Source organism: Hermetia illucens, chromosome 1, assembly GCF_905115235.1.
Source record: "Hermetia illucens chromosome 1, iHerIll2.2.curated.20191125, whole genome shotgun sequence".
NCBI classification, from domain to species: Eukaryota; Metazoa; Arthropoda; class Insecta; order Diptera; family Stratiomyidae; genus Hermetia; species Hermetia illucens.
In genome coordinates this window covers 42,320,827-42,428,170 of record NC_051849.1, presented here as the reverse complement: position 1 = coordinate 42,428,170, position 107,344 = coordinate 42,320,827, and the positions used below count along the sequence as shown (strand labels likewise).

At 39.9% G+C, this 107,344-nt stretch overlaps 1 protein-coding gene across 2 annotated transcripts; it reads right to left on the bottom strand.

Annotated features, from left to right (window-relative positions):
* Positions 1–11,721: 11,721 nt before the first annotated feature.
* LOC119647267 lies at positions 11,722–105,823 on the bottom strand. Of its 2 annotated transcripts, XM_038048156.1 has the most exons (8): positions 104,746–105,823; positions 72,185–72,229; positions 29,707–30,706; positions 28,751–29,644; positions 28,468–28,630; positions 28,157–28,338; positions 27,886–28,092; positions 11,722–13,797 (listed from the first exon to the last, which is right to left on the bottom strand). In XM_038048156.1, exons 3-8 carry the CDS (start codon positions 30,619–30,621, stop codon positions 13,537–13,539), a joined length of 2,622 nt encoding a protein of 873 aa, XP_037904084.1. In that variant the 5' UTR covers positions 30,622–30,706; positions 72,185–72,229; positions 104,746–105,823; the 3' UTR covers positions 11,722–13,536. The 2 variants fall into 2 exon arrangements, with proteins under 2 accessions (XP_037904084.1, XP_037904085.1); XM_038048157.1 differs by lacking the exons at positions 72,185–72,229; positions 104,746–105,823 and adding an exon at positions 30,762–30,838.
* Positions 105,824–107,344: the final 1,521 nt, after the last annotated feature.

Below are 107,344 nucleotides of genomic sequence, written 5' to 3'. Positions count from 1 at the left end.
TGTTATTCTACATCGCGTTAGTTATGTCCCCATAACAACCATTAAAATCCTACATTTACATACAATCTATATTTTCACCTTAAGTAAACATAAATTTATTCCAAATTGCACTTTTCACAAATTTGTAATAAAATACATTTTTCCGGCAAGTTCATTGTATCAGATATCTTTCTAGCACATGCCGGATGTGCATTTTCGAAGTAAGCATATCATATTAAGCAAATCAAATGTATAAAAGTCAGAAATAGAAATTAACAAATCGAGTTGTAATCGCGATTTTGGCAGGAACGCTGCCCGAATAAATTATTAAAATTTAAAACTTTTGTTTTTTTTAAGAAGGGTTAGTGTATAACCCATAACTGGCGCAGTCGATTCTAACGGCGGGGCGGAAAGTGTGATTCATTCGTTCGTTCGTTCGTGACAAAATTATTTTAGTTTGAAAAACTTTAATTCCGACGGTTTATCGGGATTCGCGAGTGAATATCGCAATTTTTGGACTAAATAGTTCGGTGTTTGTGTGCAGCCTACCTGCAGCTACGTGAGGACAACGTAGTAAAGTGCAACACCTGTCCAGCACAACGAATAGAAGAGCACCAGAGAGGAGAGATGTATGCAAAGCTGTACATCTTAACGTAAGTCGACAATTTTGGATATATCCTTTAATGTCACCTCCCAAAAACAAAATCCCCAGCCGTAAACCGTACCCTACAACCCCTCGTAGATTTTTAGATAGCGTTAGAAATAGATTAAGAAGTGAAAATAGAAATTTAAACCGGTCAAGTGATAGTATTAGAACGGAAAATATAAGTGAAAGTGCCGATAATATTAATATAATTTGTGATTTTTTCAACGAAAATAATTCAGATAACACTAATTTTGTAAATTTTATACCGCGTAATAATCCTAATTCTAATAATATGTCGCACGAAGAAAATACGGTCACAACAGTTGACATCTTCAACTCCCTTAGAGTACCAGACGCCATAAAGGATCTTCCAAAATTCGATGGAAATCCGCGTCTTCTTTTCGATTTCCTCGACAATGTCGAAGAAATCTTGTCATTAATAGCACCCACTAGCGGAACGCCATACGGGCAATTGCTTTTAAGAGCGATTCGTAATAAATTGTGGGGCCCGCTAATGAGGTCTTAAATATGTACGGTACTCCATTGATTTGGGACTCAATAAAAGAAAACCTTACTCTGCATTACGCAGATAAAAGGAATGAAACCTCCCTCATAAGAGACCTACATGAGACCCGACAAAACAACAATTCAGTGGAAAAGTTCTATGGAGAAATTGTAGAATTACTCTCCAGTATGAACAACCACATAAACATACACGAAATTGACAATAATGTACGCAGTGCGAAAAAATCATTATATGCAGAAATGTGCCTTAACACCTTCCTTTCCGGCTTGAGAGAACCACTTGGTTCTACGGTTCGTGCCATGAAACCCGAATCTCTAGCAGCAGCATACGCCTGTTGTGTAAAAGAACAAAACATCTTTTACTCTAAATCCAGTGCCGGAAGACTACAATTCAAAACTAGTGAGCCTCCGAAACAATTGTCGCAGTTTCCTAGTGTCCAAAACACGTTCAAATTTCCTCAACATGTATCCCACCTTAGAAACCCAATACCCGTGCAAAATCCTCCTTATAGGCCAATGCAACCACTAAGGTTTCCTCAAACAAACCCTTTCCAATCAAGACCTCAATTTCCACCGTTCGCAGGGATAAATAATAATCCCAATTTCATAAGACCCGTCCAATTCCAAAATCATTCCACAAGACCTATCCAATCACAAAACTACTTTCCAAATCCTCAACAAAGACCAACGCATTTCAACAACCAATTTAATAGACCGACTCCAAGACCCGAGCCAATGGAAATTGGTTCTGGTAATGTGCACAGAGGTCAACCACAGAACATACAACCGCAAAACAGTTATTTCCGATCAAGTGGACCACCGAAATTCACGAGTAAGGAACTGTTTAATGTCGCTGAAAACTTTCCAACAGATTCGACTGAGGATGGAAACATTACCAATAATGATCAGAGTAGCTACCCCTTTGAAGTCAATGAATATTACCCAAATCAGGATAATGTTTACTGTTATGACCCTGTTCTTGATCATGAAAATAATAACCCAATAGAGGAAGTAATTGACGATGAAAATTTTCCGTACAGTGCCTCGAAAAACCAATTGGGTACTTAGATGTAAATAAACATGGCCATCTCCTACCATATATTCAAATTTCCTCACCATTTGGACGCTCATTAAAATTCCTTATAGACACCGGCTCATCCTCATCTTTCATTAACCCAGAATACGTTCACCCTGAAGACGTTCGAAAAATACCACCAGTTTCTATAACAACTGTTCTCTCGGAACATGAACTGAATAAGGAGATAACACTTCCAAATTTTGCAGAATTCAAACAAGAGGGTTCTACTCGCTTCCTCATTTTCCGATTCCACGGATACTTTGATGGATTATTGGGAATAGATGCTCTCAGTAATCTATGTGCCAAGGTTGACATTGCCAACAAAACCCTTATAACCCAAAACACTACCCTTCCAATCTATTTTAAACCCTGTTTCATGTCAAAAAAATATACAATACCTCCAGAGTCGAAAAGAGTTGTTCAATTACCCGTCGATATAGAAAACGGAGATATTTACATTAGGACTATTGAAGTAACCCCAGACCTTATGATTTCAGAAGGGATTTATACCGCTCATAATTGGTATGCTCTAATCGAAGTAACGAATTCGGCAAGAGATGAAAAAACTCTTTTCCTTGAGCACCCACTGAAAGCCGAAAATATTTCTAGCAACTATATCCAAATTAACAACTTCAATATCAGTTATGATGAATCCCATCCACATGGTGAACATTTACCATACGGGGAGAACCAAACTCTTCGAACCTCACATCTTAATGACGAGGAAAGAAAAGAATTGTTCAAAATCTATCACGAATTCAGTGATATTTTCTTCAAAGAAGGCCAAGATTTGAGCTTTACTAATCAAATAAAGCATCAGATTAAAACCACTGATAATCTACCTATATATACCAAGTCCTACAGATACCCTTTTGTGCACAAAGAGGAAGTCCGAAAACAAATCACTGATATGTTAAAACAAGGAGTGATTCGTCCTAGCTACTCTCCTTGGAGTGCTCCTGTGTGGATTGTCCCGAAAAAGTTGGACGCCAGCGGGAAAAGGAAATGGAGGTTGGTGATTGATTATAGAAAGCTTAATGAGAAGACAATCACGGACAGATATCCAATACCGAACATTAACGACATTCTAGACAAACTTGGGAAATCAATGTACTTTTCAACCCTAGATTTGGCTAGTGGTTTCCATCAAATTGAAATGGATCCCCGGGATGTACAAAAAACGGCATTCACTGTAGAAGGCGGTCATTATGAGTACTTGCGAATGCCTTTCGGACTTAAGAACGCCCCTTCGACCTTCCAGAGGGTCATGGACAACGTACTTAAGGACCTGCAAGGAACGATCTGCCTAGTCTATTTGGATGATATTATCATCTACTCAACTTCCCTACAGGAACATATAGAGAATCTGAAGAAGGTATTCCAGAGGTTGCGCGAGGCCAATCTAAAGGTGCAACCAGATAAATCGGAATTTCTCAAGAAAGAAATTGCTTTCCTTGGACACATTATAACAACTGAAGGGATAAAACCTAATCCAGATAAGGTCCAAGCAATTAAAGAATTCCCTTTACCGAAAACTTCTAAAGAGATAAAATCTTTCCTGGGTCTCCTTGGTTATTATCGGAAGTTTATAAGAGGGTTCGCTAATCTTACCAAACCATTGACTGAGTGCCTTAAGAAAGGACGAACCATCGAATTCAACGACCGTTATATTAAATCTTTCAACACATGTAAAGACATACTCATAAACGAGCCAATCCTCCAACACCCGGACTTTGAAAAACCGTTTGTTCTAACAACGGATGCGAGTAATTTCGCAATTGGTGCGATTCTATCACAAGGTCCTATAGGTAACGATTTTCCTGTCTGCTACGCAAGCAGAACACTCTCCGATTCGGAAGTTAATTACTCCACTATTGAAAAGGAGCTTTTGGCCATCGTATGGGCCACCAAATACTTCCGTCCTTATTTGTTCGGGCGACGATTCAAAATCGTCACAGACCACAAACCTCTAACTTGGATGCTAAATCTTAAAGATCCCAACTCCAGACTTGTTCGTTGGAGACTAAAATTAGAGGAATTCGACTATGAAGTGGTATATAAAAAAGGTAGTCAAAACAGTAACGCCGACGCCTTGAGTAGAATTAAAATCGGTGAGAATAGGGGTAAGAAAACTAAGATCAGAGCCGATGTTAATGTCAGCGAAAATAGTCCAATAGACCCAAATCCTTCCACACACACTACAAGAGGTTCAACAGTACATTCAGCCGATGAGGATATGAATACAGGTATTCCCATTTCCGAACGACCCTTGAATGAATTTTCACTCCAAATTATCTTAGAGAAATCTGCAAATAGACCACAAACATCCCTTGAAATGCCTTTTAAGAACAAGCAAAGACGAATTATCAAAATGCAAGATTATTCAGAAACGAACTTAATAGAAATCTTCAAAAAATTTGTTCCTCCTAACCGTCTTACAGCTGTCTTCACTACAGACGATATATTCAAAATTTTACAGGAAGTGTATACAAAACACTTCTCCCAATCGGGCACCTTCAAGTTGATTAGATGCACAGAAATCTTAAAGGAAATTAAAGAGTCGGATGAACAAGATGCTTTGATCAATAAGTACCACATAAACAATAACCATCGGGGCATAAACGAGACTGTGGCACACCTCAAAAGAGATTACTATTTCCCATTTCTAAAAACTAAAATTACCCAAATTATTAATAATTGTGAAACATGCCAAACACTAAAGTACGACCGAAACCCCCAGAAACCAAAGTTTCAGACTCCTATAATACCAGATAAACCTCTCGACGTCATACACATAGATATATACACAATAAATAAACAGTACGTACTTTCGATCATTGATAAATTCTCTAAATTTGCTGCAGCGTACCGTCTCATGGCTCGAAATAGTTTATCGATAATAAAGGCATTAAAACACTTCATTAGCCTTCACGGCATTCCAAAAAATATAGTAACAGTAGTTACCGATCAGGGTACTGAGTTTACATCTACCCTATTCAAGGATTTCTGCAGGCAATACGACATCCACCACCATATAACTTCATACCAACAAACGAGCAGCAACGCTCCAGTTGAAAGGCTCAATTCTACAATCACAGAAACCTACCGGATAATATATAATAAAAATAAAGAGAAAGATCCAGAAGATATCCTGAACGAAATTATCATAACGTATAACAACTCAATACATTCGGCTACCAAACTCACACCGTTCGAACTCTTCTACGGAAGGACATATAAGTTTAATAACACTATCGAGCACACAAATAACCACGAATATTTAGAAAAACTGAAAGATTTCCAATCCAAATTATACCCAGAGATAAAAACACTACTCGAAAGAAATTCAAACAAAAGAATAGAAAAGCTAAACCAAAATAGAGAAAATCCAGAAACATATAATGAAAATTCGACAGTATATAGAAAAGAGTGCAGGAGAAATAAGTTAAATCGTAGATTTAGTAAACATAAAGTAAAACAAAATAACCTAGTAACAATAATTACAGATAAAAACCAAAAAATACATAAAGCTAAACTAAAAAAGAAACGTAAATTCCAGACAAATAATACTAACATACGGGCAGAGAATGAACGTTCAGGACCTCTCGAATAAGAACGGGTTATTACCTATACGAGTTGGAGACGCTAGACTTATAACATCTTATAACGAATTGGTACATATCGTGCAACTTGACAAATACGCTGACAATATCCAGAAAATACAAAAGACACTTGACACACTCGGGACAAATGAAGAAATTAGTAGTACTTTGGAAATAACGAAAACCAAACTTAAAGAAACAAACAATAAACTAATATCGTTAATGCCTAAGACTAGAAATAGGAGAGGGCTTATAAACGGATTAGGCACCATAATAAAAACAATAACCGGAAACTTAGATGCAAATGATGCAATTAGAATTAATTCCAAAATTAATCAAATACTAAATAACGAAAACGTAATAAACAAACAAATAAATCAACAAACACAACTAAATCAACAAATGATAAAACGGTTTGAAAATATCACAAATCATATTAATCATCAACAGACAACCATTACCAGCTACCTTAAATACATTCAAGAAACGGCACAAAACAAAATTAAACAAGACAATACCAATTGGAAATATAGCCAATTTCTAAACCAAATTAACTTCAATATTGACCTTCTTAACGATCATTTGACCGGAATATCGGAAGCAATTATTTTGGCTAAACTGAACATAATATCTAAAATGATATTAGATCCTAACGAGCTATCCGAAATACAACTAATGTTCGAAAACCAATCCCTAAATATAACATCTAATGAGCACATGTACGAATTATTGAAGCTCCAGGCTTATGCAAATGGAACAAATATAATCTTTAATATCCAAATCCCGGTCCTTCACAATGAGTCCTTCACAATCTTCCACATTATCCCTTTACCGCTTAAAAACAGTAAGATCATCTCCGCCAAACCCTACCTCCTATTGAACCCCAAACATATCCAAAACGTCAACAGCGGGTGCGAAAACATCGAGGGTACATACTATTGTCCCCAAACAGCTGATCTCCAGGACTCGACCGATTCGAGATGCATCGGAAACCTGTTGAACAATAAACCAGCCCATTGCGAATTCTATAATTGGGAGAACGAAATGGAAATTTTCGAGCCAGAACCAAACCACATAGTTCTGATTAACACCCCAGCAACAACGATTAACACCACTTGTGGACCTGATAGCATGGTGCTAAATGGAACTTTACTCATCCAATTCAAGGATTGCGAAATCACAATCAACAATGTGATCTACAGCTCCAAGAAATTATTTCATTGGAACGAAATAAATATATATCCCACAACTCTAAATAAAATAAATATAACTTCACTCAAAGGACCCGATATTAAATTCAAAGAGCTTCAAAAATACCAGTTCGTGAAGAGACAACCCAACGAAACCCTGCCAATACCGATAGAACAAAAGGACATCTACACACTACTTACCATCATCTCCATCCTTATCATCGTTAACATCATATTTTATACATCAACACTTCGGAGATTCAGCGCAAAGCTTATCAATCGACGAGATGTTAAACCCATAGCTCCTGCCAGCTCAACCACTAGGACGCGGTTTATCTGGCCATCGCTAGAATCCAAGGGGGGAGAAGTTATGTCCCCATAACAACCATTAAAATCCTACATTTACATACAATCTATATTTTCACCTTAAGTAAACATAAATTTATTCCAAATTGCACTTTTCACAAATTTGTAATAAAATACATTTTTCCGGCAAGTTCATTGTATCAGATATCTTTCTAGCACATGCCGGATGTGCATTTTCGAAGTAAGCATATCATATTAAGCAAATCAAATGTATAAAAGTCAGAAATAGAAATTAACAAATCGAGTTGTAATCGCGATTTTGGCAGGAACGCTGCCCGAATAAATTATTAAAATTTAAAACTTTTGTTTTTTTTAAGAAGGGTTAGTGTATAACCCATAACTCGTTCCTCGTCGTATCGTGGCTAATGAGGAGTGGTCACGTGTGACGGGCTTGGGCGAAGTGATTCCTACCGTAAATCAGGCGAGCTTAAGTACTGGGGAAGAGAATAAGTAGCTCTCGAAATACGTATTTACTAACTATTAAAATCTATTGTAGTAGGAGCAAGCTACCTAGTTTTATTTTTATTTGTCTAATATTCAGGATGAACTTGAAGCTGTCGAGGGTATGGCTGAACATGTATTTTAGCTTTCAGAAATCCAAATTTGAATTCAGACATAAATAATGACGAAATAGAAGCGGATGAAACTACCAATTTCCACCCACCTCTTTACAAGGATGCATTTTCAGCGTTTCAAACGATTCAACATTTTTTACATTTAATGAAGGTTTGAAAGAAGATAAAACAGATGTTGCTTTATTACATTTGGAAAAAGTAATTGAAAGACACTTTAGAAAACAAAAAATCACGAAACAAAGTAAAATGACGGATTGTTTTTATCAAAATGAAGCTAAAATCATCTGAGTCATTTTGTTGAGTAAATTACACAGAATGTGTAATTTTCGTTGCACTCATTTACCTTACTCTTTTCTATCATTAATAAAAAGTATTTTTGGAGTATTCATCATGTATGCATATAGCGACCTACGGTTATAACGACCGAATTTCAGGCCCTTTCGAGGTCGGTATAAAAAATATTTACTGTATATTCAAAAAAATAACTGATTAATAAATAAAAAGGGTCTTATCTCGGCCTAAAAATCACAAAACTCAATTAAAATCAGCCTAAATAATTTTAAAATTCGTATACGTATGAAAAAACTATTATATCATAAATTGCAATGCTCACTATAAACTACGTTCAAAAAAGGTTTGTCACCAGAACATTGAAAAAAAATATAACAAAGTATAGTAGAAACACACATCTTCCAAAAACAATAACAGTAGCAACTAAATAATACATAGTTAATATGAAAAAACTATCATGTTCTTCAAATTAGACGAAAAATGGGAGTGGCCACACATTTCTCGAAACACTATTTTTGGGAGGTATGGGGGCGTGTTCAAATGTGATTAAAAAATGGACTTTTGGCTCACGACTCCGTTAAAAATGCAAATTTTAATTAATTTTTTTTCTTTGTTCAAGCACGAGCTTTAAGCATCTACTAACAGAACATTTTTGGTTTTTTTATAATAATTTTACATGAATCTGTCTTAAATTATCATAACTACGCCGAGAGATTGAAATAATAAAAACTTGTTGTTTCTTTTTCGTTGGTGTGGGTATTTATTCTTGCAAATACCGATATTTCGGGAACCACTTGTTCCCTTCATCAGTGCAACGAAAAAGAAACAACAAGTTTTTATTATTTCAATTAATTAATCGTTGGAAACACCGCATAATTTCACTCTGATACGCCGAGAGAACTTTTTTTGAAGGGTCACAGAAGATGAGGTCCCAATGGCTGAATTTTCGATTTTTTTTTAATAAAAATTTCACAAAGCCCTCATCAAATATGTATCTTTTATATGATAAACTGTTTGAATAAAATATTTCATTTGATATATAAACAAGTCGGGATGTCGGAAGCTCGTATTCCGTATAAAGGTTTTGTATTCATCTTGCAATATGTGAGAAACTTCTACGCAGTTACAAATCCAATATATTTCTTCATATTTTTCCAAACTACAAGGTATGCGTACATATTACAGACATAGATATTATTCTCACCTTAAACAAACAAACTGACAATCTAAGTCAAATAGGCACCGTTTTGTTCGCAAACTTGTTGCCATTTAGAAGACAACTTCATTATCCCTCCCTTGTAAAACCCCCCTCCTTATTTGCAAAAACTCAGCTAGTTTTCGCAAGCCTCTTTTGAGGCCAACTTAGTACCGCCAAGAACGTTTTGCATGGACCGGAAGAGATGGTAATCACTTGATGCCAGGTCCGGACTATACGGTGGGTGCGATAGGACATCCCATCCGAGCCCCCGTAGTTTCTGGCGGGTCATCAAAAATGTGTGAGGCCGAGCGTTGTCCTGGTTGAACACAACACCATTCCTATTGACCAATTCTGGCTGCTTCTGTTTAATCCCCTGCTTTAAACGGTCGAGATGCTCACAGTAGAGGACCGAATTAAGGGTTTGGCTACAGTTAAGCAGCTCATTGTGGATGATTCCCTTCCAATTCCACCAAACAGCAAAACCTTCCTGGCCGTCAATTCGGGCTTGGCGATGGTTTGGGCCGGCTCGCCGCGCTTCGATCATGATCTTTTTCGCTTGAGGTTATCGTACGTGATCCCCTTTTCTTCACCAGTCACCATCTGCTTCAAAAATGGGTGGAATTCGTTCCGTTTCAGCAGTGCATCGCAGGTGTTGATTCGGTCCAAGAGATTTTTTTGCGTCAACTCGTGTGACACCCAAACATTCAGTTTGTTTTTGGAATTCAATCTTCTGCAAATGATTCCAAACGGTTTTATGATCTATACCCAATTCCTGGTTAATCGAACGAATGTTCACATGCCGGTCTACTTGGATGATTTCGACGATTTCATCGGTTTCTACGACGATTGGCCTACCAGTACGGGGTGTATCTTCGACATCCACTACACCAGAACAAAATCGATCGAACCAATGCTGTGCGAATCGTTACAGTTTCGGGCCCATAAATTTCACAATTTTTCTCGGCCGCATTTTTACCTCTCAGGTAGTAAAAACGTAAAATATGACGAATTTCTTGCTTGCTGGACTCCATCTTTGATGCGTTATAACTTGAGGCTACGTACGTACGATCACAACACTGTCAAAGAGACATTTATAGCACAGATTATCGTGTTCAAATCGCCGTATAGTATGTCCCAATGCGATAAATACAACACACGATATGTTTACGTGTCGCCATCTATTGACAAAATTCCACATTTCTTTTCCCCAACCCAATACGAATGACCCAAAAACTTAAAATAAAATGTTTCTTTGTGCCCCCCCCAACCATTCATATCAGCTGACTTTGTTGTAGTATTGACGAATTGATGTGGATGATGACGTCATACACGTTGTAGAATGTACGAAACTCGCAGCAAATAGCAAAGTTTCACCTTCTACAACTTTGTTAATAATAATTCGATTTTCTTCAAACTTCCTAAATTGTGCCCTATGTCGTCCTTTACGCAAATGCCGTTCTAGCATGAACTGGGGGTTTCCGGTTGAATTTCTAAAGTATGCTAGTATACTATTATTAACTTTATTTATGCAGATATTGGAACCGGATGTATTTTGAGACCTAGATTTCATAGAGATGCACCACTGTGATTTTTCAGGTTGTTCGAAAAGTACTAATTGAGTCCTTTCATTTGATACCCCACATAGCCACATTTTATGAAAAAAATGTTGGTGCAAATGATGGTGCAATCCACATGTATGGGGAGCCCCCCTTAAACTTAACACAAAATGGCGCCACTTGCTGCATCTAACGGGAACAGCATCAATCGGTCCAGCCGTTTCCGAATAATTCGGGTGTGACAGACAGACAGACATCGACTCGATTCCAATAAGGGTTTGTGTTTACACGAAACCTTAAAAAAGCGTAAATGTACCCACTTTAAGTCTTTGAAACTCACTTAACCCCTTAATAAAGAACAAATTGCAATTTATTCCGAAGATTTTTTATTCGATGAAAAAATTTAAGTTCGCCCAAGCAGTCATAGAGAAAATTTTTAGATTATCTCCTACTTACCTGTTACTGGCGGTCAAATCGCAAAGTTTTCAGGTTTGTGGCTCAGAAATTTCCGTCCTTTTAAGGGCCTCTTATGACAAATCGGGATAGTATGAAGGAATGAAGGCCCCAACTCACAGACGATTGCCAAGATAAGAATAAAGTGAATAATAAATTATATAAAGTTAAATCAACTCGTCAGTTTAGGGACGTGCGGTAAAGTAAAGTAAAGGCAGAATAGTCCGAGGAGTGCCGTTAAGCTCAACAAAAACGTCTTCAGTTTCTCAAAGCTTCAAATAAACTCACTCTGTAACATCTTTATTGAATAAAACGAACGGAAGAATTCCACAAACAATTAAATATTTGATTATTAAATTGTATGCATATATTATTTTATAGATACTGTATTACATTATTAATTATTTAAATCGACTAACAACATTTCATATGAACATTGTTACCATTATCTATATGTGAAATTGATTGAGAACACTTCAAACGAGTAAACAAACCAAGTTAAACAATCTTTAACGCAAATCATTCAGGTCTAATTTCAAAGATGTTTGCACGTTTAGGTGACAAATTATATTCAAAGTCAATCAGGTGGAAATTATATTTGTATTTGCATTGTATTTTCATTCACTTTAATCTATATTCTGAAATCGAATCACTGTAAATATCACAATTCAGTTAACACATAACGTATATAAATGTGTCGTGTCCTATCATAATATACATATATGGAGAAAAATAGTATTTGGATAAGAATCGTTAGAAAATAACCTTAGAACTGTACTTCTACTTCGAACTTTATACATTGCAGTAATATAGTCCTTACACATACTCTCCTCAGTATGATTCTCGCTTACACGCTAGATCCTACAATTTAACTTACAACCGACCTCTCCTCCGCTTATGTACATTCTCCAGTCATATTCTAGGATATTAAATTTATGACGCTTGTGTGTCTGTGCATACCATTATCAACCACTTAAGAATTCGTGTGAGGAGCGCTCTCAACACTTTCCACTCAAATTTGCGTCACTGCTTCAGATAAAGGAATGACTTTTACGTTCTTTGTTCGTTTGCAGTCCCCATTTCATGCACACAGTTGGCCTAACCTTTCATTTGGGTTTAATTGTACTCATTTGTCAGCAGAAAGTGATTAGAAATCAAGAATAGCGGTCGACTATGTCACTCTAAAATACTAATCGAGAGTTTATGATCATCTCCAACAGAAAATATCATTTTTATTGCAAAATCCTTGCGTTGGTGGTGTTTTCATTTAAAGCGATGATATGTACGATTTTATATCTATTTTGCACATAATATGATAATAAAACGTTTCTCCATTGAAACAAAATTAAACTTTTTGTACACTAATTGGCCATATCTTTGTATCTTTGTTACCATTTGATATTTTTTCAATAAAAATAGCGAATTCGTAAATAATCCCAACCAACTCGCCGGAAATGCCTTTCAAACAAACCTAGATATAGGTTAATTGCCATTCTCTCTTCTACCGATAAATATGTATTCAATAACAAAGAAATTGTATCGAGCGCATTGTGATACTGATGGTGCAAGGCATTGTGCAATAGTGGTTACACGTTAATCTGTTCCCAGATTTCAAGCTAACGAACTTCCACGTCAAACGACTACGCGATATATTGACAAACTGTGAAAAACTGTATATGTGAACTTGGAAATTTTGGAAGAAGAATATAAGTACATGTAGCATAAAATTTGTATAACTTATGCTTATCGTTAAATGCTCGCTAGGCTATATAATATCTAAATACGTGCAATTAGCTGCGATATTTTTCGTTGATTAGAATTACATAATACAGATTAAATTTTCAATCTCCGATATCATAAAATCAACTTATTTACGAAGCATTTTTGTAGGCCAGAACTTCAACATTTCAACTTGAAAGAAAATAATCTACTAATAATGTTAAAAGGAAATCATTTTCCTGGCACTTAGTTTTGCTTGGTACTCAGTACGTATGTGTCTATTCGAAACTGCTGCTAAGAAGCCAACTTGTATCTTGTAACAATCCGCCTAGAAGGAGCATAGTAACTAAATTCTTCTCTACCTTGGCCGAGCAGCGACAGTCTCCTCAAAATCCGTGCCTCCGTCGTCTAGTTTGGTTGCACCGCTGCATATTCGACATTTGCAGCAGATTATGCACGGGGCGGCTAGGAGGAGCAGGGGAGAGGCAACCAACAGCAGAATACCGAAACCAGCAAATATTCCGATTACTTGGGCTCGATGCCACACTACCGAAGCGCGTGAATGTCCTAATTTATTCTTGCAAGGTCCCTTGTCGTAGTGGCGAAGAAGAAAATCGTCCTGCAATAGAAATTCATATTTGAGTAAAATTATCATTTTGAAATATTTTAATACAAAAGTAGGACTACAGCACTGTTAGTGAGTTTAACTGACTCTGGTAGACTCTGGTAGACGCTTGATTTGATTTGGAAGTGGATTAAAGATTTATCACATGTTTAAATAAGTGACATCCATCAGCGATCTGTATATCATGAAATACTTATTATTCTTCAAATGAAACCAAACTCAGAGCGAACCCTAGAGAGGAGACTGCAGAGCCGGAAAAGGATACTTTCTACGAGGCAGTTGAGCGGATCCTCGAAGCCTGTGCCAAGTATGACATCGAAATCATACTTGGAGATAAATCAGTAGGGGCGTAAGTCATATTTAGGCGTTACGTCAGCTTCCTGGTTTGCAAGGAAAGCGGTTCACAAGCATACGTGGACCTCTCCAGACGGGACCACTTTCAACCAAATTGACCATGTGCTTTTTGAATGCCCCCACCTCTCAGCCTTGATATAGGGGGGCATAAAGCTTTCGGCTCGAATTACAACATCGCCTAAAATCCCCTGTGACCATCAGATGAGAGTGAATATTGAAGACATGCACAACACAGCCGCCCGTAACACCTATAAGGGGGAAATAGATGTCGCAATAACCACAGCTAACGGATGTCCTGGAGATGAAGCATAAACAAGTGATCTTCACAACCACCTGAAGGGCGTTATCATTGATACGGCCACAAACATACTTGGCCCCAGCCGCCAGAAAAATCGGAACGGCTGGTTCACATGCCGCTTGCCGAGTAATGTTACATTCTCAAAGAACACGGGAACGCACGCGGTACTGTTTTATACTAAGTGCAGATTTAGCACTCACACCAGCGGATACGAAGCCTATCTTACATCCCAGTGCACACTCGAGTCTGATCGCCCTTCGTGAGTACATGGCGACGGCATTTCCCAGCGGGTTGACTGGAAAGACAAGTCTGTGATCAGGTCCAGAACCCCAGTATTATGTCAATGCTCGTATACAAACTGATTTGGAAGTTTGATTCGTCGGACTAAAAAACATTCCTCCAATCTTCCTCGGTACAATATTTATGTAGTCGAGCCCATTCCAAGCTTTTCTGTCTTATTGGATGAAAAAAGGCTTCTTTTTGCGGTACGAGCACTACCTTTCGACCGTCGACGTTTTTTTTCCTAACAGACTCGTTCTGCCTTGGCATGTCATAGGCACGGGTTGCTTCCCCAGTTTAGATCGATTAGCGCGGTCTATTAAACCTTTTAATAGCAGACTGGACTACTTATCGCGAACACTTAACTAACGTTGATATTTCGACTTGCTACCTTCGGACAGGTCGTCTAGGCAGTCAGCGTTCTGTTTTAAATGCTCACATACAAAAGTATCGCAACTTTACGTCTCGACGTCGTGCATGCCTACAGTTGAGCTGATAGTGCCGTCCGGCTTGCCGATACTTGTTTTCAGTCCAGCATACGGCCGGATGGGCTGTGGACTGTTCAGACATAAATGACAGGCATGCGATATTGGGGGGTTATCGTCTTTACACTTTATCAGCTAAATCACAGAACGAGGCGTTTTTACACTAAGGATAGCAAATAGAGATTGATAACACTTTTTCAAGGAGAAATTCAAAACCACTTGTTTTGAGCTTTGGGTACTGTATGTCGTACCAATCATCTTAAACAGCTCTACGTTATATTATTTTACATCTAAAGATGTCGGCCTAGTCTGTGTTCAAAACATTTGTAAAAATACTTTGCAGTTTCCAAGTTATCAATACTTTATGGGGACTGCTACCCAATGCTGTGAATGAGTCCTTGAATGAAATCTGGGTAATAATTCCGCGCGAGCACAATATTGACCACATTACCTAGTGTACGATAACGATCTAGACGCCTAAGAATGTCCTAACCCCCTGAAGGGAAGAGTACTTATATTCCGAATACGAGTTAAAGGTGGAGACCCTCACTAATTGCATTGCACCTGAGGTAGTGTAAGCTGGTGAGTTTAGAATTCGCTCAAAGTATTCCCTGTTCCTCGTAAAAGATGGGATTGAGATTTGTGAGCTGGCATCCTTCAATTTTCGAATCTCTCTATGGTTTAGAAATAGCTATCATGCGTCGGAATCAGATTGATCTTGCGGCTACGGCTCGTCTATGATTGAAGTTTGAAATGTGCAAACGCTTCTCGACAGTGGGACAAATGGCTACAAATGTGCCGATGAGAAGCTATTGGTAAAAGCAACTTTGTTTCCAATTGTGTGAATAATTTGCATAAATTAAAGGCAGTTTTTGAAAACACATTTTGCACTATTACCGACATTATTAAAACCACTGTCAAACTAATCTCTTTTTTGAATTTAGACTTAACTTTTAACTGCTTTTCAGATCTCTGCTTTATGCTCTATTTTAGGGTTCTATGTAAAACCAAACATTGTTGGAATCCGCACGTCCATCTATCTCTCGCATGCACTTTTCCCGAAAACCACTAACTACCCGCGGTAAAATTTGCTAAAATTATATAAAATGTGTAATTCCACGCACACAGTGAAAGGGATTATTCTGCGTGATGTTTACGCGGGGTCCCTATACAAACGAAGAGCGGGTACAAAATTTATTTTCCCCGAATATAATCGTGTGGAGCATCAAATTAAAGGTTTCGGTTAGTACTTTACGAAACAGGTCTCAGATATGAAATAAGAGTTTATGTTGCAAAAAAATATATATATAAGGCCTACATATAAGTTCTGTCGGTTTTTTCTTTAAATTTGAAGCTTTATTGTGAAAAATTGGTTATACATTCATTGTTCAAAGTATTGCCCATCGCTACGTCTTTCAGACAATTCATAGATACCATCGCGCCAAAAATTGGCCTGCTTGGCCGCTATCCACTCATCGAGCCATTTTTTGAGTTCGTCGTAATTGGAGAAGTGCTGGTCAGCCAAGCCATGCTGCATCGACCGAAACAAATGGTAATCAGAAGGAGCAATGTCTGGAGAGTACAGCGGGTGGGGTAGGACTTCCCATTTCAACGTTTCTAGATATGTTTTAACGGGCTGTGCAACATGTGGACGAGCATTTTCATGTTACAAAATAACTTTATCATGCCTTTGCTGGTATTGCGGCCGTTTTTTCTTGAATTCGCGGCTCAAACGCATCATTTGACGTCGGTAGAGTTTGCCCGTGACCGTTTCGTTCGGTTTTAGCAGCTCATAGTATACCACACCCAGCTAGTCCCACCACATACACAGCATGATCTTCTCACCATAAATATTCGCTTTGGCCGTCAATGATGAGGCATGGCCGGGGTATCCCCACGTTGTCCGACGCTTGGGATTATCGTAATGGACCCACTTTTCATCGCCAGTAACTATTCGATACAGAAAACCCTTACTTTCTTATCGTTGGAGCAGATGTTCGCACGTGAAAAAACGGCGTTCGACGTCTCTTGGCTTCAGTTCATACGGAACCCAATTTCCGACCTTTCGGATCATTCCCGTTGCTTTTAAACGGTTGGAAATGGCTTGCTGAGTGACTCCAAGTGTTTTTCCAAGTTCTTCTTCCGTTTGCGATGGATCTTGGTCGAGCAATGCTTCTAATTCTTCATCTTCAAAAATGGTTGGCCGTCCGGCGCGCTCTTCGTCTTCCAAGTCGAAATTGCCACTTTTAAACCGTCCAAACCACCTCTGACACGTTCGTTCAGATAGAGCATGGTCACCATAAACTTCCACCAAAATGCGATGATTTTCGGTTGCTTTTTTCTTCATATTGAAATAATGAAGTAGAACTTCTCGCAAAAACACATTATTTGGTACAAAATTGGCCATTTTCGTTGATGAAAAAAGTATTGTTGTTTACACTTCAATTAAATAATTTATACTGACGTTTGTGCCTATTGACAGTAGCTTTCCGATGAATGTTTATATATAATTTTTTTTCAAATAGGGGAAAAAGATATTTTTTTTCTATTTACTTATGGACAAACGGAGATTCGGAATCGAGTTTGATTTATAGCCATAAGTTCTGCCAGTCGATGCGTCTAGCGAGAAATGTTAGGCCGCCGAAACTGGTAACACTGCGCATGGAGAGTACAACACTTCCGTCAGACTTTCAGGATCCGAAGGTCAGTAGCGCGTGAACGCCAGCACGATGAAGTTCGATAACTACGAAAAAAGAATCGCGATTATTGCGTTGCACCAATGTGGGAATACGCCGAAAAAGATTCATAGTTTGTTAAAAAAGCTGCCGGTAAATGAACGATCCGTTTTTAGGACATTAGTTCGATACCGCGAAGCAGCTGATGTGGTTGACAGGCCGCGGGAGGGGCGCCTGCACCCCGAATGTCGTGCATGCTGTGCGTGAGCGTGTTCGTCGCAATCCTCTCCGCAAGCAGAAACGAATGTCGGCGGAAATGCGCGTTTCAACTCGTAGTATGAGCCGTATTGTACGAGAAGATCTCGGTCTCGGTGCGATAGTAATATTTTAACGCCAAAACTGAAGGAAATACCGTGAACTCGGTATGCTGCTCTTCTGCAACGATATCCCGGTAAAAAATATCGCGAAATTCTATTTTCTGATGAAAAAATGTTTACTATCGTCACCATCCGACTTCTGTCATGGTATGGTGGGGCGTCTCATATCACGGAGTAACTGATATTCATTTCTGCAAGACCGGCGTCAAAACCAATGCGAGCGTGTACGAAAAGGTGTTAGAGGATGTAGTCGAGCCAGGAGCCAGGATTCGGCCCCCGCTCACAAAGCCAAGATAATTTAGTAGTGGTTAGCAGCGCATGTTCCTGACTTCATAGACGTGGATGAATGGGCCTCAGGCGGCCAGATTTGAATCCTCTGGACTAAGTTAGAGGAGACTATCTGCGACCGAACTTACACCGATTTGGAGAGTTTGTAGGCCAGCATCGTGCGGGCAGCTCGAGAAATGCCGCTTAATACCGTGCGTGAAGCGATCAATGCATGGCCTCACAGACTTCGCGCCTGTATAGCTGCTGAAAGCTCTATGTTTCCCTTTTCTAATGGTGTACTTTTCGATTGACTTGGTTTATTACTTCCTGAGAAATAAAGTTTTGTTTGACTGACAGAACTTATGGCTATACCATGTAGCTTGTAATGCAATGATCGCTTAATTGTTACTCAAAAGAAGTTGAAGTTTAGAACTTATAAACACCTTGATATACTTGTAAGTCAAGGCCTTACTGCCTGTCACATTACTCTAAAATACAGAGCAAATTATAGTACCCTTTTCTTATATTGCATGTTCATCATAAATAGCAAAAGAAAAAAGCTCACCAAATTAAAAAGTTTTATGACAAAAACTTAAATTTATAAACATTAGTCAATTAAGATTATTAAAATAAATGACAGCAGTTGCTATTATTTGTCACCTGTTTCTAATTTCATTAATCACCTATGTTGAAACGAACTGATAAAAAAGGAAATCATTACGTTAGTTGTTTGATAATGATTCAACACATTTAGGCCAAATATTGTCGTCAAGAGTTTTAATTTATAGGTGAAAGAAAAATATAAGATTAGGAAGACTACAGTAATTGATTAGGTGATATGACGTTCATGAAAGGAGTGATGGTTGAAAAAATAACGGGGAGATACCTGATTGATTTCAAGAGTCTTTACACTCCACTTAGAAATGAGTGGGCGGCACTCACATCACTGTTTTTCCTCTATAAGTAGATAGGAATTATCGTAATAATTTGATTTTTAAGTCAATGACGAAAAATTCTCCGGAAATGACTACTGTCCACTGAACAAATTTGCAATGTCGATAAAAGCAACTTTTTCTAAGGAAAATTCCACTAATAAATCTTTAATTCTTAGAATGAACATGCCAAGACCGTGGCTCGGAATGATGATGTATGTAACTTTAATGCTCGACAATAGACTGCGAAGTCGAGACTTCTACAAGTACTTAGGAATTGTGCAAGGAACCCATGCTCGGGTTGCTGATTTGAAGGATGCTCTGCTGTCTGAATTCCTGCAACGTGTATAACTGGTGTTGAAATTACATCTCGCGAGGAAGAACTAAATGAGCGCACCAAACGAGTTCACTATCCATTTACTGGCATATGCATTCGGAAGAGCGGCGTGGACGAAAATCTATCGGGAAAACGTCTAGCGGTGAATACGCACTACATTATCTAAATTCACAATGCACCATCCTCGTGACATCAGAGGCGAGCGCCACCAAGTTGGCTCCCAAGACGGGTTATTGGTTGAGTTCACTTAATTTGAAGCATTGATCTTTTGATCCTCTGAGAGGAGTAAAGTCAAATTCGGGACTGATAATTAATAGAAGTTGAAGGCAATGCACGGTGAATACATGAATTATCTCTGACATTCGTTTATCGGCAGAGGGACTTATGTTCGCAATGCAGAATGGCATGGTCGCTGCCTTATAGAAAGCGTAAGAAGAACAATCAGCGCAGAATATATGGTTCGGCGTTGGTGCAATACACAAACAGACATAATTCTGTATGTAATGTGATTCATAAGAACCTTGTACAACAAGCATGGGCTGATCGCGGCAGCATGTCTGGCTTACCAATATGAACTTCGAGCAGTAATCGACTGTTCTACTTACGGATGTATTGGGTCCGGTATGTTTTAATTGATCGCTGCACCATTCTACCAACTTTCTCGATATTGCGGGGGTGCGGGGTGAATAACCTATACTAATAACCTGCAATAGCAACCCTAAAGACGTCCAAAAGACATGGATGCCGTATTTTCAGGAGCCTTTGATTCCCAATTCGGTGATTATATTCGCAGCAGCATATATTCTTAGACACAACCTTAAGTTGGTGAGGTCGAAGCAGTCAGATGTTAACACTACAAAACAACGGAATTACGGAAACTGTTTAGACAAAATCTCACTTATATTCCACACAGATTCGTCTCTCTGATATGAATGGGGAAGCAATTACCTCAGAGCTAATGAAAAAGTGCAAACTGCCTGATATGCAAAAAGTGAAACAAGTTCCGCTGTGATAATTACAAATGGATCTTATTATTAAGTACATCCTAGGAAATTTTGATAAACAGTACGGAAAGGAGGTTAAAACCTTTCATGAGGAAAATAATTGACGATTATCAAGAAAAAATTAAATTCGGACACTTCAGTTAAACACATGTCTGAAAAAGTTTACTTTAGGTAAGCATACGATAGAATGAATCGGATTTTTCTATATAAAGTGATACTTGAGTGGCGAATATCAAAAATACACGATTGAAAACGTCGTTAGGAGGATCTATGTGCCGACCATCAGCACGCCATTCGTCAAGTCCTGCGTGGATCATAAATTAAAAGATGAATAACATCATGGCGCGCACAATACCTGATGCGGAAAAAACATTTTTCTACCTGGAGCCAACAGTCAAAGAGATAGTTTTCAAGATTAATGAGGATAAAGTGAAATTTATAATTCAAACACGATGTGGTACACTAATGACATCAAATCGGAGTATAGGAAACTACAATATTGAATGCTTGGATATGTTCACCTACCATTTCATGCAACTTAGAAAAGAGACAGTAAAGAAGACGGAATACAGCGCAAAAAGACATAACAAATGAGAAGATTTGAAATCTTATACAAAACTTATAATAAGGCCTGCGTTACTGTACGGATGTGCAACAAAGTTATTTGAAAACAAAACCAATACTTTTGAGCTACTTTTGAGCTACTTTTCCACATACTTGGATCAATGTGATACGGACCAGAGAGAAGAATCCGGGGTAACCACGATTTGTACTCTAAAAGTAAACAAATTCCAACTTCCTCATAGTCACCGAAATGCCGCTGAACAAGGCAACAAGTGACGGCTACGGTTACAAATAAAGATTAATTGACTAAAAGGAAGTTGGAATTTCTTTATTTTCAGATTATCAATTCAGTTGGTGCAAACCACGTGAACACAACACACAATACTAATGGTTTGTACGTTTATGACGACTCAGTTGCATATATTATAAGGCTCCTTAAACTGCAAAGGGTTAATAACGCGAAACTCAAAAATGACGTGAGAATTCCCAAGTGTGCATTGAAATAAAAAGCCCATAGAAAACAAACACTGCGGAAATCACTAATAAATTGGAGGAGCTAATGCCCGATTTCGTCTAGACCGCTACTGAAGAAGAAGATAATGAGTGGTTTGTACCCTCCAAAAATACGATGTAAAACTGCAATTTCCAAGGATGGAAGCGTGGAGTTTTTTCGTGGTTAATAGGGAACAATAGAACCGCGCAAATTGGGAAGTGGACGCAACGTGACAAGACCCGCATCAAGTACGACACGAGTCGCATTGAGACACAGTTTTTCGTACCCGTCGTATACGTATTGTACGACTTTCACAGAATTATTTCCTCATTTTTCCCTTGTACCTTTTTCAGTGTTTATCACGTTACTGTTTTTTAAACCTAACTATGGCAGAAGAAAGGCTAATAGAGGCACATATCCCGTGTGTTTCCATTTTGCTATAGTATATAGTTTATTGCTAAGACACATCCAACAAGCAGAAGATTATACAAAATCTATTCAATAAATCAATACAGGTTGTTATATTAGAGATAATTTTCAACCGTAACTTTTTGACAAAAGAAAAGCTAAACAAAGGATGTTGGGACAGAAATCGTATGTATTCCTCCAGGAGATGGAATCGGCTCGCCCACACGCGTTGCACGCGTCTCAATTTCCACTTATTTTAATAGATTGTAAAATCAAGCTTCAGTTTGAAACACACAAAAGGACGTGAACATATTTTCTCAATCAATGCGTGTTCGCGGTGTTTCTAGCAAAAAGATTGTAGGAATTAAAACTCAACGCCGTCTCCGTCGCTAGTAGCGATTTTTTATTCGACATATATCGACGGATACGATGTTGACATTTTTTTTTATTTAAAACGACAAATAGTTATAGGAAGGCGTTTAGGTTCGAATATAATTTACTAAAGATTCAGCATTTGTATAGGGTTTCTTTCGGTCTTGCCCACACAAACTGACTTGATTTGAACCCGGTTAACATTATTTATCGTTTACTTTTATTACATCGCTTCAAATTTTCTCATATTTTCAAATATCCAAGGTCCACTGAATTAATTAAAAAAATAAAACGAAATATTTCAATCGTTTTCTAGAATCTAATGGCATTCAAATCTACACATCACAAACAAAAGTCAGTTACTTTTCACATTAATAAATTTAAAAAATTCATATCATTTCCTACGACACCCTTTTAGACATGTTGAAACCCAACTTTAATTGCACCTAATTAACTACCAATTCAATAATTACCATGAAGTCGTTCACAAAGTCACAATGGTAATGGTCATTTTTCTAGTAGCAAGGATAAATGATCGAGGATTGGTTAAGGTCTAGGTCAATTCATCTAAATGAAATTTCACCAAAGAACTTGTTGCGACTTCCCATATTGCATTAAGCAATTGAGCTCTACAACCAACTGGTATGATGAACTCGAAATTTGCGGTTAGTAGCATGTGCCCCAACCAATAAGGGGAGAATTGAATAATTGATTGAAATTTGGGAGCGAGTTAATTAGAACAAATTTTCTGTAATAGCCGATGATTACCGCCGCGAGATATTTCCACGCATTAAATATATTCTGTTTAGTTTGAGCAATTAGCGATGGGTGACAATAAAATGTGATTAATTCTCGACTACGTAAACACAGGTCAGTATTTAGGTGGAATATGTTGGTGCGATGAGCAAAGGCACTGTTTTCTGCAGGTATAATTCAGAGCTATCAACTTATTGATGTTAGAAAGAAGTAGAAAAATGTTTTTGTTGGAAAAATCTACAGGAAAAGTACCAGCGTAAAATAATTAATGATGGATCTGCGTCATCTCTTTGTTGTGTTCATTAAATAACTCAACAATATAAGCCCCCATTTTACCAGTAAAGAGCTGATGAACTGTTCCCTGATGGCATCTAACCTCGAGAAATAAATTCTTGGATGGGGTTTGAAGAAACGCAGCATAGTTTAGAATTTTACTTGTGAAGAAATATAGGCAATATAGGAATGAAATGCGATTTTTTCGGCGCAACATATGAGGGATGATAGGAATTCATAAATTTGCACTTTGTTGCTAACACAAAAATGCTGTCATTTGTTGCCCACGAAATAATTAATTATGTACTGCGGATCTGGAAATTAGTTCAAGAGTTTCTAACCTCAAGTGACATTAAGATTGTGATGAGAAAAATAGTAACATCGTTTTCTTTGCCAGTAAAATTTAATTTTTGTGCAAATATCGATATGCATAATTTCACTCTAATTTTTCTTAATGTCAAAATGAGTAGGAGGAAATTCACAGAGTAAAGCAAACAGCAAAACCCCCATGAAACTGGAAATTAAAATGGACAATTATTTTTTGACTTTACAGCTAGCAAAAATCTTAACATTGGTTGGATGAGCTTTCAAAAAATATAAAAAACCATGCATGGCAGATAAAACGGCTACTATTCCGGCTTTAGCCACACCAAAATTGATTTAGTAAAGTAAGTAAAGTTTGATTAAGATAAAGTAACGCAGTCGCAGTGTGAGCAATCAACGGAAAAATGGAAAGAAGGAAGCAACAGCGACAGAAAAACTTGGGACAAAATTGACGGCAGTCCATATTGGTTTTCTAACTGATACAAAGAGTAACAGACACAAATTTGATTTAGAACGATAGTAGAGGAAAAAAATAGAATTGACACTTTCCTCACTTCGCTTGCACATTATTGAAGTAGATTCACAGCAGCAACTTGAAGTTCTTGTAGTCCTGCTCCCGCAGTATATGAATTCGTCGGGGGCAATTAGCTCTGAAGACCGCTTGCGTAAACAACTAACAGAGCGATTCTGTGGCAGTCAAAAGAAAGAAGCGAGATAATATAAGGAAAGTACTTCTATTAATCACAAGAAAACCTCCCAGTTTTACCGCCGCCTGCAGAGTCTCGGTGTCACCGCAGTTCCAGAGCCGCTGTTACGCAGTCTCTGGCGAAATGCCTACAATTTATTCTTCAGGCAATTATGGCAACATTAGATGGTCACTTAGCTAAAAAGATCTACACCGTACTTCCTTCGACACCAAGCAGTGCGGAAGCTTCAAAAACGAAACCATAAAAAATAGACGATTCGGGCCAGCTTTGTAGAACCAACACTAGCAACCATGACCAATAAGGCCCAAACACAACAGCGGAGTGACTGTCTCCGTCTGCAGTGAGATAGCTGTCAAATGAAGTTCATTACACGGACTTGTATGAGACAATATACAATAACTCCGGTGCGCAATGCGGCACGCAGAGAAGTTCGAAAAATCGAACCTTTGCGATGCGTGAGAGAGTTTGGTGCGTCATTTGCAACATGGCGGCACTTTTCGTTTTCGACTGTTACATTTGAATGGAATTAATTAGCATGAATTTGTTTAGGAAACTGTCGTAGACACTAATTCAATTGCAAGTGCCAATTAGGAATGTCACTAGCATTGTTTCCGAATCTTCCATTCATAAAAATTGAATTTAAGCCGGAGGTAAGTGGCGGCATAAATTGCATAATTTAATTAACATAAAAAATGCATGTAGGTGGATTTTCCGCCTTAAATTCGCGGCATTGCGAATAATATTCACGTTTATGCAATTACCGAATGCATCTTGCTAGTGGTTTGTCTGGTTTGTGCGTGCAGGCCGCAGCTTCTCTCCTCCGCGTTCCGACCGCAACGGAATTGTGTTTCGGCCTATAGATGCAAGTAATGGTGCCGATATCACGGCAACCGGTTCATTAGCGCACGTTGCAAAATAAATCCGCAAGCAATTTGAATTTGATAAAAAGTGTTACCGTGGCAATATCCAGCACGCATACTTGTATTAAATCCAGCACGACAACAAGCCATGTTCTTATCCGTAATGGCGGTCAGAAGAAACCACCCAAACAACCGTACAATGGGCCATATCGGATGATCAACAGAATGGGCGAGTTTTTCGAAGTGGAAGTTCTCGGACGCAACATCGTTCGACTCAAAACTGCTGACGGGATAGTTGTCGACATCGAAGAGAACCCGATCTCCGATCAACGCCAGAATGTGGTAATGCCCGAAAATAGGTCAAGCCACCGTTCAACAACGCAGAGGCAAAACCAACGACATCCGAATGGGTTCGATTTCCAGATAGCTACCAGGCAGGATTCAGTAATTTTGCAATGCACCAATAGTTCAACAGTACAGTACACCTGGCGTCACCACGCGGTCAACTGAATCATCGTGATTTGATTGCTCTCAATCACTAGCAGAAGAGTGTTGTGGGTAATTCTCAAAATACTGATGAATTACGGCTGAGTTTCATTAAAACTAGGCGATTCAATAGTTGAATTGAGATAGATTATGTACCCTGGAGATCAAAGTACAATTCTGTTGAAGCACAAAGTATTTGGTTGAAAATGAATCCAAATATACGTGGCAGAGTCTAGAAAGCGTAAATTTTGCAGTAGCCGCGAGGAGTACGAGGAAAAGTTTAGCGGGATATTGGGCAGCTGATCGCGAACGATCGAGTAATCAGCTGCCTGGCCGATGAAGACAGTTTTGGGAGAGAAATCAAAAGCGAGTCAAAAGTAGAGATTTGGTTTTTGCTTCGTCGCCCGTTTGAATTATTGTGATTTGTGGTGCATTTAAAATTTTCTTCTTGAATTCCGAGAAAAGTAAAAATAGTACCATTGGTGGCTACCATTGGTCAATAGAATTCAGCGACAACCAGAAACCATTGGGCAAGGTGTTGAGAACTCCAGGTAACGGATCAGGTGCCGTCTTTGGAGCAGAAAGTGCAAGAACTCTCCGCCGAGTATGCAACCACACGTTGTCAAAAATTGTCGGTAACACTCCACTTTTCGTTGTCGTTAGTTTCAATTTATTGAACTATAATATGAAACAAAGATGAACCTTTAATTTGAGGACTCTCCATTACCTTTCCCCTCCCTAACTCCAGCCAACTAACACTAATCAAAGGCATCCTCCATTTATATCGGCTGAAGATGCAAGGAAGGGTGGGAACTTCAAAAGCCACGTTTCATGGATATCTGAGGCAGGAGAAGCATCGAGTGAAGACGTGTTTTTCAGTTCCCGATGGGACACATTCCCGAACTTAGCTAGCACGGAGGCATGAAAACGCGTGTTGACGGGACATTCCAGTGGAGTTTCAGTATTGGCGGGCGAACATCATCGTCAATTTCTAAGTTTTTAGAATAACTCTTCCTTCTATAGAAACTCCGACCATCCAGGACTGTCTTTTGACCATCGCGCAATCCATTAAGTCATTACAGCTTCGAAATACATTTTAATAACCATTTTAGCAGAAACATTGAAACAATGAAGCGGAACAGAGTTTTTGCACATTAAAATCAGAAAGAATGTACAGATAAGTTGCTTTTTGAGTTTATAAAATTATTATTTGACTTGTGCTTTGATAGTTAAGATTTCGACATTTGAACTTTCACGCGGACTTTCAAGTGATTGTATGTATTTATCTCTCGATCGTATTATGTATTGAGAATGCAAAAACAAAAAAATGTAGCGTCTAACTCGTTGAGGCAAGAGTTGCATAATACATACTGTAGGTATCATCAAAATCAACTACAGTGAATCGATTTCGAAGGATGTATGGAAGTCTCGAAACACTAAAGTCATCAAAGTCCTTATGCAATTATAACATCTAGCATAGCTTGAAACGAGATCTGACTTAGATAAAGAAGCAAATCCATGTTAAGGTTCATTAATTTGAAAAAGTAATTGACGATGAATTACAAATCTGCATTCAATAATTCCCACTTCTAGATCACATACATCCAATTATTAATAATCTAGTTCATATATGCCAATCGAAAAGCAGATAAGATGGTGAGAAGAGGCTTTTGATATGAGTAACCAATTACAAGAATTGGAGAATTAAGTTATCTAGATTCTAGAACAAGCTCTCAAAATTCGTTACAGAATTATGGAAAAAATGATTATCGATGTACAGAATCAGGCAGTAAGTAAAGAGATGGAAAATTCATTAAATATATCTACTTACATCCAAACTGGCGAGACAATACCAACAAAATACATGTTTACATCTCTTGCACATCATTTGAGCACAGCCTTCATCCTTTTCAATGGGCACTGCACACATTGGACAACTCTTTATCAGATCATTATCAAATGGAATGCCAATTCCATCATCCAATCCCTCGGCGGCCAGTCGACGTGCATTCTCTTCGCACGTGGCACTGGGATGGAACTAAAACAAATGAGATAGCATTATTCAATAACCTGTTAGAACGCCTTCCAGCTACTGTACTCACAGGTTTTTTACAGCCTGAACAAAACTCCTCATTACATGTTGGACATCGAACAGCGCACAAAACCTCAGTAATTGTATTCACAGCATCGGATGAGGATGGTGTCTGAGGTGCGTTCCCCACCACGCAAATTGTTTCACAACCAGCACGTGGACACCATGTACGTGTTTTATCCAATTCAATTTCTGAAAAGGGAAAGGCAATAAAGTAAATAATGCATAGGAGCATGCTTCAGATAACGTACTGGACCATGCATAGAAAATGTGGTCATACGATTGCTTTCGTTATATAAGTGCGTTCTAAACTCTACTCACCATGATTCAATCGATATCTCTCAAATTTCAACAAGGAACTTGCTGTTGCCAATGATTTAATCTCTTCTAATGAAATAATCCCCTGTGATGTGCATTGCGCATCCGGGCAGGATATTTCGTAGGCACCTTCCGATATTTCAAATTCAACGTATGCCTTCATGCACTGCAATTGTAGAAAATCATTTTAAAAACCACAGATTTTATCTTTCATGTGAAGCAATCTCTAAATGCAATGCCGCACGGGTATGCATCAAAATAAAAATGTCAATGCAATTCCAATTACCTCAGTGCAAAAGATACAACCGCATTGTTCAATTTTTGTTGCTGCACTCACTAAAACTTCAGCAAGGCACAATTTACATAAAAATAATGCATCAGCTACCGCGTTCGGTATAGATGCATTTTCATTGGCACTTAGGTTTGCTACGGTTACGGTAATGAAGCTATTATTGCTGGGATTTAAAGAATATCGTGATCCAGATGCCGCCAAAGATAGAAAACTGGAACATCGGGAGCATGTAGCATTCGAGTTGGGTGTATTGTTTCTTAAACGATTGAGTGGTTTAATAGGTTCTAGACAGCTAAATTGGGAGAGCGCCACAACTGTCTCACACTTTCTTAGGCCCGAGTATTGCACTATTGAATCAACTTTTTCCTGCTTTAAACTTGATGAGCTACCTTCGCGTTTCAACAGTGGTACTACATTCCAAAGCTTTTGTTGTACTACATTTAGTGAAGAGTTACTGGTACCGATTCGATCGATAGCAGATTTGTCATTATTGCTTAATAAACTGCTTTCCGAGGGGCTTGGTATTATTTTTATTTCCGGCGAGGGTAGTAGAGGTGCCGGATTTGATTCTTTTGATGATTTTCGCCCCACCAGAGATTTTAAAAAATTCTCAAACCGTTTTCTTTTTGGTACCGATCCGGAAAGCGATGATATTGAATGGTTGCTGTTCGTACTATTCTGATGCTGGTAGTCATGCTCATTGGTTCCGATACCTCGTAGGAGGTTTGGATGTTGGTGTTGACCATCTGAAGGTGTTCTTGCTATTCGTTTTTGGTGAACATTTGGCTGTAAAGTATTTTCAGAGGTTGGCGATGTTAAAAGCGGAAGTTTTTCATTCATCGATGTATTTTCGGCTGCATTGGCTAGAGTATGTATTGGCGATGAATCCTAAAGAAATAAAAACAAAAATCAGAGTAAAAACTTTTTCTTGAAGAATTCAATTTACTTACCCGTGAATCAGCTTCAAATTCCTCCTCTAAAGCTGTATATACGGGCGCATACCAAGAATACGAATGCTGTTTTCTATTATCACTTGATAGCTGTCCTGAACCACTGAAATTTCCAGTGTTTCGAATGTCCTTACTAGAACTAATTGGATAGTTCAACTGAAGACTTCGCCTATGTTGAAGAACTGTCCTACCACTGTTACTATATCGTGCCGACTCTAATAAGCGACGATTTTGACCCAGATTCGCGCTATTCCATCGCCGGGGCCCATTACTTGAGTGCTGTCTAGAACTTGTACTGTCACCATTATTACTATCAAATCCCGCACTAACACCCACTTGATTAGGATCTTTCTTTGTAAAAACTAACGAGGCACTGTTTTTGTTCAGGCATATAGAACGCTTCGGATCAGCCACCGTCGCTTCGATATTTGTTAAAAGGGGTTCAGTTTCCGATAGTGGTAAGACATTTGTTGTCCTATCGAAATTTTTGTTGATAAAAAGATTTTTGGAAGCTTCGCTTCCAGTGTTCCTTGCAACTTCAGAGTCAGTGATTCGCATGGCTGCCGAGTTGGTGTTTTTGCCCTGGTGGAAATTTGGGGCACCAACATCATTCAAGGTTGGAGTTATTCGAGAGGAAATTTCAAATTTATCACCAATCGTTTGTTGTTCATGACGCAAACTGCAATCCTTCAGTGTCAACCCATTACTCGGTTGCTGATTCGATAGTACACCGAAATCAAAATTGATATAATCCGTAGAATTTGGAGTCACAACGTGATGTAAATGTGATGTATCTTGCGATTTTGACGATCGAGATCTAGGATGTTCTGCAAGTACTTCTTTTTGGTTGCACTGGATTTTCCGGTGTGACGGCTGGGCGCCATCATTTTTGGTTGTTGTAATCGGCGGACGCATCTCTCTTGTGGCATCGAACACAGAAGAATGTGAAGAAAGCAGGTCTTAAATTATCCACATACGTTTTGGGATTTGAAGTCGTTCCCTGTAACCGAAAAAAAATTTAATTATATTTAAGTTTAATTCAAAACATTTGTTACGTTAAAGTATAATGTTCGCTGAATTAGTGTATCGTAAAGCAGACACCTTAGCTTCAAGGAGGTAGAACTACACCGAGAGAATAAGCATTTATATTTCAGTAAACATTTTAAATGGAAGATAAGATAGTAACATTTAATCACAGATGCTATTTATAAGCGCTCTTATTCATTTTTTATATTTTCATGCACATCGAGATTATCTAAATGATGGATAGCAATATTTGTTTATATGAGACAGTGAGCTTTTGATTTGCTTTTGTACATATAAGCACGATTATTGACTTTCCACGTGCGTGTTTAAAGCAATATTACAACATACCAATTTAATGAAAACTATTTATGGCTTAGTTATTAGAATTTAAAATATTACAGGAGCTTATATTTTTTATCTACTGTTCTTTTCTCGCAAATTAAATTAACATGTGTCGCTCGTTGGATAACATTGCCGTAATAAAGTGTTTGGTGTCTCACTGAAATTTATGACGATTTTTAAATTTATTAAATTTTAGTGAATTCAGTTAAATGACAGCAAAGAATTAAGCGAAGCATTTGCCTTTCCTCTTCTTAGGTACTTTAGTTTAGGAGTTTCCTGAGAAGCGATCTATGAAAGCTGAGTAATTTTGTGAGTGTGTTTTTTGAGGTTGAAATGTGCACTTCGCAAGGGAATTTTCTCAGACTTCTCTGAAGATGCGTCCAGGCACTGTCTGACCTTCCTTTGTGTTGTTTTTAAGCCTTTAGATCTGCAAGGGAACCTTGCTTATATCTCCGAAATGTGGACCTTCTCAATTAGAGGTCACTTTTTTCATTGCTTTCGGCGCTCGGTTACACTTCCTTTCTCTGTTGCGTGTGGCGAGGAAAAAGCTACTAGGCTACAAGTTTTTGGTTGGAGAAGATGGACTGTAGTGAGGTGTTGAAGAATACAATTTTTTAGGTTTTGTGTAAAACAAAACCTTATTAAAATCGGTTCACTGTCTATCTGCCCATCCGTCACACGCATTTTTCTCGGAAACGGTTGTAACGATTCACACCAAATTTGGTGGAAAGGTGGGTAGGCTCATGCACACTGTGAGTTACATAATTCTACGTCGAATTTAAGGGGGCTTCCATACAAGCAAAACGGGGGTGTAATTTTTTTTCATCAAATATAGTCATGTGGGGTATCAAATGAAAGGTATCGGTTAAAACTTTCCGAAGTCATTGACATTTGTTGGAAAGGTGGCGAGTGTGGGGGCTTAATATTGATCATTTCTTTAATGGGCCCATGAGAAACTAACCAACCGAAAAAAATGAAAAAAATCAAGAGATTCCCACTATATGGTTCTTAGGATCCGAAATACGCTCGATATCGATACCTTTTTAAAGTATGGTGGAAATCGCACTATTACTAACAAAGTTATACTAGGTTAACGTTGTCCTTTCTTTGTAAATTTAAGACTTTGAATGTCAATATAACCTGAATGTGGATATTCTCACATAGTATATGCATATATTACGTGCTACGTACTAATGGGACAAATGCATACTCAAATGCCTTCATAAAAGAAACACAGAAAATCTCTCATATCTGACGCGTCCAGCTGCCGGTTTTCTGACTTGTTATTTCTGTGCTGGGTTGAAGAAACGAGGAGAGCACATATTAATTTGGAAATAGAGGAATATAGGGAGATGCTATTCCTGGCCGTCCCAATATTTTACTCTTTCTCACTCCTGATGTCATACATGGAAGTCGAGATGTCCGTGCTTTAATCCTTATGAAATGGATACTTTCCCTTCATTGTCAGGACATTGATTGGTGGCGAGTATTCAGTTAGCGTACGTATTACGAGTATTCAGTGGCGTAAAAAGCAAGGAGAGCGCATATTAATTTGGAAATAGAGGCCTGAAGCGAGACGCCATGCCTGGCCATCCTGATGTCATACATGGAAGTCGAGATGTTCGCGCATTGATCCTTATGGAATGGATATCTTTCCTTCATTGCCATTCCGACTTCAAACAGGAAAGACTAGATTACCGTAAATTTCATAGTGATTTCGTTTCCATCTTGTCTTCTTTATGGGGAAGAAGGAACGGATCGGTGTGCAGCATTTAGTCAGGAACGGAGTTACAATTAGATACTGGATCCGACCATCCCAAATGGTGCATCACCTTCATTATCGGACTCCAGATAGAGAACAGTCGATTCTCCCGCTTTTGCCTTTCAATTTTTGCTTATTTTACTCTCGTAACCTACAACGTTTCTTCCATTAGTGTGCACATGTGTAAATTGTAGGGTTGTGATGGAACTTTGCCATCAGTGAGTTTTAAGGGAGAAAAAGGTCCTCAGACTGTTTTCTTTGCGGAGTATCATGTTCCACTTAATTCACACTTTTGATTCTTACCTTTTGTGCTGTTCGCTTCGAGATCTCGTAGTGAACGGACGTGTTGCGGAGCAATTCAAGTGTTCTAGGAACGGAAAATTAAAAAGTGACAAAAGTGACGGAAGTGTTAAGTGGAGTGCTCTGTAGAGCAATTAAACAAAGGAAGTATCGTTCTGTTAACAATATACAGTGGATCTCAATATTATTGAGACACCGTATATTAAAGTATAATTTACATGCGATTGTTTTTTTCTGTTTTCTTTTAGTGAATCGAATTCCTGACATCCACGCAGGACGGGCTTGGGGACAAAATGTCCGCCAAGAGGGCGAAGACAGGGGGCCCCTCTGACGAAGAGGGGGGCCCGAGCCCCGGAGACGAAAATCGAGCAAATCTGCTCGAGATAATAAAAATGCTGAAGGAGGAAATCGCGGAGCTCCGGGCAGAGCTCAGAGCAGAACGTGAAAAACGGCAGGAGAAGGAAAACCTGCAAGCCGGACAGCCCATTGAAGTGGACGACATCGTGGGATGTGCGTCTGCTTTCGCCGGAGATGTCTCGGGAGAGCCGACCAACTTAGAAGCCAGCAACATCGTAGCCGGCAACATTGAAGCCAACAACGTTGGAGCCAACAAAACCGTAACGAGCAACATCACCGTTGCAACATCGGAGGACGAAGACCCATTCAACTTCGTCACAAGACGTAAGTCAAAAAGGAGTAAGGTTAGTGCCAAAAGTGTTAAGATTAGTGAAAGCACTTTTAAGGCAAATATTATCCCAACCCCCGCTCAGAAACCAAAGAAGCAGAAGATACCGGTGATTACCGGATATTCATTAAATGTTCCTGTTCTGCTAAAGTCCCTTAAGGCAAAAGGGATAAAGGCAACGTTCAAGAACACGAGGGCGGATAAGACCCTAATTTTCGCCGAATCCATCGAGGATCACGGCAAAATCTTCGCTCTCATCAAAGAGCAAGGCTTAAACGCCACAACTAGCACCCCTCAATCCCTGAGGACGCAGTCCCTCATTATTCGAGGATTACATCGGGAAACCGATGCTGTAGAAATTCTGGCGGAGCTCAAACTGAGCATCCGCAGCTTAAAATCCGGTCTGTAGCCAACTTCCTGACAAATCAGGACAAAGCTCTACATAAGGAGAATCCTTCTCTCCCAATGAAGTCTCAATCGGGACTTTTTATAGCGACCTTCGAGCCCTCTCAAGAGCTCAACGACGCCTTCAAGGTGAAATACATTCTACACCAGAAGGTTACCTTAGAAAAAATAAGACCGTTGGGACAGATTCAATGTTTCAATTGTCAAAATGTTGGGCACGTTGCTCAAAATTGTACAATTGTACATCGGTGCGTTAAATGCACCACAAAACATCCGCGTGGCGACTGCCCACGCCCCTCAACGGAGGTGCCGCAATGCTGCAACTGCGGCAAAGCCGGACATCCCGCCAGCTTCCGCGGTTGCCCAGCATATAAAGATATGCTGGCCCGAAAAGAAGCTGCCAAAGTCCGCAAATCTAAAGAAGCACAGCAGACCAAACAGGCAGTAGCACAACTGTCGCAAAGTTTGGCCAAACCAGGCATATCTTACGCTGAAGCCATGAAACAACCACTGCCCCGCGTGGCCCCTGCACCACCACCTCCAACAAAGTCTCTCCCAAACCAGCCGGCTGCATTCCGTGAATTTGTTGGAGCCCTCACCTCAGCCAGCACCAATGAACAACGGCAATTCACTGCCATTAAACTTACTCTTAATTTATGGAGTTAAGTATCGTTACTTTTAACTCCGCGTCCCTTGTATCTCACGCCAAACGTGCCACTGCCCAGGTGTTGATCGACTCTCTGAAAGCAGACATTTATTGCGTTTCGGAGACCCATCTTAAAAGCAGGCATAACGTGAACTTCACCGGATATAATACCATCCGGGACGATAACAACACCGGCTCTGCCCTATTAATCAAAAAAGATTATGAATTCGAGGAAGTCGCCATAGACAACCTGCTAACCTGTTCCGCCGCGGCGGCTTTCATTAAAACGGCTGGCAATAAACGGATTCTCATTGTCTCCGTTTATATTAGGTGCCAATCTAGAAATGAGGAACTGGGCCATGACTTAAAAGTTTTGAGCGATCTCCAGTTGAAATCTAATTACCTTGTCTTTGGAGGCGACTTCAACTCCAGGCACACTCACTGGGGCGACACGGCCATTAACTGCAATGGGAAAACCCTGCTCAAATGGATCCACGACCCTTTCTCGCCTACCAATCTCGTGATGATCTTGCCGAATTCTCCGTCAAGGCCCAGTAGTCAATCTATATTAGACTACTTCCTTCTGTCTATGGAAATGAAGCAAAGCTTTCAGGTAATATCATGTGATACCTTACCAGGCATGTCCGACCATTTCGCGGTCAATCTCAAACTGTCCTCACCTTTTTCTCTGAAAAAGAGAGTAATGACCACAATTAGGTCTTTCGCCCACACTGACTGGGATAAATTCAGGGCTGAGTTAGCACCAAAACTCAATTTGAAAAAGCTCTCAAATAATCGCAATCTGTCGGACAAAGAAATCGACGAGGCTATTAACTTGGCGTCTGACGTTATTGACACTGCTACACGCAGAAACTCTAAGCTGATAAAAGTCGATGAGTTTGAATTCAATTCTCTTCCACATGAGATAATGCTTCACTTGAAAGTTAGGCAGATTTGGAGGCGTAATCTTAAGCGCAAATTTCACGAGTACGGGAATAAAATAAATGCGGAATATAAAGCATTACTCTCCCGGATTAACTGTCTCAGTACGCTAATCCGTGATATGGTGGCGACCTTCCGTAGCAAGGAATTGACCCGCAAACTTGCAGACATTAAGCCTAGAGCTAATATGTTCCAAAATATCAACACGCTAACCGGGAAATACAAAGCCCGCAACTTTGTTCTAACCCAAAACAAAGTGCGAGTCTGCAGTGATGCTGAGAAAGCAAAAACACTTGGGGAATTCTTCGAGCGACAGCTCAACGCAACACCTCCGAGCAACAGAACGGCTCTCACTAAGACTGTTGATTCAACAGTCAGAGATTTCACTTCTAGGAACTGCTACAGAATCACGTCTTTTTCTGCCCAGAACCCTTCCAACAAGCCTACTGATTCGAACAAATTTCTGAGTTTATCACAACTCACTGCTATTACCCATAACCTTAACGGTAAAAAGTCAGCAGGCCCAGATGGAATTACGAATTTCGTCTTAAAAAATCTTCCAGTAGCCTCCATTAAGTTCCTGCTTGCGGTTTTTAATAACTGCATTAATAATGGCTACTTCCCATCCACCTGGAAAATAGCCAAAATTATAGCCATTCGCAAAGGAGGTGTCTCTTGTGAACCTGGTAATTTCAGACCCGTTTCACTTCTATCTAACCTGGGGAAGCTTTTTGAGAGAGCATGGACCGTAGGGCTGGTCCAACACTGCAATCTTAACAACATTATTCCAGACCATCAGTTCGGTTTCCGTGCTAAACACGGAACACAGCACGCCTTGAGCTACCTCCACGATACTGTGGCCAGCAGACTTAACGTCAATAACAAACCCACGGTAGCTTGCGCTCTGGATTTAGAAAAGGCCTTTGATTCCGTCTGGATAAACGGGCTAATCTATAAACTGATCAAATACGAATTCCCAATCCCGACTATCAGACTTGCCATCAGTTTCTTCGAGGATAGACATTTTTACGTCAGTGTCGGAAATGAGATTTCCGATCTCTTGCCGGTTACTTCTGGGGTGCCGCAGGGATCCATTTCTGGTCCTACTTTATACAATATTTTCACTGCTGCCCTCCCCTGAGGTCGGTACAGAGCTTATTCAGTATGCCAACGACACACTCGTCTACTCCTCTAATTTTCGCCCAGACAAGGCAGTTAGCGATATAGAGGATTACTTGGTTGACCTCTGCTACTACTACCAGAGCTGGGGTATTAAAATTAACTCAACCAAGACACAAGTCTGTATCTTCAGGAGGAAAAATCTACATACTCGGGATCTAGATCTATCCACAGGAAGGCTAAACGCCTGAAACTGGAAATCGGGAATACAATAGTAAGAGGGTCGAAATCGATCAAATATCTAGGAATCAATTTCAACGAATTCCTAAGATTTAACGACCATGTTAAACTCGCCATTGGAAAAGCAAATGGTGCATTGCGCAAGATCTACTTTCTTCTTCGCAAAAAAGTGGGTCTAAGCACCAAAACTAAGCTGATCCTATATAAGACTCTCATCAGGCCCATCATATGCTACGGAGCCCCTTCGTGGATCACTTGCTCTTCGAAAGCCATGGATAAATGCATGTCTTTCGAACGCCGTGTATTAAGACATTGCACTGGATTGTCTTACAATTGGAAGACTAAGAAGTGCGGCAGGAACGCCATAGTATACCGGCGAGCAAATACAGACCCCATTAGAGAATATATTCTCAACATTACGGAGCGGTTTTTCAATAAACTTGAAAACCATCCAAACCCAAAAATTAGAAGACTGCATGAGCAGGGCAAAACAATCCCACTAGCGACTTTCCTTAGGCCGTGCCAGATACTGAACCCTGACCTAAAATCAATAATCCTGTCCCTCTTCGATACACCTTGCCTGGTAGGAGTGCAAAGAGGCTAAGCACTATATGAATATTAAGTGCTATTGTATATAGTAGAATTAAGTATTTATGTAAGTAAATGTAAATAGTAATAAGGTAGATGTAAGTAAGTAAAACAAAACCTTCTCGCGTCATTAGTGCGGACGCAGTTTTGAAAATAGGTTAAGTAATGTTTTAATTAAATACAAAGCCAAGGAACGTTGTAAATTACAGTTTGTTTTTACACAATAAAGTTAATTACAGAGAAGGTCGGGTAGGCCAAACAATGTATAGCCACCCATTGTAATAATTCTAAGCTAGCTAAGCTAATTCTAAGCTACTTTTAAGCAAAATGTATCAGATGTAAGACACTAATTAGAAATAAATAAAATGAAAATGAAAAAAAAAACCTTTTGTGCTTAAATTTGCTTCTTTTTTCATTTTGAACATAGGTTCCTTTGCTTCTTTTTTTTGAACATAGATCCGTTTCTTTTAATTTACTTTTGTTTTTGTTTTGGACGCAATTTTTATAATCATTGGCGCGATAATACACACAAATCTCACTGGTGGCAGTGGAATTTGTCTCGTGATTTGACGTCGGATACTAGTCGACTCAGCAGTACCTGTCAAATCAGGGTAATAATCTCGGGCGAGCACAATGCTGACCACATTGCCTCCTACGGGGTACTATAATCCTGTAGGGTACCGTTACGGTCTTGAATGAAGTGCTCTAACACACTTCAAGGCCCTGATTCAATATGGATTGTTGCGCCAACGATTATTATTATTTGGTTTGTGGCAACACTAGGCACATGAGCCGCAGCCACACTTCTACAACCCTGGCTGGAACCTAAAACTGGCCACCTCGAAATCCTGACATTGTTTTGGTCTTCAGTTGTCTTCCTTCGAGCAGAACTCGGAAATGCAACTCCCGTAGTATCCGTGGTTTCGAAGCATGCAGAAAATTTCATTCATTCATTTATAAGTTATCATTAATTAATTAATTTCTTTGTGAAATTTTTATCACAAAACCTTCCAATTTTTTTTGTAGTTTCCTCTAAAAACTACATGGCCCGACTATACAGCGCCCGATAAAAAAAATGTTCGCACTCAACACTTTTATAATTCCACCTTTTTAATTGCGTCTAGACAACACTTAGTATCGCCTAACGATGTCTGTTTTGGGATTTAAAGTTAAATATTGGTGTTATAAGAGGATTGTTATATTCAGATTTAGTTCAGTATCAATTTGCTTGGAGATTTGGGGAAATAGGGAAAAAAATCAATTGTTCTGAGGCAAGTATTAGAAATTTTTTTAAAAAGTCTGCCAGAGATAGCTTTCTGGGCGAAAACAAGGGGACACGGGGAAGCAGGTGATTACTTCCCGCGCCAGGCGGTCATTAGAGCGATCATCCTTGCCAGATACATTTACAACTGCTCCTCAAGTATGTACTGAATTGCTGGAAGGGAAAAATGTGTCAGTTAATGTGAGAACGGTGCAGCGACGGTTGATAGAATTAGGACTTAGAGCTCAACGACCAGCAAAAAAGCCGATTTTAACGAAGACTATGCTCGAAAATGATGAATCGAAATTCAATTTGCTGGGCTCTGGCAGTCCATCCCCAGTGCGAAAAAGGAAGGAAGAAAAGGAGAGAGATTTGACCCCCAGTGTGTTGTACGAACTGCACGCCGTTCTCCCTCAGTAATGATGTAGGGATGCATAACATCCAAACGAATTGGTTTTTCGTTTTAAAGCGGTGCTGTTAACACAAAAAAGTACAAAAAATTGTCGAAGATTGCGTTGTTCAGACGGTAGAAGCACTGTATGAGCACTCTGATGAAGTAATGTTTCAGGGCGGTTCGGCACTGTGTCATAGAGCGCGTATTGTAAGTAAAGGAAATTTTTCTCGTGTCAAATTTTTTATCTGTTTTATCCTCAATACGGTTCTTATTCACAGGTAACATCTTGAAAAGAGGAGCTTGGCATACTGTCGCTGCCATGTCCGGGAAAAAGTTCAGATTTGAACCCCATACAGAATTTATGGGCGTTCATGAAACGGCAACTGCATCAAAGATCGATAACGAACAAAGAAAATCTAGAAAAAACTTTAGAAAAGATATGGCTTAATGAAATTCCGAACGATTTTATTTAAAAATTTATACCAATCGATGCCCGCACGAGTTGCCGAGGTGATTAGGGTGAAAGATGGTCATATGAAATATTTTAGAACGAAAATTAAAAAAAGTGAAAATTAATTTCGTCTAATTTGACATTTATAGATACCTTCATTTATCTACTATCATTAAAAAAAATCATTTAACAAATTGTTTGTGTATATCTTTATTTTCGACCTTTTTTTTTTACTCTACTATTAACACACAAATCTCCGCCGAACGTACCTCCTTCCTCAAAAATTCAACTTTCCTTTCTACCATATTTTTTCAATAGAAAGTTGGTGTAAATAATAAAAACTTCACATGCAATCACATGAAGCACAACTTTCTTCTCCAGCTCCATAATAAACCCGAAAAACCTCTTTTGAACTCTGATTTCCTTTCACACTTGCAGTGCGAACATTTTTTTATCGGGCACTGTATATATGCCCATGCTGTCTGCTACCAAAAGCATTTTGCCTAGCGGGCCATCTTGAGGAATCGAGAAGCATTTATGTATGTACCTATTACTGCCAAACAGCCAGCTTCGGATTATTATGCATGAAATGATTTACCTAAGAAAGTACCGCTGAGAGTTTCTTTTGGTTCGTTGGAGATCGCCTGAGAAGTGGGTTTTGAGCAGCTGCGGTAATGAAAAACAACATTATCGCATATTCGTTTGGGATGCATTTTGGTCACATCTTTTATAAAAAAGCATTGTGTGCTTTAACGGTGTTAAGATAGTGTTGTTATTAATTGATAATATAAGTTTAAAGAACGAGTTAGTGATTAATATCCATGGATAGAGGCTTTCATAAATTGAGTTATGTAAATTTTGAGTTAATTCTTTCTCCAATGCTCCGATGTACGCTTGAGAACCCCATAGTGCCCAAGAAGTGGACTACATTTGCAATATATTAGTATTAGTAATCAAAACTAAAAATATGACTAGAATAAAATAATTGCGTATATGTTCGAACACACATGAGAACAAAGGTTTACCTCCGAAGTAGGAAAGAGACCATGTAAACCTGTCAGCCGACAAGTGCAAAAATGAATAGCCACTACAATAATATATAACAGACAAGAATTGATAAGGGCATTTAAAATTTTAAATGGGAATAGCGATCATAAATATTGTTGTCAAGGTTACTTTACTTATAATGTGTCGAGGGTCAAGTTGAATATCCTAGGAGCCTTTTGTCCACCTGCCTAAGATCAAGAATCATGCTGAAAATGCATCTGTCAGACTGATTTGAATCCGACGTTTCAATGATGAAATATCAATAATAACGTTGATTTTCTAACGTTAATGAACTGCCGTACGAATGGTAACTTTTTTGAAGTATATAGCCCTCAATATTACCATTTCTCTTCCTATGTCGATGACAATAGATTTATTTTTTTGCTTTCACTGCTGACTAGGCACAATGCATTATCCGAACTAGCATTCAGTTAATTCATGCTAATGCACCTTATTCTCATAAAATCATTTTCCAATGAAAATCCTGATATAAAACACGTAGGCAATTTAAAAATGGAGATAAAAATATGATAAAGACATGAAATTATCGCATATAATCGAATTGAAGTAGCATTTTTCGAGGTGAGATTGTCGTTATCACGATGTTTTATTATTCAAATAATTCAGATAACCATTCCTCAAATCTCAAATGTGCATAGTCGGGAGGAATTCCTCAGTGATACCTCAGTGATTTATCCAAGAAACTTTTCAATATTCTGTTAGGAATTGTTTTTTGCTCTATGATTGTTGTTTATTCGGAATATTTTTAAAACGAAACCTATCTTAAGACCAAGGGACTGTCTATCCTAACAGTTGTACTTGTTTGCAATTGGTAAGGGAATATCTTACCTTCCGGCTCCATTTTCTGAGTGACTGTTCTTCAGTTTCATTATCATCATATATATTTAATGCTATGGCTGCAACTAGGACTCGAACTTGGGGCATAAGGTAAGGAAAAAGCTGCAAAACCTGCTCAGCTTATCTTTGGAAGAGATATATGTAGGGCACCGCTAATAATATATATTCCAACAATCTTTTTACTTTTAATTTGGTAATACTATATTAATTATTGTGTCAAATTAAGCGTATTTTTTCAACCGGTTTATTTATAGAAGGTGATTGAACTCGCCCACTTCAGGAGTGCATTGCGATTTTTATAATGAAGGAAGTTATTGAATAAAAAGTTTATCTTCAATTTTGTGTTGCTAATGAAATTTTCTGTATTGACTTGATAAAAAAAGTTGGACAGCATATTAGTAAACCAGTTCTATTGATAATACCGTTTTGCAAGTAGTCCAAAGCGTTCAAGGAGATAATATGCTTTGTTTTGGACACGTTCAACTTTTTCAATCAATGAAAACATCGAAAAAGTGGAATGAATAGAAGTCGATTACCGTCACTACAATGTGGTGTACAAGTCAGTTCGCATCACTTTGGCGAGTGTTTGATATGATAAGCGTCACCGTCCGAATTGTCTCATGGGTGCGATTTTTCAAAGCGTGCTCTATCGTTGTAAATACTGACGAGGCATAAGGCATGGTAATATGCATTTGAAATGTAAAAAATTTAACGGTTATCAGAGTGTAGGACTACCAGTCAGCGATAGACGATCGAGAGGGAAGATCCACGACCGGACACCATCCTCAATGGATGCTCCTACTATGGGGCGCGGCCTTTGTGGTTCCCTCCCTACCTTGGCATCTTCCAAATGTATGGCCTAGTCAAAGCCGTTTGTCCAAGATTGACAACTCGATGAGAGAGTAAGTAGGCGCCATCAACGTAATCAATGTTTTTGAGTAAAGATGACAGAATCCATTGGACCCTTCACATCCTCCACCCTAGGCAGCATGGGAAACTGATAACGAGAAGAAAGTGGCTTGATGACAAAATGCAACCGCGGTTTTTTCGACATCAAATTCCTTCGATATTTTGCCACGATGCAATGCACAATATTTTTCATCATCATATGTCGCCCTGTTCTCTGTCGATCAAACTTTCGAGGTGTTATTTAATGCGATTTTAGCTAGAAGTAGTATTAAGTACGAAATACATCTCCAGTTGCGGTACTCATAAAATAAAAGTGGAAATTTACCAGTATACATTTGTTGTATTAACTGAGAACTACTTTGAAGACGATGGCACATCAAGAGAAATTTGCATAAATTTCGAATCAAAAGAAGAATGAGGAAAGGAAAAGTACTAGCTTAAAAGGTGACCAGCGAATAATCAATATGACTTTCTCACATAAATTAAGATTTTTAAATAATAAAGACGACTTCCTTTATTTTACAGTTGAATTAAGGAACTTTAAAAATCATTTAAAAAAAATTCAATATTTTCCACCTCTAGGAAACAAAACGATAGAGCCAAATGGCGAAACCGATCACGACGACTCGACCCCGCTTGTGAACGAGACAAAGGCTGAAGAAAAAGCAGAAAGAAGAGGAAAAAAAAAAAAAAACTGAAAAATTTGGTGCACATTTGGGTATTATTAATGGAGTTACTATACGTAAAAACCATCTTTAAACTCTATAGGATAGCACACAATGTATATGATGGGAATATTACGTACTTTTTCGAATTTCTTCTTTCCCCGATTTTTTAAATTAAAGGGCAAATACATTTGTCCATGATAAAGTTGCTACAAATAATGAACGCAGCGTTGAGATTGAAAAATGTTCCTCGACAATGGAAAGTGGCCGAAGTTAAAATAGTCTATAAACCAAAACGAAGTTATTTGAAAGGTTACTACTTAAAAAAATTGAAGCAAACCTTTTTGATTCGAAATCTTATACCAGGTTGCCAATTTGGTTTCCGTGAAAATTATTTCACAATTCCTCATGTGCACAGAATCACGAATCGAAGCCATTTTGATTTCTTGATATCCCTTTAGGCCTTACCGGTGTGGCATCAAGATATGGGTGAAAATTACATAGGAATCTCCTGGAAGAATTCTTTGAAATCCTAAAATGAATGTATCTGAGCGACCATTTAATGTGAGAGGGGAAGGAGAATACTCTAGATTGAAAAAGAAATCAGTCCAATAGTGCTTCTTTTGTGTACGGATTATTAACTTCCTAGGGCCGAAGCAGAAATAGTGACATTTGCTGATGACATTACTATCCCTACCGCGTTGGGTTAACGCACTCACGAAATTACAGAAAGCTATTGATTACGTTCTAGAATTGACCAGTGAGTGAAAAATCAAACTAAATGAAACCAAGTGGACTTACATTAACTACAAGTTGAAAACCAGAAACTCGGCGCTTCAGGTGTGAAAGGTTTTGTGTATGTCTTATATAAGAATATTTAAGTAGACATTTGTCCTATTTACACTTAGTTCGTAATGTGCGTGTATCTATATATTATGTCAGGCTATTCATTCACTTTAGTGTGATACCAGCATTCAAAGATAGATTGCAGTAAATTTGAACAAAAGCGGCAAATTTAACCTATTGTAGCTATGTTACTAATCATCATCATCATCAACGGCGCAACAATCGGTATCCGGTCTAGGCCTGCCTTAATAAGGAACTCCAGACATCCAGGTTTTGTGCCGAGGTCCACCAATTCGATATCCCTAAAAGCTGTCTGGCGTCCTGACCTACGCCATCGCTCCATCTTAGGCAGGGTCTGCTTCGTCTTCTTTTTCTACCATAGATATTGCCCTTATAGACTTTCCGGGTGGGATCATCCTCATCCATACGGATTAAGTGGCCCGCCCACCGTAACCTATTGAGCCGGATTTTATCCACAACCGGACGGTCATGGTATCGCTCATAGATTTCGTCATTGTGTAGGCTACGGAATCGTCCATCCTCATGTAGGGGGCCAAAAATTCTTCGGAGGATTCTTCTCTAGAACGCGGCCAAGAGTTCGCAATTTTTCTTGCTAAGAACCCAAGTCTCCGAGGAGTACATGAGGACTGGCAAGATCATTGTCTTGTACAGTAAGAGCTTTGACCCTATGGTTTGAGAACGGAACAGTTTTTGTAAGCTGAAATAGGCTCTGTTGGTTGCCAACAACTGTGCGCGAATTTCATCATCGTAGCTGTTATCGGTTGTAATTTTCGATCCTAGATAGGAGAAATTATCAACGGTCTTAAAGTTGTAGTCTCCTATCTTTATTCTTCCCGTTTGACCAGTGCGGTTCGATGTTGTTGGATCGTTGGTTTTCGGTGCTGACGTTGCCACCATATATTTTGTTTTGTCTTCATTGATGTGCAGGCCAAGATCTCGCGCCAACCGCCACCTGCTCGATCTGGATAAAGGCAGTTTGTACGTCTCGGGTGGTTCTTCCCATGATGTGAATATCGTCAGCATAGGCCAGTAATTAGGTGGACTTAAAGAGGATCGTACCCATCGCATTGCATGATAGGGCATCCTATTGTCGTAGACCGTTTGTTGATGTCGAATGGTCTTGAGAGTGATCTTGTTGCTTCTATCTGACCTCGCACATTGGTCAGGGTCTACCTAGTCAGTCTTATCAATTTCGCCGGGATACCAAATTCTCTACTGGCCGTGTACCCTGGCTATGCTATCATAGGCGGCTTTAAAGTCGATGAAAAGATGGTGCAACTGATGTCCATATTCCAAAAAATTTTTCCATCTCTTACCGCAGAGAGAAAATCTGATCGGTCGCTGATTTGCCTGGAGGTCCAATGGTGTTCTGGGCGTATGGAGCTATCCCAACTAGCAAGATAGCGGAAAATATATAATTCCTGCACTGCGTGATATCTCTTGTTGCTAATAGTGCAATTTCCTACTTCCTACTTCCGCCGTAGTCTGATTGCAGGCAGTCTTACATGAAGAAGTGCATATTACAAAAAACGCAGAACTCGAAACGACTGTTTGCGCTCTGTATGCGCTGGCTCTCAATCATAGCTTAGAGACAGGGAGTGTCGTTGGGTGAAAATTCCAAACTCTCCGGGCACATAGACCCTAGCGTTAGTCATTTGAAGATTTAAATATCTCTAAAAAAATCTAAAACCGGCATTTGAACACAAAAAATTATGCTTACAAAGCTGGTGTAGCAAAACTACGAAACCCTTCATACTTATAGTTTAGGCTTAGAATTTCCAAGTTGTGATGCTACTATATTTATGTTCAAACTTCATTGAGCACGCTATCGCTATAAAATTTAACCTAGTTATTGCCTCTTGATTCTTCTAGCACAGACTTATGAGATCATAAGGTGTTTTTAAGAATGCTAAAATTAGATGTAATATTAATTTCATGAGGAAAGGATCAGTATATATTATACTCAAGGTCCAAAAAGTCACCGGTCTCCCACTTACATGGGGACTCTAGTAGGATATGGATATTATTATGATGCTAACTTGGGATCTTGCATTATCGACAACCTCGCCTTCAACAACAGTAAAGAGATAAGTAGCGTTTATCGACCACATGCTGTGGTACAAGTAAAATTAAGTCTGATCAATTTGCATACTAATCTTTTATCCAATTATCAATGATAAACTGACCGGAACACCTAACAATAGGAAGTAACCCCCATCTCTGGTTGCAACTTATTCAGAGAAGTCCGGCATCGTTAATGAGATTGACACGTTTCTGCAGCCCAAACATTACATGTCTAAAATACCTCTATGAAACTCATTTCAAATTTATGTACTTAATTGAATGAAACTCGTATTCAATTACTTTACTAATTGTTCTTTAGTCATTTCGGGACGTTCACATTTATCATTTATCAAAGCTTATTAAATCATTGTCGAAGTATTCTCACTAAATTATATACTAAATACATACTAGCGAATGGTGTGAAAACCCATATAGCAGTTAATTGTCAGTCATTTCAATTGCCTTTTCTCCATGTGCTTCACTTTCCATAAATTAAGTGTTCACATGTTTCCTATTACTTTGAAATGCAGTATAACACGGGAAAAACGCGTTTGCCTTACAGAACAATTAATTGGAAATTGAATCAAAACTGATGATTTAGTGCTAAATTTGAAGGGACACCATTTAAGTTGTTAACCCCACCAAACCAGCGGTAAAGTACCTCGGATTGACTCTTGACTCAAAGATGAGCTTTTTTGAGTAAATCAAAACAGCAGCGAACAAGGCTGCAGCTGGAGTTTCGGTGGTAAGTATTCTAATGGCAAACATTGGGGGTCGTACGTCTAGCAGGCGACGTCTCCTAATGAGTGTTCAACGCCTGTCTGTTCTGCTCTACGACACAGAGGTATGGCCTGGCGCTCTTAGCAAGGAGGTATATCGTAATCGTCTCACGCAAGTACAGAGACGGGGAGCTTTGCGGGTGGCGTCTGCGTGCCGCACTGTCTCCGAACCGGCCGTGATGGTGATCGCGGGAGCCGCCCGTTGCCTTTCTTGCTAAGGAGCGTCAAGCCATATACAAGCGCGAGGGAGGCTGATGAACTGGGCGGCTCATCGGCCACTTAGGTGCGTGGCTGAATCGGAAGCATGGTGAGACTGACTATTTCCTTAATAATTATAATCGTTGGCGCAACAATCCATATTGGATCAGGGCCTTGAAGTGTGTTAGAGGACTTCATTCAAGACCGTAACGATACACTACAGTATATTGTAGGAGACAATGTGGTCAGCATTGCGCTCGCCCGAAGTTTTTACCCTGATTTTACTCAGGTACTCAGTCACAGCTGAGTCGACTGGTATCCGACGTCAAATCACAATACAAATCCCACTGCCGCCAGCGAGATTTGAACCGCGACCTTCCGTACGACAGCCTTGTGTTCTAACCACACAGCTATCCGGACACTATTTCCTTACCCAATTTTTAAGTGGGCATGGAAGTTTTCAGTTTTGCCTGCACAAGATTGGAAAGGCGCGATCTCCAGATTGTAGGTTTTGCAATGGAGTTGTGGACGACGCCCACCACACTTTTTTTTTCTTGTGGAAGGTTGCATGGGGTCAGCAGCTCTATTTAAACACAGGGGATCTCTCTCCACACAACATTGTCGAAGAGATGCTGAGGAGTGATTTCAGGTGGAGCCGTGTTGCCCATTATGTTCGGATCCTTCTCGTTGCTACGAAGATAGAACTTGACCGGTGGAGGAGCCGGATGGCAGGGGGTTCCTTGAACTGACAGTTCTCTTCCTCCTCTCCCCTCCCGTTGGTGAAAGGAATTCCCTGATTTGAAGGCTCCGCAAGGCGGGAGAGTTCGGGGACTAGCCTGAAGTAATGTGACAAACGGTTCCAGGCTAGCTCTCTGACGATGGGGAGGTGTTTAGTTGGTAGTCTGACGACGTACTGAACCGGGAGTCCAACACTGTGTGCGTAAATGCATTCACCTACGCTATCGAGAAATAAAACGATTAAGTACTACATTCTGATGTATTGAATAGGCCTGCCAAGTGTAAAAAAGATCGGTTCAGTTGTTTTCGAGTAATTTTGGTCGTCGGTTTGGAAAATTTTCGTGATGATAGAAGAAGACCGTGTAAGTCGAACGCGAACGCTCGTTGCGAGTGACAGAAAAAAAAACAACAAATTGATGACATTCACCATCCGTTTAGAAAAGATAGAAAAAAGATTGGTTATGTCGACTACATTGTACAAAACGTCAGCCCGAATCATCGTCATCAAGTGGGCAACTTAAAATTTATGGGCATAGGCAACCGGCTGCATCTATATTCAGAGAAAAAAATCTAGCACTACAGGCGTAAAATTCAGTATCTAAGATGAGAATGGAAAATTTAACTTGGTACGAACGATGTGGTGGTAATGAAGCGAGAAAATGAAGGAAAAATGCCAGCATGGAGCTTCAACTGAAATTATGATGATATTAAATATACGTTCATTTTCCTTCCCTTCCAACTAAAGATAGATGACATTCCCCAATTAAAGGGTTTGCGTACAAATTCATTTTCTTCTTCATACAAGTTGTTTTCTAAACAAATGGAAAATTATTTTGAACTCATAACTGTATACCGATAATTATTATGTATTGAATGGCGATGAGAAGAAAATCTGAATAAAGTTTATACATTTACTCCAAGAATTATGGGATATGTTTACTGTGATAAAAGAATAATAATCATACATTGAATAGAAGCTGATTTTGCTCTAGCTCACCCTAGGAAAGCGTTAATCCTCCCGAGTATTAAGATTCCCCCCCCCCCCCCACTATATTTGAAGCAGCAGGGAGCAAACAGTTAGTTTAGGGTGCGTTGCCACAGAGCCACCATGTCATTTAGTCCTCTATGAAGAGGAAAGGAAGACAGAGGCCATTTGTTGCGTAGGTGCCAGAATCGGTTCAGGACTAGTCCTTCGCAGTAAATCCCGCGCGCGTTAGTTTTTCTGATTTTCTCTCTCTTCCCTTATTATGTCCTGACAGAGAGATGATATTTGTGAGCCACGATCCCCCTCATCTCGACGAACTGTTAGCATTCGAGTTAGTTCCAGTACGTGCCGACCGGTTCCACATATTATCTCCCGCAGTCGGTTTTCATGACTGGCAAATCTGTTAGGGGAGTTTGGTTTTTTGACAGTCTCGGGCACCGTGTGGGTGCCACGGTGATGCGACGCCGCACTTTCATCGTAACAAACCTCTGCTTGGAAAAAAATTCTACCGAAGAAAAATAAACCCATTTGGTAACAGCAGTAGAGACAGTTAGACAATCATAAACACCTATGACCATGGCCGAAACTCCATTTCCTCATGCTTACGCTGTTTTACCGGAATAACTTGCCTGATCGAGGATCGCTCACTGAATAATGCAACTGACACGGAACTTGGTATTTGGCAGATTAAAAACAGCGACCTTATCCGGCGCCATCCCCTCCATTCCGTGTAATTTTTGGCTCCCCTCTCGTACCATACTTACACACTAGTGCGAAGAGTTTCAGCTGTATAGTACACGAATAGAAGGTAAATAATGCGAATGTCAGCCATCCACGTGCCACACAGATAACGTGAAAAAACCAAGACCTGAATGTAGCTGACCGATTTGATTTTATTCAAGGGTATAATATTTATTAGAATTTTAGTGGTTCTAGGAGGATTCTGTGTAACATTTGTAAGGTATATTTTTTCTTTTGGGTAAGTAGATAAACGCTGAATTTATATAGTTTACTTTCGTAAAAATGACAACAAAATAATAGTAAAAATATTTGTTATTCAAACTTGATTAGATTAGACAGAGAGATAACAACTGTGTTATAGAACAGTGGAATATTTCACTTCCATTTATTCTTCCAATTCTCAGGTGCTGGTAGTAGAGATTAGCATTACTGATTGGCAGACATGGAACAACCTTCCATTATCCCAAGAACAAAGCATTACCCCCTTGTTGGTAAATCTTGGGTTGGGGCGTAATATATTCCTTCACTTTTAATATTTGCTTCAATAATTGCCCGCTTTGGAATTACTTGGGCAATTAACTGTATATGTAAGGTTGGGTCAAAAACAATGTTTGCATTTAGATAATATGGAACGGACTTTTTGAGTTTCTTAGCGACTCCAAGCAGAAGCAACCAAGACCAACCAACTTTGTGATTAACTTTATTTGAACAGATATGGGTGTTGAGGATATTCTGGAGCCTAACCACAATATAGTGGCAGTTTCGTGACTTTCCGACTTTTTAGTTGAGTATCAAATTCCAGTCCCCGCCTTCTCCCCTCTTGCATCAAATGTCAAAAACGAGTCCAGCTTTGGAAGGTACTAATCGAAACCCTTCATTTGATACCTCCATTACTATATTCGCTGGAAAATATTACATCCCCCTTTTGGATATATGGGGATCTGCCCTTAAACTGAACGTACAGTTACTCACTGATGCAAAGGGTTGAAAGTTCCCACCTTTTTACCAAATTTCGTATCGATAGTAGTAATCGTTTCTGAGAAAATGAGAGAACACCTCTTCCCCCCGAACACTAACATTTTAAGATGCTTTACGGTGCAGTAAATTTACACAAAAAATATACCTTTGACCTAATATACCTTAGTTAATAATAATCGGATTTCTACCAAACTCTCCAATGCCATACGTTATGCGACGGTCTATGTTACTGCTACATTTACTAGGTATATCAAAAAGTTCGTGGGATGAAAGCAAAAACAATGAATGCAAAAAAAGCATTTGAATAGAAGGAAATTGTCTTTGGAAGCAGATGACGCAATGGTTTAATTCATAAAATGTGCACTACGAGACCTTCATTCAAAAAAGTAGAAAATTTGAAGTGTATGTATCATTGTTTACTTTAGTGCAAATAAAAAGTAAACAAAGATAGCACAACAAAACGTGAGTTTTGAGTGGTGGTCGAAGTGGGAATTTTATTTGAAATCTTTTAAGTAATGAGTAATGAGTTTGTCTCAAATTAATTGCATTTTCATTGAAAATTGAGTGCAAATGGGTTGGTTTTATATAAAAAACTCTTGTTGTGGTAAAATGGGGATCTAATGGCTGGAATTGTGCTAGATAAACATAATTTATAAACGTTCGCAATGTAAACTTCCCTGTTTATTTGAAAGTGGTGACAATAATGGTAAAAAGAACCTTCGAGAGTTTTTAAAAAAAACCTTTTCGTGAAAAGACAATAGTGACAGTATTAAATATCCGTAATTATTATTTGTTTATGCAATCATTTTTATTTCATACAAATAAAAAAAAAATAACAAAAGTTCAAAATCTATGATTGTTAGTTTACTCTGCTGTTATCAATAATGATGGCCTGTAATTTCAGACGATATTCCTTTACGCATTCTAGCCGAAATAATGTTTCGCAAAATAATGTAAAGTACTATTTCGTGTGGCTGTTGTTGTATTTGAATTGGTTAGCAGTGGAACGGGAAATTCCTAAAAATTATGCAACTTACTGATTTAAAAGTACTTGGGCTTCTAAATCCTTTTGTAAAGCAGGTTCCTCCGCTGCAATTTTCCACGAAGCTTTTGCTATTGTGGTACTACTGCCGTGTCCTCCCATATAACCAAAAGTAGTTTCGAAAGCGGTCACGTACTCACTAATCTATAGGCAAAAAGGTGCCGATGACACCAACACGTTGACAAGTCCTTGGGACTTATTTTTTTCAGGGGCAAGGGGGAGTGTAGTAACTGTAGAGTATCTACCTGTGACTTGAGTGCTAAGCCCAAAAGGAGGGGTCCATGGACCAAAGAAAGCGAAGGTACGTTGCTCTTCATTTGGTCCAAATAAGGAACTTATTATTTTTTTGCGTAAAGTAAATTTCAGCAAAATATAAGTGTTTTCCAGAAAGGTAGAACTGTAACTTATTGTTGGTTTAAGCCATCTCCCATTCATTAACTGGTCAATGCTATTATAACAAGAATCGAAGTGCCATTCATGTGTTCAAAGAACCAGATGTATTGGGTTGGGCAAAAAGAAATGTATTTGTGATCGAAATTTGACGCTTTATTTAACATACTTAGCATTTAAGTCAAATATGCGCCGTTTTGTTCGCAAACTTGTTGAAGGCAACTTCATTATTCCCCCTCCTTATTTGCAAAAAACTCAGACAGCCAGTTTTCGTAAGCCTCTTTTGAGGCCAGCTAAGTAGCGCCAAGAGCGTTTTGCATGGACCGGAAGAGATGGTAATCATTTGGTGCCAGGTCCGGACAATACAGTGGGTGCGATCGTAGTTTGTGGCGGGTAATCAAAGATGTGTGAGGCCGAGCGTTGTCCTGGTGGAACACAACACCATTCCTTTCCTATTGACCAATTCTGGTCGTTTCTGGTCAATCTCCTGCTTCAAACGGTCGAGTTGCTCACAGTAGAGGACCGTACTCATAGTAGATGATTCCCTTCCAAACCCACCAAACACGCAGCAAAACCTTCCTGGCCGTCAATCCGGAATTGGCGATGGTTTGGGTCGGCTCGCCGCGCTTCGACCACGATCTTTTTCGCTTGAGGTTGTCATACGTGATCTACTTTTTATCACCAGTCACCATCCGTTTCGAAAATGGGTGGAATTCGTTCCGTTTCAGGAATGCAACGCAGGCGTTGATTCGGTCCAAGAGCTTTTTTGCGTCAACTCGTGTGGCACCCAAACGTGCAGCTTTTTTTGGAATCTAATCTTCTGCAAATGGTCCCAAATGGTTTTATGGCCTATACCTACTTTCAAGACAATCGAGCGAATGTCCATCTGCCGATCTTCTTAGATGATTTCGACGATTTTATCGGTTTCTACGACGATTGGTCTGCCAGTACGGGGTGTATCTTCTACATCCACTACACCAGAACGAAATCGATCGAATCAACACTGTGCTGTGCAAATCGTGACAGTATCGGACCCATAAATTTCACAAATTTTTTCGGTCGCCTTCGTTGCATTTTTACCTCTCAGGTAGTAAAAACGTAAAATATGACGAATTTCTTGCTTGCTGGACTCCATCTTTGACGCGTTATAACTTGAGACTGAAACGTACGATCACAACACTGTCAAAGAGACACTTGTAGCATAGATTGTCGCGTTCAAATCGCCGTATAATATGACCCGATGCGATAAGTACACAAGATATGTTTAAGTGTCGCGATCTGTTGACAAAGTACGACATTTCTTTTTCCCCAACCCTATATTTACTCTAATGAAATTTCAAAGAGTCAGAGGATTGGTCATATACTTCGCTAAGTCCCTTTTTTTAAATTGTTGTAGTTTTTTTCATTTCAATTTAATAAGAAATAATAAATATCTATGATGACTGGAGCTCGAGCGCAAGACAACGCACTCTAAAAGAGGCGTATGGGTAGAGCAAAAAAATCAACAAGCATAGCAAAGAACCCGTTGGATTATGTACCTTGCGAATACGAGATCTTAAACGAGACCAAAGCTTGGTGTGAGCTGTATTATTATAAAGACATCCAGTAGAAAACCGTCCAGTAAAATATCTGCGCAGGAAATTAAACATTTGTCATTTTAAAGTCATCATTACCTAGGGGAAATCCTTGGCTGGTATTTTTCCAGAAGTTGATTGTTTTCAAATACTTTTACTTGCAAATTGATAAATAACGAGCTCCAAAAGTAAAAAGCTGCCATTCGTAGGAAGATTTCAGTTGTAAAAATTGAAGAAATAAATCCAATAGACGACTTAATTTCAGAATGTGAATCCCTTTGAATTCTCTTTGAAAAATTGGAAATCATAATTTATGTTATGACATATTAAACTAAGAAGCTTAGTTTAAGTCTAGCTATTGTGAAGCTTATGTAGGTCAAAGTTTCTTTTCAATTTATTAAATAATTCAAATCTCGATACTCGTACTCGTTCAAATAATTCTACGATTTCTGAATGGATGCATGAATGACTGACTTATTAAAAAGAATGAGTTACACAACAAAAGGAATTACGTGCTTCCATAAGCATGCCTGTGAGTAACCACTAGAAATAATCCTGATTAATTTGTTTATAAATTATATAATATTAGGGAGAGAACCAATGTCATAACAATTGGAAAATTTTTCCTTTGCAGGCTAAAGCTTTTTACTTTGAAAACGTATACTGTGTTTCGGGAACCATTTACCCTCTTCTTCAGTCTGATATTGTTTTCATTTAAAAGATTAACTAACAAACATACTCTAGACTCAACAACGAAAAACTGTCGTAAATCTATGTATGTACAGTTCAAAAACAATGCGCATTGTATAGTTCAATTTTCCCATTTTAACGACATCTACGTACGTGCTAGTGAAAAAAAACAGTAATCATTACCTTTTTCGGAGATTCATAGCCTCCTACTGATAAGTAATTTACACTGGTTTGATTAGTCAATATAAAATCTAAACTATGATTTCTATAGGTCTTCAATGCCGTTATAGCTTTCAACTACCAAAAATTGGTTCCTTGCAAGTACTGCGCAAGACTTTAAATTGTTTAGTTGCGCTCATAAACTAAGGCATAAAATATTTCATTGCAATCGCCATTGTTACCAGGTCATTGTTGCATGGCCTGGTCAGTCAGTGCGGTCAAGATTAATAGGAGAACGCCTAAGATATAAATATACTACAATTGTTTCTCGGTTTACTGTAGATATACTGAATGCCATGTGAAATTCTGCGGGTAAGCGCCATTTATGTAGGACAGGATAATATCTATCGCAGTGTAGACGTTACTAAGAGCGTTCATTATCTAAAGATCATACTTTGAGTCATGTATTCTCCCAAGAATTTGAGGCGTTATTAGCCCCCTACGATAAGAAAAGCACAATCGAGAGGAGAGGATAAAAACAAGGAGCATTGGCCCATTAGCAGTAAGGACACAATAATGGAAGGCGTAGGAGAATACTACTTCAGTTGCATTATTAGAGTTAGTACTAACATCGACGTAGATAACAGGCTCAACTAGTGAAGCTCATTGAGAAGATCAACAGAAAGTATTCGTGAACAATGACCTGAAAATTATATTTGAAAAATTCTAGACAAAATGAATTACAAGTGGGGGGTTGTGGAAAGAGTTGATTTTTCGAGTTCGGCTTTCAGATGCTTCCAGCATTTTGCTATCTACTTTCGGGGCCATACTGAAAATACCAGGTCTTGTGTGCAAAGTTGAATTCAGTGCATTTTTTCGTGGCCACTCAATAAATCGTGCAAAAACCTTGCTCAGACCCAATTGCTCAGTCAAAATGTAATGAATTGAACTTTTACATATATATATTCAATTCTGCTTCATGTAGCGCAACGAAGATTTCGGCTCATAAATTCACGCACGATTTGAACTTGCTTGCGTGTTCGTCGTCGTTAATATCTTCTCGACCTTGTTTGAATCATGTAATATAGATAAATATGCATCATAGGCTTTCTATATCATTTGACAAGTTCCCGAAACATTTTCAGCGAGTTTAAATTTGATATTGGTCCTTTGATCTGTATTGATTTTTCGACTATTAATTCAAAGTTACTGTAACATTAAACACAATAACTCAGCTCCTGTTGATTGAAAGGTCATGAAATTTCTAAACAAGATGGGCGAAACATGTAAGACTAAATAACGGAAAGATTTAATATTTAATTTTAATATAATTTTTGTAAATATGCATCTTTAAGGCTTTGGCTTTCAAACAAGAAAGCTATCTATAGATTTTTCAAATTCAGAATTTTCCAAACTAATTTCAGAACTGTAATGAACATAAAGGAAATAGGAGGATCAGACGATAGGGCCCAAAGTTTCCTGGATTCAGGCCTAATTCTTATTTGCAGGTCTTCTGAATGAAGTGGAAGATAGCCTATTCCGGCTCACAACTTCGTTTGTTGTTGTCGGATGGAGAATCAATAGATTCTCAACAGTGTTCCCGGCTAGGCTCCACGTACACTTGCCTTCACATTTCTGGTTTTAGGTATCACGCCTTTTTCCCCGGAAGCAAGTGTTCCTAAGCCTCAATTTTATTTATTGTCTTTGACTTTGAGACAACGTCTCGTAGGTGATTGCCTTCCAGAAGCCTCTGGATCTGAAAAGGCCCGTTCCTGCTATAAGCTGAAAGGTATTGCCATCCGAGCCTCTGAGGAGTGTCCTTCCCTACCTTTATGTGAAATGGCTATCTCTTCGTTTCAGAATTTGGAAAAAACAAAATATCCTTTCTTCCTCGTATGAACGAAGTGATGGGTGACGGATGATGGTGATGGAATACGGAGGTAGTCAGTTATATGCTGTGCCGTTCCGTCCTAAATGATTCATCTTCACTTTGTTCTCTGACTTCAGACGAGGAAGTTTGAATTCTCGTGATCCCTTTTATTTATTTTTTTTGATTTAATACTCTGCGACGGGGAGCGACTCGATTGTTGTTCTTCCTTAACAACCAATGTGTATGTGGAAGTTTTTCTGCACACAAGTGAAACAATTTTTGAGGTTGGGATGCCACTTTGGTCATCCAAGAGTTTTGCGAGAATTAATTAAAGGGGTTGACAATTTAGAGAAGGAGGAGTCCTCGTAATTCATTATTTTTTTTTCTTTCTTCTTTTCTCGAATGTTTGATGAGTTGGTCGGTGCTTTGGTTTATTAAATTATTTGATTTTTTTTTTGTTATTTTCATTATTTTCTTTCCATTGCGTTGTTTTCTTCCTTTTTCTTTCCGCTTGATTCTACCATTTTACCTTTTTTCATATACTTTGCTTCGTTTTTTATTTCGATCCACTTTATTGCTTCTTTTTGCTTTCAGCATTATCTCGACTTTGGTACTTTAGCATTTCGCTTCGTTTTTTTTTTGACTTCCTTTTTGTCGTTTCCAATTTTATTTAATTAACGGCATGTCACATCATCGAGATAACTTTTCTCGCGACGTTTATCGCCTTCCTTGCACGCTACCTCCAGGTCATTGGAGCTCTGCTGAGCTTCACCTGCCAACACGCCGTAACGACTGACGGTGGCATGAGTCTGCGAGGGGAGATACTGTGGGTTGGGTTGATCCTTCCACGCAGGATGCTTGGGTGACGGACGGATATATCTCTTGGCGGGTTGCAGGATTGGTTCGAAAGTAATTTTCTGCGCTTCGAGACTCGCACCCGAACACGCAGCTCAACATCAGCCTGCTTCAACTCGTGCAGTGCATTTTGAAGACAGACGCAATGATGGAGCTTCAATCTTTGCGGGCGGACCTTCACCATTTTTTTAGGTTTCTGGAATAGCTCTGCCCTCTAGGTCGTTTTCGGCCACTTAGGATGATCATCTGATCCTCCTATTTACTTTTTGCTCATTACAGAACTTTTCAAACTAACTTCAGATTTTCATTCATTTCAAATTCAGATTTTTCTATTTCTAATTCAGAATATTGTTAATATTTTACTAGTTTTTGCGAACTTTTTACCATTGGATAAGGATAGAACTGGGATTCTTTGAAATAAAACCCTCAATTTGCTGTTTTTTTTCATGACCTCTAGATATAAAAATGTGTATTCGTGACAGAAATTAACTCGCCGTACACCTACTCATCCTAGAGGGCGCCATTGGACCATTATATTTTAAGACCGGTTAATTAAAACCAAAAACAATAGAAAATTGATGGGCAGCCCAGTTTTTTTTCGAAGAATCCCATCGTTAATAATAATGTTTGGTGCTACAATCCAATAGGATCTGGGCCTTGAAGTGTTTTAGAGCACTGCATTTAAGATCGTAGCGGTACACTACAGGATTACAGTACCCTAAGGAGGCAATCTGGTCACCATTTCGTTCGCCCGTGATTGGTTTAACTCAGGCAGTCATTCGCAGCTGAACCGACTGGTATCCGACGTTGAGTTACGATGCAAATCCCACTGCCATCAGTGAGATTTGAACCGCGAACTTCCGTACAACAAACTCTACCCTTATCCAGTGGTTAAAAGTTGGTAAAACACTTTATGGTAAAATTGAAAAAATGTTGAAGGGGAAATAGAAAACTCTCAAATGGAGTTGCAAAAATCTGAGTTACTTTGGAAAGTTCTGATTTTGACTTGCAAGACCTACATTTGAGCAATTTTAGCTACACGCAAAACATCGAAAGACTGAGTTTCTGGTGAAAGAAGTGCGTAATTTGATTGTAAGTTAAGACAATTTTTCCCCAAATATGATCAAATTTAAAGTAACCATTGGACTTCTTAAGGCTACTCTGTTTTTGGTTATGTTTCGACGGCTCCAGATCCCTGTAATCCTCGGCAAAAATTATTAACAAAATTTAATTAGAGCGTTTGAGTAGAACTATATAATTAAAATAAAAAATTCACAAAATTGATGCCGTTTTTGCTTATTTTACTAACTATGCATATTTTCGCGACGTCAAAGCTCTTTTCCCAAGTGTGAAAGAAGAGCCCGATTGAGAAGGGGGAAGGAAAGTCAATTCCCTTTTTTGGACTTGTTGATGAGAAAGCAAAAGGAATTAGACTTAACGATCTATAGAAAACCGAAAAATACCAATCTAGCTACCCCCGAACGATGCTCATCAGCATATTTTAGAGATCATCATCATCATCATCAACGGCGCAACAACCGGTATCCGGTCTTGGCCTGCCTTAATAAGGAACTCCAGACATCCCGGTTTTGCGCCGAGGTCCACCAATTCGATATCCCTAAAAGCTGTCTGGCGTCCTGGCCCACGCCATCGCTCCATCTTAGGCAGGGTCTGCCTCGTCTTCTTTTCCTACCATAGATATTGCCCTTATAGACTTTCCGGGTGGGATTATCTTCATCCATACGGATTAAGTGACCCGCCCACCGTAAACTATTGAGCCGGATTTTATCCACAACCGGACGGTCATGGTATCGCTCATAGATTTCGTCATTGCGTAGGCTACGGAAATCGTCCATCCTCATGTAGGGGGCCAAAAATTCTTCGGAGGATTCTTCTCTCGAACGCGGCCAAGATTTCGCAATTTTTCTTGCTAAGAACCCAAGTTTCCGAGGAATACATGAGGACTGGCAAGATCATAGTCTTGTACAGTAAGAGCTTTGACCCTATGGTGAGACGTTTCGAGCGGAACAGTCTTTGTAAGCTGAAATAGGCTCTGTTGGCTGACAACAACCGTGCGCGGATTTCATTATCGTAGTTGTTATCGGTTGTGATTTTCGACCCTAGATAGGAGAAATTGTCAACGGTCTCAAAGTTGTATTCTCCTATCCTTATTCTTGTTCGTGTTTGTGTTTGACCAGTGCGGTTTGATGTTATTGGTTGATTCGTCTTCGGTGCTGACGTTGCCACCATATATTTTGTCTTGCCTTCGTTGATGTGCAGCCCAAGATCTCGCGCCGCCTGCTCGATCTGGATGAAGGCAGTTTGTACGTCTCGGGTGGTTCTTCCCATGATGTCGATATCGTCAGCATAGGCCAGTAGTTGGGTGGACTTGTGGAGGATCGTACCTCTTGCATTCACCTCAGCATCTCGGATCACTTTCTCGAGGGCCAGGTTAAAGAGGATTTTAGAGATCGCCAGACTAAATGGATACGCCCACCTGACAATGAGCAACTTGATCAACAAACGAAAGAAGACGTTTCAACGGCAAGCACTCACCACGCTGACTCTGGATCAACAGCTCACACGAAGAATAGCCTTGAAATTCAACGAAATCTCCCTTTCGTTTAAACTGGGAACCCAATCTATCAAATAGCCGTGTCGGGGATATACGAAATTTACGGCGTAGATTACGGAAAAGTATACATCAGGCAAACCAGAAAGAATGTAGAAACATGTCTTGGTGAGTACCTGAAGGAAGGCGGAAAAGGGTAGCGACCGTCTTCAAATTGAAGATAGCGGAACATATCGTCATAAATAATCACATCGAGATGGTGAGATTGATGAAACATGTAAAGAAATAGAACGATTCGAAATGTATCACCGAAATATGTATACTTTCCGTAAATAAAATTGAGTAGAACGAAAACGACAACGGTTTTTTGATTTTTTTATTCTACTCTAAAAGAAGCTATCTCGATTTTGGAGCCAGCAAGAAAATGTTTCTCTTCAGCACCAAACGAAGAAGACATGGGCACATGGGAAAAAATAAAGACAATTGCATACATGTCGAGAAAACTTACTCAACCCTAATGCAACTAAAGGGTAATCGAGAAGAATAGATTATCTCTTTGCGTGATATCGCTGGTACATTTGTGTAATAGGATATACTATACATAAGTCTTTCCCAATGATAATAAAAATTTTTGTATCTTTTGGGCTGTTAGATTCAGTAGCACCGTTCATATGCATCGAACGATTATTCATTATATTGAAGGATCATACGTCCATAACAAAACAAAGGAGGGAACGTTTGAAGTCCATAAGTGACCGGAAATTATCTTGAAACTAGAATTGATTTTGGGTACCAACAGTGGTACATCGCCGCCGCCAAAGCGGGCGGCATTGAAGCTCAAAGGAAACGCTTTCCGGCGAAAATACTTACGCAGCGTAAACCGGATATTTTGCAAAATATGTATTTTTTCCTGCAAACATGACGATAAGAGTAGAATCTATTGCTCCAACAGAAAAGTAGACCAAACTGTTCTGTAACTAATTAAATGACGATAAAAGTTAAGTACACAAATTTAACTAAAAAATTAATTATTGATTTGCAAAGATTTGGAGACACATTAAAAACCAAGGTTAGTTTTTTGTTTATTGAGGAAGTCGTGAGTCCATAGGAGAAGAATATCTCTGACGTTTCTAGGAAGAGACATATCTTTTTAGGCAAAATACATCAGCTTTACAAAATGTTCATATAGTTTAGTTCAGGGTAGAGTCCAATTTATCAGACAATGTTGAGTGCTTCCTCACTTGATTCACCAACGTGCCATGATGAAACGATAATTAAACACAGTCTGATTGAAAATTAAATGGAGCAGCATAAAAATAAAGAACTGCCCTCCACAAAGGAGGAAAGAGAAACCATCAAATATTTAAGACAACGTAACCGCTGCAATTACCTACCTCGCCGCAATAGGAGGGCCTAATAAAGGAAAAGCATGGGATGACAAAAAAACAATAAACTGTGGGTTAATGGCACTGGGGGTAAATGGTAACACGATATTTAGCCTTGCCTATCGAGCGGGATCACTGGAAACGTGACCCATCAGTTACCATCATACAAACCATATATGGTTCGACTAAAAAAAAATGAGAGAAAGCAAACCAGCAGCATTAAGTCAATTTCTGAATGCCGATGAAAACGTAGTAGTCATATATCCATGCGCACTTCAGGGTGAGAAAAATTCCTAATCCTCGCCAATTGAACAGAGCAGCAGTAACACTAACTCTATAGCTATGGCCAGCAAAAAGGTCGACTGGAGCTCAAACGCCAAAGAGATATAGAACAAGCAAAGAGGACAACCTATTCAACGGCGAAAACGAGCTAACACCCATTGCCCCTTCCGAATCGGAGATACCGCCAGGAGTGGCTGACGGTTTCAGAACCCCCTTTGAACGACCGAAGGGTAAAAATGTTCTGAATATAAGACTTGGTGAAGCAATAACAACTGGAGCAACAGAACACTAGTCTCTCTATATATGCCTATATGACCGTGGTGATGGGAAATACTCGAAATAAAGATCACCAAAGGAGGGACTATTCAGTCGGAGGAGGTGTTACGATGAGAGTCCTCCACAAAGCCTCAGTTCTTCGAAGGAAAGAACAGAGAACACAGTGATGAAGAGGATAGTTGGTTTCCGAAATACAGTATTTGTAGAATATAAATAATAATTCTTAGTTAGTATGGAAGTTTTTTTTCTATCTTTTAAACACTGACTAGTAAATCTCCAAACTTCAATTATGGTGGGAAAGAAGTTTTAGAAATTCTTCTAGAAGCTGGAAAAGAGGTTCGATATACTGACACGGTTTTACATAATATGGCGAATAAAGACGACTGGATTTGGGAACTTGATCGTAACACTCAATAAGAATAAATGAGAAGAGACAAGTTAAGGTGGTCTTTCTAACATAATCGCGGCAAGATCAAATCCTAGCACATAAGCCAGTAAGTTCAACTTATTTTCTTGTTAAGAATCCAGAGGAACTACCCTCTCCTTTGCACTTCATCAGCTACTATCAAAGATTGAAACTGCAACGGGCAACAAAGAGACAAGAGACGTAATTCTGATGGACATAATAGACGCCTTCAATTATATTTCTTTATAGACTTCTATATCTTCTATAATTGTAAGCAGGGCTGCTTAATTACATCTGTATAATGAGATTTTATATGCCTCGCACACGCAGAAGATGTCCAAAGGTCCTTGTAGTAAACGAGGTACAAGACTTAGGAAAAGAGGAGCGTAATACGCCCAAGGGTATGTTTGCGACACCAGCATACTCACATTCTAAATATCCCACTAAATGATTTCAAAACTTGCAAAAGCTTTGTGTTTAGTAGAAAAACCGCGTCAACAGGAGAATCTTACGGTCAACCTCAACCAGACCGCTTCTTCTTCTTTAGCCTTTGTCTCATTCAGTAGTGGGGTCGCTCCGTCTTGATCAAATACGTCATTTTTCTCGCTCATAGGTTTGACCCTAGTGGAGTCAAAATGCTCTTAAATAGTCATCCAATGTATCAAGCCGTTATTTCCGATGCCTTTCAGTTGTTTCCCATAGACTTCGATGGTCAGGCCAATCTGAGCTAGGGAGTTTTCGTTAGCGCGAATCACATCACCATACCATCGAAGACCCCTCTTTCGCAATTTTTCTACCATCGGTGCAACCCCATTGCAGATTTCTCATTTATACCGCAACATCTTTGCCTTCATTACCGCTAGGCGCCGTTCATTGTCTTTGATATTCGAGCAACACTCATAATTGTAGACGGTAACACGACGAAAGACACTGGTAAATTTTGGATTTGAGATGCTCGTTGTGGGTTGTATCACAAAGGACGCCCATTATAGAATAACACTTCATCCAAGTTGCACTGAGGCGTGAAACAATTTCATAACGCAATTCACCATTGGCTGATAACATAGATTCGAGATATTTGAATCGTTCAGTTATTTGCAGATTGCTGGCACTTACAATGGTAGTACCGGTTTTACTAGGGTCGGTGGTCTAAAACTCTGTTTTATTCGAATACAGTCTCAGATCGTGCAGCGTGAGGTGGTTATTCCACTTATGGATAAATTTCTCGAGATAAGCTTTGTTACGAGACTCTTATAAAACATCATCTGAATAGAGTAGTAGGACGCTGGACGTTGGATGTCCCGCGTGGGGCGTCCATGACAAAAACAAAGAAAAGGGCGTTGGTAAACATCGACAGAGATACGACACGGTTTTGATAGAAAGGGCGACGCTTTTCGCGGTGTTCCTCTATGAGTAACCGCGCAGCAAGTATTGCAGTAGTTCCGGAATTCATGACAAACCTAGCTGTATTCACGGTCAAATGTATGATGTCGCGAATATGGTTTTCATGGTTGTATGGGATAAACACCCTTTCTTTCTCCATATTGAAACGATTGTGCTTCCTTGCCAGTTAGATTATGTTCTACCCTCCTTATCGCGATTGAAGAACTCACTGAGCCAAAGTTTTCGGGCTCTGCTTTTCGCTCGATAAAGCTCAGTTGCAATGGCGCCAGGTCTTATTGCTTTCCCCATTTCTTTCGTTTGATCACTTATTCAACATCGGTGCCATTGATAGCTAGGTGATCAAATGTTTCCGTTGAAATCTGTTAGAACTATCCCCAACATTCGTCCGTCGCGGTTTGTTAATTAGTAAGCAATATACCCTTCTTATCATTAATACAACAAAAATGTTCGATATCCTGTGCGCGTTGGAATCGGCTTTTGAGAAATTAGTACATATCTCTCTTGCCGTTTTGAGTATCCAATTTATCATAAAAATCCTTGGAATCAGCCGTACGAATAACAGCGATAGCTTTCTTTGCTTCCCGGTTCATATCATTTTAAATATGTCAATTTCTGACCGTTTTATCGACGAAAAACTTATGATGCGGCGTCTCTTTTCGCGGAACTGCATTTGGACATTGTCAATTCAAAGTCAAGTTTCTCGGCTGATGAGCCGCTCACCATGCTCGGTGGTCACGAGGGTAGCATAGCCCGTTTGGTGGGTCGTATCTTAAGTTTGAGTCCATGTTCTTTTGATATTCATAATGGTCGATAGTCGCGTAAGTCTGGTAATTTCGTCTCTTTTCTGGCCAAATCGCTACGATTTAATTTAATTCAGAATGAGCCAGTGTGTCTTTTCCGTTATTTCACCGATGGCTCGGTTTTCAAGAGAGCAATCAACGGCTGATTTAGGAATATGGTGGTCGCATAGAGATCGACACTGCAGTCAATGGTTTTGTGGCGCGGCAGGATTCGCAGCATTCGAAATTTATTTCGAATGTTGCGAGCGAATAGATGGCGCGGATCTATCCACTTTGCGTGGCACACCAAGGGAGTGGAAGATCGCAGTAATCATGTTTTTCAGACCTGTCACTGAACTTATTATTAAGTTGAAAATTGCTAAAGAATATGGAAGTCCTTTTTGAAAATAGAATTTGAGTTGAGTTTACTGTATAGAATTCGCGTTGAGTTTGCTGTATAAAATTCGCATTGAGTTCGCTTAAATATTTCAATAAAAATAATAAGTAATCATAATTACTTAATTGGATTACTTAATTGGTGACCCCGGAACTCGCACCAACAGCATCAACAACTGGGATCCCGAATTCCCAGAACCTGCAAAATTGAAAAACTCAAGCACATCATCATCCCCATCAACAAATCGCAGTCTGCGCAAGCACAATCGCCCAGCAGGCAGCCGCAACAACCGATTGGAGATAAATAAGAGTTCCGCAGCCGCAGCCGCCATCGCTGCCGCAGCCACTTTCGCCGCCGCACTCAACTCCACCATCGCCGACATTGGTGAAGTTCTATTAACGACAAAAATTCGTCCGAACAACACGGCAGAAATAGAACTTCCAAGGACTGAGAAATCCTTCCAGAACATCAGTAGACCGTACGGCAAGCGATTTTCACGCGTTCGCATCTACAGTTGAGTGTGGAGTGCCGTGGTAAACATCACGAAAACGTGTCACATCTCCACATCCCGAGTCGGAGCAGAGGCAAGAAAGAAAAACGCGAGAAAACCTTCTCTACACAGTGTACTGCGCGACACACGTCGGACCCTCACCAGAAGTGGATTTTCACGCGACTTCCCGTACGCACGCCCTCCTGCACAACACCTTTCACGCACCGAACTAGTCATCATTGCCACAACGATCAACAACGGCAACAAACGGACGTCCCCAGCACCGCCAACGCCGCAGCTACAGCCGACAAACAACGAGGAGTTATTCTTAAGAGAAGTTATTATTCATTTATATATAATATATTATTTATTCAGTTAAAAAAAAAATAGTAATAAAAAAATTGAAATCGCTGCAAGAGACGGCGTGCAGGTGTTTAGCATCGCGAGTCCTCCATTCTCATTGGTGGTGTTTTTGGTCTGCGCTGGATAGCGTCCGCTTCGTTTTTTCTCGTTTCGTGCGTGCATTTGTGGGTGCGGCCTGCCGTGTCGGTGTAAAGTTCACCGCGTTTCAGAATAAACTCACCGCGTTTGCATTTCAATCTCGTACTTTTCGTGAAACAAGATGTCTTTTGACAATAAAGACGCAGCAGGCCCATCGAACCCGCAAGTGACCGCCCTCGCCGTACGCGTTCCTCCGTTTTGGCGGCGGAACCCCGAACTGTGGTTCGTGCATCTGGAAGCACAGTTCCAAATGTCCGGCATCACATCGGACGCGACCCGTTTCAACTACGCGGTGATCGGCCTGGACGAAGAGTCCATACTTCTGGTGTCCGACGTGGTGAAGTCGACATCGTATGTGCAGCTCAAGAGCGAGTTGATCAGGCGCCTGTCGGCAAGCGAGTCGGCAAAATTAGACCACTTGCTGGCAGGTTTAACCTTAGGTGATCGAACTCCCAGCCAATTGCTTCGTGAAATGAGGCAATTGGGTGGGAGTAAGATCGGCGAAGACCTGATCAAGTCGCTCTGGCTGCGTCGGCTCCCGGAGGGCACCCAGGCGATCCTCGCTTGCGTCTCCGGTTCCTTGGAGGAACTGGCAGCGACGGCCGACCAGGTTCAGGAGGTGTACGTACGCCCAACCTTGGCGGCCGTTCAACCACCGTCGGATGAGGTGGGTGAATTGAGGCGCGGGATTGCTGCATTAACAGCCAGTATGGCCGAGATGCGGGCGACGTTGGACGCTCAGCGTTCGGGCGCCAGATCGCGAGCACGCTCGCGGTCTGCCATCCGAAAAGGGCGATCAGGTAGCAGGTCGTCAGGACAGTCCACGGACCCAGGGATTTGCTGGTACCACCGCAGATTCGGGGATAAAGCGACAAGATGTACGCTACCGTGTAGATTCTCTTCTACCGCAAAAAACTAGGTCCGCGGGGGGTTTTGGCGGCGGCCACCCAGAACGCAGCACCACGTCGCCTAACTATTTTTGACCCCCTCAGCAGGTGCAACTACCTCGTCGACACGGGTGCGGAGGTTTCGGTTCTTCCCGTACCCCAGCATCATCAACTTTTCCCTCAATCGCTCAAACTTGCGGCAGCAAATTCCTCCCGCATAAACACGTACGGGTATAGGCAAGTGGACGTGAGTCTTGGCTTGCGTAGGACGTTTTCGTGGCGTTTCATCCTGGCGGATGTCAGCTTCCCCATACTAGGCGCAGACTTCCTGTGTCACTATGGATTGCTGGTGGACTTGCAAAACAAGTCTCTTATAGATTCCACGACCAACCTTAATACGTCGGGACATATGGTATCTCACCCAGGCAATAATCTTTCCGTTCTTTTAGAAGACATTACCGACTCTCGTGTTCGGGCACTTCTCCAAAAGTTCAGCCAGATTACTACCAACTGTAGTCTCTCCAAACCAGTGAAGCACAATGTGCAGCACCACATTATCACTACTGGTTCTCCGATCTTCTCGAAGGTGCGTCCTCTACCATCTCAGAAACTGGCAATTGCACGGAAAGAGTTTGAACAACTCGTTCAACAGGGTATCTGCAGGCCCTCAAACAGCTGTTGGTCTTCCCCACTGCATATGGTCCCTAAGCCAAACGGCGAATGGCGCCCATGTGGGGATTACAGAAGGCTAAATGCACAGACTGTTCCTGACCGATATCCAATTCCACTCATCCACGACTTTGCGCATCACCTCGCGAATTGCCGCATCTTTTCGACCTTGGACTTAACCAAGGCTTATCACCAAATTCCAGTAGCTCCTGAAGACATTCCAAAGACGGCAATATGCACACCCTTTGGACTCTTCGAGTTCACCCGGATGACTTTCGGATTGTGCAACGCGGCGCAAACCTTTCAAAGGTTCATTCACTCAGTCCTGCGAAACCTCGAATTCTGTTTCGTATATTTGGATGATGTTTTGGTCGCTTCTTCCACTGAGTCTGAGCACTTAGCCCATCTCGAGTGCATTTTTCAACGTCTCCTTGAGGCCGGTTTAGTCCTAAACGTTGAGAAATGCAAATTCCTTCAACAACAGGTGAGATTCCTCGGCCATTTCATTTCCCCTGAAGGAATACAGCCCGACCCAGACAAGGTGCAAGCAATCACAAGCTTCCCGCGTCCAAAGACAGTGAGGGAGTTGAGGAGGTTCTTGGGCATGCTAAACTTCTACCGTCGTTTCCTGCCCAAGGCCGCCCATCTCCAGTCCATTTTGAACGCGTACTTGTCTGGCCCCAAAACTAAGGACACACGAGAGATCGTGTGGTCTGAAGAGGCTATCTGCGCGTTTGACAAATCTCGTCAACAACTGGCTGACGCTACACTCTTGGCATTCCCTCTGCAAGATGCACCCCTAGCCGTTTTTGTTGATGCCTCTGACATCGCAGTAGGTGCTGCCCTTCACCAAAAGGTGGACCAAGTTTGGCAGCCGTTGAGCTTCTTCTCGAAGCAGTTGAATCCCGCTCAACGGAACTACAGCACCTACGATCGCGAACTGCTCGCCGCATACCTGTCCATCAAATACTTCCGTTTCTCCCTAGAAGGCAGGCCGTTCACAGTGTTCACGGACCATAAGCCTCTCATGTTCGCTTTGAAACAGAAGCCCGACAAAGCGTCCCCTCGTCAGCTTCGACACCTGAGCTTCATAAGCCAGTTTACGTCGGACATCCAGCACGTGTCCGGGAAGGACAACATTGTTGCTGACGCTTTGTCTCGTGTCTCCGAAGTTAACATCCCCGCCTCACTCGATTTCTCGGCTATTGCCAAGGCGCAAGTGGATGACGCAGCACTTCAGAGCCTCAAGTCCAACCCCAAATACAAATTTCGGGAGTTGCCCATCTTCGGCTCAAACCTCTCGCTCTGCTGCGAAGACTCGGAAAAGGGACCTCGGCCATACATTCCGGCCACATTTCGCAAGGAAGTGTTCCACGCAGTTCACGACTTGGCGCACCCCGGCATCAGGACAACAAACCGGTTAGTCACCGGAAAATACTTCTGGCCCTCCATGAACAAGGATATTAATTCCTGGGCCAGAGAGTGCATCGCATGCCAAAAATGTAAGGTCTCCAGGCATGTTAGGAAAGAAGTGGGCTCATTCCCCCGCACTACCAAGCGTTTCCACACCATACACCTCGACATTATAGGGCCTTTGCGAGACTCGCATGGTTATAAGTATTGCCTCACAATCATCGACAGGTTCACGCGGTGGCCTGAGGCAATACCTCTGAAAGACATCACGGCGCAATCATGTGCTGAAGCCCTCTGTCGAGAGTGGATACCTCGCTTTGGCGTCCCTGCAGTGGTCATCACTGACCAGGGAATGCAATTTGAGTCCACCCTTTTCTCCGAGTTAGGCAAACTCCTTGGTTTTAAACGCCAGCGGACTACGGCATACCACCCACAATCCAATGGGATGTTGGAACGTTGGCACCGGACGCTGAAAGCCGCCATTATGGCACGCGACGACCCGTCCTGGACGCAAGTCTTGCCTCTCGTCCTACTCGGCCTTCGTACAACCCGCCGAGAGGAATTTGCTGCCAGCCCCGCGGAGCTGGTTTACGGGGAGAACCCAAGACTCCCAAGCGATCCGGTCTTCGACAAGAGATCGGGTCTCACGGAGTCGGGGTTGGTGCGTCTGCTGGGGGACAATCTCCGGCGCATCAAGGCGACACCACCCACTCGACACTCGTCCATACCTGCTTGTTCGCCCAAGGAACTGGACACATGCACGCATGTGCTGATCAGGACGGATGCCGTCCGGAAGCCGCTGCAGCCTCCATATGAGGGCCCGTATCGCGTTCTCGAGCGGGGAGAACATTTCTTCCAGCTCGAGATCGGTGGTCACAAAAAGGCGGTCTCTTTGTCCAGGCTGAAACCCGCGTGCGCCCCGAAGCAACGTCGTGTCCGCTTTGTGGATTAACGGCGAACGAAGTTCGGGGATCAGTCGCTGAAACCCCCTAGGTTTCATCTGGGGGCGGAGTGATGTGGCGCGGCAGGATTCGCAGCATTCGAAATTTATTTCGAATGTTGCGAGCGAATAGATGGCGCGGATCTATCCACTTTGCGTGGCACACCAAGGGAGTGGAAGATCGCAGTAATCATGTTTTTCAGACCTGTCACTGAACTTATTATTAAGTTGAAAATTGCTAAAGAATATGGAAGTCCTTTTTGAAAATAGAATTTGAGTTGAGTTTACTGTATAGAATTCGCGTTGAGTTTGCTGTATAAAATTCGCATTGAGTTCGCTTAAATATTTCAATAAAAATAATAAGTAATCATAATTACTTAATTGGATTACTTAAGTTTCGCTGCGTTTAGCAAAAAGAGAAAGCCGAATGAACCCAAACACGCATCTTTTTTGGTGAATAGCTTCATCTATCAAGCGAGGTCAAACATCTGGAGCTGAATCTGGATATGGACATAAAGTAGAGCAAACCTTTGAAGCATATACTATATATAACTTGCCGCAAAGAAAACGAGCCATGTTGACCTATGGGACAATGATGTGATTCCCAAAATAGGAACAGAGACAAACTATTAAGAATCTATCTTCTCACCAAAGACACGTCTGGCTCTGTATTGTAGGTTGTATGGATACCATATCAGTCCTTGTCTTGGAAACGTCGCTACATCTACTATCTTTGGACCTCATAATAAAGAAAAAAGCAAGAATTGTATCACACAAGCTTAAGTTGAATAGCAATTGGACAAGTATGGCGTAAGGGGCATAGCAAACTTTCAAACGAAATCACAACCCCAATCTTGGAGATGGACAGTGATATAATGTCATTGAAATGTTACTAATACGTCAAAACAACGATAATCAGCAAGAACTGAAATCTTTGTGGCTAGAGGATCGGAAAAACCACATATATGCATGGTACACAAATGAACTTGAAACAAAAGACTGAATAGCGGCCGGACACGTAAAACTTCATAACAACACAACCCATAACCATTATATTTTAGCCAGAGATGTATGCAATAAACATGTTGCAAGGAAAATCTATTGAGGAAGTATATCCACATTCTTTGATATCAGGCAACATTAATAGCTATCGCATCAATCCAAATCTAAACTGTTATGGGGAATACCAGTAAGACCTTAAAATCCACGCGGCCGAAGATGAAATATCGTTGAAGTGGTCAGAAAAGCACGAAGCGATTAACGGTATTGAAGAAACGGATGAACTTACAAAAAAGTAAGAGAAAACCAACCACCAAACCAGGAGCCTGAAATTAGCAAATTCATAGCTGAGCGATCTACATGAGACTGTCAGCTTACGTATCTAACTTGCTGATTGGAGGCAGCGAGTTATCGGTGTAAAGAATTAGTATGTACTTCATTTACTTTGAAATTATGTAAATTTAGGACTTAGGCTGTTGATAAGTCTAATAATCGCTCACTGTTGTTTACACAAACATCTGAATACAATGGGAACCTGTACTGCAGGCCCAACATGCAGACTTTGTAATGAAAAAGACGAGACAGTTTTCATATAGGACTACTTCGCGCTCATGCGGTGGAAAAATACCAGTTGTTGAACAACAAATCCTCCATCAGATGCATCTAGTAGATTAACTCCTCAATCTAGCGAATGAAAAACTTGTATAGGATCGGGTTTTATGGCCGATTACTGCCTTTTATTGTATATCCTACCAAAGTTCTTTAAGTGAATAGTCCCATCCGATTCGTTGCGCTCAGGAGATATTCGACAAGAGTTGATATTCCCCAGGAATATGGAGTAAACAGGAGTAGGGCGTTACTTTTCGCATAAATGAACTATAGTAGAAAGAAAATAGGTCAATAGACTGCAGTATCCTTCCATCCATCTATTCATTTGTATTAAACGTTAAAATGATGGATAAAAGTTGTTCAATGCTGAATGTCGTTTTATCTTTCGTTTTCATGTTTATTTGAAAAATAATTCTTCACATCTATTAGAATTACATGAATTCTACCAAAACTACCAAACTATAATGCGGTGTAGTGAGTTCAAACATCACTTCTATTCAGCAAAATCAAGTTTGGTTGCCTGAGCACATTTTTTATCAGCTTTGTTCAGTCCATAGTATTCAATTCACCAGTCGCCCTTGAGATATACTCCGTACAACAGTTGAAGAGGAATGTCAAGAGTTGAAACACATAGCCAAGAATGGACGATGATGGCGTAGCTGGCAAGCTCTAGAAGTGCAACTATCATATATAATAGTAAATGGGCTACTGCTCATAGTTACATTTAAATAGCGTTGTTTAACATAACAAGAGAAGTTTAGAGAGAATACGAGAATTAAGAAAGAGCTATTGCATTTTAAATGCATGATTTGAATAACTTTTCAATGCACTAAAAACGAAGAACACTAGAAAATACATTATTGTGATTACTTATAACTATTTCTATTTCAATTTCTTACCATTTTTACAAAGAGTAAAGTTTACGAAACGAGGCTCACTTTGACCTGAAAAAAAAAAAACGAAAATGCAATTAAAATAAATTATCTTAGCCCAAATTTACATACATATATAGTAATTTATGGAAATAGCATTCACAGTTAATTCCATTCTTTTTTCGATATTACAATAACAGAATGTCAGATGAATTGCAGATTTCGCGGCCTAGTTTGTTCTTTAAGAGGCACCGGACGGTGAAATATTTTAATAAGAGAATAATTCCGAAAATAAATTATTGCCCCCAGTAACAAACATCCATTCAGAAAGCAGAAGGAACAATGCACCTCAACCCGAGTGACATTGAGAAAACTGAATTGAGTAAATACATCCATATATATGCCTAATTAATTTCGAGTATACCTAGTGTCTACAAATATACCAACAAGCGTTTTGAATGTTTAAACCTGAAAGGCTCCCACAACTGCATAGAGTATTAATGTCGTAACCTGCTGTAATGGACAAAGACTGACTATAGCGTATAATATTGAATAATGTACCGATCTAGTCCCATCTATTTAACTGAACACACCCAAATAAAAAATGCAATTCACTTTTCATTGCCAAAGTTTTTTTTTAAAATGTAGCGCCTACGGCATCGCCTATGGGTAATTGACCCCGACAATTATCTTTGATTTTTCCATCCTATTATGCCACTTAGTTTCCCAAACATATGATCGCAATCGGTCCAGAATAATTAGCCATTGCACCTGAACGAGGGACAATAAAATACGGGCTTTATGTGAACTTACTCATAACATTTTGTTTAATGACGTCTGCTCGTAACATTTGACTTGATGACGTCTTCGACATGTGCAAAGCAATCACACGGGAAAGTTTTCATATAAACAAAAGGTGTGACTTCTGACTTAAATACACACAAGAGATGGTTGTTTTCAGTTTATGAATTTCAATCAACTTTCTGTTATTCCCCCTACAAAATACATTATTAATATTTCAGAGAATATGAATTTATACATTTGCCATTTTGTGCCTCCACAAGCCAAATAAACAATATAATTTCCTAATACTGAATGTGTGTTCTAGAATGAGGGGATCCACTGATAAATTCAATAAAGATGCCCCCACATTTCAATGGAAAGAAAACTCAATCAGTTAATCAGTATAGATAAAATAAAAGCAATCCTCCAACCCCCCCCAAAAAAATAACAGGACGTGAGACCTCACTTCACTCCTCCTCCTTATCAATCCCCATGAGAATGCTCTTGAATAATTAAGGTTGGAGAAAATTTAATAAACCTGGTTACATCTTATAAGTCATTAACATATCCAAGATTATTAGGCTTATTTCCCTGGAGTAGGAAAAAGATATTAGAATAATTTCGCTGCAAGCGCAACATGGTATAACTACGAATATGGGTGCAATGATAAACTTGTTGAAATCTTCATTATCTACCGGGTAGCATATATGTATGCATTATGCGCCAAATCCAAATACGGACTGCTCGTCGAGGACGAATGTGATGAAGGCCGCCCGGAAACTTCCGCGGGCAATGTATTGGGTAATACAAAAAGTCTCCGCGGATTTATGTTACTATGTAGTGTTGATACCTATATATTTGGCAGCACTTATTCAATCGTGCTAAACTGGCGTACGTTTGAAAGGTGACATTTCATTCATTTGATTTCACATTCTTAGTCGGGACAGTTCTGCAATTCGGCGCTCACGCATAAAGTTATATTGATTTAAAAATGTGCAAGATATCTGAAGAAAGACGCTATGTGATGCTCTTTTACTAGAGAAAAATAGTGAAAACGCTGCAAAAACATGCCGAGAAATTTGTGAAGCATAAGGTCGCGGTTGCTGTGAGTAAACATCGGACCCAGAAATAGATCGCTCGATTTCGTTCCGGAAATTTGGATGTCAAAGGTGCACCTCGCTATACATAGCGCGTTAAATCCAAATACAGATTTATCGTGGGGGACCAATGTGATGAAGGCCGAATGGAAACTTCGGTGGGCAATGTACCATAATAGACTCCCCCCTTATTTTCATTAATGACGGAAATCACTTCTATGTACAATCTAACAAAATTCTCAAAGACCGTTCAAAAAAACTGTTTTTTTTAATAATTGGCATTTCAAATTTCAACCAAATTCAAACACACTGAAAAGTCTGCGCCATGTTGTGTGACGTCACAAGTCAGGTTAAGTAAGTTCAGTAGGCCGATAGCCGATAGTTCCTCATGAAAATATCAAAATATCAAAGTTACTTCTGCGGTGAATTGCCAATAAGAACGATAAAATATTATTCCATGCCTTCCGCCCAAATAACTCCACAAAAACCTCGCAGAAAGCTGAAATTCGGTTTCTTTGCAGGTTTGTATTGTGAAGATCATTTCAATGTGAGTTAACATTTTATAAACTTAAATGCAATCTTGGTTAAGGGGGTCATCCGTGTGAAGGTCGCTTTGTTTAGAAATTTTTTGTGAAGAACTGGATAAAGATATAAATACGAATTTTTCATCATATATTTATTAATATCTTGAGCATGCTCGACAGCATAGTTCATTATTGAAATACGGGGCAACTTATACACCCGTCTCCAAAAAAGGTGTTTTTCTGCTGCCACGCTAGAGGGCACTGCGATTAGTTTGAAGAAAAAAAGGAAACGGCATTTTAACGTGCAGACTTAACTACAGTCCGCAAACTAGGATTATTAAAAAATATTAAAAGTTAAATTTTTGGCGCCGTATTAAACTTTTTTTTGTGAATTTTGGCGTTTTTTAAGGTTCTTAATGAATAAACAAAAACTACTGAATGAATCGCAATTATCCTAGTTTGCGGACCTTAGAAGTATGTTCTGAATAAGTCATGAAAATTGCAAAGAATTTCTTTGGATAGATTTTGGGCTGCAATATGCAGTTTCGAGAAAAACACATTTAAAAAGTAGAATATGATTTTTAGCCATAAAATCTTAAATGAACATTAATCCCATAAACCTTAAACAAGTCGGGAAACCGGAAGCTTGACGCTTCAGGTATAAAAAGTTTGGTGTTTCCCTTTGTGAGGAGCACACCACATTTCTCCATTGGCTGATAGCGTTGACTCGAGATATTTGAATTGCTCAGCGCTGTCAGCTCCAATAACCTGCCCAGAACCGGGCGAATTTACTATCTCGGGTCAAAGCTATTAGCCAACAGAGAACTTCGTAATGAAATTCACGCAGTGAAATGGCATTCCACAATTGGTGTTCTTTGTGATCGACGTATCAGCTAACGTCTGCCGCTCTCTACAGTTCTGAGTGTTGGCCGACTTTAAAGACAATGAACGGCGTCTTGCGGTAATGGAGACGAAGATGTTGCATTGCACAGATGGCGTGATACGTTTTGATCACGTCCGAAATGAGAATTTCCGCAATTGATATGGGGCTGCACCGATCGTGGAAAAACTGCGAGTGAGGCGTTTTCGATGGTGTGGTCACGTAATTCACGCTAACGAGAGTTCACTTACCAATATTAGTCTGAACATCGAAGTCAATGGTAAGCAACCAAAAAGCCGGCGAAAACAATGATAGCTTGATACACTAGATGGGGATTTAAAGGTCTTGTGATTACATCCTGATCAGGCATTTGGTAAAATAAAATGACGAAACCGATCACGACGAGCCGACCCGCGTGTAAAAACACCTTGCATGTGAAGAAATCGTGGATACAACTGCATCGGATGCTCAATAAAAAAAATTAACAAGTCGGGAAACCGGAAGCTGGACGCTTCAGGTATGAAAGGTTTTGTGTATTTCTTTTATAAAGAGATTTGGGTGTGCATTTGTCCCATTAGCATGTAGCACGTAAAATATGCATATATTATGTGAAAATAGCCACTTTCAAGTGATATTGACATTCATAGTCTCGAATTTGCAGAGAAGCGACAGCTTTGACCAAGTATTACTTTGTTAGTAATAGTGCGATTTTCACCAAATTTGGCGGGATCATGCCCTATGCTGTAGCCTATATTGTTGCAAAATTTTGTGATTCTAGGGTGAACTTAAGGGGGGTTTTCCTGTCAATTACTAAAAATTATAGTAATGTACTATTATTAACTTTATTTGAACAGGTATCGGTATGGAGGGTATTTCGGAGCCTAGGCACCATATAGTGACAGCCCCCTGATTTTTTCCAGATTTTCGTTGAAAAAATGACCACTTTCAACCCCCCGCACCCCCCACCTTTTCAACAAATGTCAAAACTAAGACTGGCTTCGAAAAGTACTAATCGAGACCTTTAATTTGATACCACACATGACTATATTTGATGAAAAAAAAATTTACACTCTCCCTTTGCATGTATGGGGACCCCCCCTTAAATTCGTCGTAAAAGGATGTAACTCACTATATGCGTGAGCGTTCGCAGTTCCCATCTTTCTACCAAATTTGGTGTCAATCGCTACAACCGTCTCTGAGAAAAATGCGTGTGACGGACAGACAGACAGACAGACAGACAGACAGACAGACAGACAGACGGACAGACAGACAGACAGTAAACCGATTTTAATAAGGTTTTGTTTTACAAACAAAACCTTAAAAAGGTAAGAACGAACAAAATAGTACCCGATGGAGGAGACAGGAAAAATATCCTCATAATGACTATGAATTTATTTTACGTGGCCCATACCCAAAAGTAGACAGCAGCTAATTGAAGGAACACAGGATCAGTGGGACGCAATTTCAACGGTTGATCTAAAAAATTTATATGAAAGTTTCAGAGAGTTAATTTTGGACTGAATAAAAAAATGGAAGAAAGCACAAATTATGCCGCTTTGTATCAAATCATTAATATCTGAAGCTTTGAGGAATTTACTTAAAGTTTAAAGCCTGTTTCAATTCTCGAGGGAAAGCAAAATATTCATTTGTATTTAATCATGTGTCATGTACTGTAAAAAAACCCATCAGTTAAGTGTGCCCTACTTAATCTCGCGTAAGTCCGTTATTTTAATTTGAATTGAGAAGCAGTTTTTTTGTTGTTGTATAAATTCAAATGTGAAAAAAATATTTGTACCGTTAGATTGTAGTTTCACGCAGTGGTAAGTTTTTGAAGAGCGTTAATTGAAAAAAATAAGTGATATCGACCAAGGAGAAATAATTACTTTATTTCATAAAAAATATAGCACACGACAAATACCGGCCGTTGTGGGTTTTTGTCAGTCCTCTGTAGCTGACTTTTTAAAAAAAATTCCGGGATACTGGGTGTACTGCCCGGAAACAGGTTTCTGGAAGGCGGAGAAAGAACACATCAGCGGAAGACAGACTGATGCACAGATTCTGCCTTCGTGATCGGTTCAAAAATTCATCGGACATTAAAAAAGAGCTCAAGGATGCCATTGGGACAGAAATTGATGCATCAATGGTTCGTCGGAGGCTCAGAGAGGGCGAATTTCATGGCCAACGTCCCACAATGAATAAATGGAAGAATGCGGAAGCAATGCTATTTATGGGGAAAGGACCACGAAAATTGGACCCTGGAACAGTGGCAAACTGTAATATTCTCCGATGAATTCCAATTTAATATTTTTGGGTTAGATGGAACCCACCGGGTATGGAGAAGATCAGGTGAGCGATTCAGTGGGGAGTGTATTCAGACCACAGTACGCCAGCTGGTGAGCAGGATGATCTGGGACTGCTTTTCGTTGTATGATGTGAAAGGACTTTCATTATCTCTCTTCTACCTCTACCCTCGAAACAATCACACGTTTTGTGAGATCTGTCGAGATCTGAACGAGTGCAATTTAAAATAAGTTATTAAATAAAGTTTTTCGTTTAAATCTTAATTTATTGTTTTAAAGAAAAGTAAAGGAGATTCCTGATAGATAGTTCGGTGCGGGTGCAACGATTTCTAGTGCGGATATTTCTTGTGCGCCAAGAGTACTTTTAAAACCCCATAGACAACTTGTGGGCACTAATGGAGAAAAAGGTAGCTGAACAGAAGCCGAAAAGCCAACATCATCATCATTAACGGCGCAACAACCGGTATGCGGTCCAGGCCTGCCTTGATAAGGAACTCCAGACATCCCGGTTTTGCGCCGAGGTCCACCAATTCGATATCCCTAAAAGCTGCCTGGCGTCCTGACCTTCGCCATCGCTCCATTTTAGGCAGGGTCTGCCTCGTCTTCTTTTTCTACCATAGATATTGTCCTTATAGGCTTTCCGGGTGGGATCATCCTCATCCATACGGATTAAGTGACCCGCCTACCGTAACCTATTGAGCTGGATTTTAGCCACAACCGGATGGTCATGGTATCGCTCATAGATTTCGTCATTGTGTAGGCTACGGAATCGTCCATCCTCATGTAGGGGGGCCAAAAATTCTTCGGAGGATTCTTCTTTCGAACGATCATAGTCTTGTACAGTAAGAGCTTTGACCCTATGGTGAGACGTTTCGAGCGGAACAGTCTTTGTAAGCTGAAATAGGCTTTGTTGGCTGACAACAACCGTGCGCGGATTTCATCATCGTAGTTGTTATCGGTTGTGATTTTCGACCCTAAATAGGAGAAATTGTCAACGGTCTCAAAGTTGTATTCTCCTATCCTTATTCTTCTTCGTGTTTGTGTTTGACCAGTGCGGTTTGATGTTGTTGGTTGATTCGTCTTCGGTGCTGACGTTGCCACCATATGTTTTGTCTTGCCTTCATTGATGTGCAGCCCAAGATCTCGCGCCGCCTGCTCGATCTGGATGAAGGCAGTTTGTACGTTTCGGTTGGTTCTTCCCATGATGTCGATATCGTCAGTATAGGCCAGTAGTTGGGTGGACTTGAAAAGGATCGTGCCTCTTGCATTTACCTCAGCATCACGGATCACTTTCTCGAGGGCCAGATTAAAGAGGACGCATGATAACGCATCCCCTTGTTGTAGACCGTTGTTGATATCGAATGGTCTTGAGAGTGATCCTGCTTCTTTTATCTGGCCTCGCACATTGGTCAGGGTCAGCCTAGTCAGTCTTATTAATTTCGTCGGGATACCGAATTCTCTCATGCACACTTTTACCCTGGCTATGCTATCATAGGCGGCTTTAAAGTCGATGAAAAGATGGTGCAACTGTTGTCCATATTCCAACAGTTTTTCCATCGCCTGCCGCAGAGAGAAAATCTGATCTGTTGCTGATTTGCCTGAAGTGAAGCCTCTTTAGTATGGGCCAATGATGTTCTGGGCGTATGGGGCTATCCGGCCTAGCAAGATAGTGGAAAATATCTTATAGATGGTACTCAGCAACGTGATACCTCTATAATTGCTGCACTGTGTGATATCTCCCTTTTTACGTATGAGACAGATAATGCCTCCTTGCCAATCGTCAGGCATTGATTCGCTGTCCCATACTTTGAGCACAAATTGATGAACCACTTGGTGTAACTGGTCGCCTCCATATTTAACCAATTCGGCTATAATTCCATCGGCTCCTGGCGACTTATGATTTTTTAGCCGATGAATTGCACGGGCTGTTTCTCCTAAACTTGGTGGTGGCAGTATTTGTCCGTCGTCTTCAGTTGGCGGTACCTCCAAGCCAATGTTCTGGTTGTTCAGTGGCTCATCAAAGTACTCAACCCATTGCTCCAATATGCCCATTCTGTCGGAAATCAGATTTCCCTCTTTGTCTCGGCAGGATGAGCATCGAGGTGTATAAGGCTTCATCCTGCTGACTTGTTGGTAAAACCTCCGCGCCTGGTGCGGTTGCTCCCTGTACTTTTCTAGTTCACGGACTTGTTGGTTCTCCCAGGCTTCCTTTTTCCGTCTGTGAAGACGCTTCTCCGCTCGACGGAGTTCGTGATAAGTCTCTGCGCGTGCCCGCGTTCTTTGAGAATGCAACATTACTCGGTATGCGGCATTCTTCCGTTCCGTTGCTAGCTTACATTCATTGTCAAACCAGCCGTTCCGACTTCCTTTTGCGGCTGAGGCCAAGTATGTTTGTGGCCGTATCAAATAGTGCAAGTGCAAAATATCAATACACAAAAACCCTCATATTTACTTTATCAGCTCCACATTTTTTCTCAAAAATCAAGTTTTCCTTCTGATCGGACTTTTTTGCCCAGTACTGTATATCGTGATTTTTATGGTTATATGTTCTCATATACACATCGGTCCCAACCAACAATTCCCAGTTGAATTCATCGAGCGGGATCAATTAATTTTAAGTACAATTTATATCACACTTTTGACTTTCAAAAGTAAATTTTAAATGAATCTGATCATTCAAAGATTGCAATTTTTACAATGTCAGTTTAACACAACTAAAACAAAGAGGTTTAGTGTAGTGCGGCGGAAATACGTGCATTTTTGCGAGCCCTTGAAAATTTACAGATTGAAGGACAGGCGATGCTGCTAAATGCAATTAGTGAGCAACCTCGAAATTGTCGCCGATACTTGTTCTCGTGTCCCGCAAGCATTTTATTAAAATAAATATTCTTAAGTACTTAGTTGTGAGTGAAATACACCATTATTGTGAAGTCACTGGGAGGGCATGTGCGTTAAATTATAATTGGAATTGTTTACTCGCATGTCTGATTCGAGGTATACACTTAAAACTTTTGGTGAACTTGTAACAAAATATTAGTATGTTTCCTGGTAAACTGTATTTACTTGGTGTTGTTGGGTGATAGAAACACAATGCCGGAAATTAGCATAGTCCAGCTAACTAACGAAACGAAAGGCATTTGAATTTGATCTGGTGCAGAGCCAATCTCAATCACTCAAGGGAGAAATGGTTGAATATAGATTCAAAATCGTTACTGTATTGTCAAGCACCCACGTCTATGGTCATGGACCTTTTCTCAATTCTCTAAAAACATTTCTCTCGAAATGCAGACTATTAACATTTCAGTGCAAATACTGACTCAACCTCATTTCCTCACAATTTATGGTAATAAAATTTACAGTTGGTGGAGCAAATATTGATTCAAAATATTCAAAATTTTTGTTTATACAGCTCCGATTCCGGTGTTTAATTAAATTCAGACCAAACCTTGCCGTTACAGTAGGAAAAACAAGAAACGAATCTTAATCGAATACCACACACCATTTGTTCCGCATTCGATTCTCCTCCAATGGTCGTTAGATCGCCCATAGAAGTCACAAGAAGCACTTTATATTTTGCAACTTATACACCGCACTCTACAACCCATCTGTAGGTGAGTGGGTCGTAAAAGCGGACGATAAAAAGAGCACACAAATTGCTCATTATATTTACAACATTCGGACTTTATGGCGGAACTATTAAAAGCAGACCGGGCCAGAGCGCAATAATTAACAGAGACCCAGAAGACAGCGAAATTATCCATTTGCAATCATTATCATGATGATGAGTTTTTCCTAAAGTAAATACAACGGCAAGACACATCTTCAATGGAGTATTTACCTTGAAGAAGCCATTTTTTCCAATTGAATGATTAAAAATAGAATCGAACACCAGAACCCATCCACCCACCCCTCCAGGAACGAGGAATTACGTAAATTTCAAGTACATTACGGTGGCCGCAAAAAGTGTGAAATGGAACGTGCTAATATGGTCCCCATATGCATCTATAGTCATTCTAGCAAAATGCTAATCACTTTAGATGGATTTAAGGAAGCTTATGAATTTCTAATGTGATATTTGTTCGTGTTCAAACGATCTATGCTAATTTCCGCCAGTATTTACGAATTTTGCATTGATAAGAGAAAATCTGACCAGTTAGATTCGATTTCCTTGTGGAATACCTTTCAATATGGGCCTGCTAGATCTTTGCTTTTCCGCACTTCAACTATAATACAAATCCAGCTTATCGGCCATAAAGCAATTGTCTCACCAGATACTATGCTAGAAATCGAACCTAAAATCAGAGTTCAAGCAGAAATTACCTAAACGAGCAAAGATGATGTGAAGGCAACTCTTGCTAGCTTCGAGCCGGTCAACAAAAACGAGTAAAGAAAAGCCAAATCAAGTAAACATGTCTGGTTTCTCTCCCTGATAGTCATGGGAATCTTCTGATATCCGGAATTTACATTTGCACTCAATCACGGACAGCGAGTAGCGGAGTGGCACTGGCGATGGATATATTTGGAATGTGTGACTCGAATGAATCAAAATTCAAATTCGAATCATACGTTTTATATCCGAAATTTGATTAAGCGTTTAAGACTTGGTATACTCGTCGAGGTCATCAAATTCGTTTCAAGCGCTTAAGCATACTTAAAAGAGGAAGTATTCTGCCCCGTCATCCGATCTCATCTTACGTTTGAAATCCACACATCATTCATTATTCGAACATATTAGATAATTTATTCCCTATCTGTTGTCTCTTACAGAGACGTAAACGTAGATTACACGAAGAGTCATGCGGTTATAAAACGTAGACGTGAGAAACCACAAAAAAGGAAAAGATTATGTAATTCAATTTACGTTCTATGTGCCGCTGTGTACGCATTCGATTCTGAAAGTACATACTTTGCTTTATTTCAGTGACACAACTTACGTATTCGCTTTCTTCACGCAATAAGTAGGCTTGCAAGGAATCCGTTTTGCACACACAGTGCCAGTCATTATGAAATAAATGAACTATTGTCTGCCTGATTTCCTTGCCTTTAAGTGCATTAATTTTGGAAAGTACGAATTATTCATTACATATTGTCAGCAATATCCACGCCGCAACTAATTTGCTATTGTTAGAGCATCAGTCATTGCAACACTCGATAAGATACAGTGAAAAACGGTTTTCAGACCAAAGTAAAAAGGCCAAGTGTTGTGAAAATGTGAAAGGAGATTCTTGCAAATGGCGAGAAAAGAGTAGCGACATGTGGTTAATGATGAATATAATCTACCAACTTGTGAATGATAAATATTCAAGCAAAGCTAATAGTCCGACAATGCTGCTGCGGCGTAACCAGCACTACACATTTCGGCATACGAAATGACTGGAAACCATAATTCAAAGCAACTATTGACATTTTTTCCATGCAACTCGGATTCGACCATTGTCATCCAAAAGTCATTTTCTAGCGAAAATGATCGCTGTAGCTACCGGGGAATTACATCTACTCCAATCATGTTGCAAAAACATCTACCGACTGACGTCCATATCGGCATAATGAAGCTCTTTTCGGCTTCAAACTAAAAGAAAAGTGAATAATGATGTCCAGGTTCAAAAAATGTTGATTTAGGCTGTTCCAACTCTGCGGAAGACCACAAGAAAGCTGTGCCGTGCATAACATCCTCTTTCTTTGCACCTTTCCAGCACATTATAATGATCTTCGTTGCACTTGGGTCTCTTAATCTACCCTTCTTGGAATACTTCAATTTTTCTCTTATCAAATGTCCAAATTCCTTGAGTGCATCCATTCACCCTAAATGAAAGATAAGATTAAAAGCAGTTACGTTAGGCATGACGTAAATTGTTTACAATTTTTTTTTATTTCTCAAGAAATTACCCATTCAGACAATAAGCATTTCCAAACTTCCTTCACATTTCTTCTACAAAAAGCATTTCTGCCTAGGTAATAACATGCTTATTCTATCTAATTTTCGGACAAGAATACAGGTAAGTGAGCGTGGAAATTTACAGCACAATTCAGGAAATTTAATTGAGATGAACCCGGAAGAGTAATCTGATGTATTTTAGTGGTAGTTTTTCTGCCAAAATGGAACGGACTTCTAACAATATTTCATGAGATCGGGCAAATAGCTGACTATGAAGCTGCCACAGTTTTTTTCCCCGAGCAATTTACAATAATTGTTCTTTTCGTAACGCGCGTTTGCCTTTTAAAACCAGCCGAAAACCAGAAGCTCGGCGATATGTATTTCCTATGTAAGAATATTTGAGTGTAGATTTGTCTCATTTGCACCTAGCTAGCCTGACTTTTCATTTTTGTGTGATACTGACATTCAATCTTAGATTGCACTAAATTTGCACGAAAGAGACAAATTTGAACTATTATTACTTTGTTAGTAATATTGCAATTTCCACCAAACTTGGTAATATCGTGCTCTATATTACTGCAGAATCAACAGGTCTGTAAACTCGAAAAGTACAGAGAGCAACCGCACTAGGCGCGCAAGCTTTACCAACAAGTCACCAGGATGAAGCCTTATACACCTCGATGCTCATCCTGCCGAGACAAAGAGGGAAATCTGATTTCCGACAGAATGGGCATATTAGAGAGATGGGTTGAGTACTTTGATGAGCTACTGAACAACCAGAACATCGGCGAGTTGGAGGTACCGCCAACTGAAGACGACGGACAAATACTGACACCACCAAGTATAGAAGAAACAGTCCGCGCAATTCATCGGCTAAAAAATCATAAGTCGCCAGGAGCCGATGGAATTACAGCCGAATTGGTTAAATATGGAGGCGACCAGTTACACCAAGTGGTTCATCAACTTGTGCTCAAGGTATGGGATAGCGAATCAATGCCTGACGATTGGCAACGAGGCATTATCTGTCTCATACATAAAAAGGGAGATATCACACAGTGCAGCAATTATAGAGGTATCACGTTGCTGAGTACCATCTATAAGATATTCTCCACTATCTTGCTAGGCCGGATAGGCCCATACGCCCAGAACATCATTGGCCCATACCAAAGAGGCTTCACTCCAGACAAATCAGCAACAGATCAGATTTTCTCTCTGCGGCAGGCGATGGAAAAACTGTTGGAATATGGACAGCAGTTGCACCAACTGTTCATCGACTTTAAAGCCGCCTATGATAGCATAGCCAGGGTAAAACTGTACACGGCCATGAGAGAATTCGGTATCCCGACGAAATTAATAAGACTGCCTAGGCTGACCCTGACCAATGTGCGAGGCCAGATAAAAGCAGCAGGATCACTCTCAAGACCATTCGACATCAACAACGGTCTACGACAAGAGGATGCGCTATCATGCGTCCTCTTTAACCTGGCCCTCGAGAAAGTGATCCGTGATGCTGAGGTGAATGCAAGAGGTACGATCCTCTTCAAGTTCACCCAACTACTGGCCTATGCTGACGATATCGACATCATGGGAAGAACCACCCGAGACGTACAAACTGCCTTCATCCAGATCGAGCAGGCGGCGCGAGATCTTGGGCTGCACATCAATGAAGGCAAGACAAAATATATGGTGGCAACGTCAGCACCGAAGACGAATCAACCAACAACATCAAACCGCACTGGTCAAACACAAACACGAACAAGAATAAGGATAGGAGAATACAACTTTGAGACCGTTGACAATTTCTCCTATCTAGGGTCGAAAATCACAACCGATAACAACTACGATGATGAAATCCGCGCACGGTTGTTGTCAGCCAACAGAGCCTATTTCAGCTTACAAAGACTGTTCCGCTCGAAACGTCTCATCATAGGGTGAAAGCTCTTACTGTACAAGACTATGATCTTGCCAGTCCTCATGTATTCCTCGGAAACTTGGGTTCTTAGCAAGAAAAATTGCGAGCTCTTGGCCGCGTTCGAGAGAAGAATCCTCCGAAGAATTTTTGGCCTCCTACATGAGAATGGACGATTCCGTAGCCTACACAATGACGAAATCTATGAGCGATACCATGACCGTCCGGTTGTGGATAAAATCCGGCTCAATAGGTTACGGTGGGCGGGTCACTTAATCCGTATGGATGAAGATGATCCCACCCGGAAAGTCTATAAGGGCAATATCTATGGTAGAAAAAGAAGACGAGGCAGATCCTGCCTAAGATGGAGCGATGGCGTAGGTCAGGACGCCAGACAGCTTTTAGGGATATCGAATTGGTGGACCTCGGCGCAAAACCGGGATGTCTGGAGTTCCTTATTAAGGCAGGCCTAGACCGGATACCGGTTGTTGCGGCGTTGATGATGATGATGATTTTTTCTTAATTTGAAGAAGTTGCCGTTATTTAGTTTCTGGAGTGTCAAGTCTTCGTTTGTCATTCGGTAAAATATTACTAGTTCGTTACCTTTATCTGCTTTTAGGTAAAAAACTGGTTTCTGGTTTAGTTTTTTAATGATCCGCTCTTCATTGTTGTGTTGTTTATTTGTCCCTTTGCTGTATTGGTAAATAATATTTTTAACGAGAAACCTGGCCTTCTCTGGATCATCCTTTTCCAGAAACCTAATAGCTCCCTCGACGTCTATAATCGTATCTTCAACGTTCATCTTCAAGTCCGGTGTCGCGTAGTTCAATCCTTTATTCAATACAATCATCCGTACTCTCGTGACTTATTTTCTGTCCAATATGCTCCGGTCTCGTTTCTCAGAGACTAACTGACTAACTGAATCCGGAAGATTGACACACTACGGATTTTCTTCGTGTACTGGGCGAAGTAAGCAAATCAAAAGATACACTTGCAGTTGTATTTCGTCCCCACGTACTCGAGGAAGGGACTCCAACCCGCAATGGGACTCATCTGAAGTGGCTCTTGCCACGAAGCTTACCGGAGGCTATCTGATACCATCGGTACCGAAATGCCAACGTTCCAGAAGAATTCTTGAGGAATATACTCCCGGCCCGATTATTTGCAGTTGGCTCCCTCGTGGCGGTTTCAAGTGTTTGTGGTTGCGCCCATATCGCGAACAGAGTTCCTTGTGGGCTCTAGTGTGAAGTTACGCTGTACAACTCGGACATCGAATCCCTTAGTTGCGGTAGAGGTATTAGATAGGCCTCTCATGCACTAAGTATGAACCAGTACCATTGTACTTTCCGAAAAGGGTCAGGTACTTCAAGAACCCGTTATTATAAGTATATTTTCAAGAAATTGGCAGGGAACTCGCTTAACTTTATCCTAGAACCATCACCATAGGCTATACCATAAAGCATAATACTACCAAGTTTGTTTTATTAACAGAGCTATAATAGGTCAAAGTTGTCACCTTTGTGCAAATTTCTTAGATTCTAAGACTTTGAATGCCAGTATCATACTAAAGTGAATGGTTTGACAAACGAAATGCATAACCAGAAATACACAAAAACCTTTCATACCTGAAGTGCTTAGCTTCTGGTTTCCCGACATGTTATATAATAGTATGCACGTTATTTTTGAACCTAGGCACCATATACGAAATCCCTGATTTTTACAATCCGTAACTCTTCACCAATATTCGTTTCTGCGAAAATAAGTGTAACGGATAAACGAACGGAAAAGACAGCCAGTAAACTGATTTTAATAAGGTTTTGTTTCACACAAGACCTTAACAAGGTTAATACAAGTCAACCTCAACCATTGTGAAGCGGCCCAGAAAACTATTTCCATAGACCGGTCTGTGAGGATATGAAGTAGTGATAATCCCCGAATCTTATCGCAACAACAAATAGGGGTATGTATGTTGGAAGCGATTTTTCTTCCGATCAATGCAAGAGAAAAGATCGGAAACCTGCTCCTTGAAGGCAAGAATAAAACACGCGGAGGAACAACTAACGGATATTTGATACTTTTTGTAAGTTGCCTGATTCAAAGCACAATGTGCACAAATGCATTAAAACCGTGGTATGATCCTGTTGAAAGGCAATGTCTAAAGTCAATGGAGGCAAGTAAACTACCTAAACAGGAAGATACCAGAATAAACAAACACCGCGATTGTGGCATCTCTCTCGACCGAGGGCAATATTTAAAATTTGTTGTCGCTAAAAACTGTTGAAAATTGGCATTGCGTCTTAAAATACGTCGGAACAACAGAGAGCTCAGACAACCACCAAATTTCATTTCCGGGCGAATGAAGAATGGATAGTCATGAAATTAAAGTGGAAAAGTTGCAAAGTGAACCCCGGCAAATGCTACTCTAATTTCTAATAAGATATCCTGTTCCGCACGGACATCCTATGTAAAGGTACGTGTGATTCCCAGACAAAAAGTACGGGAGCTGCTGTAACTAGAATAAGGAGGACACAGAAGACTACTAACTTCTCAAAAGTTCTGCAGAACAGTGAACTTGCAACTTCGAGTTGGCAATAACAGTCTTTGCGGTATCAGTTCGAGGAACTAAGGGTTTAGAGAAGCATACGATGGAACACAGGTTTTTCGGCCGAATAAGCAATTAAAAAGCTACAAATCGGTTGTAAAAGTTGGATTCGGGTCCGACAAAAACTGGTCAAGATAGTTCGAACTACTACAGAAGGTGTAGTGGAAGAGATCATTTCGCGAAAATCGCTACGAAGGCCGGTTTATTTACGCTGCAGGGCGGCAGCTTAGAAGGCGGACATATTTCAGGAACTAGGTGAAAATCAAACTTAAAGCAAAAATGAAGTTCATAGAAACTAACTCAAAACATCTTCCGTTGCCGCATCACTACGAAGCTACACAAGATCTGATATAAATACTGCCGGCGCTTCAATTTGAATGGATTTTGTTGCAAAACTGTAGGCAAATTTGCATGTAATAAAAGAATAAACGAAAGGAAATCAATCAACGTTAAAGTTGTTGCACTTCACACTTAACAAATTTTAGACCGCATACAGTAGCGAACAAAACTAGTTGCAAAGGCAGTCAAGGTACGGTGGTTTATTGGTACAACTTAAAGAATAGTTCGCATCGTTTTGGTACTTTTTCGTCCAATTTTAGGATACGACTGAGTACTTTGATCCAACATTATGTTGAACAAAGACCTAACGATCGTATAGGCCAGTGCCACAAGAAGCAGAGTTGGCAGCGAATAGGCAACATCTGTATATCTATCGAAAGAAAACAATTTTAGGAGTTGTAAGTTTTTTTGGCATATCCTGGAAAGAAGGGAAGCACTTTGTCAAAACTTCCAGCGACAGCACACAGATGTGGATGTTGCACTATACACATTAGGGGCTGTCAGTAGTTTTCGGAATTGTCATTCCCGATACTGTCCCTTCAAAGGGCTTCTTCATCTTTGAAACGTTTCTTACACTTGGTATTCGATATGTCCATTAAAGTTACCCTCGATTTTTCCATTACACTCTTTTTAGTTGCGAAAACATGTTTTTCACAGTGATTTTTAACTCGAAAGGAATCCTGTGCACGTGATTAGCCAAAAATGCGGGGAAAATGATAATATCCGATGGTACATAATGTTGATGAAAAAACCCAGGAGCTGCTTATCTACAAACACTTTCATTTTTGGCGACATGATAAACGCAACATTTCATCTCGGCCAATAATACTCCGTGTTCATTATCTGATCCTCTGGGAAATGCACACCACCGCTGTAGGTGAAAACTATGAGCACCAAATTGTTTCTCGACTGAAAACCACGAGTCAACAACAGACGTGGTAACCTACCAAAAAACACAGAACTTAAATTGTGTTTTTTTCGATTCCTGGTTAATTGTTGCACGCCATTCAGTCGCTGTCTGGATTGCATAACGCACTCATAAACCAATATCCCACTTTAGTTAATGACCAATTTGATGAATGTTGGTTCGAATTCAGTCATGGAAATCAATTTTTTACGAAAATTTAATAGAAACTCGTCAACAATGACGAGTTTGAATTCTATTTTTAAAGTTATAATACATAAAACACGCACCGGACAGAGGGATTGTTGTGCTATCACACTAAAATTGAAGGGAATTTCAGAAACCGATGAGACAACTAAACAAATTAATAGAACTTAATTCGAATTAGTCGGAGCGTAATACGGTCGTAACTCCGGGGACTTCATCAATTTAGTATAACTTGCCCTCATCTTGTATAATTTCCACTTTTCTTTAAAATTGTAATATCTTTGTTGAATTTCTTACCATAATATCTTGACGATATATGAAAAAGTTTTCTTCCATAATGCTTTGGAAATGTCATTATAAAAATTGTGTGGTTTCCAGAACGAATGTTTCAATACCAGCATGTTGAAAGTACAGGAATTTATTGGCAAACCTCTCACACAGATTAGAGAAGTCAATACAATCTGCACGGACCCAAGGTCTTTGGCTCCCATAACCCCTCCCTCCAGGTTTGTCTATATAGCTTTCAATCTCAGTCTTCTTCTTGATTCGGGTTAATTCGCTTCCAATGGCTGCCTACCGTCCGTCATTAACGACTTATCTGGATGCAATTCTTCGAATGCGGATAATTTAAAATGTTTTTTCTGTTGTTTGTTCACCTTATAAGGGAGTCCTATTCAATCTAGTCCATTTACAGACTCTTGTTGATGTGCAATGAAGTGGTTGTTAACTGCTATTCGTTGCCCCATTTATGAAAAAACTTCTCCGTTCGTGACTACAGCAATCATCTCATACTAGAATGTCGTTCTAACTCTGAAATCATGATTTTTAAATTATACTTTTCAGAATCTCCGGCGATAATTCCCTGTAATTCTTATGTTTGGTAATATTATTAAATTAAGGGCTGCCTAGCACTGGAATGGATTTTCGTCAATTACATCTTGTTTAGAAGTGCCGTATGCCAAACCCTCGTTGGTCCTATTTCACACATTCCAAGAAAGCGAATGGCTGCAGCTTTCTAAACTAGATCCTCTAGCACAATTTGATGCAGATTTCAAAGACTCTATTTTGTATTTTGAATGCGATCCTGTGTTGCAAGCGCCTCTTCAGAGTTGAATTCATAAATGCACATATACATCGTCGCAATCTCATCTGCTGTCTCGAAACCCAAAGTCCCGAGTCGAACCATAGCAATGACCCCAAATATGAATTCTAGGCTACTTGATTGACATCTAGACGTACGGGACCTATTGCAGTAGTTGTAAGTCTTTTCTCGAGAATGTCAGTCAAAGTACAAACATAGTTTAGAAAGAATCATGAACCGGAACCTAATAGTAAAGATGTTTTAGATCAGAAGTTTGACACCTCAGCTTTATCTACCTTAACGTAGTGCTTCTATGATTTTCTTGTTAAAGCCCACTAAAGCTTGAAAAAACGAGAACACCCTAAGAGACAACAGGTTAGGAGTTGATCTTTTGTGTGCTTAAATTTGAATCAAGTTTCTTCAAACGCTACTTTTTAAAGTTGAAAATCTTGGCGCAGAAAAGGCGATTGCTATGCCTTGAAACACTTTTAGCTCCCTTTCTGAGTGAATTATTATTGCTTGCTTATTTTATCTGAAATGAGAGATAGATAAAAACAAAACGACTTAGTCTTTCTCCAGAAAATAACGATAAACATGAGCCGTTATTGATATATAGGCCCTTCTTCATACAGACGGGTTTCAGGATAGACTAGACCTAATTTAATTTACTCCACTAAAAAACTATTAGATATCTTTTGAAGGAAGAGCATAAGAAAAATCATAACGTCATAGAAGTAATGAAATAGATACGGCAATATGAACAAATGTCGGAAAATTCCGCCAAAACTTTTCAAAACTCCAATTGGTCTGCCATGCTAGAAAGTTTGGCACCCTCGGGCAGACACTGAAAGTTATCCAAGGAAAAATTGGTGGTATCAGATCAGTGCACTATTTTCACTGATCTGATACCACAACATTTGTTGAAGATTGTAGGGCACAGCGTGCTATTGTCTTACGACTGCAATTTCAATACATTATAAATAATATTTTCTTGTCTCGTGACCAATACTATGCCAAGTAAATTGTATTCGTTCCTTCACCCTTTTGTTTATTGTTTTGATTTTATTATTGACGAGACTACAATCCCGGAAACAATTTTGAATACAAATAACATGTTTATTCATTTCAAAGCTATGTAGTACATTAACTGCGAAAAAAAAGAATTTTACGTTTACTCAGCTCAATATTTCATTCTTGTTGCTTAAACAAGGAAGATCCAAAGAATGAGCGAGGTGTGATGTTTTGCTTTCCACATTTTCTTTGTTTTTCTTAAGAAATTATTGGCAATATATATTTATACGCGTAAACATAAGCGCATGATTTATAGTTTCTACAGTACAAATCGTTTTAGATGGCACGCAATTAGAGTTGCAAATTTAAGCTTTCGTGTCCTAAAACTTGAGTCGACTAGCACATGAAGGAGGATTGGCCACTTTGATAAATTGAAGAGTGAATAAAACCGGCGTCTAATTTATTAAAATAAAAGGAAAATAAAGAACAAGTGCACAAGAAGCCAAACTGAAACTACCGAATCAAGATCGGTGAACGACCCCAAACAGTGATCACCAGCTCTTACTAAAGTAGGTTCAAATTGTTCAGTATCTACCAGAAGAATTCGCCCTATAATAAATCCAAACTACAATCCTGAGTGAAACCTCACCGAGAAGTGATTAAAAAATTATACCACCTTGTCGTTTATCAATCACGACAACAGAGCTATACCTCACATAGTAAAGTGAGGTTGCCCCTATAAATTCCACAAAGGTGTGCCTTATATGAGTCGCGGTACTAACTACTTGGGGAAAATGGATGGGATACTTGGTGCTTCTCTCCCTTATGGTCAATAGGCCAAAAATTCATAGTGTCAGCTGCCTATGATATTTGCAGAAAGATGATCCTGGAAAATCAAAACTACTGAAAGCCGAGCGCATACCCTCGAGAGGCCACTGTAAGAAAAGGACGATAAATAAACCGATCACTGCGTACCGCCGACTTTTCTCATTGTAATTTTCTTATTTTTCTATTGGTGGTCACGTGAAAAATGTTCTACATACCAATGGGGAGGTATGCACTATCGATGGGGAAGTATTACACTTCTGTCAGACAGAAGATTGCCGCAAATGAAGAATTGGTGACACTGCTTGATTAAGGTGTATGCCAAATACTTCTAAAATTATCTGAATCCCTTGTAGTTGACTTATTGCCAGTGGAATGATATAAAAGCAAGCAAGGTGACTTGAACATAAATTGAAGCCATGAAACGATGAACGTTGTTTAGTCATCTGAGAACAGCCACTTCAATGCTGGAAAGGAAAACAAATTTACATTGAACGCATTAAAGGAAAAGAGCCCGCAATTTGAGAATTACCATGACAACGTGATTTTGTTACGCGGCAATTCCAGACTCTATGTTTCGAAAGTTTTCAAAATTTATTTGGAAACGATGCAATGAGAAGTGTTGTTCCATCCACCATATTCGCCAGGTATTGCGCTATTCCTTGAATTTAGGCGAAGAATTCTTTCGGCGTGGTATCCGTCCTTTGTCGGAAAGATTGCAAGGCAGTGGCAAACGATGCATGAGTGAGCCACAGTATTTTCATAATAAACCATCATTTTTTGCAAAAAAAAATGTTACCAATTTCTGGTAATATTCTTCAACTCATCGCACGATGCTCCGAGAAGTTTGCACTCCCTCCACTATTCTACACCGGGACCTCAAGGGGAACCACTCTAGAACTTTCGGGGAATTGAAAATTTTGTTGTTGTGTTTCATGTCTTAAGAATCACGTAGCAAAGTTTCATGCACGAGAAAAATCGATTAAAGCTCGAATTGTACAATACTCCATATCTACACAATTTAGGCCCCATCGGAGTAATATGTACAAACAGACCACATCAACTGAAGACACGAATGGGAAGCGTCAAAGACGACAAGGATGACAGCGAGAAAAGCGAAATCTACCAGATAACTGCTACGGATTACGAAAAATCATACATAGGTCAGACAAGATGGATAATTAAAGAGGTTAATGACTTCCGAAAATTAGATGCATTAGAAAACCTTATAATCTACAGGACACCTTAGAATAATATGGATCAATTGCCATCCTGTTAACATTAACAATTGGCTTTTTTTATTGCATTTTTAAGGTTCTGTTTGGAAAACAAAACAATGTCTGTCTGTCACATGCACTTTTCTCAGAAACGGCTATACCGATTGACACGAAATTTGGTGCGAAGGTGGAAACTGTGAACACCCAGACATGTAGTGACATCTTTCTACGTTGATATTAACGGGCGGAGTGGTCCTCATACATGCAAAAGGGGGGTGTTATTTTTTTGCACCAAATATAGTCCAATGGGAGGTCCTGATTATTACTTTTCGATGCTGGGCTTCTTTTTGTCATTTGTTGAAAACACGTGAAGTGGGCGGGGTCGAAAGTAATGATTTCTTGAACGGACCCATTATCAGAAATTACCCAACCGAAAAATTTGGAACCTGCCTCTATACGGTTTCTCATAACATCTACTCACACTAACTTGATAGTAGTATATTACAGCTAGTGCTACAAAAACAAGTCAGGAAACCGGAAGCTAGACGCTTCAGGTATGAAAGGTTTTGTGTATTTCTTTTATAAAGAGATTTGAGTGTGCATTTGTCCCATTAGCATGTAGCACGTAAAATATGCATATATTATGTGAAAATAGCCACTTTCAAGTGATATTGACATTCATAGTCTTGAATTTGCAGAGGAGCGCAGATTTGACCTAGTATAACTTTGTTAGTAATAGTGCGATTTTCACCAAATTTGGCGGGATCATGATCTATACTGTAGCCTACATTTTGTGATTCTAGGGTGAACTTAAGGGGGGTTTTCCTGTCAATTACTAAAAATTATTTTAATATACTATTATTAACTTTATTTGAACAGGTATCGATATGGAGGGTATTTCGGAGCCTAGACACCATATAGTGGCAGCCCCCTGATTTTTTCCAGATTTTTCGGTTGGGTAGTTTCTGAGAATGGGTTCGTTAAAAAATGACCACTTTCAACCCCCCGCACTCCCCACCTTTTCAGCAAAAGTCAAAACTAATACCGGCTTCGAAAAGTACTAACCGAGACCTTTAATTTGATACCCCACACGACTATATTTGATGAAAAAAAAATTTACACCCCCCTTTTGCATGTATGGGGACCCCCCCCCCCCCCTTAAATAAATAGTTCCCACCTTTCTACCAAATTTGGTGTCAATCGCTATAACCGTCTCCGAGAAAAATGCGTGTGACGGACAGACAGACAGACAGTAAACCGATTTTAATAAGGTTTTGTTTTACAAACAAAACCTTAAAAATCATAGTAATATGGACTATAGTATGAAGCTTGATATCCCCAAGTTTGATCGTGATCAAAATCGTGCTATTATTACTAAAGTTACAGTAGCTCAAAGTTGCCTTTTCCGTGAAAATTTACTGCAACCCAAAGTACTAAACACAAATATTACATAGTCTGACATGCTAGATACATACCCATAACGGGCTACGTACAAATGGGATAGTTCTTCGCTCAAATATACTCACAGAGGAAACAAGCAAAACCTTTCATATATGAAGCGCTGAGCTTCCGGTTTCCCAACTCGCGTAAGTATAAGTACGCCCTTAATATAATATTTGAAGTCGATCCGAAAAAATAACTGAAATATAATCGTTGAAAGAGAAGAATACGTACCGCAAACAACATGAAGTTCAAAACTTTAAATGCATTTTTCTACAAATGACATGTTTGAAACCGGTGACCAAAATTACTCGGAAACTACTAAACTTGACAGATTTATTCTTTTTTTCGATCAAAAAATGGCCGCTTTACAGCCCAGAAATGACTGTTTTTTAGTGAAAAAGTGAACTATTAATTTTGACTATCCGAAATTTTGTGAAAAAGGCATATTTTTTAAATCCTTCGATCAAACTCTAGTTTATACTATTAACTAAATCCATTGATGTTTTTTAGTTCATATGATCCAGTTGGCCACAATTTTGGTCAAAGCAAAACACAAACAAGTCGGGAAACCGGAAGCTGGACGCTTCAGGTACGAAAGGTTTTGTGTATTTCTTAGTACGTAGCACGTAATATATCCATATATTATGTGAGAGTATCCACTTTCGGGTGATATTGACATTCATAGTCTTCAATTTTCAAAGAAGCAACAAATTTGAGGTATTATAACTTTGTTAGTAATGATGCGATTTCCACCAAACTTGGTAAGATCATGCTCTATATTATAGCCTATATCACTGCAAAATTTCATGTTACTAGGATGAACTTAAGGGGGTTTCTAACCAATTACAAAAAATTGTAGTAATATACTATTTTTAACTTTATTTGAACAGATATCGGCATGGAAGGTATTTCGGAGCCCAGGCACCATATAGTGGCAGCCTCTTGATTTTTTTCAGATTTTTCGGTTGGGTAGTTTCTGAGAATCGCCCCCTTAAAGAAGTGATCACTTTCAACCCCCCGCGTTCTCCACTCTTCCAACGAATGTCAAAACTAAGATCGGCTTTGAAAAGTACTAATCGAGACCTTTCATTTGATATCCCACATGACTATATTTGATGAAAAAAAATTTTACACCCCCCTTTTGTATATATGGGGACCCCCCCTTAAATTCGACGTAAAAGGATGTAATTCACTGTATGCGTGAGCGTTCACAGTTCCCACCTTTCTACCAAATTTGGTGTCAATCGCTATAACCGTCTCCAAGAAAAATGCGTGTGACGGACAGACAGACAGGCAGACAGTAAACCGATTTTAATAAGGTTTTGTGTTTACACAAAACAAAATACATTTTTTCGGCGGCTATTTCTAGTATAACTGTATAATATTTTCAATAAGAAGAAAGTTGTTCAATGTATGCATTTTTAAGATAATATAATGATTTTTCAAAAAAGTTTGGAAGGTTTCTTCAAAAAATCTGGAAAATTGCCTATTTATTGTACAATAAGTGAGGATAAGCTGGTCAAACTAAAACTCACTGATGAAGAGGACAACTGGTCGCCGAAATATGGGCATATGACAAAAAATAAATCTTGTTTTGGCACTCTAAGAAAATTTAGTCTGAGTTTTCTACCTAACATATTCTTTGAAATTCGTCGTAAATTCAGAAATAAACCAGGCCGAAGTGAATTTTTTGTTGAGGATGCTGGGAGTCCTGAGTCCGCATCCACTTGTCCACACTCGTCAGGGGCAGAGACAACTCATCAGATGCTGTCGCTGATGAGTTGCCTCTGCCGTGGACGAAACCGTCAGTTATTCGTTTTTTGATAAACTTGGATGTTCAACGCGTAAAAGAGGAGTCCGTGGACCACAAGAGAGAAAATAAGTTGCTTCCTAAGTGGTCTGGTCCGTCATCAAATGAATGCAGACTCAAGACTGTCAGCATCCTCAACAAAAAAGACTCTTTGAAGTTTCTATTCTAGAAAGTAACAAATGCGCCAAAACTTTAGCATTATCAATCTTGACAGTGGAAAAGCTGCAAAACTTTATGACTGGACGCAGAATTAATTTGTTTCTGGGAAGAAAGCAATGATCTATAAAATTCCAAAGAAATGGAAATGGTTTGAAGTGTACAAACTAAAGAAACCTTTTTATGCTCATAGCAGTCACTATGATAATAGTAAAAGTAAAGATTAATTCAACGATAGAATCAACGCTCTTACTCCAACGAAAATAGAATTATTCGCGGAATTTAAATCCTGGGTTCATATATATTTCACACTGGAATCTCGAGATACTTTTCGGAATGCAAAACTGCCAAAAGTATCAAGAGAAAAATTCAGTAATAATTATTGCGTATCTGCTTATCCTAAATAAATGATGTGGGTTTGCATCGGACATGAACTTCCGATAGCTGTGGCCGGTCAGAAGATACTATCATTGACGCAAAGATATCGCATTGAGATTGAATGATCCGAAAGTGAAAGTGCGTGGGGTAGCTGTGGCCAGAAGAATGCTGACTGGGTCGGTTGTTTTAATTTTGCATAATCTTTATGGGTATGAAAAAAAGCTAGCCGGAAAGTGCATTCAAGATTGAGATTTTAACCGCATTTCAATGATTTTTTTGTGCTGATAAGTGATCATTGACAAATAATGGACCCATCAGTATAAACTGATATATAAATATATAATACTTCAAAGCCAACAAAGAGAAAGATCCGAGGTAAAACCAGAGGAAAATAGTACTATAATTTGTTGCGAAATAAACGATCATTTTAATTAGCTCACAAATCAATCGAAACAAGGGCAAAAACCGATGAATTGCACTTGGATGTTCGTTCAATGAAGAGGTTAAACGAGAGACTAAACTGAGTTTTGGAGGCCTTGCGAAAAGTTATCACGAAATAGCGATCGAAATGTTGAGGGTTAGCTGGGCTAAATGTATTAGCTAGAAAGGGGACAATATAGAAGAATAATTAAAAGTTACACAAACAAAATTGCATTTTCGATGTTATGTATTCTGTTCATTGAGTTATTACGCTACAATGGTGAAACATTAACACAAAATATATATGCGAATGAAACGGGTAGAGAGAAATTTCCATTGCAGCTCAGGAACCGGAAATTGCTTACATCGTGTGTGCTACAAACATTGAATCTAAACTTCGGAAATTAATACTAGCGATGAAATCTGTACTAAATTCAAGGTACACATTACCTACCTAGTCTATCCTCTGTTTTGCGGCAGTTTTGGGGTCGTGTGTCACAGTTCAAAGTGGAGAACAATTTCGAGTAACGCCTCCTACTCTGTTTTGTCGCTTGCTATAGTTAAGCGTTGGCAGAGTGCAGAGTTGGGAACGGGGACAGAAGCAGGAGACCAGTGACAACTACAGCACAAATGCAAATAGTAGCAGCCGTTTTGAAGGAGAACCGTCGTTTGAGCTGCAGGATTAATAGGACTGTTGACTGTGTGAAGAACCAAGGTGGCGTGCATTAACGGCTGAACAACAAAGCATTCAAAACATGAACTGCTGAACAAGAAATATTCTGGGCATAAAAAAAACGGGCCCGAACTTTCCGAAAGAAAAATGATGGGAAGTGAAAGCTAGTGTTTTGTCTATGACGCAGAAATTGGGCGCCAAATTGCATCAAGGGTGTAATAACTCCGTTTCCAAAAATTTAAAATCAAAATGATGCTCATTCTCTTTTTGACAATAAGGGTATGGTGCTTCATGAATCAGTTGCTGTCGAACAGACATTCAATGTCCGGTTCTATATGGAAATGCTGGACTATTTATGTAAGTGTCTTCAGCGTCTTAGATAAGAATCCTGAGACTATTTTTTCTTTTACACGACTATATATCAGCATTCCCAAAATTAGAATTCGAACCTTAGGGGAAATTTCGAATCATAAAAATTGTGTCAAAATATTTTGATTTATTCCCGAGAGTTTTCCAAAGCGTTTCGAAGGTTTAAAACTTACGAGGCGTACCGTGTATGATAAAAATGTGATGCAAATCAACACAGAATCGAAAATTTATTCAACGAAGCGAAAGAATTCCAAGTGTTGTCGTTAACAAAGTGAATCAAGAAGGTATTGTAGAGATACACAAATAGAATAATTCAACAAAACCACGAAATCATTTGAAGAACTCAAGTGGTCCAGATAAGGGAGTTGCCAAAGTTTAGTAGCTAGTATAGGCAGTAACCAATGATAAAGAGCCGAAGAAACTGTATCGTACACGATGCACAATTTCAAAGGGGTAGTTTTCTCTGATTATTTCAAATTCAGTTGGTTTCGGTCCAATGGATAAGCGTAAGTGGGGCGTAAATCAGCCGAATGCTCTTCGAAGAATTGCGTTAGAAAACTCGTTAGGCAGCAAGGCGGCCGAATAATTCAGGGATGTTTTACCTATCATGATGTTGAACAATTGGCACTGATAGTAGGATCAATAAACAGTTATACTTTCAAAAATAAAAAATTTTAATGTGATTCGACGTGTCATCGCTACAGACTGGTTAGTGCTTTTAATTTTTTGTTCGTAATTCATTAGGCAATCAAAAACAACAATAGCAAAATCTAGCATTAGTTTTGTCCCTTACAGGCTAAGGATTATTTAGCAGAAGTCTACGCTAAACTGGAAACCGCGCTGGTATAAACCCTATCGCGAACCATTGGCACATTTTGAACAAGCAGGTAATGAAAACAAAAACGCAACTCTTGCTGAGCTAAACAAAGTTTTCGTAGACGTGTCGTATAATAAAATTACGCCACCTATTTTATATCAAAAGTTTATTCCATAGATTAAACGAGATATACGATACGATACGATAAAAAATAATGTGATTGCAGATTATTTCCTCAAGGAATCCGCATCTCCAACCTCTCACGTCTTGTGCTAAAGACGTATCCAGTGGGTAAGCATCTCTGTGGGTTGGGGTTTAAAAATACACTCAAAGTAATTCCTGATTGCCACACAGAGCGACTAAAATGGATGGAAATTTTTTTGGGTAGTAAACTGTAAATTTCAAAACTACTTTACTACCCAAGTACCAACACTTCGGATAGAGACTGACCTCACTTTCTTCAACTTCAGCGAGAAATTCGGGATAAAAGTTGAAATTTCTGGATGGGACTTCAGAGAGTACTCCTCTCCGTTCTGCAAAACTATTGATCTGAGTGTCAGGTTGGCTTCAACAACACCTTACTTGGGCATGATCTTAGGGACCGCAACCAAAACGGTGAAAGATTTGCAGTTTTCTGCAACTTTCATAACCTCGTCATCGGTGGCAGGAATTGCCATAACGACAGTTGGGTTTCGACTGATCGACCAACCATATCGGGATCAACAATAGATTTAGGATTTTTTTCTCAATTGCGCAAGAAAAGAAGTGTTGACATCGGCGTCGAAAGAGGCCATCACCTGATGGTTGCTTACCTTCCCTCGCATGTCATGTTAATACGAGAATGCAGCGTAGTATTCGATGTGCCATTCCACTATCGCGTAAGCGAAAGAGCAGAAGCTGCTGCAAATAGCAGCGATCGTGAAAGAGCTTGCACTAGTCGTCAGGACTTTTGATAGGGTTATTGAGGGAGGTGACGGTAGAGTTCTCATTCACGATGATGAGCACCTGAAAAGGTGAAAGGAGACTTGACCAAGATGCTTCATCGTTAAAAATTTGCGGCCAGTATAACATCACCTTTTTGTGTAAGGGAATGACACGAGCCTTCTTCCATTGTCTGGAAAGATATCCTGCGGTCAAACTCTTATTAAAAATGATTTTTTAAGAAAAATATTTGGCAGGTCTTCAAAATCACAACCACCGTTAACATAAGGGACTGTCAATAAAAAATTCGACAATGGAAGGGATTTTAGGAGAGAGAAATGGAAGATGTGATGGCAGTGGAAGGATCGGAAAAGGAATATGAGAATAAATTGAAGAAAAACGATTTCGGAGAGTCTCACATGCAATTCAGTGAGAATTGACTGAAGAAAAACCGGCGAATAGTAATAACAGGAGAAGCAGGCGAGGACAGAGAGAAGTGGCGGGCGTTTGACCAGAATGGCCTGAGCTCGTCTCCATTATATACTGTTCCCAGGTTAGTGTCTATCGAGGTAGACCCCATATATTAACTTTCTTGCTTTGAGAAATATATTACTCTGAATTGCCGGTTATTCGAGAGAGCTTTTCTATCGTATCTTTTACACCTTCATACGAAAACTTTGTCGAACGTCTAGGGCTATGTCAAGAGATATCACCGAGTATTACTTCTTTTCTTCAGAAAACATTTGACGTTACATTAGATGCTGTTCAACAGTCCCCTGTGTTTTCAGGAAATTCGAACTGGTTGGATATCACATCGAATCTACTTAAATGAAGAATTCCCAAAAATTCGCCTGAGTTAATATACGTTTTTCCTCCAGAATTCTAGACACACCTAATATAGTTTGTAGGTAACTGCTATATTCCCCTAGAGCACTCTTTGTGAGATAGTAAAAATTTGTATCAACTAGATTTTGAAAACGAATCAGTACCTAGTATTACCTGAGCACAATTTCTTAATAGGGTTTAATTTTAATAGAAAAAGGCAAAGGCATTTGCAAAGGAACTCAACACACTTTATGGCTAGCACCAAATTGTAATAGAGGCGCCAATGATGATGTATACTTATCAAAAAATTGTGGTAGCGAAAGCTGACAACTGTTGATGAAGGAGTGCAAATCTGATTGGCGTAGACATAACTATTCGAAAAATTATTGAACCTTGGCAACATTTGTAGGACTGATGTTAACTCGTCTATTTTTCAAATGTATGCCGGGAACAAAAAACAATCATTTTCAAAGATGGGTGTAGAAAACGCAGTGAGGAAAGTTTGACCGTTTCTAGTGTCTATGAACATGGAGTTCAGAAAAGTGAAAGCCCTTTATCATGGGAAAAAACCGCAAAGTCCAGGTGTTTTAAAGGCAATTCAGTCATTCCCAACAACTTGAACCGGTCGACCGGAAGCATCGATACCCACGGAGTTGTTTAATCAATGGCTACTATCATTAAATAACGATATGAAACGTCAAAAGCGACGAATCTTATTGTTTCTGGTCAATTGTACAGTGCACAACAATCCTCCCACGACCCTCCTATCGATTCCAAACCAAATTCAAGTTCCCAAATTGCACCAACACATTGGGATTCTCATCCTACATTAGGTGATGTCCCTTTTTGAAAATTATGTTCGAATTGACAAAAACATAGCAGTATGGGGTCCTGTGTGATGCTGAGATTCCTGGCCTCACAAGACACTCCACAAGCATATGATAAAGATCAAAACTGACGACGATGAAGTTCGGGAACTACATCTTGTAACGCTGAAGGAAGCCTGCACCTCCCTGGAAAGGCTCCGTCAATTTTCCTCTCCAGGAATAGTGCCTTTGCATGAAAACATCCCAGTTAATGAGTAGGTATACATATATAGATATTTTTCCCTTGTAGTAGTTGGGATTCGAAGTATTTGACGCCCTATCTACTCCTGACGAAATTTGTGGATATCGCATCACTTGACTTCTTTAAATGAAACAGTTTTGTAAATATTCTTATAATTTTTAAATACACATTTTCTACATGTCAATGTTATTTATTTACGATTCTAGGTAATTCGAGCTTTTTATTTCCATCTCTCATCAATTCGAACCTTTGGTAGTTTGGCACTCTTGTTAAATTGAAGTTTTTTGATGGTCCAGCAACTTCGAATTATCAAGTCGACTGTATATAGCATGTTTCTTTATTTTCTGCATTTTTATACACGACTGGGGCAATAAGTTCTCAAAAATATACTAACTGACTTATAGAATAACAAGCCTCCTAGCGCCATTTCTCAATCAGACCAGAAGCTGTCCATTTTGTCTTCGTATATTCCCTTTAGAATGACATGCCAAGCGCTACTTTTGACAGTTACATTTGCAAACATTTCCGAATAACTCCTTCAGTCTGTGCAAAATTGTTACTTCCACTCAGTAATTCCTAAGATTATGAAATCTTTCTCAATGAGAGGAACAAGTGAATGATCGTCAAGATTCCCAAGAAAGGCACTCGTATTTAGTGCAACGACTGAAGAGAATTGGCATATTTCCTGTTTTGTAATAATATAGGTGGAAATCATCCTGGAACACACATCAAAAAAGACCTCGAAAGTTTCATCGACATAGAGCAGGCTGATTCCCGCTTTCCACCTTCTTGTACCGTTCGCAATGAGGCGGAGTTTAGATTACCGCTGCAGGGGTTTCAGCAACGTGAAGAGGGAGTGTATCTGGAATATACCTAGGTAGCTCACTACTCACTAATTTCGCTCGACTTTTTGACTTAGGACCCCACAATTCTCAAAAAAAATATTTTCAGCTCTGGCCAAGCTCTGGTCAATAAGGCGGATTTGCGCTCATATAATTCGTAGGCATGTTGTGTTCTGCGAATTATATAAAGGACCACTCAACATCTGCGAGCCGCTTCGGTCACGTTGCTCCCAGGGCAGAGGTGATGGCAGCGTCTGACGATTTGCCTCTGCTCTGGTAAGAAACCGTAAAGCCGTCATCGCCTAATTTCCACTTTTACTCAATAGCAACGTCAAATTGAGATCGCTTTCGCGTCAATTTTCTCTTGTTCTTGTGGTATTATAAGGGAGTAGTACATGGAAGGCGACCACCGCTGTGAGTGTAGACATCTCAGGAAAAGCTGGAGGAGCTGAACATTCTTCGGCAAAGCCGTGTGTTTTAAGCGCTATGCTCCGGATAACGTCTTATGGCAACTTGATGGGCTTAAATGATGAATCAAAGAAGCTGACGATGATATCTACGGATCAAGACTAAGCAGAACTGTTCCCAATCAAATTAGATTTTTGAGGGGTTAACAATAGATTTCGAGATGATTCTTGCTCCCCCCCTTTCACTTAAATTCGCGCTCGTACTCGATTTTAGATGGAATGGATATTATACTAAATTTAAATTGCGATAATGAAGGAGATGTTTGCTTTAAATTCAGAAGAATACCCAATTGCCAGGAGCGCTATCCGCGCCATGATTCAGTGCACAGTGCAAATACTTTCCAAGTTTGAATACTGACACCAATCGCGAGGTAATCCGCCTAAAGTTCAAAACAACAATAGGAACGGCTTGAACTCTTTCCCAACTCAAGTGAAGTGTAACTCCTGACGAAATCCCGACATTGAAGTGAATCAATTGATCGATTAAAGACTAAACTTCTAATCGAGGTAAACGGATCACGGTCATCGCCCAGAAGCTACGAGCATGAAATCCGACACCTCAGGCTAGAATAATTAAATGAATCTTTCTCCAGTTCACGTAGCTTCTTTGCTAGCCCGGTTTCAAGGTTCCTTGCGAGAGTGTCTTCATTGTTATGCCGAAGTGGGTATCCCCTTATAGAAGAGGCTTCCCTGACAGTTATTATCCTGGTTGAATATCGGCTTACAGGATTACAGTCTGTGAAGTGAAATAACATGATGAGCCCCAGAGACTTCCATACAAGTATTTGTACGTCAGAAGCGTGGCGAGCGACGAGTTCCCTGCTATTATTGATAAACTGGCATACCTCGTTCTAACTCCGCACTGATGTCATTCCGGCTGCCAGTGTAATCTATCTAAACATTTGAAAACTGGAACGGTGAAGTGCTTACTACACTCGAGGGCGAAAACGAATTGCCACTCATGGCAGTGTCTTTAGCAGCGGTGGCCGCAGAAGCTACGACGCCAACAAGGTCACCCGTTGCTCACTCCTGTTCTTGGTTCGTGTTGTTGTCAGGGCTTAAGAGTTGTCGATATTATCTTGATTAGCCACTCGGGAATTTGCAAGGGGAATGCGACCCTCGTCGATTTACACAGTGCACTTTCCCACTTTTCCTTGCCAGCCTCCGCGACGTCCGCGGCTGGGGCTACCCACTCGTGGGCTAGTTCGACGTCGTCGTCGCAATCTCGCACTTCAATCTGGGATCCAAGGCCTTTGGCGACTTCACACACGAAGCCGCGCAACCCGAAATTTCTTAGCTGATCGCCACACGACCGCCGCCGTGCGTCGCAGCGCTGATTGGGTAAACACATTCACGTCTCACGAACTGCAAGTTGACATTTCGATTTCAGATTACACAGGGCACACCTTTCACTTCAACTCCAATGGAGTGCAATCAGCGCGACCCAGCAGCGAGACCGTCGTGGGGCGCCTTGACAATTCCCTCGGTTTGCGGGCAAACTCACGCCAGCTGTGGCAATTATGCGACACACGAAACACTCGATTCGATTTGCTGTGATTTCACGAGATTTTGACAGTCGATTCTAGTCGCTGAGCGCTGTGTATTTGGGACAAAGAACAAGCACCGAAACCGACCATGGCCAGACAAACCACAGACAGACGAGCGTTCAATTCAGGCAAGCGAAACGCCAGCAACTGCACAACACGCACGAATACTGCGGCGCTGCTGTCAAAATACGCGAATGGCACCCGTTACGTTCCACGGGCTGAGGGTGTGCGATCCACCCAAGGCGCTCAGGTGCGCATGAGTGCGATTCATGCCGTAGGCAGTGCGTCTAAACGGTCCACTCACGAGCAGGTGGTTTAAAAAGTGGTAAATAAAGTCGTGGTTGGGGGAAAAACTTCTGTTGGGGCTTATTTTACTTGCTGACACGAATAATATTTGAACGCCAACTTGCTAAGAAATGCATTTAACGCATTTAGCGGAATACAGCACTAACGGAGTGCAATTTTTTTGGGGTGAAGGAATTCTTTTGTGCAAAATATTAAGCAGGTAATCAATAACCCACTCTAACGTTTTCATTTGGAACGTTACGATTACGGGATGACACTATTTTTTTAAACTTTTATCTTTTCGAGAATGAGTGGAAATAGTTGTTGTTGATTGCCCACTTTATCACTATCTGTTATTATTTCTCGAATGAGGAAATTACAGGTTGAGGTCGATTGGAACATTTTTATGTGTTTTTTCCTCATTTGTTTCCAAACAAAAGGGTGTTTCTACAAAAATTCCCTCTCTTTACTCTTGATTATATGTACTTGGTTGGCTAAGATATGAAGTAATATATATATATATCAGTTAATAACACCTGTAACTGCAAATTTTTTACAGAATTAGCTCAAGAAAAATAATGAATGATTTTTTACAAGTACCTCAAAGTGATTTCAGAAACATCTATGTACATATTTGAAGAAGGAACATACATGGTGTCACACGGGAGATGGACGGTTTAAAATAAAGAATACTCAGCCAATTTCCAAATCAATGTATGTTTATTGACATTAAATCAAGCTTGCCATTTTAGTGTGAGACTTATTTATGAAGAATAACATCATCCAGGTTGTGTCCAGTATATACGATAGGACGACTCAAGTCTCTCCTTGAAATCCTCCATCACACGGGCCAACAACTCTGCAGGGATGGCAGCAATTTCTTTAATGATTGTTTTCATTTAAATCTCGGGTTTTTGGCAATAGGCACGGCTCTATCAGGTACCCCACGGAAAAAAGTCACACACTGGCGATGTTCTTTCACCATAAGTCAGTGATTTGGGAGCACAAGGAACATCGCCAAATTGTGACATATATCCGTGCACGGGGGCTTCTTATTCTTGTAACATTTTCTAGTGTAGTTACACTACGTCTCGTACCTATATGCCTTTTATCCATTATGTTACCTGTTGATATGAAGTGTTTCACCCATCTAAGGAGAGTGTTATGATTTGGAACAACTTCATGCCGACCGACATTGTATTGTAAACGAAACAATCGCTGCGTACTATAATAGAGTAACCAGTTTTAATGAAACGGCATATCCAAACAAAGGACGTTGCAAGTCCCGCTGCTTTGTTGCAACTGCAATGGCGTCTTGTGTGGAGAAGAAATATCTCTACCACCCTCGCAGTACAATGTAGTTCAAAAACGTCCATCTCCCGTATTTCATAAGGGCTTCTATTCTTAAAACTGGACAAACTGCGCTAACTACTACTGCACTTCAATCCACAGTCCATTAATAAGTAGTACCCAAACGCTAATGGACCGGACTTGCGAATGTATTGGGGAAGCTTACCCGTACACATCATAGGCACTAAACCACATGCAGATACTGCCAGATGAGGGCTTATGATGTGTACGGATAGCTTCCCCGATCCATTCGCAAGAGCAA

Coding starts and splice junctions, on each gene's coding strand:
- LOC119647267 (XM_038048156.1), bottom strand. CDS start 30,621: ATGCGTCCGCCGATTACAACAACCAAAAATGATGGCGCCCAGCCGTCA. Junction 28,631..28,750: donor GTTGTATCTTTTGCACTGAG/GTAATTGGAATT, acceptor CTACAATTGCAG/TGCATGAAGGCATACGTTGA. Junction 28,093..28,156: donor GTTCAGGCTGTAAAAAACCT/GTGAGTACAGTA, acceptor CATTTGTTTTAG/TTCCATCCCAGTGCCACGTG.